Source organism: Hyperolius riggenbachi, chromosome 10, assembly GCF_040937935.1.
Source record: "Hyperolius riggenbachi isolate aHypRig1 chromosome 10, aHypRig1.pri, whole genome shotgun sequence".
Lineage (NCBI taxonomy): Eukaryota > Metazoa > Chordata > Amphibia > Anura > Hyperoliidae > Hyperolius > Hyperolius riggenbachi.
The window spans coordinates 47,786,636-47,918,466 of record NC_090655.1 but is presented as its reverse complement, the minus strand read 5'-3'; the positions used below and the strand labels follow the sequence as shown (position 1 = coordinate 47,918,466).

General features: G+C 45.5%; 2 protein-coding genes and 1 long non-coding RNA gene across 8 annotated transcripts; 2 read left to right on the top strand and 1 right to left on the bottom strand.

The window, feature by feature from the left end:
* Positions 1-27,903: 27,903 nt before the first annotated feature.
* On the top strand, positions 27,904-69,672 carry PEX5 (peroxisomal biogenesis factor 5). 5 transcript variants are annotated; one of them, XM_068258752.1, is made up of 16 exons: positions 27,904-27,974; positions 28,052-28,198; positions 33,175-33,210; positions 34,460-34,592; positions 37,602-37,715; positions 41,783-41,882; positions 42,342-42,432; positions 45,707-45,826; positions 53,722-53,796; positions 56,075-56,194; positions 56,588-56,731; positions 57,661-57,731; positions 57,812-58,006; positions 61,717-61,882; positions 63,798-63,955; positions 66,677-69,672. In XM_068258752.1, exons 2-16 carry the CDS (start codon positions 28,061-28,063, stop codon positions 66,879-66,881), a joined length of 1,866 nt encoding a protein of 621 aa, XP_068114853.1. In that variant the 5' UTR covers positions 27,904-27,974; positions 28,052-28,060; the 3' UTR covers positions 66,882-69,672. The 5 variants fall into 5 exon arrangements, with proteins under 5 accessions (XP_068114853.1, XP_068114852.1, XP_068114855.1 ...); XM_068258751.1 differs by having other exon boundaries at positions 57,788-58,006; XM_068258754.1 differs by lacking the exon at positions 45,707-45,826.
* Positions 69,673-78,647: 8,975 nt separating this feature from the next.
* Positions 78,648-102,950, bottom strand: NECAP1 (NECAP endocytosis associated 1). 2 transcript variants are annotated; one of them, XM_068258373.1, is made up of 8 exons: positions 102,781-102,950; positions 102,600-102,700; positions 98,146-98,250; positions 96,478-96,559; positions 93,531-93,639; positions 92,270-92,444; positions 90,380-90,470; positions 78,648-84,455 (listed from the first exon to the last, which is right to left on the bottom strand). In XM_068258373.1, exons 1-8 carry the CDS (start codon positions 102,915-102,917, stop codon positions 84,410-84,412), a joined length of 846 nt encoding a protein of 281 aa, XP_068114474.1. In that variant the 5' UTR covers positions 102,918-102,950; the 3' UTR covers positions 78,648-84,409. The 2 variants fall into 2 exon arrangements, with proteins under 2 accessions (XP_068114474.1, XP_068114473.1); XM_068258372.1 differs by having other exon boundaries at positions 78,648-84,458; positions 102,781-102,949.
* Positions 102,951-102,995: 45 nt separating this feature from the next.
* On the top strand, positions 102,996-122,143 carry LOC137536249 (uncharacterized). Its single transcript, XR_011024547.1, has 3 exons — positions 102,996-103,147; positions 114,138-114,197; positions 121,933-122,143. It is a non-coding gene; the product is annotated as an uncharacterized lncRNA (long non-coding RNA).
* The last annotated feature ends 9,688 nt before the right edge of the window (positions 122,144-131,831 follow it).

Genomic DNA, 131,831 nt, shown 5'->3' with positions numbered 1-131,831 from the left:
TGATTTGCCTACACGTCGCTAGATGTATTAGCACGTTTAGCTGCCTGTGATCTTTAAGACCGTTGTGAGGGTTGCTGAAAAATCATTAAAGTAGTTGAGTAATGACCATCATGAGCCGTTAGAGCCTTTTTAAAGGGAACCTGAAGCAAGAGTGATATGAAGGCTGCCATATTACAGGGAGTGCAGAATTATTAAGCAAGTTGTATTTTTGAGGAATAATTTTATTATTAAACAACAACCATGTTCTCAATGAACCCAAACAACTCATGAATATCAAAGCTGAATATTTGTGAAAGTCGTTTTTAGTTTGTTTTTAGTTTTAGCTATTTTAGGGGGATATCTGTGTGTGCAGGTGACTATTACTACGCATAATTATTAGGCAACTTAACAAAAAACAAATATATAAACATTTCAATTATTTATTTTTACCAGTGAAACCAATATAACATCTCAACATTCACAAATATACATTTCTGACATTCAAAAACAAAACAAAAACAAATCAGTGACCAATATAGCCACCTTTCTTTGCAAGGACACTCAAAAGCCTGCCATCCATGGATTCTGTCAGTGTTTTGATCTGTTCACTATCAACATTGCGTGCAGCAGCAACCACAGCCTCCCAGACACTGTTCAGAGAGCTGTACTGTTTTCCCTCCTTGTAAATCTCACATTTTATGATGGACCATAGGTTCTTAATGGGGTTCAGATCTGGTGAACAAGGAGGCCATGGCCTCAATTCACTAAGCTTATCTCCTGTCTTTAATAACTCTTCTAGAGTTGTTACCATGGTGATAAGGCATGTAGTATTCAGGAAACATTTTACCTCAGGCAAACCTAAAGTTAACTCTTCTGTCTTTAAGTTAACTCTTTAATCCTTAAAATAACTCCAGAGTTAACCACTTTGTCCTCCTTGACGTATAAAAACGTCAAGGAGGACACAGGCGCACTCCCGCGGCCGATCGCGCGCGTGCACGCGCACTCCCGGCCGCGGAGTCGGTAGCCACGGAATCAATGTATCGGGCTATCGAGCCCGATCACTGATTCCTCTCCCCCGCTGAAAAAGCGACAGCTTCTCTCGGAAGCTTCGCTCTTTCTGAAGCTGTGTCCCTCTAAGCGTACATTGTACGCTTAGAGTGACGTCATGTAAAAAAAATCGAGATTGCCATCTTGTGGCCAAAAAGTAAAACTACAAGTAAATGCCAAAAAACATTATAATACACCAATATTTCCCCAAATAAAACACTTTTATATCCCACCCTCCCAAAAATGCCCACATACAATGTTTAATAAAAAGAAAAAAAAAATTACTATAAAAAAAAAAAAACACATAAATATTTACCTAAGGGTCTAAACTTTTTAAATATCTATGTAAAGATGAAATATTTCTCTCTATTTTTTTTTTATAAGCTTGTAAATAGTGATGTATGCAAAACGGAAAAAATGCTCTTTTATTTCCAAATAAAATATTGCCGCGATACATTGTGATAGGGACATAATTTAAATGGTGAAATAACCGTGACAAATGGGCAGTAACAATACGTGGGTTTTAATTATGGAGGCATGTATTATTTTAAAACTATAATGGCCGAAAACTGACAAATGATGATTTTTTTCATTTTTTTTCTTATTCTTCCTGTTAAAATGCATTTACAGTAAAGTGGCTCTTAGCAAAATGTACCCCCCAAAGAAAGCCTAATTGGTGGCGGAAAAAACAAGATATAGATCAGTTCATTGTGATAAGTAGTGATAAAGTTATAGGCTAATGAATGGGAGGTGAACATTGCTCGGATGCATAAGCTGAAAACGACTGAGATGTTAAGTGGTTAAAGACAGGCTGTTCATTAACTGCGTGTGAAAATAACAGAGGAGGTAACTTAACTACAGAAGAGGTAAATTAACTACAGAAGAGGTAACGTAAGGAATGAAGAGATAAAATAACTCTTACTGTGTGGAGGTAAGTTTTTTTTTTTTTTTTTGTTTTTGTTTTTTTTCTCTTGCCTTATCTCCAGCATGATCTTAGTGAATTGAGGCCCATGTCATTAGTTTTTCTTCTTTTATACCCTTTCTTGCCAGCCACGCTGTGGAGTACCTGGACGTGTGTGATGGAGCATTGTCCTGCATGAAAATCATGTTTTTCTTGAAGGATGCAGACTTCTTCCTGTACCACTGCTTGAAGAAGGTGTCTTTCAGAAACTGGCAGTAGGACTGGGAGTTGAGCTTGACTCCATCCTCAACCAGAAAAGGCCCCACAAGCTCATCTTTGATGATACCAGCCCAAACCAGTACTCCACCTCCACCTTGCTGGCGTCTGAGTCGGACCGGAGCTCTCTGCCCTTTACCAATCCAGCTACGGGCCCATCCATCTGGCCCATCAAGACTCACTCATTTCATCAGTCCATAAAACCTTAGAAAAATCAGTCTTGAGATATTACTTGGCCCAGTCTTGACGTTTCAGCTTGTGTGTCTTGTTCAGTGGTGGTCGTCTTTCAGCCTTTCTTACCTTGGCCATGTCTCTGAGTATTGCACACCTTGTGCTTTTGGGCACTCCAGTGATGTTGCAGCTCTGAAATATGGCTAAACTGGTGGCAAGTGGCATCTTGGCAGCTGCACGCTTGACTTTTCTCAGTTCATGGGCAGTTATTTTGCGCTTTGGTTTTTCCACACGCTTCTTGCGACCCTGTTGACTATTTTGAATGAAACGCTTGATTGTTCGATGATCACGCTTCAGAAGTTTTGCAATTTTAAGAGTGCTGCATCCCCTCTGCAAGATATCTCACTATTTTTGACTTTTCTGAGCCTGTCAAGTCCTTTTTTTGACCCATTTTGCCAAAGGAATTAGACAGGCTAAACGCTCTAAATACATACAGGGTGCATTTCTCGATGTTTTCCTTCTGTGCAAGAGTTCAGGTCCACTAGTTGCCTGGCATCATGCTGATTTTTTGTTTTTTTTGTTTTATGCGTCAGTAGTGTCCGAGTCACACACCTGAAACAAGCAGTCAAACATCTGATCTGTATTCTGATATGACCCTGGTAAAGGCTGCAATTTTTTACACAATATCCAGGCTTGTGGGGTCACTTGCGTTGTCTGGTATTGTCCCTTTTTCGTGACTCAACCCCAATGCACGCCTCAAACAGTAAGACAAAAAAAAGTCTTTAAGAGGATCTGTATAAAAAAAAAAAAAAAAAAAAAATTCCCCTGGGGGGTACTCACCTCGGGAGTGGGAAGCCTCCGGATCCTATCAAGGCTTCCCCCGTCCTCCTGTGTCCCACGGCGGCAGCAATCGAGCTCCCCGAACAGTGGGGATGTAAATATTTACCTTCCCAGCTCCAGCGCAGTAGCAGCATTCGGCTCAAAAATAGGCGAAAATAGCCGATCCCAGTCGTGTCAGCTCTACAGCACAGGTGCAAGTCTCCTGCTCCAGCGCAGTAGAGCGAACCTAACTGAGATCTGCCGCGTATTTCTGAGCCGAGAGCTGCAACAGCGCCCCGCTGGAACAGGGAAAGGTAAATATTGCACAGCCTAACAAATTGTCGACTGTGCATTCAGTGGGCTGCAGCGAGACCACCGTGGGATGGAGCAGGACAAGGGAAGCCTCGATAGGATCCAGCAGCATCCCCCTCCGGAGGTGAGTACCCCCCTGGGGGAGCTTTTTCAATACAGAGTCTCTAGTGAGCAGGGGGCGAGGCTATGCAAATAGCTTCTGTATGCGCCAATCACTGACTGCTGTAAACAAGTAACTATGACTGCAAGGTACAGTTTGAAGCAAACCTTCCAGATGTCTGCTATTCCTGTCCATTCTGACTGTAAGGTTGTCAATCACCTGGAGGGACAGAAGAACCAGTCTGAATATTTGTTGCAGGTGAGGATCAGAATAATGGCTGAGGTCAGCAATAACCTCCTAGTCTCACTGCCATAAAAGCAAAACAATAGCCCATATAAAAAAAGGTGTCCATTTAAATTGCTTTGCCATTACCGATTGTATAAATGGTAGCAAATATTGAGGCTGGATAGTGTAATGGGTAAAGTGAACCTCCAGACTAAAAATCTACTCTGCAGAACTGAAAAGGCTTGGTGTTTCTTTAACCACTTGAGGACCCACCCTTTACCCCCCCTTAAGGACCAGCGCTGGTTTGATTGATCTGTGCTGGGTGGGCTCTGCAGCCCCCAGCACAGATCAGGGTGCAGACAGGGAGATCAGATTGCCCCCCTTTTTTCCCCCCTATGGGGATGATGTGCTGGGGGGGTCTGATCTCTCCTGCCTGCTGTGGGTGGCGGGGGGGGCACCTCAAAGCCCCCCTCCGCGGCGAAATTCCCCCCTCCCTCTCCTACCTGCTGCCTCCCCCGGTGATCGGGGCTGCACAGGACGGCTATCCGTCCTGTGCAGCCAGTGACAGGACGTCCCCTGTCACATGGCGGCGATCCCCGGCCGCTGATTGGCCGGGGATCGCCGATCTGCCTTACGGCGCTGCTGCGCAGCAGCGCCGTACAAATGTAAACAAAGCGGATTTCCGCTTGTGTTTACATCTAGCCTGCGAGCCGCCATCGGCGGCCCGCAGGCTATTCACGGAGCCCCCCGCCGTGATTTGACAGGAAGCAGCCGCTCGTACGAGCGGCTGCTTCCTGATTAATTAGGCTGCAGCTGGCGACGCAGTACTGCGTCGCTGGTCCTGCAGCTGCCACTTTGCCGACGCACGTTATGAGTGTGCGGTCGGCAAGTGGTTAACAGTTTCGCAGCATCAGAACTTTGTTTTTCTTACCAAAGCCTCATTTGTAGCTGCACAGAAGAAAACTACCGGGCATTTTTCCCCTGATGCTGTGCAAAGCATGATGGGATTTCTGATGTTGTTCTCCTGCTGTTTTGGTGCAATTTTTTTTTTTTCAATTTTGAATTTAAGATTTAAAGCCTAGCGCACACAGCTGGGAGGGGTGATCAGGACACAGGACAGTTGGAACTGTCTCATGCTCCCTGTCACCTCCTTTCAACCAAAAAGATGGCTGCCCCCATGAAATCAAACATTTGCCTCTTCTTTTAAAACAGGGTGGGTAAGAGATTATATTACCTACCGGTATCTATTCTAATTAACATGACTAATGTAACTTAATGACAGTATGTTTGTTTAGGCTGAAGTTCCCCTTTAAAGTGAACCAGAGACGAAGCACACTCATGTATTTTACTCAGGAATCATTATAGCCGAGTTATAGCATTATTATTTTGTTTGACTTAAATGTCCCTTTAACATAAGTGGCAAATTTGATGACAATAGGATGTAAGGGGGCTTTGCTATTAACTGCTAAATTCGGCATGACATTACGCAGAATTGCCAAATCTTGATTACTTGGTTATTGATTAAGTTTATTATTTATTTATTGTATTTATAAAGCGCCAACATATTACGCAGCGCTGGACATTAATTTAGGTTACAGACAATATTTAGGGGTGACAAACAGCAATATGACAATACAGGAATACAAGAAAACCAGATCACACAGCACAGTATGAGTACAAGGTAATGCTTAGTCAGTCACTGGAGGGTAGCATGGAGATTAGGCAAGTTAGGTTCACTTAAATGCATAGCATGGGTGCACAGTAATGGAGGTGCATGATCAGGTAGGACACAAAAGGAGGAGGACCCTGCCCAAAGGCTTACAATCTAGAGGGATTGTTTACATAAGAAATTAATTATGATTTTTTTTTCCTGAGATTTTGCATTACAATTACGCATCACAATTGCAAATTGTGATGCAATTATGCGAAATTCATGCTCAGCACTGCTTAAGAGAGCACGACTGGCTGACGATTCAGCGCCTTTGTTTTTTGTATACATAGAGCTCCATCTGGTGGCAGCAATGAGGACCTGCAAGCACTATTGCACCATAGCCAAAATTCTGTCATCAAAAAAAATCCATTCAGAATAGAATTTGCATCACTCTCGAATATGTAAATCACCTCTTTATGACCCAGAAAGTAAGGATGCACATCCAGATCTGCTGGTGTATAGCAAGCCTATAGCCAATACATTTTACAGAGACACATTAAAAGGGAACTTCAGCCTAAACAAACCTACTTTGATTAAGTTACATTAGTTGTTAATTAAAATAGATAGGTAATATAATCTCTTACCCACACTGTTTTAAAAGAACAGGCAAATGTTTGTGATTTCATGGGGCAGCCATCTTTTTGGTTGAAAGGAGGTGACAGGGAGCACGAGATACAGTTCCAACTATCCTGAGTCCTGATCACCCCTCCCAGCTGCACGCACTAGGCTTCAAATCTCAAATTCAAAATTAAAAAAAGAAAATTTTTTTGCCAAAACAGCAGAAGGAGAATATCAGACATCCCATCATGCTTTGCACACCATCAGGGGAAAAATGCCTGGGCACTTCTCTTCTGAGCATGGAGAAACCCAGAGTACACTGAAGGACTTTGGGGGGCTTCCTCCAGGTAAGTCCAGATTTCCTTTTTTTTTTTTCCTCTGCTCAGGATCCTATTAATCATTCCTACTATGTTCATAAAATCCAGGCACACATTCAAAAAACATGGATTTGTAAAACGTCTACAGCAGATTACGGATACAGAGCCTGTTACGAAACTACACGGAGAACCATTTTATGTGGAAAACACTGAGGAATGTTCCCAATAAACATTTACTTATTATTTTAGTGAAGAGTGTAATACAGCCAAATCCTGACTGATGCTATAAAAATTAAACACTGAGCACGGCTGCACTCTTCCCCACGTACCAGCACCGATGCACTGCGCAGGTGCCAATGTGTTTGCATCCAGGGGCGTAGCAAAAGGGGTTACAGAGGTTGCGACTGCATCGGGTCCCTTGGGCCAGAGGGGCCCCGCCTCAATTGCAGTATTAGTTCTTTATTGGGCCTGTGCTCATAATCACTTCTATGGATACTTTGAATAGTGGTAATCATTAACAAGCTGTTCCCCATCACCTTCCTGCACCTCTGACACTGTGGTTGCCATTGGCAGGTTTTGGTGCGCCGCATCAATTGTTTTGTATAGAGTGCTTGGGGGGGGGGGGGGGGGTGGGGTTCCCAATGTAAAACTTGCACCAGGGCCCACAGCTCCTTAGCTACACCACTGTTTGCATCTATCCAGTAGCACAGAACTGCTTGTGCACGGAGATTTAAAAAAAGTGCACTGGCAGTATCTGTACATCGTGGCTGTGCTCATACATGAAGGAGAGCATGGCTGTGAGCTTTTATATTAATGTTTAGAGGGTCCCGGCGCAGGCGGGGCATAGAAGGCCTGGGTTCAAATCTGGCCTTTCCTAGTAAGGAATGCAGTCTGCATTGCAGGTTTTCCAAAATAATCATAAATGTGTTTGCTTTAATGAATAGTATCTCAGTCAGCCTGGCTCTATTCTGGTATATTGCCGGGGAGAGGGAAGCTTGTTATCTCCCCTCCCACATTCATGCTCCTCACTGATTGGCTGAGGGCAGATTGGTGTAACAGGCTGAGAAGGGGAATACACCTCACCCCTCTGCAGAAGCTGCAAAATATGATCTATGCTGTTCTCACGTCTTTACAAAGCAAGCTAGATATGGCAGTGCAGTTTGTAGGGAGGGAATTATATCAGGATTGGCTACAGTCAGAGACAGTTAAGATGGAACATGCCTGGAACAAAATTATCTTTATTTACTATATTCAATTCAAAATGTGGACCGTACAATACATGTTTTGTAAGTAGAACACGTATTTATCTACTTATATATCTGTTTGTTTTTCCTGGGATAGCATGGCTGTCCATGCTGCTTTAACCGGCTAAACTAGGTTTTATCAAGAGAGCAAATATAAGGAAGGAAAGGGGACATTCCTGGCAAGAGCCCCTTAGCATAGTGACAAGTCGCAGCCTGTGATCCTGATGTTGGTCTATGGAGAGTTATATACTCCATTGCCTGCCAAAAGGCCAGAGTAATAGACCTGCATTGCCAGGAAACAGTATCACATGCTATTTTGAGATCTGGGTCATGATTAACCTTTCATTAAATAAATTTGCATCTTGGATGGTATTCATTACTGATCTAGCTCTGGCTTTGTGTGAAGGCATAAAGGCAGTGTTTGCAGTAGATATTAGAGAAAGAATAATCTGAATAATGTATGAAGGCCCACATTTTAAAAAACATTTTCAATTGTTTTTGATCGGCTATCACTTTTAGCTAAAGATCGACATAACGTGTAACATCTCCTCGGTTGCATTGCAATCTAGGGAGAACAGCACTGTGAGAATTTGTGAAATATGATGTAAATGTGTCCTGGAAAATGAAAGGTATCTTTAGAATAGGTTGGACTTATATTTTTTCTGCCCTTTGGCCACTTTTCTTGTTACTCCCCATCAATGTGTAATAGAACCCCCATCCCCCCATTCCATGTGCAGCCCCCCTCTTACATGTGTTACATCCGTGTACAGCTCCCTTGGACAGCAGCACCCCTCTTAAATGTGTTACTCCCCATTTTCAAACTTTTTTTCATTTGCAGCCTCTTCTTCCATATGCAGCTACCCCTCCTCCATGGGGGAAGGTTAGTGTTAGGTGTAGGTGGAGGGAGTTAGTGTTAGGTGCAGGAGGAGGAAGTTAGTGTTAGGCATAGGTGGGGCACCGTGGGTGGAGTTAGTATTAGGTGTATGTGGGATGTTAGGTGTAAGTTGAGGAGAGTTGGTATTTGGCATAGGTGGGAGAAGGTTGGTGTTTGGCATAGGTGGGAGAAGGTTGGTGTTTGGCATAGGTGTGGGGATGGTTAGTGTTTGGCATAGGTGTGGGGATGGTTAGTGTTTGGCATAGGTGGGGGGATGGTTAGTGTTAGGCATAGGTGGGTGGAGTTAGTGTTAGTTGTAGGAGGGGGGAGGTAGTGTTAGGCATAGGTGGGTGGAGTTAGTGTTAGTTGTAGGAGGGGGGAGGTTAGTATTAGGCATAGGTGGGTGGAATTAGTGTTAGGTGAAGGGGGGGAGGTTAGTGGTAGGCATAGGTGGGTGGAGTTAGTGTTAGGTGTAGGAGGGGGGAGGTTAGTGGTAGGCATAGGTGGGTGGTGTTAGTGTTAGTTGTAGGAGGGGAGGAGTTAGTGTTAGGTGTAGGAGGGGGAAGGTTGGGGTTAGGCATAGGTGGGTGGAAGGTTAGTGTTAGGCATAGGTGGGAGGAGTTAGTGTTAGGTGTAGGAGGGTGAAGGTTAGTGTTAGGTGTATGATGGGGAAGGTTAATGCTAGGCATTGGTGGATGGAGTTAGTGTTAGGTGTAGAAGGGGGAGGGTAGTTTTAGGAATAGGTTAGGTTGGTTGTTGGTTAGTGGTAGCATATAACGAAAATAGCGGAATGCAAATTCCAGATGCTAAATAGTTATTTGAATATCATTTGCAATATTCAAATAACGGCAATACCCAGCCCCCGAATGAACACGTGTCTTTTACATTGATGCTCGGAGATAGGTTTTACCTTTTTTTTTTTTTTTTTTTTTTTTTTTTTTTTTTTTTTTTTTAGGAGTTTCCAAACGACCCTTCTAGTTTTGGAGCTTATATACATGTATATGGGAAATTATTGATTGGTTTAGCTTTGAGCTACAAATCTTCCATCCATATTTAATAAACAAAGATTTTTCTAATTCAATTTTCTGTGGATTGAATCCATCATCTAATTTTGGAGTCAACATCTCAGAACCTTATGATAGACAGGAGATTAAAAAAGAGAAAAAAAGAAAAAAACATACAGTATATAGTGAAGTCCTGTTGAATCAGATTTCCTCCAGTGTGTGTGCCAGTTGATCATGTTATACACTCCTCCACCACCATAAAGTAACTATACGCTCACCAGATATTATGGCTGACCAATTACAGACAGCAAATTGGCTTAAATCCACCAGCGCTAGTAGCTTCTTACTGGATACCCTTTGTTATCACCATCTTAGCATACCGTCCACAAAACAAAAGAACGCATACATAGCATAAAATCTTCTTAAAACTGCAGTTATAAATTACCCTCAGTGCTTGTGCCAAAACACCATACAAATCCACTGTGGCTGCATGCACAACAATGCGCTCACCAGATTGTTCAGCTGACCACTCACAGACCAGCAGATATCACTTGATACATTTTCTGATGGGCGGTGGCTGACGGTTCCTCTTGGCCTAATATAATACTCCAGACAGATCGCACATAGCGTAAAACCATTTAATATATATATATATATATATATATTTATATTACAAAGTTACTAATACAATGCGCATATCAGATTGTAGATTCACATGTGTTGCATGGCATCTCTTCCTGCTCTGCCTTAAGCTTCGCCCGATCGATTTCGTCAAATAACTTATCAGGGGCTGACTCACCCAGCCCCAGTTGGTGACTGGGATTAATATTGAGAAAAGTGGGTGGAGCCTATAAAAGCCAATCAAAATTCACCTATTGATTTTCAAGGGAATATATCATTGACGCCATTCTTGCTCTGTTAATGGCACAGGCCTCAAACCTGGTACAGTTGGTCATTGGGTGACTGGGGTTCAAATTCAGAAAAGGGGGTGGAGCCACAAACAGCCAATCAGATTTGCTTCATTTCAATGCAAATTATTGATGCCAAAGGCCACAAAGCTCACAAACTTGATCATTGAGTAATTGTGTGTTAGGGTTAGAAAAAGTGGGCGCAGCCAACACCAGCTAAATACATACTCGGGCAATGTGGGGTCATCAGTGGTTGGAGACAAATGCAAATTTCACTGGGAAAATATAAACTGCAGCCATTCTTACACTGTTAATGGCAGGGTTCTCAAACTTTGCACAGTTGGTCACTGGGTGACTGGGATTAATATTTAGAAAGTGGGTGGAGCCTACAAAAGCCAATCAAAATTCACCTATTAATTTTCAAGGGGAATATTTAATTGCTGCCATTCTTTTCATGTCCATCAGGTCCCACTCGATATGAAGAGAGCCAAAACAGGGGTAAAGTACAAATGTGTACCAAGGGGGAGGTGCGGGGGGCTGCAGACTGTAAATACCAGACCATCTCCCACTATCCCCAGGCAACATGTCAACTCACTAATCTCGCACCTAGAAAATCTGTCTGCTAGGAATATAATAGCATAAATCTAAAGTGCAAGTGAAGCTCTCTAAATCCAACATGTTTCATCTACAATGGACTTCATCAGGTGTGCACGGGTTACAGGTGATCTAGATGTGTTACTGTGTTTGCTTTGCCCCCCATGAACCCCTGATGATGCCCACTGCAGGTGAAACATGTTCGGTTGAGGGTTTTTCACTTTTCAAATACAAGTGTTTTTATCTCTTTTATCAGCTAATAAAAGCAGAAGAGTGTTGTACTGTGTTAGCCATCAGTAAAAGCAAGGAGTTTTGAATCAGGATGATACCATTTATTGGCTAACTTAGAGATGAGTAAACAGTGAGCTTTCGGCTTATAAAAAGCCTTCCGAAGGCTTTTTATAAGCCGAAAGCTCACTGTTTACTCATCTCTAAGTTAGCCAATAAATGGTATCATCCTGATTCAAAACTCCTTGCATCAGCTAATAGTTATACTTTTATTTTCTGACATCTTAATGTTGCCACCTAGTGGCGATTGTGTTTAATTGCTCTGTCAAATGTGTAGGAAACTGATTTGACAAATACACAGATCACCGAGAAAAAGTTCTCTAGAATGTTCTGTGAACCTTTTGGGGCGATTTCTAACTTCCTGCGATGTCACACTGTCAGCTATACGTAATACTTGCCGCCAGAAATGACCTCTTGGCCTTTTTTCGATTATGCCTCATTCACAGACTGGTTTGCACCCCTGCCGCAGCAGCTCTATGCCCTATTGAGAATCCAGGGATCATGACCTAGTGATTACTAGGCACCAATGTAATCAGACACCCACTAAGGGAGGTGGCCTATTATCCCTTGCAGGGCTAAGCAGGTAAAAATGTTGCAAGGCGCACCTGGTACTTTGGGTGTCACTATAGTGATGAAGTAGGGGAGTACTTCGTAGGTGAGGGGAGGTCAGCGTTAGAAGTAGTTGGGGGGAGGGGAGGGTAGTGTTAGGGCGTGACTGCTGCAAGCTTGTTCCACTGACGTTAAAAGCTACAGCTCATTGAGCCGAACGCTGTAATATATATACATATATATATATATATATATATATATATATATATATATATATATATCCTTCAGTGGCTGAGCAGATGCAGTCATTGGAACAATTGTGCAGAGAGCAGAAATGTTTTTCTCTCCCAGTGCCCTTAGTTGTCAGTCTCTAAGGATAAGGAAAATACACTTCTCCCTCACAGGGCCCCCTGCAGCGTCTGGGTACCCCTGCAGTTGCTTTTTTTCAGCTGCCTCTTTTTCATATTTGCGTCTCTTGTAGAAGATGAATGCTGCTCCTCTGAATGGCACATATTTTCTATGAATAATCTTCTTTCTCCCCAGCAGAGCCCTTCATATAATCCTCATCTCTGATAATCCTCATCCATATAATCCACAGAGCAGATTAATTTCCCATCCTGAGCCTCTCGCTTCTCCGCATGATCTCCACAGCTCTAGTCACACACTCTCAAGGGAAATAGAGTAGATGTGATAAAGAATTACCCCGAGCTGAACAATATTCCTGTGGAACCGATATTCAAACATAACCGGTTAGCAGTATTTTTCGTTATGGAAGCTGCAAGGAGCTGCTATAACATGAATCCTAGTTAGTCTTAAAGGACCACTATCGCAAAATTGTAAAATTTAAAATACATGTAAACATATACCAATAAGAAGTATGTTTCTTCCAGAGTAAAATGAGCCATAAATTACTTTCTCCTATGTTGCTGCCACTTACAGTAGGTGGTAGAAATCTGACAGAACCGACAGGTTTTGAACTAGTCCATCTCTTCATGGTGGATTCTCAGCAAGGCTTTTATTATTTACAAATACATTCCCCGAAAAGGATTTATACAATGATGCTGGCCAGCCTCCATGCTTGCTGCACACTTTTTTTGGCAGTTGGACGGAGCAACTGCCATTCGCTAAGTGCTTTTGAAACTAAACAAAACCATGAGGATCCCCCTCAAGGAGATGGGCTAGTCCAGAACCTGTCGGTTCAGTCAGATTTCTACAACCTTCTATAAAGACAAATACACACATCAGACCATAGTCTTTGGAAAATGAAAGATCACAGACCAATTTTACCCCCTTCCATGTAGTATGAGAGCCACACCTACACAGTCTTTTCTATGGAGCTGAACTCCCCATCAGACAGAAATCTTTGCAAGATGCTGCACACACAGATGCTGTACACATTTAAAAGATCAGTATCTGCAAAAGATCTGTTCCTGCAAAAGATCCGTTCCTGCAAAATGCATTCACAGTCTATGAGATCTGCAGATCATCATACACACCTTGTTTAAAAGACATTCATCTACAGATCAGATCCACCAGGATGGAGTTTCAGATCTGCAGACGATTGTCTGATCTGCAGATGAATGTCAGTTAAACAAGGTGTGTATGATGATCTGCAGATCTGATAGACTATGAATGCAATTTGCAGGAACGGATATTTGGCAGGAACAGATCTTTTGCAGATACTGATCTTTTGTGTCTGTACAGCATCTGTGTGTGCAGCATCTTGCAAAGATTTCTGTCTGATGGGGAGTTCAGCTCCATAGAATAGACTGTGTAGGTATGGCTCTCATACTACATGAAGGGTGGTAAGATTGGTCTGTGATCTTTCATTTTCCAAAGACTATAGTCTGATGTGTGTATGAGCCTTAAGTGACAGCAACATAGGAGAAAAGTAATTTACAGCTTATTTTACTCTGGAAGAAACGTACGTCTTATTTGTATGTGTTTAAAAGCATTTTAAATTTTACGATTTTCGCAATAGTGATCCTTTAAGCCTGGTACACACATCATATTTTGATTGGCCAATTATACCACCTCTGTGTACTATGAAAGCTTACTAACACAGCCTGTTCACTGTATTCAAAATCTGTTGACTCTCTTACTACATGGAGGTGGCAAAATCAGTCAGTGACTGGCCAATCAAAATTGGATGTGTGTATTCACCCTTAAGTTACACCCAGCATAATCAGTGGTCTGTCTCCACCTTGTTTTAAGGTGTACTTTAAGGACAGCTAAACGTTTGTTAAAAGCCGAAATACCGTATATCATTAATTTAAAGGGACCCTGAACAGTCAGTAAAAATGAGATTGGTGCTTACCTGGGGCTTCCTCCAGCCCACCGTAGGCTGAGAGGTCTCCCAGCATCTTCCTGGCTCCTCTCCTGGTCCTGGTGGCGGCCCCATTACCGGCGACTTTGCAGCTGAAGGTCGGCAGTACACTTCCTGGACGGGTACGCTACGCATCATCACGCCCGCCGGGGTGACAGTTCTGCACATACGCGGTTGTCTAATTCTGAACCGCGCATGCGCAGGACTGTCAGGCCGGCGTGATGACATGTAGTGTACCCATCCAGGCAGTGTACAGTCGACCTTCAGCCCGAAAGTTGCCGGTAACAGAGCTAAAAGCAGGACCGGGAGAGGAGCCAGGAGGACGCTGGTGGAACTCACGGCCTAAGGTGGGCTGGAGGAAGCCCCAGGTAAGCACAAATTTCATTATTACTGACTGCTCAGGGTCCCTTTAGGCCTCTTTCACACCAAGACGTTGCGTTTTAGGGGACGTTAAGATCACATAATGTGCCCCTAACGCAACGCATGGTGGTGTTGAAGTTGGACGTCAGATTGAGCTGCGTTATGCAGCTCTTGATGCGCTGTTTTTGTTTTATTTATACTGATAGAACAGCCCTCCAGGATAGTGATGGGAAGTCCGGATCTTTTCAAGGATTCAGATGATTCAAATCAGATTATTGAAAAGATCCGGATCTTTGAACTGAATCATTTGAATCATTTGACTAGGGAAGCAGACTGGGTGAAATGACTAGCAGGACAGGACTTTCCCTGCACTGTACATTCTGTATGTTCCTGTTTCTTCCAGACAGACATCCACTGTGAACCGAATCTTTCATTGTGATGATTCGGATCAAATGAACTATTCATTCATGATCTGGACAACACTATGAGTTCCACCAGGAGTCACCACAGTGCAGTGAATATTAATTAGCCATGTGGCTAGTCACTGAGCATGTGCAAGCAGTCTAACTGCAGCTAAAGCCCAGTATAACACACAGCATGCTGCACTTTCCCAGAACATGCAGCGTTACAATGTAACGCAATGTGGGCACTGTGAACAGCCCATTGATTTTTCATTACTGTGAGTTGGGCTGCGTTACAGGCTGCTCTAACGTGCGCCTGTAACGTCCCACTGTGAAAGCAGCGGGTCCGTTAAAAATGGCGCCAGTTATCGTACTTAAAAAACGGCGCCCCATAGAGAACCATTATCACAAGTTATTTTTCGTTTTTTGACAGCTAAAAAATGGCGCCGGCTTTAAAAACGATATTTATCGTTTATATTTATATTTGTATTGCTCCCAAACGATATTTATAGTTTTAACCCCTGCTTTGCTGCCGTTTGGAAAATATCTGCCCGCCGGCTTTAATGTTTAATAGCAAAGCCCCCTTAAAAGCTAAAAACACCAAATTTGCAGGGAATGTTAAGAAGAAAATTGTGAACAAGAGGAAAAAATTTTTTTTCAAAAAGACCTTATAGTTTTTGAGAAAATCGATTTTGAATATTCTTCTTCTGACCGTGGGAAAATTAAACGCCCGCCGACTTTAGCGGTTAATAGCAAAGCCCCTTTAAATGCCAGAAACACCAAATGTGTAGGGAATGTTAAGAAGAATAGTGGGAACACGAAGAAAAAAAAATTGTTCAAAAAGACCTTCTAGTTTTTGAGAAAATCGATTTTAAATCTTCAAAGGAAATGTATCTATTTAAATCGCGTACTGACATTTCCTGGAATCTTTTTCCGCCGACTTTAGCAGTTAATAGCAAAGTCCCCTTAAATCCTAGCAACACCAAATTTGCAGGATATGTTAAAAAGATACTGGGAAACAATATTTAAAAAAAAAATTGAAAAATGGTATTTTTTTTTTTTAAATTAAATTTTTTGGGTTATGTTCAGAGTGTGGGAAAAGTTTTGAAAAAAATGACGTGGGGTCCCCCCTCCCGAGCCTCTGTAACCCCTTGTCCCCCATGCAGGCTGGGATAGCCAGAATGCGGAGCCCCGGCCGACTGGGGCTTCGCACCCTGAGCTATACCAGCCCGCATGGTCCATGGTATGGGGGGGCTCTGGGGGGGAGGGGCGGCCAAGCCTCCCCCTCCCCCCCCGGAGCCCCTTGTCCAATCCATGGACAAGGGGCTCTTCCCCGCCTCCCTTGCCCCAGGTGGAGGCGGGGGCGACGACTCCCTGGGGGGGGGGTTCATGGTGGCATCTAGGAGTCCCCTTTAAGAAGGGGACCCCCAGATGCCCACCCCCCTCCCAGGAGAAATGAGTATAGGGGTACAAAGCACCCCTTACCCTTTTCCACAAAGGGTTAAATGAAATAAAAACGCAACAACGAAAAAAGTCCTTTAATGTTCTAAATTAACCACAAATACTTACCTGTACCTTTAAGAAAAAATCCCACGCCAATCAGGTCCCACGACAGTATCCTCTATCTTGCGATCTTCTGATACATGTCGATTGAAGATCTCCGCCGCCCCGACGCCACACACGCCGCCTCCGCCGCACTGCTCTCAGATATACTAAGTATAGCTGAGAGTTGCGTCTATGCGTCTATACAGACGCATTAGCGCTAGCTGCCACTGCCCTCCCTGCCTCCCCCCACCTGTCACCCTCACCCATGCTGGCACCCAATGCACCCATGGGTGCCAGCATGGGTGAGGGTGACAGGTGGGGAGAGGCAGGGAGGGCAGCGGCAGCTAGCGCTAATGCGTCGATATAGATGCATAGACGCAACTCTCAGCTATACTAAGTATAGCTGAGAACAAAAAGCATCTTTAAATTTTGGCTCCAAGGCTCCCCATTGGTTCCTTATCGATCAATGAGGATCCTCCTGATCCCCATTGGTCTGTTAAAGGGAAGGTTCAAGCAAAATAAAAAAATGAGTTTCACTTACCTGGGGCTTCTACCAGCCCCATGCAGCCATCCTGTGCCCTCGTAGTCACTCATTGCTGCTCCAGTCCCCCGCTGGCAGCTTACCGACCTCTGAAGTCGGCGGGCCGCATTGCGTACATTTTTACGCATTCCCGCTAGTGCAGGAACATTAACACATACATTTTTACGCGTTACTGGTTCAATGCGTACATTTTTACGCATTGAACCAGTAATGCGTAAAAATGTATGTGTTAATGTTCCTGCACTAGCTGGAATGCGTAAAAATGTACGCAATGCGTCCCGCCGACCTCCGAGGTCGGCAAGCTGCCAGCGGGGGACTGGAGCAGCAGTGAGTGACTATGAGGGCACAGGATGGCTGCATGGGGCTGGTAGAAGCCCCAGGTAAGTGAAACTCATTTTTTTATTTTGCTTGGACATTCCCTTTAAGGAACCAATGGGGACCATTGGAGCCAAAATTTAAAGATGCTTTTTGCTCTTAGCTATACTAAGTATAGCTAAGAGCAGTGAGTGCGGCGTGTGTGGCGTCGGGGCGGCGGAGATCTTCAATTACCATGTAACTGAAGGTCGCAAGATGGAGGATACTGTCGTGGGACCTAATTGACGTGGGATTTTTTTCTTAAAGGTACAGGTAAGTATTTCTGGTTAATTTAGAACATTAAAGGACTTTTCTCGTTGTTGTGTTTTTATTTCATTTAACCCTTTGTGGAAATGGGTAAGGGGTACAAAGTAGCCCTATACTCATTTCTCCTGGGAGGGGGCAGGCATCTGGGTTCCCCTTCTTAAAGGGGACTCCCAGATGCCACCATGAACCCCCCCCAGGGAGTCGTCGCCCCCACCTCCACCTGGGGCACCGGAGGTGGGGAAGAGCCCCTTGTCCATGGATTGGACAAGGGCTCCGGGGGGGAGGGGAAGGCTTGGCCGCCCCTCCCCCCCGAAGCCCCCCCATACCATGGACCATGCGGGCTGGTATAGCTCAGGGTGCGAAGCCCCAGTCGGCCGGGGCTCCGCATTCTGACTATCCCAGCCTGCATGGGAGACAAGGGGTTACAGAGGCTCGGGAGGGGGGACCCCACGTCATTTTTTTCAAAACTTTTCCCACACTCTGAACATAACCCAAAAAATTTAATTTAAAAAAAAAAAATACCATTTTTCAATTTTTTTTTTAAATATTGTTTCCCAGTATCTTTTTAACATATCCTGCAAATTTGGTGTTGCTAGGATTTAAGGGGACTTTGCTATTAACTGCTAAAGTCGGCGGAAAAAGTTTCCAGGAAATGTCAGTACGCGATTTAAATAGATACATTTCCTTTGAAGATTTAAAATCGATTTTCTCAAAAACTATAAGGTCTTTTTGAACAATTTTTTTTCTTCGTGTTCCCACTATTTTTCTTAACATTCCCTACACATTTGGTGTTTCTGGCATTTAAAGGGGCTTTGCTATTAACCGCTAAAGTCGGCGGGCGTTTAATTTTCCCACGGTCAGAAGAAGAATATTCAAAATCGATTTTCTCAAAAACTATAAGGTCTTTTTGAAAAAAATTTTCCTCTTGTTCACAATTTTCTTCTTAACATTCCCTGCAAATTTGGTGTTTTTAGCTTTTAAGGGGGCTTTGCTATTAAACATTAAAGCCGGCGGGCAGATATTTTCCAAACGGCAGCAAAGCAGGGGTTAAAATGATAAATATCGTTCAGGCAGGAGAAAAAAAAAAAAGTTTTAAAACGATAAATTTCGTTCAAAAGGTCTGCACTATTTTAACCTTTAAAACGATAAATATCGTTTTAAACATATATCGGGCAGAAGGGGGCGCCATTTTTTGGCTGGCGCCATTTTTAACTAGACGCTGAAAGCAGCCAGGTAATTTGTCATATAGATATGATTTTCTATGTTCCCTTACAACCAGGATTGCCTTAAGGTGCCCGTTAACGGTACAATTTTTTCACCAAATGCGATCTTTCGATGTTATTTTTACGATCGAATTGTATAGAAAATTTGCCGTTTATTAAGGTGATTGATAGTGAGCGATTCTTTGATCGATTGCGTGTTCCCCAACCCTGTCCTCAAGGACCATCAACAGTGCATGTTTTGTGGATATCCACAAAGGTAGTTAAAGGGAAGGTTCAGGGACTAACTAAAAAAAATAAAAATCCATTTCCACTTACCTGGGGCTTCCTCCAGCCCGTGGCAGGCAGGAGGTGCCCTCGGCGCCGCTCCGCAGGCTCCCGGTGGTCTCCGGTGGCCGACCCGACCTGGCCAGGCCGGCGGCCAGGTCAGGCTTCTTCTGCGCTCCATGGTGCGTTTCACGCCGGCGCGATGACGTCATCGGACGTCCTCCGGGCTGTACTGCGCAGGCTCAGAACTACTGAGCCTGCGCAGTACAGCCCGGAGGACGTCCGATGACGTCAGCGCGCCGGCGTGAAACGCACCATGGAGCGCAGAAGAGGCCCGACCTGGCCGCCGGCCTGGCCAGGTCGGGTCGGCCACCGGAGACCACCGGGAGCCTGCGGAGCGGCGCCGAGGGCACCTCCTGCCTGCCACGGGCTGGAGGAAGCCCCAGGTAAGTGGAAATGGATTTTTATTTTTTTTAGTTAGTCCCTGAACCTTCCCTTTAATCAGCTCTGTTGAGACACTAATTACCCCACCTGTGCAAGTTTGTGGTTTCCTGCAAAACATGTACTGTTGGTGCGCCTTGAGGACAGGGTTGGGGAGCTCTACACTATAGGATAAAATCGATCTGAAAGTTGGAAAATATGATCGCATTTGAAGAAAGAATCGTTCATTAAATGTGAACATTCGATAATTGCCTTCAGATTACTGACGATCATTTAAATCGCATCGAAAGATTGCATTTAGTGAAAAATTGTACCTTTCCGTTCATTGGTGAACGCTCAATTATGATCAAATCCCTGGTATCTCCTTTGACAGTAATGACGATAAGTAGAAGGGACCTCCCCAAGGCATAGCTAGGGTTGCCAGCACCCGGGGACAAAGACAATTTTCACACGCCCTGGGGATGCCTGCGCAGTGCAAAAAAAAGGGCGTGGCCATGGATGTAGTCAAAAACACATGAACTGAGCAGCTTTGTAGGCCTGCCCAGGAGGTTAGGGGAAATTAGCCCTGGCACTTGGACAATATAGGTTTAGAATAGGGCTTTTGGGATTTATGGGAATGGGGATAAAATGAAGGGAAAACATTATGCCTGGTGCACAGGATAATAATTAATTCCTTTTTTTGTATAGCGCTTTTCTCCTGTCAGACTCAAAGCGTTTACGAGGCAGCCACTAGAGGCGCACTCAGTAGGCAGTAGCAGTGTTAGGGAGTCTCGCCCAAAGAACTCCTTACTGAATAGGTGCTGGCTTACTGAACAGGCAGAGCTGAGATTCGAACCCTGGTCTCCTGTGTCAGAGGCAGAGCCCTTAACCATTGCCATTTCCCGCCACATCAAGGGGCAGAGTCGATAATTTCCGGCATGTCCCATCTGCTCCTGATCAAGAACAGGATCAATTTTGTGCTGTAGTGATCTGAAAATCAATCCTTTTCTTGATCACCAGCAGACCGGAAATTATCGTTTCGATCCGTCTTCAACAAGATAAGGGTAATCAAATTGTGTAATCAAAAGATGCTCCCCTTGCCCTCCCCTAGCAACGCCTCTGCTCCCCATCTCCACCGCACTGCAGCAACCTGTGTGAGGGCTGGTGCACACCAGAGCGGTTCATGAGTGTTTTTAAAAATGCTAGTGGTTTGAAAACTGCTTGGGCAATGTATTTCAATGGGCTGGTGCACACCAGAGTGGTTTGTTTTTTTCCACAACCGCAAACTCGGGGACTGCAGCATTTTTTAGATTTCTGCCTCAATGTTTAAGTAAAAGAAAGTGGAAAAGTGGAAACACTAGATCAGAGCGGTTTTCCAGGCGTTTTTGTTACAGAAGCTGTTCAGTAACAGCTTTACTGTAACAATATTTGTAATCTGCTACACAAAAACGCTCCAAAAAAACGCTAGGCATGTTTAGAAAATCTCTCTAAACATGCCTAGAATTGCTCTGAAAATCCGCTTCAAAAACCTCTAGAGTTTTGCAGATCTGCTAGAAGTTTTTGGTGTGCACTGGGCCTGACACAGATGCAAGCTAGAAGGACATGCTCTTGAGGGCACTTCCAAGCTTCACAACTGCAGATCACAAGGAAGAGCGAGCATGCTTGGCTCACCTATTCCAGCCAACCTTACCCCTCCTATCCAATCACTTCTCTGCTATCTTGATGAGAACGGAGCCAAGGCGAGAAGCAGCGAGTTGGAAGCAAACTGCAGGTGGGGTGGTGCCAGCTGATAGGAGGTGATCAGGTCGCCAGAAACCCACCCAGATCACCCTGAAAATATAACCAAGCTGCAGATTATGGCGCCCCATAGCAAATCTTTCATGGGGCCCTCAGACGTAGGCACTCTAAAGGCTCATACACACATCAAACCATAGTCTTTGGAAAATGAAAGATCACAGACCAATTTTACCCCCCTTCATTTAGTATGAGAGCCATACTCTACATCAGCCTTTCTCAACCTTTCTACCATGGAGGAAGGAACCCTGCAAATAACTTTTGGATCTCAAGGAACCCCTGCAAACAATTTTTTGGTCTCGAGGAACCCCTGCATTTATTTTGCAGGAGGCATGGTCTTTAAAAGTATGTATGGCTGTTTATTTCACTACCCCCATTACACTGCCACTCCTGATGCCCCAATTTAGTGCTTCTTGTTACAGTACTACCTATTATAGTGTGCTCTATTATACTTCCCCCACGATGGGGAAAAATGCCAAGGAACCCCTGCAGAGTCCTCAAGGAACCCTGGTTGAGAAAGCCTGCTCTACACAGTCTTTTCTATGGAGCTGAACTCCACATCAGAAAAAAATCTTTGCAAGATGCTGCACACACAGATGCTGTACAGACACAAAAGATCAGTATCTGCAAAAGATCTGTTCCTGCCAAAGATCCATTCCTGCAAATCGCAATGAAAGTCTATGAGATCTGCAGATCATCATACACACATGATTTAACTGACATTCATCTGCAGATCAAGCAATCATCCGCAGATCTGAAAATCCATCCTGGTGGATTTGATCTGCAGATGAATGTCTGTTAAATCATGTGTGTATGATGATCTGCAGATCTCATAGACTATCATTGCAATTTGCAGGAATGGATTTTTGGCAGGAACAGATCTTTTGCAGATACTGATCTTTTGTGTCTGTACAGCATCTGTGTGTGCAGCATCTTGCAAAGATTTTTTTCTGATGTGGAGTTCAGCTCCATAGAAAAGACTGTGTAGAGTATGGCTCTCATACTACATGAAGGGTGGTAAGATTGGTCTGTGATCTTTCATTTTCCAAAGACTATAGTCTGATGTGTGTATGTGGCCTTACACAGTGCCACCTGCCCATACCCTATGGATGTGAGTTAATTGGGCACTTTAAATTCTCATGAGAGCGACACTGCATATAGTCCAGGAGCACTAAGGCCTCTTTTCAATGGACTTTTGATAGGCAGTGAAATGCCTCTCAAACTCTCACAACTGCTCACTGCTGCCTGGTAACTGCTTGTTGCTGCATTGCAACTGCTCACTGCTGCCTGGCAATAGAGATGTCGCGAACCTCCGATTTTCGCGGAAGGTTCGGTTCGCGGAAAAGTTTGCGAGACGCAATAGACTTCAATGGGGATGCGAACTTTGAAAAATAGAAAAATTTATGCTGGCCACAAAAGTGATGGAAAAGATGTTTCAAGGGGTCTAACACCTGGAGGGGGGCATGGCAGAGTGGGATACATGCCCAAAGACCCGGGGAAAAATCTGGATGAGACGCAAAGCAGTGTTTTAAGGGCAGAAATCACATTGAATGCTAAATTGCAGGCCTAAAGTGCTTTCAAACATCTTGCATGTGTATACATCAATCAAGTAGTGTAATTAGAGTTCTGCTTCACACTGACGCACCAAACTCACTGTGTAATGCACCACAAACAACAGTGGCTGTCCAGCTGATCAAATTTGGTCTGACCACAATGAAGCAATGACCTTATTATCTTCTTGTATGTATGTAGGCATAAGTAGGTGTCCCAGTAGTTAGCTAGGCATAGGTAGGAGTCCCAGTATAGGTAGGTAGGCATAGGTAGGAGTCCCAGTATAGGTAGGTAGGTATAGGTAGGAGTCCCAGTATAGGTAGGTAGGCATAGGTAGGAGTCCCAGTATAGGTAGGTAGTCATAGGTAGGTGCCTCAGTAGTTAGCTAGACATAGGTAGGAGACCCAGTAGTTAGCTAGGCATAGGTAAGAGACCCAGTATAGGTAGAGAACCAAAGGAGAACAAATGGTTGGCACTACAGCGGTATGACATGCATAAATCAGCTTCAGAGACATGCAGATTGCACAGGAGGACTACAAACACCCCTCTTCTCTGGAACCTCTTCAGCTTGCTCAAGCAAAAGCATCAAGTGGCAAGCAAACAGAAAAAGTAGGAAAGCTGGCACTGCTGCAAGTGTTCGGTTTATTAAAGCATGGATAAAGTGCAGACGTGCAACATCTTGTAAAAATAGCATGGAAAAACACATACCCTGGTGAGAGGAGGCGTAGGTGGTGGTGGGTGCTGGGCACAGGATGCCTGACGGCCGTTTCGCGCTGGATAGCGCTTCTACGGAGGCTGCAACCAAATTGGGCAAAGGCTTCTGGTTAAATACTGTCCAGAGCCGGCGTCTAGCGTTACTTCCGGTGGCAGCGCCGCCCATATTTCCGTGTCACGTGTGCATACGTATTGACGTATTGCGTCAACGTACTTCACACGCGTACGTAAATTCGCATGGCGCCTGTAACGTACGCATGTCAATTGGGTACATGCGTACTGCATTATTATGCATACGGCACATGAGTAAAAAAGGTCGCACAGGGTGGGTAAAAAACTCCCCCTAGCGGCCAAACATGGGAAGGGCCCGACTCAGACAAACCCACACCTTAGGTTCAAAGGTGGGAAGAGAGAAAGGATAAGAAGGGGAAAGAGAAGGGGGACTGAGTGAGGCAGATAGAAAATTGGATGGAAGGGTTTCACTTTATCCCACGTATTCTGGACCTCCTGATCTTCCATCCAACTTTCTATCTGCCTCACTCAGTCCCCCTTCTCTTTAGAGTAAGTAGGTGCCCCAGTAGTTAGGTAGGTGTCCCAGTATAGATAGTTAGGCAGGGCCTGGCTGGCACAGTAATAACAATTACCAAGGTCCAGCTGCAACAGATAGGGCTGTATAATGTCAGTGAGCAACACACACACAAAAAAAAAAAACACATCTGGAAAACCCTATCTCTCAAAAGAGCTGTTGAAGGGTGCTATTTTAGCAATAACAATCAGCCAGGAGCAAGCCAAGACCAAGAGCCTAACTAATCTTTCCCTAGGAGAACAAGTCTGCAGCAGCTGTTCCTAGTCTGTCTCTAGCAGGCACACGAGTGAGTGTAATGGCCGGCAAACCTGCCTTATATAAGGGGGGGTGGGGCTCCAGGGCTTAGTGTAGCCTGAATGGCTACAATGTGCCTGCTGACCGTGATGCAGAGGGTCAAAGTTGACCCTCATAGTGCATTATGGGGCGAATCGAACTTCCGCAAAAGTTCGCTTGGTCCAGGCGAACGCGAACCCCCAATGTTCGCCTGGAACCGTTCGCCCGCGAACCGTTCGCTACATCTCTACCTGGCAACTGCTTGCTGAGCACACAGCTCAACAGTCCGTGGAAAAGAGGCCTTAGACAGATTCATAGGGTGGAGAAACAAAAAAAAGGTAATGGTAAATCATCAAGTACCACTTGGGCCCCCTCACCTCCTGCTCCCCATAGCAGCTGCTATGGCTATTGCTACACCCTTGAAGAGGCAGCAACTTTGTATTTAAACTTTGGAAGTGAGAAAAAAAAGACACAGGGACACCGGGAGCTCAATCTCGTGTAGTACCTTCTGGTTAGTGCTGGACAAATATGTAGGCAAGTGTCAGAATACTCACAAGTGTGGGGTGCAAACCAAGCAACCACTGTTTTGTGCAGGTGAGGAAGTACCGTCCTCACTCGGCCTTTGTTCGGTATGGTGGTCGCAGCTCCAAAATAAAAAATCGTCTTTAACTCAGAGTGAGATAAAAGACTAAGTAACCTCCTCTTAGGGAGGCTACTGTAAACACTAAGTGGAGGGTAGGAGGCGCCCAAGATATCAGTTTTAACACTATAAATAGGTAAGAGGTCTTACCTTATTGAGGTCTAGCTTAAAAAATGCGAATTTTTTCTCTTACAAATACCAGATTTTATTATTCACATCAGGCAACGCGTTTCGCGGATACAATCCGCTTCATCAGGTCAAATTCACGTCTTGTAAAATGTAGTATGTCCACAAGGTCCTGGGCGCCTGTAGAGTCTGTGAAAACTGGTATCTTGGGCACCTCCTACCCTCCCCTTTGTATTAAAACAAACCTGCAGAGGTTGATGCCACCATGAACGGTTTTGAATGCTTTGGCAGCCTGGATGAGATGGATTTTTGCAATGGTAATTAGCGACAGGTGCAGTCTTCCTCATAGCTCCCAACCGTCCCACTTTTGAACGGATAGTTCCTCTTTGGGAACCAAATCCCTCTGTCCCTCTTTCAAGATTGGATCCAAGTAGGGGAGCCCATGATAATTATGCAGGGAAGGGGGGGGGGGGTGATTATTGTTGCACCCTGTTTAAAACTGATAATAGTTTCAGTCAGAAACGCTGTCACCTGTGTGCTCCTCTGGACAGGAAGGCAGTGTGCTGTCTTTCTTTTGCTGCTTACTATGATGAGCATTGAAAGCTCTCGAGGGCCCAGCCACATAAGATGGCAAGGAGGGCCACATTCAGCCTGCAGGCCTTGTGCTTGACTTCTGTGCTCTAGCCAATAATGCACAAAAACTGCATTTTGTTATCTTAACCTCTTTTTAAGATACCGATACCGACATGTCAAATTCAGTGTGTACAGTATAAAATGTTATATTCTTAAAGGAAAGGTCCGGGGTTAAAAAAAAACAAAAACAAAATCTACTTACCCCTGAGGCTTCCTACAGCCCCTGGCAGCCTAAATGTCTTTTGCCACAGCTCCGTTTCCAGCCAGTGCCCGGGGTCCCCTCCGTTGCAGATGCGCTGGAGCATTCTGCGCAGATGCAGATGTACTGCACCTGCACAAAACGCTGCCGGCCACAGAATTGTGGTGTGCTCGCGCAGCTACAGGTTTTCTGTACCTGTGTGTTGTGGCTTAGAGGGGGCGGCCGCTTATTGCGGCAGGTGTGCGCGTGCATGTGTGTCTGCATCTGTGGGTGGTGGCTTAGAGGGGGCGGCTACTTATTGCGGCAGGTGTGGTGTGCAGGTGTGTCTGCATCTGTGGGTGGTGGCTTAGAGTTGACGGTTGCTTATTGCGGCAGGTGTGGTGTGCGCGTGCAGCTGCAGGTGTGTCTGCACCTATGGGGGGATGCTTAGAGTGGGCGACTGCTTTGTGCGGCAGGTGTGGTGTGTGCGCGCAGCTGCAGGGGTGTCTGTACCAGTGGGTGGTGGCTTAAAGTGGGCGGCTGCTTTGTGCGGCAGGTGTGGTGTGTGCGCGCAGCTGCAGGTGTGTCTGCACCTGTGGGGGGATGCTTAGAGTGGGCGGCTGCTTATTGTAGCAGCTGTAGTGTGTGCGCGCAGCTGCAGGTATGTCTGCCCCAGTGGGTGGTGGCTTAGAGTGGGTGGTGGCTTTGTGTGGCAGGTGTGGTGTGCACATGCAGCTGCAGGAGTGTCTGCACCTGTGGGGGTGGCTTAGAGTGGGCGGCTGCTTTGTGTGGCAGGTGTGGTGTGCACGCGCAGCTGCAGGTGTGTCTGCACCAGTGGGGGTGGCTTAGAGTGGGCGGCTGCTTTGTGTAGCAGGTGTGGTGTGCACGCACAGCTGCAGGGGTGTCCGCACCTGTGGCGGCTTAGTGCGACAGCTGTGGTGAACGCACTCGCGATTCCTTTGAGAATCAGGAGTTTTCTGGTATAAATAAAAAAGGGGGAAAGAAATAATAAAGGTGAGGAGTTGAAAGATAAAAAGGAGAGGAAAGAGAGGAGAAATTCAAGTGGGAGATAAAGTACAGCAAGCTAACCAAAGGTATAAAGAGAGGAGATGCAATACAGAGGGAGGTATTACAGGAGGGTGGAAGGAAAAATAAAGGGGAGGAAAGAAAGGGGGGGGGGTGAAATAGAGCAAAACAGGAACAGGAGAAATAGAGGAGATGAGGTGAAGCAGAGGTATGAGAAAAGACAGGGAAGAAAAACTTCAACAGGCAGCTCTAGCTGAATAATCTCAGTGTGAGGATAGCAGCACCCTGGGGTCTCAGTGTAAGGACAGCAGCACCCTGGGATCTCAGTGTGAGGACAGCAGCACCCTGGGGTCTCAGTGTGAGGACAGCAGCACCCTGTGGTCTCAGTGTGAGGACAGCAGCACCCTGTGGTCTCAGTGTGAGGACAGCAGCACCCTGGGGTCTCAGTGTAAGGACAGCAGCACCCTGGGGTCTCAGTGTGAGGACAGCACCATGGGGTGCACTGGATCATTAGTAACAGATATGCCATGTCTGGCCTCTCCTGTCTCCTCTGCCTTGTCACTGTGTGTCTGTCTGACTGTCACTATCCCAGTCACTGGCAGTCTGTATCTGTCTCTCCCCAGTGATTGGCTATTGCCTGTCCTTCTCTCCCCAGTGATTGGCTATCTGTGTCTCCCCAGTGATTGGCTGTCTGTATAACCGCAGTGATTGGCTATTGTCTGGCCGTCTTTCCCCAGTGATTGGCTGCCTCCGGCCTCCCCCAGACAGGCGTTCTCTGCTGTCACCCCTCCTTCTGAACCCTGAACTGTGAGACAAGCGGCAGACATGATCGGGGCAGAGGGACAGTGACATCGGGGGACGCACGGAGACAACAGGTGGGCGATCCGTGCTGGTCGGGCGAGGGAGGGGACATCGGGCGATCTCCTCTGACGTCTCTGTGTGTGTCCTGCAGGCTGCAGCCATGGCCATGCGGGGATTGGTGGACCCAGAGTGTGGGGGGGCGAATCCTCTCATGAAGCTGACCGGTCACTTCACCCAGGACAAGGGGCTGCGTGAAGAAGGGCTGCCGCACGTGGCCTGGCCCCCAGGGACCGCAGCGGTGAGTTACCCCCCGAGGGTGGGGGGGTCCTCTGTGTGTGTGGTCTGTTCAGCTGTCTGTCTGTGCTATCAGCCCCCTGCCACCCCTCCTTTCTCACCCACTGTGCCCCCCTTACCACCCTGTCTTGTTCAGCAGCTTCTCATCCCCTCCCTTCTGCAGCTCCCCTTCTGCCCTGAAGTGCCCCTTCCCTGCAGCCCCTCTTCTGCCCTGAAGTGCCCCTTCCCTGCAGCCCCCCTTCTGCCCTGAAGTGCCCCTTGCCTGCAGCCCCCCTTCTGCCCTGAAGTGCTGCTTCCCTGCAGCCCCCCTTCTGCCCTGAAGTGCCCCTTCCCTGCAGCTCCCCTTCTGCCCTAAAGTGCCCCTTCCCTGCAGCCCCCCTTCTGCCCTGAAGTGCCCCTTCCCTGCAGCCCCCCTTCTGCCCTGAAGTGCCCCTTCCCTGCAGCCCCCCTTCTGCCCTGAAGTGCCCCTTCCCTGCAGCCCCCCTTCTGCCCTGAAGTGCCCCTTCCCTGCAGCCCCCCTTCTGCCCTGAAGTGCCCCTTCCCTGCAGCCCCCCTTCTGCCCTGAAGTGCCCCTTCCCTGCAGCCCCCCTTCTGCCCTGAAGTGCCCCTTCCCTGCATCCCCCCTTCTGCCCTAAAGTGCCCCTTCCCTGCAGCCCCCCTTCTGCCCTGAAGTGCCCCTTCCCTGCAGCCCCCCTTCTGCCCTAAAGTGCCCCTTCCCTGCAGCCCCCCTTCTGCCCTAAAGTGCCCCTTCCCTGCAGCCCCCCTTCTGCCCTAAAGTGCCCCTTCCCTGCAGCCCCCCTTCTGCCCTAAAGTGCCCCTTCCCTGCAGCCCCCCTTCTGCCCTAAAGTGCCCCTTCCCTGCAGCCCCCCTTCTGCCCTAAAGTGCCCCTTCCCTGCAGCTCCCCTTCTGCCCTAAAGTGCCCCTTCCCTGCAGCTCCCCTTCTGCCCTAAAGTGCCCCTTCCCTGCAGCCCCCCTTCTTTTCCCTAGTGTGCCTTTACCTGCAGCCCCCTTTCTCTACCCCCAGTGAGCCCATTCCCTGCTGCTCCCCCTCCTTTTTGCCCCAGTGTCTTTCCTGTCCTGCTGGTTTCCCTATCCTTCACCCTACTCTTGCCCCCCTCCCTTCCCCTTTTCCTGCATGCCTGATACCCTTGCTGCGGTTCTACTGGTCCCCCTCCCACCTGCCTCATTTTGCCAGCTATCTTACTTGCCTGTGGATCACCTTTGTCCTACTGCCCCGGTACACCTGTGTCTGCCTCCCCTGACCTCATCACCCCCAGCTCCCCTCCCTGTGTCTCCCTCAGCAGAGAGATTTCTTCCAACAGCCCTGAACTGAATACAAATGTATCCTGTTTGTGTCATGTTGTGCCCTGGAGTCACCTGACCCTAGCTGTGTCATGCTTGTACTATATACCGGTTTACTGTCAGTATTATGATTACACTAGTAAAAAGGCCCGCCCGTTAAACGGGCGCTAGGTCACAACCGCTACCCCCGCAATGTGTGCACATACGCGTCCCACTTGCTCGTTCCCCACCACTGTCTGAAGTATACGCACACAGGAAGCTGCTTGCTTGACAGTTGGTAAAAGCTGTTATTTCCCACAATGCACTGAGAACCTCTGTGAACCACACACAGCAAACTGTCAGATCCCCCCCTGTGTCCTAACTGCCCTGGCTGCGCACATGCTCAGTACAAAAAAGCCAGGGACACACAACCATTCAGTTGATGACGCAGAGACACTTGCATTTTATTGTATAGGACGATGTGCTTTATGTAAACTTTTCTATAAACACTAATAGCCAAAAAGAAGCCCAGCACAGCAGCATCCTGTTACATAGGATAAGTATTGTTACTCCAGATGTTATTCAGCTAATGTTCCTCCAGCAGGCTGGGCATTCCTGGCTCTGCACACTTTTATCTCAGATCTCACTTGATGAGTTCCCAGCTCTGTATACCTGCCACATACATTAACAGGGCACCTGTCACCCTGCTGGAGTCATCTTTCTTGAACTCCAGTGGTGGGATCTCCTCTTCCTAAATGCCCAGCTCTGCACACTTGCCAATCCCACTACCAGGGCCTCCCCCTACTGGACTCATTTGTTTTTCTAGAACACGTACAGTAAGAGCTCTACACATTTGCTACAGCCACTACCAGGTCCTCCTGTACCCCCTGACGGAATCTTCTGTATCTCCGCGACTTCAGTGGTGAGATCTTTTCTTTCCCAAGTTCCTAAAGGTACATACACACGTCGGATTTGCGCAAACCACCTGTCGTTTGGACGTCAAATCGGGCGTGTGTACAATCTGTCGTTCAGCTGATAAGAGCGGACTTGAGCGATCCGCCAGACTGCACACACGCCCGATTTGACGTCCGAACGACCGGTCGTTTGGACGTCCAAACGATGGGTCGTTTGCGCAAATCACATTTACTGCATTCACTACCAGGTGTTTATGCCCCCTACTGGATCCTTTTATCTCTAGAGGACTCCTGTGGTGAGATCTCTGCACATCTGACGTCACAGCTATGCCTACCAACTTGCTGATCTCAATCATTTAAAAGCTTTAAAAAAAACCACACACATTTTGGCCTTGGTTAGACTTATCAGTGTTCTCCCCAGAAATTTTTTCCAGCCGGGTGGCATGAAAAAGTAGCCGGGTGGGGCGAGAGGAGAGAATGCAGGCCCGGTGCTTCTGTGAGCAACTCTGCTTACAGCATAGGAGGAGGTGAGCAGATGACAGCCGGGTGGTCACCAAAACTAGCCGGGTGGGGCACCCGGCTAAAAGAGCCTGGGGAGAACACTGCTTATTTTTTCTGTGTGGTGTGTGGCTGTATTGTGATTAGTTTAGCTCTGCCAGCCCACAGGGCACTCAGGTGATACATTCACTTCCTGTTACAGCTTTTCAGCTTCCTGTCTCACCTGGACATGGACTCAGAACTCCCTCTCTGCTCTAAAAGATACACAACAGCATAATAATATTTTAATAAAAACATATCTTTGTTACAGCTGATACCAATCCTGCAATAAATCTGCTCTTTTTCTACTTCCTGCTTTCATGGAAGCCGACATAGGGTTAACATCCTACGTTTACAAATTAGCTGCTCTGCTGAGGCAGTCAGCTGACAGCAGAGAGATCAAATTACAGATGTGATTAGTCCCAGATGAGGGGAAAATAGACTAAACTCTCTAAATACATACAGACGTTCTGCCCTGTGCAAGAAATGTCCTATGCAAGAGTTCAGGTCCACTTTAAAAGCTTAAAAAAAAACCACACATTTTGGCTATGGGTAGACTTATTTTTTCTGTGTGGTGTGTGGCAGCATTGTGCTTTGTTTAGCTCTGCCAGTCCACAGGGCAGTCAGGTGACATCCACTTCCTGTTACAGCTTTTCAGCTTCCTGTCTCACCTGGAACAGTTAACCTTCATCGTCTCAGTCATTAATTGTCCTGTTATCATGTAAAATTGTAAAGCTGTACAGTCTCTTACTCCAGTGCACGTCACACCTATAATTAACTAATTTAGTACTTTAAAATAACAGACACTTCACACCAGGGCTGTGAAGTCGGTCCAAAAATCCACCGACTCCTCAGTTTAGGATTCCACCGACTCCTCTAATTTGCATATTACAATTTTGTTGATTAAAAGTATGTAACATGAAATTCGTCTCTTAACTGCCAACGCTTAGGAATTTTACAAGACAACTGAAGTGAGAAGGATATGTAGACTACTATATTTATTCCCTTTAGACTAAAACTAGTCCTTGGTAAGAGTACTTGTAAAAGGTACAAACCGGAACAAAGAACATCTATCAGGCCCTAGGCAATGTAAGTGTGGGTACATGTAAGAATGATGTGCAGGTACTCTGCAGGGGAAGGAGGAGATTGTAAACAGACAACACCTCTGTGTTTAATGTGCACAGCATTCTCAGTGGATTCCCTGCAGCTCTGTGGGGAGTGCATATGTAGAGTATAGTACTACTGTGTAACAAAGTAAACCTGAGACAGATTAAATTAAAGTTTTATACATACCTGGGGCTTCCTCCAGCCGCCTTCAGGATAATCAGTCCCTCGTTGTCCTCCTCCACCACCTGGATCTTCTGCTATGAGTCCAGGTACTTGAGCCAGTCAGGCGTAGTGCGCATGCACACACTCCGCTGCCAGGAGCATACTACACCTGTGCAGCACTATTGCGCAGGTGCAGAATGTTCCTGGCTGTGGGAGCGGCATGCGGCTGGACAGCGCTGACTGGCTGAATTATCAGGACTCATAGCAGAAGATCCGGGTGGTGGAGGACAGAGAGGGACTGATTGGCCTGAAGGGGGCTGGAGGAAGCCTCAGGTATGTATAAAACTTTACTTTTCATCCGTCTCAGTTACCCTTTAATTTGTAGTCACCAAACCAAATTTTAATAACATATCAAATTATTTGATTTCATGAGCAAAGGGAGTGCATACATTTGCATAAATCAGCATCAATGCAGAATTATTTCCATCTCATTGACCATCTCTATTAGTGACACAGCTACACATCAGGCTTTATTCTTACAGCATAGATGTTATTTAGTATATATAAGAGATTCCTGTGTACACATCATATATACAGTCACAATCAGATATGTATATCTGACCTTAAAAATACGGGACTGCTTTATTGAAGCAGCACAAGTAACTAATTTTGATTGGTTTATTTCATTTTTGTGGACTAAGCACAGCTATTACTGTATATATACATTATTTTTAATGACTATTATCTGAGAAATATAACATTTTATCATATTTTCTATTTTAATTACAGTTACAAATTCATTAGGAGTCGGAGTCGGTGCATTTTTTCCCGACTCCGACTCCAGGCACCCAAAATTGCCCGACTCTCCGACTCCGACTCCACAGCCCTTCTTCACACACACACCTCCTGTACCACAGATGGACATGTTTGTTTTAGTATCTTCTACTTTCTTATGTTATTTTCTGCTTGTTTTAATCAGATTTCAAAGCCTCTCGGAGAAGCCACTGAGGATGAGGTGAGCATTTGTGTATTATTTTTATTTTAAAGAGAAAATGTAACCAAATATAGTAGTAGGGGAAAAAAATATCCATATGTTGCAAAATGAGAAGTTAAAAAAAATAGAATATAGATCAAGAAATGATTGATACTCGCTGTGTAATTAGTTCATGTTGTTTGATTCCCCTGTATGCCTGCGAGTTATCATGTTTACTACTGGCAGAGATGAAAAGAAAATGCGCCAACTGCCATTATCTATAAACACACACAGAGGGAGATTCTGCTTGCTTGGCAGTTGGAAACACCTGTTATTTCCCACAATGCAACAAGGTTCACAGACTGCAAACTTTCAGGACCATGGCCCTGACATCACACTGTAGGAGGGGTTTCACCACAATATCGGCCACACCGAGATCCCTGATGATCTATTTGAGAAAAGGTTTTGTGGGAAAGGAGATATTGGCTACTGATTGTGATGACATTCAATCCTGGTTTAAAGCATTTAGCATTTCATTGTCCAGAGCGATCGTGGTAGTTTCAGCTATTTTCGGGTATAATCGGGTTGAAAAATCCAGGAATAACACATAACGTAACATTATTATCATGACAGCATGCTTCCAATCTCTCCTCTCCATAGATCAAAACAGGCTCATTCCAGAGCCCAGCATGGTGTCTGTACAGTGATCATTCCTAAATTGTCCCCCAAAGTGGTCAGGAATTCTGTGGAATGTCCATTTACTGAGAGCTCTATGCACAGAGGGAGTTACTGCTTGCTTGGCAGCAGAGGGAGTTACTGCTTGCTTGGCAGCAGAGGGAGTTGCTGCTTGCTTGGCAGTTGAAAACAGCTGTTTCTTCCCACAATGCAACAAGGTTCACAGAGAGGGAACTGTCATGGCCATGGCCCTGATATCATATATTACTACTGGAAAACCCCAAGGTTCTGACTATATGAACCTTTGTTGACAATTTCACATCTCTGCTTTATATTACCGGAGGAGGGTAGTAAGTTTGTTATAAATCTGCAAGCAACCACATCCTCCAGCACCTTTTCCCCTTATTTTGCACTTTACCTGTAGATCCCTCTCCTTGCATGTGTCCTGTGGTGGGCCAATCAGCTTTCTAGAAGCTGGTGACATCACTTTCTTCCTCCCTGCTCATCAGCTGACACTAGGTATGGCGGTCTGCGCTGCCTAGATTTGGCTGAAGCTGCACGTTTTGCATTTTGCTGGTGTATGTGAACTGCTGTTTTTTTATTTTGTCTCTTACAGCTTGTTTCGGAGTTCCTGCATTCTCGGGTACCGTCCCTGCACGCCCGCGCCCCTCACACCTTCAAGATGGACGGACTCCTGGCGGAGATGCAGGAAATTGAGCAGAGCAACTTCCGCCCACAGCCCCTCCGAGGTAAGAGCAACTTGGCATGGGGTAGAAGTACTGCAAGCTCCTTAATACACATGCCTATCATTTAATGTGTTTATGGCCACAGATATAATTTACCTACGTCTGCATGAAGTTGAAGAGGAACTGTAGTGAAAACAATGTAATGACTAGCATAAGGCTCGGTCCACACTTGGTGGTTGCAGATCGGATCCGTTTTTGTAAACAATTTTTTTTCTCTCCCCATTTTTCTTTAAAAAGTCAGTTTTTCAGCTTACGTTTCCAGTCTGTGGAAACGTATCCGCAGCCCTGGCTGTGGGTGGGAAGGGGGTGGACACTTCACCTGTGTCCCCCTTTTCCGCTCCCCCTCCAGCTAGTTTCTTTTTAAAATCAATATATAAGATAGCAGCGAGCGGGGAACTTACTTCCTTGCGTTCCACTGCTCACCGTCACTTCCTGCAATGCCGCCCTCTGTACTTCATTGGGTTGCATTGCAGGACGTAACGCGGCGAGCGGTGGAATGCAAGGAAGTGGTGTGTAAGTTCCACGTTCGCTGCTTGCTTATACATTGATTTTTATTTTTTTTTAAGTATCTAGCGGGAGGGGAAGGGGGACCCAGGCTTACTACCCCCTCCAGCATGGCGGCCACCTCTCCACCCACAGGCAGGGCTGGGACACAGAAAACGGATCCGTTTCTGTGTCCAAATATGCCTTTGTAGAGGGAAGTCCGTTTTTGCATAGCTTTTCACTACCCCTCCGTGTATTTGGGGTGTGCGAAAATCCTGCAAATCCAGACCATCTGATCCCCGGAGCGCACACATATCTGTTTTGAAAATGAGTCAAGACTCCTGCTATTTTTAACATTAGTATCCATGGCTCTGGTTTTGGCCAGGGCCCCAAAACGGAGCCATGGATACGTTTTTTAAACAAGTGTGACCCTACTCTAAGTGTAAATCAGCAAACGAAAGCAGTTTGTGGGTCTGTAAATGAAAAACAAATATTCCTAAAAAGTAACTCTTAATTACAATCTTAATTGGTAAACAGATATGAGGACCACTGTAAAAGTCCATATGCCATGTATTGATGTTACTAGTACCCCACAAACCCCCACCCTGTTTTTCATTTGCTGATGTGTCTTTTAATTGTGATTCACTTTATTGCAATTTAATTAAAGTGCCACGTCAAAAGCTCAAACGCTGGTTACTTCTTTCCCCACAGATTATCAGTGCTATAAACTGCAATCATCTTATACAGATTCAGTCTGTGGCTTTTCCCCTAGCACTCTGATAAATGGGATGATGTAGTTCTATCAGTAGCCTCATTTGCGCAGACAGAAACTTGCTTTTTGGGGACGTGACCAAAATGTGAAGTCTGAATTTTTAGCTGTAAAAAGGGGGAAATCGGAGCTCTGTAATTATTAAAGTGGTTTGAAAGTCATTTCTACTTTGCTCTAAAAGATTCCTTACAGCCTTAAAGCTACTATAAAGCTACTAGCCCAGAAAAAAATTGTAGCAGAACATCATTGAAACTGTTAAACACAGCACATTGTCCTGCTATGGAAAGGTTATTCAGCTTCAAATTCGCATCCAGTCTGGAGATAACAGTATCTTTGTTTACATTCCAATGTTGTTACATTTGTGTGTAAACAACTGTAAACACTCTGAGAAGCTCTCTCTGCTTCAGGTATAGACACAGTTTAGAACAGCTCGCTAGAAGATTTTAATATATAATAAAAAGCAGCTGGAATAAAATGCAATGGCAACGTTCAGGGCAAGATAAACTACACTTTGGAAACTTGTAATTTGTAGACAGATATTATTACTTGTGCACAAAAACAAATATAACTATGAGTAATAAAAAGAAGAAAACGCATTTTTATTGAATGTAATGTCAGTTTCAGACCACTTTAAACTTCTATGTGGCATATTTAAACATATAACTCCATATATTGCCACTGTTCTTTCCCATAGCTGATTTTTTTGCTGCCTGTTTTTCTTTGCAGCTATTATCTTATTGCTTATGTCAGCACTGTGTGCAGCAGCTCTGCAAAGTGTAAAAGAAAAAAGCACAGACAATTATTGACTTACCTGTTTATCCACATAGCCTCCATTGACACTAACAAACACTCTGCACACTGTATACCTTGTACTGCATGCACTGCTCACAATGTACGGTACTTGAACATATACACACTGTTCTCATACACAAGCATCTCACACACTATACATACACGTGTACACATACACATTGTACTTTTTAATTTCTGGGATGCGCACAGTGCAAAGCAAGTTCTGGAGACAGCCTGTGTGTTTCACCAACACAGGTGCTTTATGTGTGCTGTACAGGCTAAAACACTATTTACAGCCAAGGGTAACAAAACTTGAGTGACTAGCTATAACGTATAGATGAAAAATCCCCTCTACTGGGTGCAAACCTACCATTTGTCCCAAATCAAAATACAACCAAGACTTTCTGCAGCACAGAACTCTGATGCCTTGTTTTGTATAGTTCTCCTTATGCTAGGTACACACCATACGATTTTCTGTTAGATGGTTTCGATAGATCATTTCCATTCAATGTTCGATCTTATTTTCGATCTTTTTTTCTGGTTGATTTCTCATAGAAGTGAATGGAAATGGATCGGAAAATCAAACAGAAAATTGTATGCTGTGTACCCAGCATTAGACATGTGTTTTCCAGAGCAGGACTCCTTTGACCATATCAGCCGGTTTCTCTTATCTGGGCAACTGTCTCATGGAGAATAGCAAATCCCAGAGTGGATCTGGGTCATCAACACTATCAATCACTTTTCAGACATGCTTTCTCAGCAACTGCCACAGTATATTTCTCTCCCTATCACTATCTCCCTCCTACTCTACCTGTCACACTCCTGCCCCAATACCCCCCCCCCCTATTTTTTTTTCTTTCGCTCTCTTTTCCTCCTTGTTTCTCATCTCCCCTTCTATCCTTATCTCCCTTCTATTTTGCTTCCCCATGCCTGTCTCCCTATCTCACTTTCCCACTGTCCCTTTGCAGCTCCTGGTGTGGCAGATTTGGCATTGTCTGAACACTGGTCGGAGGAGTTTCTGGCAGAGGAGCCGGGGGTGGTGGAGGAGGAGGACTGGTCTCGAGAGTTTACGGAACAAGCAGGTAAGCCACTCTGTCGTCTATGTTTAGAGAGCTACAATGTGGGATGTGTCAGTGATACAATTACTACCGCTGTCAGATGTGTGCCGTCATCAGGCTTCCAGTAATCATGTCACTTTGGGTCTTCTATCTTGGCAAATTAAATTTAAGATGGGGACCCACAAACACTCTATACATAGCAATTGATACGGCGCCCCAAAACCTGCCAATGGCAACTGCAGTGTCAGAGGTGCAGGAAGAGGATAAGAAACAGTTTGTTAATGATTACCACTATTCAAAGTATCTATAGAAGTGATTATTATGAGCATGGAACCAATAGAGAGCTAATACTGTAGTTGAGGGAGGACCCTTCAGGGGCCCCTCTGGCCCAAGGGCCCCGATGCAGTCTGCAACCCCTATTGCTACGTCCCTGATGGTGATTATAAAGGCCTGAGCACACTGACGCCTTTCTTTTGCAATACACAGTGACATCAGACAATGCATAGACAGCACTAGGGATGGTCATTGAGATGCAAATAATTCGAGTTGATACAGCATTATGCAAATGTTTGCATCTTGAACATGAACCTATCAGATCCTGCTGAGATAACATTAGATTGGTCCATTTTCAAGCAGCATATATTTGCATAATCTTGCATCAAATCACAATTATTTGCATTTCATTGACCATCCCAAGACAGCACTCTCTGATGGGCACACATAGCGCCTTGCAGCAGTGCTTTCTGACAACACCGTTGCATTCATTTCCATGCACAATGCAGTGCTGTCCCTTTCAGTATAATTGAAGAGGGTCGGCACTGCATGGCATTTCTGTAATGCTAGGAACACGCCACACAATTTTGTGTTAGATGGATGGTTCAGTAGATAATTTCCGCCATGTCCAATATTATTTTTGATTGTTTTTCTGGTCGATTTCTCATAGAAGGGAATAGAAATTTATAAGAAAAGTTAAGAGAATTGAGCGGAAAAACAAATCGAAAATCGACTGAAAAAATGCATTGTGTGTACTTAGCATAAAACATAGCTACATTGTCATGCGTTAATGTGCTCAGATGATCTGTTTTCAGACTGTTGTTTCTTTAGAGATGGGCTGCACTGTACCATGTGACGTTCAGTCAATGTTATGCGGTGTCTCAGGGAATGGCTGAAGTCAGTGTATGTAGGTGACAGGTCGGCCGTACTTTAACCTGCAGTAAAGGTTACACACATGTTCAGCTCTGTGTCCTGATAAACGTGAGCTCCTTGCTGAGAACACCTATTTATTGTGTACCTAACCATTATCCAATGACCCCAAACTCCAGGGAAGAACAATCTTGGGCACTGACATGAAATGTATACATTTATTAGAACTACTTGGAATGCTATATACAGTGCTGCCCATAATAATAATAACCTGAAAGATTTGAAGCTCATTGCTACAGATGAATGGGCAAAAATACCTATGCAAAAAGCTGGTCTGCAATTATTATAGGAAGCATTTGATTGCTGTGATAGCCAATAAAGGCTTTTCTATTGATTTGAGAAGGGTATGAATAATTTTGGACTGGGCACTTTTTGCTCAAATGTAAATAAAAGCTGAGAATTTCCCCCCCCCCTCCCCCCACAATAACGCCTTTTGTACATCATCTTATTTTCTTTTGGGAGACACCTATGTCATTTCCTGTCAAAATATTACTTGCTGTTTGAATAAAAGTAACTTTAGGTCAAAATTTGCCAGGGGTATGAATAATTATGGGCAGCACTGTAGCAGTTCTTCACATTACTCATCATATCTTCACACTGATTGTGTGTAAAACATACCAGAGCTCTAATGCCAGGGATGCAGGTATACAGAACAACCAATCAGAATCCTTGTTTCATGCAGCAGCGGAAACCAGATTGGCTGCTTTGGGCAGCATGTCCACTATCAACTTTTCTCCAGTTATACTTCCTTGTGGCTTGATAAATCTACCCAGCATGCAGCAGCGTGGTATCATCTGTAAAGGAGCTGGAGACTTCTTCAAGCTTTTTTTTTTTTTATATTCTCTTTGTTCAAAGGGGAGATATTCCTTCACCTCTTGTCCTGTGGACCCTCATTACTTTGAGGCCCCTTGAACACTTGACGTGTTGCGTCGCGTCACAGTAGTCTTCCTCATTGCAAGGGTCTTGCAAGTCTATGGAGAATTGCATAGTCGACACGTTGTGACGGAAGTGTCCAAATCACCACAATGCCATGGCAAAGTCTACTGCGTGTTACCGCGTGAACCGTGCCTACCGGTGAGTGGCTGAAAAGTGTGCTGGTTAACCTCCCTGGCATTCTATTAAAATCGCCAGGGAGGCTGCGGGAGGGTTTTTTTTAAATTAAAAAAAAACTATTTCATGCAGCCAACTGAAAGTTGGCTGCATGAAAGCCCACTAGAGGGCGCTCCGGATGCGCACTTTCGATCGCCTCCGGCGACCAGAATAAACAAGGAAGGCCGCAACGAGCGGCCTTCCTTGTTTCGCTTTCCTCGTCGCCATGGCGACGAGCGGAGTGACGTCATGGATGTCAGCCGACGTCCTGACGTCTGCCGCCTCCGATCCAGCCCTTAGCGCTGGCCGGAACTGTTTGTTCCGGCTGGGCTCGGGCGGCTGGGGGGACCCTCTTTCGCTGCTGCACGCGGCGGATCGCCGCGCTGCGGCGGCGATCAGGTAGCACACGCGGCTGGCAAAGTGCGTGTGCTCCTTTTTATTTCATAGAAATCGGCCCAGCGGGGCCTGAGAAATCCTCCTGCGCAGGTTACCCCGAGCTGAGCTCGGGATAACCGGCAAGGAGGTTAAAGGACTTACGAGCCCAAATCACAAAACAAAGGTCTGTACCTGCATGAATTTTGAAGGCACAGAGGACGCTACAGGAGATAGCCTGTAGCGTGTCTCTGATTTAGGAGACCTGGGTTCAAATCTCAGCTCTTTCTGTTCAGTAAGCCCTCGTTCACATTGGGTGCGTTAAGAAATGGGTAAAAGCGCATGAAAAAAAATACATGCGTTTCGGCGTGCGTTTCAGTGCATTACGCTTTTTTTAAGCAGGTTTTGCTTATTGTAACAGCTATCAATAAAGCTTTGTTTTCATATGAAAATGTATATTTAAAAAAAAAAAAAAAAAAAAATTAGAGGTAAAAAAAACGCATGCGCTAAAAAAGTGCACCCATTCACTTGCACCGATGTGCGCTTTACAGCTCAATACACAGAAATGCATGCAACACTACGTTTTTGTAACTTAGCTCAGCGCAAGCGCACACATGTGAACGAGGCACATTTAATCACATGGGAAAATCAATACCTGTGAAAAGCACACAGAAATGGCCCTGATGTGAACGAGGCTTAAGTCAGCAGCTATTCAGTAAGGAGTTCTTGGGCAAGACTCCCTAACACTGCTACTATCTACTAAGAATTGCTTTGAGTCCGTCAGGAGAAAAGTGCTACACAAATACTGGACTTCTTATTATCACTGCACAGATTGTGCAGTAATGCAAGTCAGTGGGCAATGCAGTGAATGTGCATGACGGGACCGCGGTGTGTGAAATTCCAGTGACTTATTTCCTGCCCAGCAGGGAGTTCGTCGATGAGCGGGGATGTGCATATGACCCTGTTGCTGCACCGTCGTGCAGGGTCATATGAATGCTTATTCCTGCGATTTATTGATCGCTTAGCAGGGTCCCCTGCTACGTGATCACTGCACTGCTTAGATGTGCAACTGGCCTAAAAGAAGCCCCGGTGGTTCTGGGATTAAGAAGTGAACTACAGCAGTAAGAGCTTGACAGACATTCTAACGCCTCCTCGTCCAGCAAAATAGATTGTTTGTTGTTGTCCATCTCCCTGCTAGAGGGCCTTGCCGACTTCCTCTCTGGGCAGGAAGTGGAGGAATCTTCTCCGGATGGGGACACAGAAAATGATACAAACCCCAAATTAGTTTTAATCCATTTTCATACTTTCCTGTCCTAGAATAACAATGTTTTTTTAGAGTTGAGTTTCAAGCATACGTTTACCAATAGTACTTTGATGCAGTCTACCTGTGTGTAATGTATGTTTTCTCTTGTCTGTCACGTGAATAGATGTCCAGTCATCACCATCACGTTGGGCAGAGGAATATCTGCAGCAGTCTGAGGAGAAGCTGTGGTTGGGGGAGAGTGAGGCGGTGATGGCCGAGAAATGGTGAGGAGAGGATTTTCAGACTAAATAATGTTCCTCCTTTTATTGGAGTGTCACCCAGAGCAACCAGTCAGATTCTATTTCATTTTTCTTGCCTATGACAGAGAAAAATGATCTGATTGGTTGTTGTCGTACAGACGTGCTGTTGCATTGTGTCGTGTGACTTGTTTGCATGTTGTATTGATCTGAGGGTCTGCGTATCATGGTTTGGTGTTGGACTCAGAGTCTGGGTTGTGTTGTTGGGCTGAGGGTCCTAGTGACATGCCTTGGGCTCAGAGTCTGGGTCTTATGTTGTCTTGGGATGAGGTTCCAGGCTGTGTGTTGTTGTGCCCATGGTCTAAGTTACATGTTGTGTTGACCTCATGGTTCAGGTCGTGTGTTGTCTTGGGTGGCCCTGTGGGGCTGGGTCATGTATTGGACTGAGGGTCTTCTCTGATCAATGTGTTATTTTGCGCTCTATAGGTGTGAAGAGTACCAGCCTGAGGATGACCTACAGCGAGAGGCCAAGTCTCTCCTCTCCAAAGTCACAGACCCCAAACTGGCCAATAGCCAGGTAAGCCAGGCGTGTGGTGGGTGGAGTTCTTGTATTCTCTACACCGTTTCATTTTATCAGAATTCTTGTTTATTGGTTCTGCTGGCTGTATCACATAATTGCTGCTCCCTTCAGTTATGTTGTATGAAGAAAACGTTAAGACAGATTAATTCCATTGCTGTGGTGTTCCTTAGTGGCTGATCTCCTCCTGTAAACAGCACTATTTCCTTTCAATAGAGAGCTCGGAGTGAGGGCTTTATAGTGGCCATGAAATATATCTGAACAAAGGTTATCACAATAGAATAGATCATCAGAGGTTTTCACCAAAGTGATATTTTGTTCTGGAGCCACACATAGAAAAACAAGCAAATTAGCTCTGTGGCTAAGGAGTGTCAGGTGGAAATCCTCCAGTGTCAGGAGAAAGTCTCAGTCCTCTGACTTTTCAAGCATATCCCTATTAGTTCCTCCATGTGACAGATGGCTTCACTGACCTACGATAGGCAAGCTCATCTCTCTTTAATCCCTGTTCAGCTTTTCCTTATTACATCTGCAGCTACAGGAAAGGCAGACAGGCTTGCACACTGTTGGCAATCTCTGCTGTTTTTTTTTTATCTCAGGCTTTGTTTTCTGCTTCAGGTTTGTTCTAAATCCCGCAGAACTAGCTGTCAGGTGGTTCAGAAATCAAAGCCTCAGGGCTTGTTTCCACTGTTGCGACGCGATTTCGGCCGCATTCCGACGCTTGTAAAAACGCATGCGGATGAGTTTCCGCATGCGTTTTTACCCGCGATTTCGCATGCGATTTCGCATGGCAGGGTGCCATGCGAAATTAACCATGACACTGCCAGGGCTAAATAAAATTGAAAAAGGTGCGAAATCGCGGGTAAAAACGCATGTAACAAACGCATGCGTTTTTACTATTAAATACATTAGCGGCGATTCGCACGGATTCCCGACGCAGGCGAAATCGTTGGCTCTTTTGTGCGTTTTTTTCACGCTGAAAAAAACGCACCTCAACAACGCTACAGTGGAAACAGGCCCATCCACTTGCATTACATGTGCGGATCTGCATGCGTTGGACGCATGCAGATTCGCGATAGTGGGAACGAGCCCTCAGGATTTAATTGGGTTTAACCATTTAGCAGCCAGTTTATTTTGAGGCTTACAAGTGCTCCAGGCCAATTTATTTTAGTACAATTTATTTTTATTCTTTATTACGGTTTCTTGCTTTTAATTTGCATATATTCAGCAGTGATGCACTGGGAGACATCTCGGAGCTCCCTCCAACCTGAATTATCGCAAATTCTTTCTGTTTTAAGAAAGCAAACTTTTGATTTCCATGCATTTTAGTAAGGTGGCTTTTTGGACCATTGTAGCCCCTCACACACTTCAATGAGTTCTGGTTCACCATGAGCTTGCTGGTTAGTCTGTACCTCTGGGTTTTCCAAGTCCTACTCCATAGAGCCAAATTAATCCATGCCATGCACTGATGAGGATCAAACAATCCAAAACGGTCTGTATGCATGTTGGATTATTATGGCTCTGTACTAATTACAAGCTGACACATACGTTGCATTCCAGCGGTTCTGGAGGTGTGTTTAGCTTCTAAGGACGACAATGGTTAATTTGCATATATTCAGCAGTGATGCACTGGGAGACATCTCAAGCTCACTCCAACCTGAATTATTGCAAATGCTTTCTGTTTTGAGAAAGCAAACTTTTGTTTTCCATGCTTCATACTGCTGCATTGTGTATTTATGGCCACTTGTCACTAGGGGGCAGTGTGAAACAAAAACAGAGGACTTCTGCTTTCGGTTTCTCTATTTTCTGCTAGTAGAGAGAGATCTAAGCATTCCAAAAATTTACAGCACGACGAGTTCTGCCAACTGAGGTCAAAAGCAGTGCATAGAGATATAACTATTGAACCTGCTAAAGGGTTAAGTGATAAAGCACTGGATGAAACGGAGAGCCGGGCATCTTTCAAAGAATATAACCAGAAAGAGATAATGATAATGCTATTATCATTCATATTTGAATAGCATGTAGGGGGCAATTTAATTTTTCACAATTTAGAATTTCCCTTTAATTTGTGTAGCCATAATGTGTGTTCTTAATAATAATTAATGAAATTACCCGTTAAACCATTATTTTGTGACAGTTACTTCTCCTTAATTATTCTGTTCTTTGTTGATTGGCTGATCTTCTGAGATAATTGGGTGGATAAGATGAATGGAAATACTCTGCTAGTGTGGCCCTGAAGTATGAGGGATATGGAGGCAGCCTGAAAGAACACGTTCTGTTCTGGGAATTATATATACTTACTTTTGACCTTGCATTGATCGAGGAATCTGTGTTTTTCTGTGCTTACCTGGAAACCTGTACATACAGACCCCCCAAACACATGGCCTGCTTCCTGTCTGTAAGGTGTGGCCTAATATCCAGCTTCCTGTGAGCTACAAATCTCTGCCAGGATGTAAGCTTTGGGCTCCCATCTGTTTTGCATAAAAAGGAATACGGATGAGGTGGGTGGTGACCAGAGCAGGTAAACAAAGGAATGTACAGAATTGCCCATGTACAGCATCATCTTTTTTTCTATGGTCTGCATGGAGTTAGCGAATACTCTATCATCCTACTTGCCCAGATCTCTCACACAGCTACTTTATCTGTATGAGCTCCATAACCTGCATTCTGGGACAGCCAAGTTACCGCGGGAACCCTGCTCACCCTATCAGCAAGCTGCGCATAACATGCAGGGAATCCAAAACAGGAAAGGGCTCCGCCCTTATCTCTGCCTCTGCCACCACTCCTTTGCCACAAGCTCTGTTGTGGTTATGTTGGGAAATGGTAGTCTTGTATAGTTTCGCCGCCCTTGAGTGTCACGTGGTTACTACTGAACAACCCATCCAGCAGCTGAGTTCAAAACAATGCTCTGTTCATCCTGTGCTTCAATGCCAAGTATATTTTCCTCATGAAGTAGGAATTCTGTCCACCACTACACTGACTTATAAACCTGATTACTTATTAAGCATTGTGCACCTGCTAGATGACCCTTGGCTGGGAGGGCAGTCTCCGCTGTGAGTCTAGTGTCAGCAGAGCTGCCCCACGACGTTCTTGGCCAGTACCTTGAAGTATTAAAGGCACAGGATGGTTAGGCCGAATACATGATTTAAAATAAAACCAATATGGCAGCCTCCATATCCCTCTCACTACAGGGTCTTGTTTGCATTCTGTTGTAGTCATTTAATTCCCACCTGCTCTGTGCTCGGACCTCACGTCTCCATTTTTCTTTCTCTCTCAGTTCTTACAATTTGTCAGGAAGATAGGAGACGGCGACGTGTCCCTCCCCCAGACTGCGGGCGCGCCTACCCAGACAGCCGCGCAGGCAGAGCAGTGGTCGGCCCAATTTATAAAGGAGCAGGTAGAGACCTTCTTTCCATCTACTTTTCTTTGCGTTGAACTGTAGCCAAATTTGTTCACTTCCTTCTCAAAAGTTTCAGACAGGGTTTAAATTTCAGACACGTGAAGAGATGTAAAGGTGGTGGGTGAACTGCTGCGTGGGATTTGAGGCTACAGAGATGTGGGCCATGTGTGCAGAGCCTTAGGCTTGATTCACACATGAAAAGGTGTCCAGTCCTGTCAGTTTTTGACAGTTGCCATCAGTTTTCTATGTGTTTCTATGGCTGTGTTCACACATGAAAGGTGTACATTTCTTGTCCAGTCAGGTAAAACTGATAGAAAACCAATACAAAACTGACAGGACAGTACTGGACCGGAAAAGTGCAGATTTATGTGTGAACCAAGCCTTACCACGCTTTCTGATGTCTCCAGAGAGGCTCAGTTTCGTCATGAATTGCTCCGGTAGCGGCCTCGACTTAAAGAGAATCTGTATTGTTAAAATCGCACAAAAGTAAACATACCAGTGCGTTAGGGGACATCTCCTATTACCCTCTGTCACAATTTCGCCGCTCCTCGCCGCATTAAAAGTGGTTAAAAACCGTTTTAAAAAGTTTGTTTGTAAACAAACAAAATGGCCACCAAAACAGGAAGTAGGTTGATGTACAGTATGTCCACACATAGAAAATACATCCATACACAAGCAGGCTGTATACAGCATTCCTTTTGAATCTCAAGAGATCATTTGTGTGTTTCTTTCCCCCCTGAGGGGGGAGATGCATCACAGAACCACAACACTGAAGAACTTGGCAGCCTTCCAGACACAGGCCGACAAGTCTGACAGGGGAAAGATACATTGATTTATTACAGAGACTGTGATAGTACAAAGTGCTGCAGTAAGCCAGAACACATTAGAATAGCTTTTGGAACTTGTAGGATGATAAAAAACAGGATGCAATTTTTGTTACGGAGTCTCTTTAAAGAGAAACTCCAACCAAGAATTGAACTTTATCCCAATCAGTAGCTGATACCCCCTTTTACATGAGAAATCTATTGCTTTTCACAAACAGGCCTTCAGGGAGCGCTGTATGGGTGATTTTGTGTTGAAACCCCTCCCACAAGAAGCTCTGGGACTGCGGTACTTTTGGCAGTTTGTTACAATGTAACAAGGTTCACAGACAGGAATCAGCTGTTTACAGCTGTCTCTAACAGCCAAAACAGCTAGGAGCAGCTACATAACCTGCCCACAGTAAAAATTTCACCATGTAATAAATGTCAGAATGTAAATTAGGGAGAGGAAAGGTTTTTACAATGAGCAAACACTGACTAAATCATTTATACGTAATTATGGTAAAAATGAAGCACTTTTTTTTATTACATTATTTTCACTGGAGTTCCTCTTTAAGTAAATTGCTGACCTTTGACCTGAAGGTACTCTCATGCGCAGTGTCAGATCCGTCCCCTTTGTGTCCACATTTTCTTTTCTCCTTTGTTCCCAGTGGGCATGCTCTTGTCATATACTGCAGTTCATCTGCAAATACTGCATTTGCCCGGGCCATTACCTCTGAGTCAAATGTCGGCGACTTACTACCGAAGCAATTCACAGAGAAGCAGAAGCTCTTGGGAGATGTCGGAGAACTTGGTAAGGCTCTGCACAAATGCCCCCGCATCTCTGTAACCTCATATCCCACAAAGCGGCTTGCCCGAGTATACGTTAAAGGGGAACTGAAGAGAGAGGTATATGGAGGCTGTCATGTTTATTTCCTTTTAATCAATACCAGTTGCCTGGCAGCCCTGCTGGTCTATTTCTCTGCAGTAGTATCGGATTAAAACCAGAAACAAGCATGCAGCTAGTCTTGTCAGATCAGACTTATAAGTCTGAACCACTGAAACACCTGATCTGCTGCATGCTTGTTCAGGGGCTATGGCTGATAGTATTAGAGGCAGAGGATCAGCAGGGCTGCCAGGCAACTGGTATTGTCTAAAAGGAAATAAACATGACAGCCTCCATATACCTCTCTCTTCAGTTCCCCTTTAAATGGCCCCACTCCAGGTACAATGTCTCCCTGGATTTGTGCAGCATTTGGCAGCACAGGTTGTTTTATTTATTTATTTTATGTCCATAAATTCCCAGCTCCATTAGCTTATGTCACATAAATCACTTGGAAAATACCTGGTCAGGAGTTCAGACACTGCTCAATTCCTGTATCACAGACTGCCATTGTTGTAGGCTGCAGTCTTCATGGATTATTCAGTCTGTGCCCAACCCCCTGACAAGCAAGATGATACAGTTTAGTCGCCTGGCAGTCCTGCTGTACTTTGTCTGCAATAGTGGCTGAATCGCACACCTGAAACAAGCATGCAGCTAATCCAGTCTGACTTCGGTCAGAGCACCTGATCTGCATGCTTGTTATGGGGCTGTGGCTGAAAGCATTAGAGAGACAGGATCAGCAGGAGAGTCTGGTAACTGGTATTATTTTAAAGGAAACATGCATGTCCTCTGTTTAGGTTCCCTTTAAATACTGATTGAGATTGGTGCATACAGCACTGATTGTACAATCCCATTGCATATCACAGAGAAAATAGCGTTAAATTGTACGTCATCCCACGTGTGAAAATCTGCTTAGATCCAATCCTATAATTCCCAAAGAACTTCATTGTCAATCACTGTATCCTCTAAACTGATTCTTCCAATGGGATGAAATCTCTGTATAATAGGTTGTACAATCTTAATTGTATTTGTGTGATCATCTCTAAGTTGACTCGCTGGGATTCTTTTTGTCTTATTTTAAAGTTCAATTAGCCTAAATACATGTCGATATATATCATGTAAGTAAGGTATAGCATAAAGGTATATAAATACACATGACAATTATTTAATATTTTTATTCCATCGATATCTGAATCGATAATTTTTTGAAAATGCTAGAAACTGATGCCGCAAACAATTCCTGAACAATGTATTTCTGGGGCAAAATCAATCGATTCAGTCAATTTGTGCCAAATGAAAGATTTTACTCTATGGGGTCAGGAGCGTGTCGCTAGCAGCGTTCGATTTTTGGCTGACCAATGCAGCAGCGGATCTACTCTCAGCTGCCCGCTGCTTGCTTTCTCCTGTGTCTTCTCTCCACCGCCAGGGCTTCTTCCTGTCACTTCACTCCCGGGGAGCTGTGTGTCACGTGACAAACGCTAGAGGTCTCTATTGGTCACCAGGGCTGTGGAGTCGGAGCAGCAATTTTTGGGTACCTGGAGTTGGTGGTTTCATAAACTGAGGAGTCGGATGATTTTTTTTTAACCCACTCCATAGCCCTGCAAGTAGGGGCGGTTCTTCCATGAAGCAACGTGAGTCATGCTTAAGGGCGGCAACAATTAGAGGGCGGCCGGGGAGGTCGCCACAATGTATTTCTTCAGGTGGCAAAATGTCTAGAACTGGCTCTGTCTGCAAGGGTTGTGGTGTCGGAGCAATTTTGGGTACCTGGAGTCGGCTGTTTCATAAACTAAGGTTTATGGTCACGAAAGTTATGTGCCACGGGGCCCCTAGGGTTTAGCCTTTAGCGTTTAGTCACACACACAGCTTACCAGGAGTGATGAGACTAGGAGAGGCCCTAGATTATGGCCTGGAACCCACAATCGCAAGCGCTAGCGTTTTGTATGAGCAGTTTGTAAGTGATTTCATGAGCGTTTTAGGGAGCGTTTTTTAAAAGTGTATCAATTTGCCAGCGGTTGTGTAGCGATTAGCGTTTTAAAGTCTGATTGGTCTTTTCAAGTAATTTTAATTTTGTTACAGTGTGCAGTAACTTTACAACGCTAGCAAAATCGCTCCGTGCAGGTTTTGATGAGCGATTACGCCAGCGATGATATACTTTGAAGCGCAAACGCTAACAAAATGCTGCATGTCCTGCGCTTGCGATTTTTCCAAATTGCAAATGCTCCTGTGGAAGTTGCCCCATCCATTAACATTAGCTGAGCGTTTTGGGAAAACGCTAGTGTTTTCATGCGCTCCCTAAATGCTCACAAAAACGCCCTTGTGGGTTGCAGCCCTCACAGTCTAATGCAAATTTTCCAGGGTGATACAAATTTTGTTGTAATTTTTATATGCAGATAAAAATCCATTTAAATCGGTGGCAACAAAATTTGCACCATATGAAAAAAATATGTAATTCATTGGCCATGTTTTTGCATATGTAGCTGTGTGTAGTTGCATGGCTTACCTTTTAAAGGGAACCTAAACTGAGAAGGATATGGATTTTTCCTTTTAAAATAATACCAGTTGCCTGACTCTCCTGCTGATCCTGTGTCTCTAATACTTTTCAGCCACGGTCTCTCAACAAGCATGCAGATCAGGTGCTCTGACTGAAGTCAGACTGGATTAGCTACATGCTTGATTCAGGTGTGGGATTCAGCCATTACTGCAGCCAAAGAGATCAGCAGGACGGCCAGGCAACTGGTGTTGTTTAAAAGAAAACATCCATATCCCTCTCAGTTAAGGTTCCCTTTAAAGAGACACTGAAGCGAAAAAAAACTATGATATTATGATTTATATGTGTAGTACAGCTAAGAAATAAAACATTAAGATCAGATACATCAGTCTAATTGTTTCCAGTACAGGAAGAGTTAAGAAACTCCAGTTGTTATCTCTATACAAAAAAGCCATTATCTCTACGACTTTCAAAAGTCGTGGAGAGGGCTGTTTTCTGACTTTTATTATCTCAACTGTTAGTTAACTATTTACTTTTCCTCTGGCAGAGGAGAGTTCATTAGTTCACAGACTGCTCTGAAAGAATCATTTTGAATGCTGAGTGCTGTGTAAGCTGCACATATTAGAGAATGATGCAATGTTAGAAAAAAACACTATATACTTGAAAATAAAAATATGAGAATATTTTCTTTGCTGCTAATCTTCTAGTAATTATTCATAGTACACAACCAATTCATTATATCATCTTTTTTTTTCGCTTCAGTGTCTCTTTAAGTTTGGGCGATGTAAAGTTAGGCAGTACCGATAGTAAATAGGTGGCAGTGTGGTGGGAGGAACCCCTGAGATCTGATCTCCCAATTGCTGCTTTAGGCAGAAACTCAATGTGCCTAATGGGATATCTGGCCCTGGCTATACTAAACAAGTATTGCTATGCAGTGTAACAATTTCTGTCTCTAAACTAACTATATGCTGCAAATAAAACCCAAAAAGCATATTATCTAAAGAGTATACACTCTTCTTGGTGGGTCAAATCCATTTAAACTTCGTATTGAACAAGACAGATTCTTACAGCCTAGTTAAACAAATGTTGGACCGAGTACCTGTTTCATGTACTAGATGGGCTTGTCCCAACCATACAGCTTGCTTCCTTTCCTCTCTGGGTTCAGTCATTGGGTGGGTCAGTCAGGTGTGACCATGTGACACCCTAAGTAGGAGGAACACTAAATGCCATGACTACATTTTTCCAACATCCCTGCATTACCATAGAAACCTTGTCTACATGAGAAGGCAGGGCTTGCAGCCCACAGGAAGTAGGTAATGAGCAATTGTAAGACCTCAGGGGAGTCTAGTGAAGCATTAGAGGTCTTAAACCTGTATGGATAGGCGCACAGCTGTTGGTAAACAGGGAAAATTGCGTGTATTTTTTAATCTGAAAAATGTCAGTCCCAAAGTTTAATACATGCTAAGTAACATGATTGCTTTGAGAATTTTCCTTGTTCATTTCTGAATTTGGTTGGTCTTTAACTGTCCATAGATAAAGGATTCCTTTCTGAGGAAGTGATTGATAGATCACGATTCGGGATGGTCAGTGAGCGAGTAATAATTACACGTTAATGCAGATTGTATGCTTATTTTATGTATATAATTGCAGCTTGGACATGGGACAGCTGTATTCTCTTAGCACTTTATTCACTTTTTGCATCTTGTTTCACCAATGCTTAGTTGTTTCTGAGGAAGATGTGCCTTTACCTGAGGTCATTTTACAATGTGCTTTTTGGAATCTGGATTTTAAGTAATAATGCATTGCTAGAAAAGGGAATTTTTAAAGAGACTCTGAAGTCTTGTTTTTTAACTGCTTTTCTCATATAATCCCTTTCAGCATGAATGCCCCACTTGAATCGCTGCATTCCCGCAGCAGATGGGTGATTTATTAGTGTGAAAAAGTCCTGCAATGCTCCGGGGCTCACAGGGCTTTACTTCCTTGAAGAGGCAGAGCTTTGAGCTGTAGCTCTGCCTCCTCCGCAGTCAATCTCTGCTGATCACCGCCTCTCCTTACCCCTCTCAGTCTTTCACTGAGAGGGGCGGGGAGGAGGCAGAGATCCGCAGAGCGGCTGAGCTACAGCTCAAAGCTTTGCCTATCCAGGGCAGCACAATCTGCGACCTGCAAAGTCGTGGAACTTTGCAGGTCGTTTTCTCACTAATAAATCACCGATCTGCCGCGGGGATGCAGCGCTTCAAGTGGGGAATTCATGCTGAAGAAGATTATGTGAGAAAAAGCAGTTAAAAAATGAGACTTCAGAGTCTCTTTAAATTGCAAAATATCATATCTACATCTTTTATTAAATCACAAAACCGTAAAAATAAGACACCATTAGATACACAAATCCCATTGGACAAAACTAAACTGTGATGACTAGAATATTTCAATAATCTTACTATTATGAATGCGAAAGTCTGGTTGTTTTTTTAATCAATCAAGCAACAATGGCTGAATGGATTTGATTGAAATTTGGCGCACAGATAGTACATTACCTGGAATAACATATAGGATACTATTTATCCCCATAACCAAATAGTGGGCGGAGACAAATAGTTTCCCTGGGAAAAGTTAAACTGCAGCCATTCTTAAACTGTTAATCTTAGCTTTCTCAAACTTTCAATCAAGATTTACCTATTTATTTTCAAGGGGAATATTTCATTGCTGCCATTCTTGCTCTGTTAATGGCACAAGCCTCAAACCTGGTACAGTCAGTCATTGGGTGACTGGGGTTCAAATTCAGAAAGGGGAGTGGAGCCACAAACAGCCAATCAGATTTGTTTCATTCCAATGCAAATTATTGATTCCAAAGACTGCAAAGCTCACAAACTAGGTCGAGTAATTATGTGTTAGGGTTAGAAAAAAGGGGCGGACCAACACCAGCCAAATACATACCCGGGCAACGTTTGGTCCATTAGCTATTATGTATATATAAAAAAAAAACTAGTATCCGCAAGGTCCAAAAAAGTTCTACTAAGTCCCTACCTGGTGCTTCATGCAGCCCCCTCCCGATTCCAGCCTCGAGTTGGCTGGAGGAACCCCAGGTATGTATGTATATTTTGTGGTTTTATCCCCGTCTTGTGTTCACTTTAACATCCTGTGCTTTCAAATATACTTATCTCCCATCTCTGCCATGGCAGTTATGTGACAAATCAAATTACAGTGGTGATTAGACACAAATGAGGGGGAATTAAACAGGCTAAACTCTCTACATACGTACCGGGTGCATTCCTTTGTTTTTCTTGTGACCTGTGCAAGAGTTCAGGTCCACTTTAAAGGTAGGGTCACTGAAGTGTGCCCCCTGCTGATAAAAATGTCATAGTCAAAACAGATAAGAGCCAAAGAAAGTTTTATTTATTTTTTTCACCAGAAAATAATGCTCATAGTTGAAGACCACAGTGCCTCCCTCTGATCTCATATTTTTTTTAAGGGAGTGAAGACACAAATGGGTGTGAGGCAGCAGATCGAGGAGATTAAACACCAGTTTGAGGTTAAGAGAAGATAGCTTTTTGGATTTCAGCTTGGCCTTATGAAAAAAAAACTGTACAATCCTGTTTCTGTTACTGGAGATACTTTAGAAAGAAGTCAGCAATGGCAGCCTCCATATTCCTCCCTTTCAGGAAGGTGTGTTCCCTCTTGTGATGCTGTTGTGTCCTGTGTGACCCCCTTATTATGCTCCCCACAGGCCGCAGCTGAGCAGTGGGTGGACCAGTTCACCCCCATGGAGAAGGACTTTGAGAACGCCAAGGCTGCAGTGGAGGTAATGAATGCATGTGTGATCTTGTGGCAGCCATTTGAGTCATGTGACGGAATTCTGTCATGTGATGGAGTGGCACGTTACCCATTGGCTCTGCTCTGTACACCTTGTGCTGATGGGACACATACACAGGCTCAGATTCACATGTGAAGCAACATCATTTTACTGGCCTGGGTTAAATGGGTTAAAGATGAGCGAGAATGATTTTGCAATATGCGACTGTCCTGCAGGGTGTGTGTGTGTGGGGGAGGGGGGGAGGGGGCACAGGCTATGTATTTAAGGGTTAACTCACATAAGCCCCCCTCCAGATGCATTCCATCTTCTCCATGAAGACCACTTCATATAAACAATGAATTCTATTATGCACTAGCAACGCGTTTCGTGGGTCCATGCCTACTTCCTCAAGAAAATTAAAGTGCCCAAAAGTGCTTTTAGCCAAGACTTGAGCGCTCATTTATTTTGTTTTTAACCTAGTTTTATCACACCCCTTGTCGCCTCTTCTCCTCCCCTTGTGCTTGTCCACCCTCCTTTGAAGAGGTGTTCCCTGGCCTCCGGGTGTCTTCATTAGGAGCAGTGATTGTTTTTTTTATTGAGGCGTGTGACCGCATCCAGTGTACCTGCATACCCGAGTGGAGTCGGGTTTATACACCTCTACCTGATTCTTGTGGTTGGTTGCCCCCTTTGCATCCTTCATTTGTGGGTACCATTTTTCCTTCCAATTTATTCCGCTACTGGTTGTGACATATTACACTATTAGACAAAACAAACATTTGCCTTTTTAATGGACCACTATCACCAAAATCACAATCTTCAATACATGTAAAAACATGCACATAAGAAGTACACTTCTTCCTGAATAAAATGAGCCATAAATTACTTTTCTCCTATGTTGCTGTCTCCTTGGGGGATTCTCAGGGTTTTATGTATTTTCAAAAGCACTTAGTGAATGGCAATTGCTCCGTCCAACTGCCAAAATAGTGTATGGTGACATAGGCAAATGCAGAGGGGGATTACAGCTGCCCAGAATCCCCCCTCAGACCAGGGCCGGAGCAGTGTCTGGGGACAGGCACAAGTTGAGACACCAGAATATCTGCAGGCATCCTGCAGCTCACAGCAATGCCCTCTTTCTTTCCCTGCTGCAGTTGACTTTGAGCAGCAGCATGTTGGATGGAGCAGCAGCGTGTGTACAGAGCATGGGGCAGCAGCGTGTGTACAGAGCATGGGGCAGCTCTGGAGTACTTAACAGTCTGGTATGGGCACAGCCCTGTGCCTTGCTGCATGAATGCTTCACTTTCCCCTTCATTAGCAATGTTGGCTGTCCTCATCATGAGCTGTATCCAAACTGCCCCTGATCGATCCCGTTTGGTCGGTCGGATGGGAAATAGTATTATGTGTACACAGCATGATGTCCTACCATATTATTATACTGTATTGTGCTTGGCTGAGGGAGACTTTTTAGGAATCCCCCCTTTGAAAATTCTGGGTTCCCCCATGGGTGAGAGAACCCCCCATGAAGAGCTGGACTAGGCATAACATGTCAGTAATGTCAGATTTCTACTATTTACTGTAAGTGACAGCAACCTAGGAGAGAAATACTTCATGCCTCATTTTACTCTGGAAGAAACCTACGTCTTATTTGTGTGTGTTTACATGTATTTTACATTTTACATTTTTTCATGATAGTGGTCCTTTAAGTATTTGTGATAATTCAGATTGAGTGAGCATATGTCTCCCATGATGCATCACTGCTCAATATGCAAATCCTCTTTGTTGTCCCTGTAAGCTAGCCACACCTCCAGACCCACCGCTGGAATGCAACTATTGGGGCTCTGTGTTTTTTCTTTCCAGGGTGTCGACTCGCCCCTCCCCACCTACAGTTCCATCTGCTTATACTTCTGCCTTCTGAACCAGAACGTCTGCTCTGAAGGCGGAAGTGTAAGGAGATGGAAGGCGGCTTGGAATGCATCAGAAGGGAGGAGGTGGCTTAGGTGAGTTAACCCTTGCATACACAGCCCCGCCCCCCGCACACTGCAGGGCGATTTTGCATTTTGTTAAATCTTTCTCACTCATTCCTAGTCCGGTGTCTGAACCATGATGAAAATTCGGCCTGCTTTAATTCTGCTGATTACATTATTATCCGTTGCTGTTGTAAGTAACAATATAGCAATAAAAATAATAAATCCTAATGGTATGTATAATGATGATGATCATTCATAGCAGCAGGGACAATAATCACTATAATACAGCAGTAATAGTGTAATGGCTTTGTGTCTTGGGACAGGCGGACACTGATTTCTGGGACAAGTTGCAGGAGGAATGGGAGGAGATGGCGAAGCGAGATGCAGAGTCCCATCCATGGCTGTCCGACTTCCAGGACTTGTCTGCCAAATCCTACGATAAGGTGACACTGTGTGTGTGTGTGTGTGTGTGTACCGGCCATGTCTTTGTGTGTGTACCGGCCATGTCTTTGTGTGTGTCTGTACCTTTGTCTGTGTGTGTGTGTATACTGCGCTTCCTCTGTGTGCGTTTGTGCACCGCCCTGCCCCTGTGTGTTTGTATCGCCGACTCTGTGTGTACTGACCTGTGTGTGTGTGTGTGTATCAGCCTATGTGTGTGCATGCGTGTGTACCTGCCTGTGCGTGTTTACTAGGCCTGCTACTTCCTCCCTGCTCTTGTTAGGCCGCAGTGATGTCTGAGTGTCCATAATCTTCTCTTTCCCTCTTCCGCTCCTCTTCCCTTTGTGTCTCTCTATTTCCCTTGTCTCGCACTCATCCAGTTCATCTGTCTGTCTCAGGGATACGCATTTGAGGCGGACAATCCCTTCTCAGAGGTGGATCAGCCATTTGAAGAAGGTCTGAAACGCCTGCGAGAAGGGGACCTACCTAGCGCGGTCCGGTGCTTTGAGACTGCAGTACAGAGAAACCCCCAACACATGGAGGTAAGGAGGGGGACTTCATCACTTAAGAGTACCTGTTTTGGAACTAGTAAAGTAAAAAGAGAATCTGTAATTTAAATTAAAAGCTCCCTCTGGGGAATACTTACCTCGGGATAGGGGAAGCCTCTGGATCCTAACGAGGCTCCCCTGTCCTTCTCCGTTCAAGTGCCAGGGTCCCCCGAAGTGCAGCAAGGTAAATATTTACCGCGATTCTGCGCAGGCGCACTAGCCGCTCTTTATTCAGGTTAAGGCAGAAATAGCCGAACCCAATTGATCCGCTCTACCGCGCAGGCGCGAGTCTTTTTTGCACCTGCGCAGTAGAGCAGATCTGATCGGACTCTGCTATTTCCGCCTTACCAGAACGAAGAGCTTCTACTGCGCCTGCGCTGGATCCCGGAGAGGTGAATATATCAGGCCTTGGGAGGATTCAGGGGAGATGGTTCTGGATTCTCTGAAGCTACAGGGGAGGGGGACACAGAGCTTTACATAGATGGCTCTTTTCCACTGACAAACGTGATGGCAATCATGCCATGATGTGACCGCATTTCTTCCTAATTCCCACTACCACAATAGAGTTCCTATACTTTTAGGAGCTCAATCCCAATGAAAACGCAGCAGGACAACGATTGCACTCGGGAGAAAATCACGCCGCAAACAGGAAACACTAATGGAAACATCTGCCATAGTTTCTATTAGCTTTAAATGTACCGAACCTTTTGCGGTCCGCTAGTGATTGGAATTGAATCGCAAAGTGCTGATAGCAGAAAAGAGCCATAGGGGCTCTTTCGTCCTTATTGAATTATATAACCCAGGTCCACTTTAAGTGTTTCAGATCCAGGAGAAATCTGTGCATATTAATACTATTGCTAATAGTATCTGGAGTAGGTTAGTTCTCCATTACACCTTTATTTATCCTCCTCCCTCTGCTTTAGGCCTGGCAGTATTTAGGCACTACGCAAGCAGAAAACGAGCAGGAGCTGGCGGCAATCAGTGCACTTCGCAGGTGAGGTCACTTCCTGTCACCTGTTGTGGATGTCCCCAAGCGATTCATCATGGCAGCTCGCTCTTTCCTCTTCCTGGCAGGTGTCTGGAGCTGAAGCCGGACAATCTGCAGGCGCTGATGGCTCTGGCGGTCAGTTTCACCAATGAATGCCTCCAGCAGCAGGCCTGCGAGACGCTGAAGGAATGGGTCCGGCACAGCCCGAAATACGCCCATCTCATAAAGGAGGAGGCCGGCGGTGAGGCCAGAAAACGCTCCCTAGGCACCCTGCTCTCTGAGTGAGTCTATACTTCCTCTTCCCCTAACCTGCGCTGCTATCTCTCAGGGATACCGCTAGCTGGCTGCTTCTGTGTCACCAACTAGGATGGTCCATGACATTCAAATATTTTTGAGTTGATGCAGCTTTATGCACATTTATACAGCTTGAACATGAATTAACCACATCCTGCTGAGGTAGAATTCAGTTGGTCCATTTTCAAGCTCCATAAATATGTATACAAAATTTACATAATTCTGCATCACCCCGGAATTATTTGCATCTCATTGACCATCCCTATCCCCAGCTCTACCTCCTGCTGACACTCGTCCTGTTGTATGCTTGTTTCCCATGTGGTCAAGATGATGTCCAATAGTCTATTATTGTTATCAGTCGTATTTTTCTTTATATCCTGAGAGTTAAGTGTAAAAATTACTGTCCTCTCTCCTCCTGTTCGCCCCAGATTCCTGTTTTTAATTATTTTTTCTTGAGTAGAGTTAAAGTGAATAGGAAGCGCATTTAAAAAAAATGAGACAGATACTTACCCAAGGAGAGGGAAGGCTCTGGGTCCTATAGAGCCTTCCGGCTCCTCTCCTGGTCCCCTCGTTCCAGTGCTGGCTCGCCCGGTAGCAGTATTAGCCTAAATTAGTCAAATACTGCTTTACCCGGACGATTGAGGCTTCAGAAGTCTTCAGGGAGCCCGAGTGCTCCTGAAGAAGGGCGGCCCTGTACTGCGCCTGCGCCTGCACAAGCACGCTCTCTTGCACGCTCACGCCTGTGCAGTATTGAGCCGCACGTCTTCGGGAGGACACAGCTCCTGAAGACTTCCAAATACCCTTTCGGCGGGGGATTGAAACCAGCACGGGATAGAGAGCACCGAGAGAGGAGACAGAAGGCTCTATACGACCCAGAGCCTTCCCTCTCCTTAGGTAAGTATTTGCTTCATTTTTTTTTTAAATGCGGTTCCCATTCACTTTAAAGGACACCTGAAGTGAGAGGGCTATGGAGGCTGCCATATTTATTTCCTTTTAAAGTGTTACTGTCGGGCATAAAATCAATTATTTTTATCTGGTAAACAAGTAATAAGGATGCTAACCAGGCGATCCAAAAGTTAAAATCACTATTACTTTTCTTGTTGATAAAGGATCATTCCTTAGTTTACTACTCTTATTTGGTACACAAAAAGGAAGTTGCAGGGCATGCTGGGTTGTTCTTTTTTGCTTCTCTACTTCCCCTCAGACTTAATTAATGCAGTCTGATTGGCTGAAGCCACTTTCCCTCCTGTTTTCCCCTCCCACACCTCCTGTCCTCTCTGATTGGCCAATATTTCTCATGCTGAGACCATGCACTTTTTATAGTGAAGGGCAGGCATGTTAGGGAGACGAGAAGGAAATTACATCAAGATTGGCTTCAAAATAGCCACACTTAAAGAGAACCCGAGGTGGGATTTTATTATGCTAGTGGGGCACAGAGGCTGGTTGTGCACACTAACACCAGCCTCTGTTGCCCCATGGTGTGCCTCAAAGACCCCCCTGCGCTCCGCTATCCCGCCTCCTCCGTATCGACTCTACCCGCCGCGTCACTTCCCTCCAATCAGCGGGGGGGAAGGGACACAGGCGGGTAGCGCCGATAAGGAGGAGGCGGGGGAGCGGCGCTGACAGACAGCGCTTAGGTAAACATTGTCGCCAGCACTGCGGAGGTATAGCGGCACGCAGGGTGGTCTTTGAGGCACACCATGGGGCAACAGAGGCTGGTGTTAGTGTGCACAACCAGCCTCTGTGCCCCACTAGCATAATAAAATCCCACCTCGGGTTCTCTTTAAAATGGGAAATGCTAAGGATTTTTTTTTTTTTTTTTTCTGTAGAAAAATCACTAAAATCAAAACGTGGACAGTGCAATACATATGTTATGTAAGTAGAGCAAGTATTACTTATATATGTGTTTCATTTTTGATTTTATGCCCGACAGTTACACTTTAAAGAAATGCATGTCTTGACTCTAGGTGTTATCTCTTGTCTAAACCATTCTGTTTACTCCTCATCTCCTGTGATTGATACATCCATAGTGTTGTTTATGTATAATTAATGTGAATAGGGCTTTGGAAACAGGCAATGAGTAGGAAAATTGAAGACCCTCCCAGACTAAGCTTAGCTGAGTTTTTGTTGCTGTGTTTTTTTTATGCACGGGGTGAGAAATCAGCTGAGGAAAATGGGGGAATTTTCCATCCACTTTAACCAGCCTGGCGGTATGGACGAGCTCAGCTCGTCCATCACCGCCGGAGGCTGCCGCTCAGGCCCTGCTGGGCCAATTTGCTTCAAATAAAGAGCAGCACACGCAGCCGGCACTTTGCCAGCCGCGTGTGCTGCCTGATCGCCGCCGCTCTGCGGCGATCCGCCGCGAGCAGCGGCGAAAGAGGGTCCCCCCAGCCGCCTGAGCCCAGCGTAGCCGGAACAAAAAGTTCCGGCCAGCGCTAAGGGCTGGATCGGAGACGGCTGACGTCAGGACGTCGGCTGACGTCCATGACGTCACTCCGCTCGTCGCTATGGCGACGATCTAAGCAAAACAAGGAAGGCCGCTCATTGCGGCCTTCCTTGTTTATTCTGGGCGCCGGAGGCGATCGGAAGAACGCCTCCGGAGCGCCCTCTAGTGGGCTTTCATGCAGCCAACTTTCAGTTGGCTGCATGAAATAGTTTTTTTTTTATTAAAAAAAAACCCTCCCGCAGCCTCCCTGGCGATCTTATCAGAACGCCAGGGTGGTTAAAATTAATCTCTCTACTTTTTCTCTAAATGGAGCCGATAGGATGATTAGGATGAAAGCCCCACATCAGATGCAACTTTGTATGTGCATCTATTACAACACAGTTTTACATTTATTATACGTAAAAACATTTGTATAAAGAAAAAAGATTTTCTTTACAAAATAAACTTTTTGCCAGTTCATAGATTCTTATGGACTGACATCTTCCTGCTCATGCCTAGACAGCCTTAACTCCCTCCTATAGTTGCATGGGAGGGGCAGAAGGTTTGACCTGTGAGCTGAAGCCACACCGCCCCTTCTGACGGGCATACTGTCTTGGCATCAAACTGTAATCCCGACAGGTCTTCTGGGTCCCGATCAAATGTGATTGGGCAGGATCCAGGAGACCATGTCCATGTCAGTGCCACCTGGTGGTGGAAGAGGGGTAATGGAAGAGATGTAAGAAACTATTCCATCACCCCTCTTCCACCACCAGGTGGCACTGTAACACTGACATAGTCTCCTGCCCGATCACATGTGATTGGGACCCAGAAGACCTGTCGGGATTACATTGGCGCCGCGGTGGAGGAAAAAGAAGCTGCTCCAGCCGTCCGGACAGGTAACTATGAAAGCTCCCCGCCGCCCACTCTGCATACCCTGCCAGGCTGAGGAAGGCATACTTCCCCAGCCGCAGGAAATTCGGCCTTTGGCTGCTAAAGTATTAAAGGTTTACAAAAACTTTGCCTGAAGTTGCATTTTAAAGTTCTGGCCAGAAATTAGCCGTGGGCCTTATAGTCTCAAAAACAATTGCGTAAGATCAGCTGTCATAGAATGCAGCAGGAGAAGGGAGACTTCCTGGCTGGGGTTGTTAGTGGTCTCAGGGGAAGGTGCGGGGAGTGCAGAGTTAGTGGGTAGATATATTCCCGATGGAGGATGAAGTACATGTGTAGATGCGATCACCGTGTGTAGCGTTGCTGCCTGTTTTGTGCTTCCAGCTCTCTGTTCTCTGAGGTACGCGAGCTCTTCCTGTCCGCCGTACGCCTGGACCCCACGCAGGTGGACCCTGATGTTCAGTGCGGGCTCGGAGTGCTCTTCAATCTGAGCGGAGAGTACCAGAAAGCCGTGGACTGCTTCACAGCCGCCCTCAGCCAGAGACCAGATGTGAGTGTGTGTTTGTGTACGCTGGGGGTTGTCATCTGTTTTTCATTACATTCCTCCAGTTTGTCATTTCTGTGAGGACTTTTGTAAGCACCAAGTGCAACATAAAAAGGCTTCCCTGGCTGGATTCCAACAAGAGGACCCGTCATTCCTGTCTGTAACTGTAATTAAAAACACAGATCTCAGTTGTACGTCCTGTGTGTCTAAATGGTGAATACAGGAAATGGCTGGGTCTTCTGTGACTTGTTACCCTGCTGTAATCAGTCTGAGCTCCACAATAATTATATTACAGGACAACTGTAACTAGAGGAATATGGAGGCTGCCATATCTTTCTTTCCTTTTTAACAATACCAGTTGCCTGGCTATCCTGCTGATCTGTGTGGCTGCAGTAGTGTCTGAATCGCACCAGAAACAAGCATGCAGATAATCTTGTCAGATCTGACAATGTCAGAAACAGCTGATCTGCTGCATGCTTGTTCAGGGTCTATGGCTAAAAGTATTAGAGGCAGAAGATCAGCAGGATAGCCAGGCAACTGGTATTGCTGAAAAGGAAATAAATATGGCAGCCTCCATATCCCTCTCAGTTGTCCTTTAAGTGGCGCTGACCTTTTTTTGAGGCAACCCCAAAACCCTCCTGAACTGTCACTGCACCCTGTGTAAAATAAACCTGTAATTTCCTTCCCCAATTTAAAGAAACATCTGCACTTCATAGACTGTACTAACTATACATTATGTACAAATGTACTCCTGCATAGACTATACTTAATACAGCCTATAGATGTCTGTACACAGACTGTACTTTACTGCACATTCACTACATGCAGCCAGCTCTGATTTCTGTACATGACTAACCAGGGCTGGTGTCTCTGTTAAGGCAGGGGAGGTAATTGCCCCTGGTGCCCTATCCCCCCCCCCCTTAACTCTCCTGTGCTCCCCAGGGCCCCTGCATGATGGCAGCATTGTATCTCACCTTTTCTAGCTGCTCCTCCTTGCTCCCTGTCTTCCTCCTGCTGCTTGCTTCTTGTGACTTGCCACATGTCATTACGCCCGGGTCACAAGAGGCAGGCAGCAGGAGGAAGACAAGACAAATGCCATTTATATTGCGCTTTTCTCCTAGTGGACTCAAAGCGCTTGAGCTGCAGCCACTAGGGTGAGCTCAGTAGGCAGTAGCAGTGGAGTCTTGCACAAGGTCTCCTTACTGAATAGGCTTACTCATCTGGAAGAGCTGAGATTCGAACTCAGGTCTCCTGTGTCAGAGGCGGAGCCCTTAAAATGTACCCGAAGCATCTGGTTACAAGCAGCTTGTCGGCAGACTAATGGGGAAGCAGCGTCCCTTGCATGAGAGGAACTCCTGCATAACGCCCCTTCCCTGCTTCTAAGAGCCCTCTCATTGGCTATTCTCTGCCTTGTCCCTGACTCTCCCCAGCCCTTCTATGTCAATCAGTGCTCTGTGCTCTAGGAGGACCCCATGGGTCACAGAAGCCAAACTACAAGAAAACTGCAGATGACAGAAGAAAACGGCAATGGACACTACCTGATCTGGCTTCTCTTAAACCATTACACTATCCAGCCACCAGTTAGGAAGACATGGAGCTGGTGGGATATACTGCTACTATTGTGCAGGGGCCCCAAGGAGCACAGAGGAATTGAAGGGAAGATCGGGCGGCAGCCGGCTCAGGGACTTTGGGGGCAGGTTTCCTTTGCCTCGGGGCCCCATCAAGGGTTGAACCCGGCCCTGTGACTAATCTGTCCATGATGTAGTTGCTAAGAATGTTAAACCATCGTAGGGATAGAGGGGCGCACTTTGATGTCTCAGCCTTGGGTGCTGGAGGACCTTGTCCTGGCTCTGATGTTATATGCTTTATATGAATGGCCACATTCTGTGTGTGAGGCCTCTTCTATCTCTGTCTTCTGCAGGATTATCTCCTGTGGAATAAGCTGGGGGCTACCCTGGCCAATGGCAATGACAGTGAGGCTGCTGTGGAGGCGTACCGCCGGGCTCTGCATCTACAGCCAGGATTCATCCGCTCCCGCTACAACCTGGGCATCGCCTGCATTAATCTGGGAGCGCACAGGTGAGATCATCGCTATAGACATAAAATGTCAGGCATCGGGGAAGATTGGGCGCCCATGTTAACTGAGGCTGTAAAGGCCGGCACCCAATAAAATAGGCAGCCGCAGTTTGTATAGTGGGTGGCCCCAACGCTTGCCATTTCCCTTTACAAATGCATTTAAAGAGAAACCGTAACCAAGAATTGAACCTCATCCCAATCAGTAGCGGATACCCCCTTTCCCATGATAAATCTATTTCTCTTCACAAACAGATCATCAGGGGGCTCTGTATGGCTGATATTGTGGTGAAACCCTCCCACAGTGTGATGTCAGGACCAAGGTTCTGACATCACCCTGTGGGAGCCTTGTTGCTTTGTGGGAAATAACAGCTGTTTACAACTGCCAAAAAAGCAAGCAGCATCTTCCACTGACATCACCTTCCAGCAGTAAAATAGTCACCATGTGATAAATGTCAGAATGTAAATCAGGGAGAGAAAAGATTTTACAATGGGCAAACACTGACTAAATCATTTATACACAATTATTGTAAAAGTGAAGCACTTTTTTTTTATTACATTATTTTTACTGGAGTTCCTCTTTAACAAATTTCTTGTTCTCACTGGATGGGGTTATGTCACAGAATGTTGAAGTTAAAGGACCACTATAGTGAAATGTATAAAAAAAAATAAAACTGAAAATGATTGATACTGAAGAAAAAGCTAGTAGCAGGAAGAGTGAAGGGTTAATAGTTAAAAAAACAAAAACAAATCACTGCTGCTGTTTTGAGTAACATGATGTCTGCATCTGACATCTGTGTATTTGCCCCTAGTACTAATTAACTAAATAGCAGACCTTGCTGCTAAGCACCTGTCTTATGTCTGTTCATTTTGCACATGTACTTGAACTACCTTGGTTCAATGCCTGCATCTGTTATTCAATGCACTTCTGTATTGCTACTGGCTAGTTATGTTTTTGTTCTTGTACTATGCTCTACGCCAATGTATACCACAAATAATTCCGGGTGTGGCAACTGCCGCACTTGGCGAAATAAATCTGATTCTGATTCTAAAGGCCTGTACCCAGGATGTAATTTTTCTATTTTTTTTTTTTCGACGACTGGTGATACTTTGAGTAACGAGCGATCGTTTCAGCGATCTCACGACGTGGGTGCAGGCATGAGCTTACACCAATTATGCTTAGTGATGCGAGAAGATAACAAACGTCACAGCGGATCTTTAACCACTTCACTACTGAGGGGTTTTACCCCTTGAGCACCAGAGCATTTTTCACCTTTCAGCGCTCCTTCCATTCATTTGTCTATAACTTTATCATTACTTATCACAATTAAATGAACTATATCTTGTTTTTTCCGCCACCAATTAGTCTTTCTTTAGGTGGGACATTATGCCAAGAATTATTTTATTCTAAATATGTTTTAATGGGAAAATAGGAAAAATGTGGGAAAAAATTCATTATTTTTCAGTTTTCGGCCATTATAGTTTTTAAATAATACATGCTATTGTAATTAAAACCCATGAAATGTATTTGCCCATTTGTCCCGGTTATAAAACCATTTAAATTATGTCCCTATCACCATGTTTTGGCGCCAATATTTTTTTGGGAAATAAAGGTGCATTTTTTCAGTTTTGCGTCCATCCCTAATTACAAGCCCATAGTTTATAAAGTAACAGTGTTGTACCCTCCTGACATAAACATTTAAAAAGTTCAGTCCCTAAGGTAACTATTTATGTATTTTTTTTTAATTGTAATTTTTTTAAAAAAAATGTTTAATTACAAAAAAAAAAATATGGGGAGTTTGGGAGGTAATGAGTTAATTTTTGTGTGTATAAGTAATGAATTTGTATGTGAAAAATGCTTTAGGGTGTAGTTTTACAATTTGGCCACAAGATGGCAACAGTAACTTTTTGTTTAATGTGACCTCCAAGCGTCCTTCCGGACACTTGGAGGAAGTACTAGGAGGCTGGGAAAGTTTTGTTTTTTTTCACAATGATCGCGCTGCTTATCGGACAAGCAGCGGATCATTGCGGGGCTTAGATCAACGAACGGGAATGGATGGCGCTAGAGCGAGCGGGAGCGCGGAAAGTATGGATTTCTTCGTCCCTGGGGGTGAAAGGATGAAAAAAGGAATGGAGAAATTCGTACGGGTGGGGGTAAAGTGGTTAAGATCCCAGATGACTCCTGCACAAAGTACCGTGATTGCTTGAAGTCTCGTTTACACCCGTCATGTGATGTAGTGCATACCCGCCATCAGGGAGCGCTCGTTGTCATGGGATGTCGCTGGGATCCATCTTCCTGGGTCGTGAGGTGGGTATGAAGCTTTACAGATGGCATATAGGATGCTTTACATCGGACTGTGGGGGAGCAATTAATCATCCTTTTGATGCAAGTAAAGATTCCCCTCTCCTTGAGCTGATAGTTGTTGAACCATCCCAACCGTATTTTCAGCTCCCGGGAGCACTGCAGAAAAACTTGTTCACTGTAGCAAAACTCATCTGCTTTCCTGTAGTGATGCAGAGTCGTAGCCTCTGCATGACCCATCTCCAGTGTGCCTGTGTGAAACTGGAGAGCGGTCCTTCTTTTATACATTTTGTGATAGTGGTCCAATCACTGCCCTGGAGCTAGTATACAATGCCTCAGTTAGGAAATATGAACCTTTGATGAGGATTGTCCGAACAGAGCACCTGCCAGCTGTTAGAGATGACTGTTTGCTTCCTTTTTTACAGGGAGGCAGTGGAGCACTTCATAGAAGCCCTCAGTATGCAGCAGCAAAGTGGCGGTCCCGGAGGAGCCATGTCTGACAATATCTGGAGCACCCTGCGGATGGCGCTGTCCATGTTGGGGCAGAGTAACCTGTATGCAGCGGCAGATGCCCGGGATCTTGCCACCCTCCAGGCAGCCTTTCCTCCTCAGTCTACTGCGGCCCAATGACCACAATCTGAGCTGTGGCCGTGTGAGTGCATGCTGGGAGGTCACCCAGGATGCACTGGGAAAGGAGACGTACAGGAAAGCTCTGGGGTTTCTCAGACTGTTGCAGAGACCAGCAGTGCCTGCTGTGCAATGCCATGATGGTTCTGGCCATGGCAATCATCTGAGAAGACTTGAACTTTCACTCCATTGGCTGGTACAGGGATGAAGGAACTAACTCAATAAGACTCTAAAAGGAACTAGCCATCCAAAAGGGATATTTTAATTATAGGTGGAGTCTGGGGGTTGAGCTATATTCTGCTTTTTTTTTTTTTTCTTTGGAGATTCCAGCGGTGAGAGCTCAAGGGTGGGGGTCATGGTAATGTGCGTGCATGTGTGTGGCAGGTGGATGGAGCTAGGAACTAATGGAGAGATAAAAGAATCCAGGACTGGGCCTCCTGTAATAGGCATGGCAGGTGGTGATCAGGGTTGGAGACTCAGGACCACAGAGATCTCAGCATTGGAGTCTATGAGAGACTGAAGAAGTCAGTAGGAGATTTAACTCTCCAGCCTCCACCAGAAAGTAAAATATCTTACTTTTGGGTGTAGTGATCTTTTAATTAGCCTCTTAATCTTATTTAATTACCTTGTGTGTAAGGAGCCAGAAATGGCGTTGATGTCAGTGATGTCATTGTGGGGGAAGTATCATCCCTTATAGCAACTTACTTGTGTCCTTGTGTACATAACGCAGCTCCACCTAGTGGAGGAAGGGAAGCTTAGCGAGAAACTGCAGCCTTTGTTCACTCCTGGAAAAACTTAGGATCAGGAAGTACTTCTGTCAGCTGCTGTCTAGGTCCCCATCAGAGAAATTGCCTTTCTTCCTTCCCTGTGACAGCTGACATAACAGGAAGTGAAGAGGAAAAGTGGACACAGACTGCATTAACCCTTAGTCTGCCAATGACTATATGCATTTCTGTGTTTCCGCTATTGGCATCTAAGGGCTTTTTAGTTCAAAACCACTTCTGCCTGCTGTAGACATCTATAGACATTTGGCCCCATGTTCCTGTGCTACGGACATCTAAAGGTGTGTAGTGCAAAGTTTAGTGTCACTGCCAATCCCCACTGACTAATGTGGAATTTGGCACATGTAGATATGGGCAAGACATTTAATAAACCCAATTCAAATGTAGCTGGAACTGGCGTATATATAAAAAAAAAAAAAAATGCTGGCAGCCTTATCCAACAACCCTCCCCCTGCCCAAAAAACAACAAAATTGGGCTGGAGTTTCACTTTATGCAGTGGTTGGCTGTAAATAACGGTTTTAACTTGTCTCTAATTCACCTTCAAAAGTTTATTTTAGAAGATACCTTTTTAACTGCAAAATCCACCCTTTCCAGACATTGCTTTTACATCAGCCTACACTTCCACCTGACACTAGAGGTCACTCTTGTGAGATATTTGTAGTGGAATGCTGCACTTTAATTCTGACAGGTAATCTCAGCAGTGACCTCTTGTGGCAGATGGATGTAGAGCCTGCACCAGATTCCTCTTATATGCAGGCTGTGGTATCTGAATATGGAGGAATTTTCCCATTAAAAGGTACTGCATGCAATTTAGTTTTAGGCTACTGCTGCTCTGACAAGGTGAAATGTCTGGTGTTGATATGTTAACCTTAATAGAGCATTGCTATTTATCCACCAGCAACTCATACCTAATACAACAACAACAACAACAACAACAAATAACATTTGTAAAGCGCTTTTCTCCAATGGGGCTCAAAGCGCATAAGCATGGCTCCGACCATCGTGGTACAGAGGAAGAATTTTATAAGTCTGGAAATGCCAGGCTAAACAGGTGGCTTTTCAGTCTGGATTTGAATAGCTCCAGGGATGGTGCTGTCTTTACTGGGTGTGGCAGGGAGTTCCAAAGAGTAGGGGCAGCATGACAGAAGGCTCTATCTCCAGATTTTTTGAGGTGCACTCTGGGAGTGACCAAGTTTATAGAACTTGCTGATTTGAGGTTAATAGCCATCATTCAACAGTATTGTGTAGTAGCTTGACGAATCACGATATCCTCTTCAGCCCCATAGCTGGAGCTCGTATACAGCATCAGCTTGTGGTTGTGGTGTTTGTTCAGTTCTCATGCATCTTGTCATTACTGTCACATATAGAAGCAGCTCAGAGCCAATCAAAGAGAAGGGGAGTGTAATATGCAAACACTGCTAGCTCTACTGACCTCCTTGGGTCAGTCCGTATATGTGGTCAACAAACTTGGGCCTGGATTGATGAAAAATTGTCAGCTGATAAAAGGCAAACCATGAAATTGCATAGGTATCAGGATTATTTTATCTCCTTTATTCACCATATAGCAGGTACATTTTAAGGCACGCATACATCTAATGATTTGGGCAGCAGATTAACAAAGATACAAATCTTTCTCTGATCGGAGAGAGATCTGTTAGATCGGAAATCGGCCTGCGGTTTATAGCAACCATTTCATCAGCATGATGTCTTGTGAAAATTGGCCTTGTGACGCTACCGCCAGCTGATCTCCCCGTTTTATGTCTCCTCGGTGCCCCATGCACTTACACTTTACCTACCGTCGTCCTTGTACTTCTGCATTTGTGCCCCTACGTGGTTGCTGGCGTTATAGTACGTACGTGTGTGTGTGTGTGTGTGACATCACACACAGGCCCCACGTGCTACATGGCAGTAGTCATGTGAGGCCACAATGTGGAAGTATGGCAGACACTAGTGGGCGGTGTGACAGGTAAAGTATAACTGCAGAGGGGAGGGACATAAGGCATGGGGGGGGGGGGGGGGAAAGGTGTTCTGTCACATTCCTGATTATCGCATGCTATTACCACTGCACATTCAATGAAGCACGTTGGTCTGAAATTTTCAAGCATCTCCTATCAATACATGCATGGGTGATGGGTCATGTGCTTGGCAGCACTGGTTTTCATCCAAATATAACTATCGAATTGGATGGTTGGTGGGCCGCCAAGTCGAGTAATCTATGTGCACCCTTTACAGAAGATCTTAGTCTGGTGGACAAGGCACAACGTTTCATGATATCACCCATTAGGCTGAGTATACTGTTGACCGTTTTTGCAGCCTTACAACTTCTAATCATCTAACTAGAGGTGGTAATACAATGGTAATAATTCTGGCAGCTCGGTTGGCATTGGGCCATCTAACACAGCAGGATGTATGTATGTATGATTGGCCAAATTCTGAGCATACTTTTGTCATTAGGCCAAAATTATTAGCTACTCACTGACTACTAACTTTAGAATGCACTCTGTGATATGGTTATATTGAGGATCGCAGACCTTATCCAGCTGATGGATTTTTTTTTGTTAAATAGACCATTTGAATTATTCAACTATTATGGTTAGTCTTCCATGGTTTTTACCCCCGTCACCAAAAATTGAACTTCACCCCAATTAGTAGCTGATACTCCCTTTTCCATGATAAATCTTTTTCTTTTCTCAAACGGATCATTGGGGGGGGGGGGCTGCATGGATAATATTGTGGTGAAAGCCCCCACAGTGTGATGTCAGGACCATGGTTCTGCGTTTCCTGTCTGTGAACCTCATTGCATTGTAGGAAATAACAGCTGTTTCCAACAGCCAAAAAAGCAAGGGGCATCTTCTTCCACTGACCTCACCTGCCAGCAGTAAAAATGTCACCATGTGATAAATGGCAGAATGTGAATCAGGGAGAGGAAAGATTTTACAATGGGCAAACACTGACTAAACCATTTATACATAATTATTGTAAAAATGAAGCACTTTATTACATTATTTTCACTGGAGTTTCTTTAAGGTTCCTAACATTTTTGACACTTTAGCTGTGTCACTTTGATACAGCTGTAACTTTTTACATACTTATGCCATTTTAGTGATTTTTTTTTTTCAGTACATTCTAGGCTTTCTTTGGGTAACATTTTTCTCCCAAAACTATTTTATAGTCATTTTATGGAGTAAAATTACAACGTAAATGCAGAAAATATTTTTTTCATATTTCACCCTTCCTAATTTTCACATGACATGTCCCACAGTTAAATTACCAGCTGAGCATGTGGCAGACTGTTATCCCCAGCCTACGAGTGTGGCGATCGGACGCGTTTGCTAAGGAGACTGTTCAGGGGCCATATTGCTGTACAGTTGTTTCGCTAGGCAACAGCAGTGGTACATCTGTAGAGCACCGGGGCCAAACTCTGACTTCAGCTGTGACCACAGGCAGTGTCGGAGTAGTTATTTTCAGCGCGGTTGGTGCTAACATAGGCTGTAATAGGAGTTATGACTATAGCGGCGCACACTGAGTAACTTCGGCGCTGTCAGAAGACGGAGCGGAAGTTACTTTTAAAACACTATAATTCGGTCTCCAGCTATAACTGGTAGCCAAATTATATCATTTCCCACTATCCACGTGGACCTAGAGGGGGAATAGTAATTAACGTCGCTGGGAACTTGTGCAGCAGCAGGATAAGCCATACCGGCTGTATCCTGCGCCGATTACATATGTATGCAGCAGGGGGGGAAGTTAACTTACCCAGAAGTCTTTGGGGGACATATGCGTTCCATTAGGTGTAATGAGCCGCGTTCCATGACTCACTATCACGCTTCCTTTTTCAAGCCGGAAGGAGGAAACGCGATAGTGAGTCATGGAACGCAGCTCATTACACCTAATGGAACGCAGACGTCCCCAAAGATTTCTTGCTACGTTATCTCCCGCTGCCTGTGGTCACAGCTGAAGTCTTTAGAATTCATTTGAATTTCAAATTCAAGTCCTTCTGGACTTGAAAGCCCATGGCTGTTCCCTACTATCGATGGTTTCATTGGTCCTTCCACCATGAGAAGCTATACAAGTGATCACAATATATTATGAAATACTGTTGAAAATCTGTGGAGCTGCGCACTCCCCCATCTATGCGCCTTCCCCCAGCACTTACCTGTCACTCACCTGTCCACCAGCTTGTGTCTTCTCACCATCCTCTCCATGAAAAAATTGGTTCAACCAAAAAAATAGGTATGTTGTTGACAGCAAGATTTATGTCTGCCCATACTACAGCTGTGGGCGGCCTAGTGGATCGCACTCTTGCCTTGCAGTGCTGGGTCCCCAGTTTTGAATCCCAGCCAGGGCACTATCTGCATGGAGTTTGTATGTTCTCCCCGTGTCCGTGTGGGATTCATTTCAGTACTCTAGTTTCCCCCCACATCCCAAAAACATAGATACTGTAAGTTGTAAATTGGCTTCCCCCTAAATTGGCTGTCTACACTACGTAGATCTTTGACTATGGTAGGGATTAGATTGTGAGCTCCTCTGAGGGACAGTTAAGTGACGAGACAATGTTTGTTGACCACATACACTGACAAGACCCAATGTTGGCACTAGATAAATTTTAAATCATTTTATTTTTCACGTCACTATTACTGAGCATTTTAGATGCTTAATGAGATGTAAATTTGGTGCAAATATATGCAGGCTGTGGTATCTGAATATGGAGGAATTTTCTGTGTTTCATTACGTGTCATAGGTGTAATGAAAGCCGCGTTCCAAGACTCACTAACGCCCTTCCTCCTTGAAAGAGGATGCGCGGTAGTGAGTCTTGGAACGCAGCTTTCTTTACGCCTATGAAACGCAGATGGGACGGAAGACTTCTGGGTAAGTTAACCCCCCCTTTCCTGTTGCTTGTGGTCACAAGTGAAGTCATTAGATTTCGTTTGAATACCGAATTAGAGTCCTTCTGGACTTGTGGGCACATGCCTGACTACGAGTACATACCGTAGTCACTCATAATCAAAATTATAATTAGCACTACCTGGGGCAGAGAGGGGCCAACTTACCTATGCCGCTGCCTATAGCTGATGTGTTCCACGCAACTCCACTACTTCCTCCCTCAAACCCGGAAGTAATGGTGTTATGTAGACGACAAGTGGAATGCGACGGCATATTTAAGTTAACCCCACACACACCCCCGCTGTGGGCAGTAGTATCTCAATTTCGATTACTAGTAGCTACGTATTCAGTTACTGTCACAAATACCCACCATTCATTCAATCTATCTGTGTTGCTTCAGTCACAGCATCGCAAGTAGTGACGTCTTCCATCAATGTTCCAAACTACCACATATCCAGTCACTCAAGTATGTATTAATTGTACACTTTTTGTAATAATAAAATGTTATAAAATGAACAGTCTAAATTTATTTACACTGCAGAAGTGTGGTATGGGAATAACAAACTGAGGTAAAACTTCTGTTTGAGGCCTAATCTCCGACAGGACACTAAAGGGGGCCATACACTTACAGATTTTCCTGCCGATACACAGCCGAATCGGCTGTGAAATTGTCGCGCAAACACTGACCGATCGATTTCCGCCCAATATCGATCGGTCCTGTCCGTGCGGAAGATTTCGCCCAGATCGCCGGCAGGTTGGGAGTGCGTCGATAGCGGTGTTCGAATGACCGACGCAATACATTACCTGTTCCGCCGGTGCGGGTCCCCTGGTCACCGCTGCTCCAGCAGGCTTCACTTCTTCCTGTCCCGGCAGGAAGTTTAAACAGTAGAGCACCATCTACTGTTTAAACTTCCCCCGGCAGGAAGTAAAGTGAAGCTGGAGGAGAAGACAGCGGAGACCAGGGGACTCACACCGGCCGGAGCAGGTAATGTATAGCTGGCGGGGGCGGCAGCAACAGCTCCACAGATGGTGAATCGATTTCATGCTGAAATAGATTCACAATCTGTTTGCAGTAAAGGCAGTCATACGATCCCTTTCTGATCAGAGAGGGATCTATCTGTTGGTCGATCTGGTGGCAAATTGACCAGTGTATGGCCACCTTAAAGCGGTATAGTCACCATAAAAATCAAATTTCAACAGCAACTGGTCTGAGTGTATTAAGTGATAAAGATGCTAAGCCTGCATTCAAAACTTTTTCTGCTGTTATGATTTGGCGTTATCACATACTTAAGGAACAATGGCCCTTTAGTAGTCGTGCCAAAGAATTGCATGCTGGGGGTTCTTTTTATCTATTCCTCCTCTTCCCTTTATTTCCCTGCCAGCTTCTTATCTGAAACCTAATCCCCTAATCACTTGTGTTTACAAGCAAGGCTGAGGCGACTCAGCGATTGGAGGAGACAAGAAAAAAAAGTAAAGGGCAGAAATGACATCACGAGTTAGCCTTTACTGTGGGCAAAAAACATGGCCCCCACCACTAACAGAATTCTCGTCATTTACTATATAACATTCACTGAAATCAAAACGGACAGTATAATACATGTGTTATGTAAGTAGATCAAGTATTGATCTACATATATGTGTTTTTTTTCCCTGGCATAGTATAGCTGATCCTACTGCTTTAACAGTGCAGCAAACAAAATTCCTCCCCCAGAAACATTTGCCACACTGGTAAATTCCTGGTATATTTTGTGGGTAGCATTGCCTCAGGTCATGTATTCTTTACATAACATAATTAAGAAAATAGAAAAAAGTGCAATATGCACTCTAGTCTCTTCCTTTAGTTTAGGCCAGGCCCAGTCATGAATGGAAAATGGGGGGGGGGGGGAATGTCTCCTCAAAATGTATAACCACCACCAGAGAGGAAATACGTTAATGTGCGCCTTTAGATTTATGTGACTAGCCAGTGAAGACTGGCTAGTCACATAAATCTAAAGGCGCACATTAACGTATTTCGATGAACTTTTTATCTTTATAAGTAATCGGAAGGTAATTGTTCCCATAAATGGGTCAATTTAGGTATTTCCTCTCTTCAGATACGATCGTAAAATCCAACTTTCGGATTGTTACATTTTCTTTTCCAATTGACCAAAGAATCATTTTACATCAATTATAGCCACACACTGAACAGTTTTCTGTATAATATGATCATACAAAGTGCATTGAAAGATCACATCTGATGAAAAAATGGTACCGTTAATGAGCTTCTAAAGACACACACTAAGGCCCTGTTCACATTAGCGTTTTTTACAGAACCAGACATACGGATCAGGCAAGCTGAATCTGGTGAAAACGGTCCGTTTTACAGCCAGTGTGCTGTAAAACATCGTTTTCATTGTTTCCTATATGCTGCAAAACCTTCTGTTCCGCTGAGCGAAACTGTCCACAAAATTGGGTCCTGCAGCATTTTTTCATCTGCTTAGCTGAACGGACAACGGAACCGTACATCCAGTTCCGTTGGCAAATGCTAATGTGAACCGGGCCTTAGGTGTGTTTTTTTTTTTCCTATTTAAATATTTAAGAAATACTGCAATTATTTTGCCATCTGCTGGCTTAATGCTCATTGGTGAACCAGCTGATGCAAATTTTTGCTTGGCCAGTCTTACCACTTTGATGTGGTGTAATCTTGCCTACACAATCTGATTATCGTATTCATTCTGTTGACAATCATACTACATGGTGGTGGTAAAATTGGTCAGGGATTTGCCAATCAAAATGGGATGTGTGTATGTACCCTTAAAATTATCCTGGTGCAAGTAAGCAGCCTTCTGTATGAAACAGTTATTTGCATCTCCTTGCTCATACCTACTCACCAGCAAGATTGATGCAATACACAATTCTGAGGGCACCAGAAGCAAGAGGTGTTAGGCCAGGACCACACTTAGCAGAACCGCATGCATGTTTCACTATGTGCTATGGGGCAACTGCATGCAATTCTGCTAAGTGTGACAATGGTCTTATTGTTCATTTAAAACAATACCAGTTGCCTGGCAGCCCCGCTGATCTCTGGCTGCAGTAGTGGCTGAATCGGCCGCCTGAAACAAGCATGCAGCTAGTCCAGTCTGACTTCAGTCAGAGCGCCTGATATGCATGCTTGTTCAGGGTCTATGGCTAAAAGTATTAGCGGTCCATGTAACTCCACTAACTTCCTCATTTGGGTTTCAAGGAGGAAGTAGTGGAGTTACGTGGACCTCAAGTGGAATGCATCGGCTATAGCAGTGATCTGCAAAGTTGGCTCTCCAGCCGTTAACTACGTTCGGACCGCAATGATTGAAATATACGCCCTGTTTTGGTGGCTACCTGGCTGACGGTGTAGATTTCAATCAACCGCCGAGCGTTCTTGCCACCGTTTCCCCTTTGCAGCTCACTCGCTCTATAACCGCTTTCATTGGCTCCTGACTAACTATGTAAGCTGCTCCCATTGGCTTATATTGGTAGGCGGGGTCAGGAGCCAATTAAAAAGTGGCTCCTGACCAGCTCACAGGAACTCTACCGTCACAGAGACAGCCGAGTGGGTGGCCCAGGTTCCCGACTTGCAGAACGTATGTTTGGCGATTTATCGTTATCCATCGGGATTTCACCGTCTGGTACCAGCGGTCTCTGGTCCTTAAGGGGGGCAGAGACTGCTGGTACTTAAGTGGTTAAGGAACTACAAGTCCCACAATGCATTGTGGAAGTCTGACAGCCAGTTATGATTCATAAAGGCAAGTGCATTGTGGGACTTTTCGTTTCTTAACAGCTGGAGATCCAAGCTTGCAGATCACTGGGCTATAGGACGTGGCATAGTTAACCCCCCCCCCCCCCCCCCCCCACACACACACACACACACACACACACACACACACACACACACACTGTGGGCAATGCTATCAAAATTTTGATTACGAGTAGCTACTCGTAGCTACTCGTAGCGCACAACAGCATCTTTGCATCTCACTGACCTTCCATGGTGTCTGTAACAGCATCACGAGTGAGATAAAATGCTTGGAATGAAGAGCTGAAGCCCATGTACATTTTCCAAAGCAATCCTCCTATATTCCTTTCCATTCAGAATTCCTTTAAAGGCTTTCCCGTTAAGTTACTTTATTTAGTTTCACCCAAAGTCCCAATTTACAGCCACAGCTTGTAGAGAGTCATCCTTCCAGCCCCCCTGTGGTTGGAGGGAGGTTTACATTCCATACAGAGTGACTCTTGAGGAATGTAAACAATCCATAAACGCACCAACAGAAACGGGACACAAAGCTGAAGTGGTGATAACATTTAATTTATTTATTATATACAGCTTGTTCTTTTTATTCCATAAGGATCACTATACAATAAATATGTTTCATGGTCACAAGACGAAATACACAAGTCTATCTTCCCCTCCCAGACTGGAGGGTCTCTGTACCCTGCAAGACGATGTGCAAACCTCACTTACGGCGACATTCCGGAGGCCTCCACTGACGGACATCACAAATGGTTCTATGGACACCGGAACCAATGGGGGGAAAGGGGCTGTTGCCTACAGCAACCAGAGTGCAGAATTTACTGTAGGTGCCTAATGTCTCTTTTCTGCAAGTCTCAAACACCAACATGGATTGTTCGGGTATCCAAATATCCTCCCTCTGTGCCGCTTATCCCTACTAGCCAGTCTGTGTTATAGGCTGCCAAGTAATGAATGGAGCCTGGAGGTAGGGAAAATGTGAAGCCAAGCTTGGCGTTCCTCTGGAAAAGTGGTATTTGTATACCAGGGGACCCCACATGTAGGGCCCCAGCTACATACAGAGGACAGAAAGTGCATGTAGACTCCTCTAGGTTCCTGTACTGCTCCCATATATGCAGCTCATGGGGTAAAAGAACACAGGGGAACATGAGGGCTACCATCTTTAGTGACTTTTATAAAATGCCAGTTGCCCATCTGTCACACTAATCCCACCTGGAACAGCCAGTGGAGTCACCAGATCTGCATCCTGATTCTGTGATTTAGAAATACAAATGTTCAATGAGATGCAAATAACTCACAGCGGATGCAAATACGTGCACTGTCATTTGCTGCCAATTTATGCTGCGGGAAAATAGACCAATGGAATGCTGTAGTGGCTGCACTGGATTGGTCCACTTTTAAGCTGCATGAATTTTTTTGCCCCTCATTGACCATTCCTACTCAGGCACTGTTAAAGGGAGTGGATTAGCACGACAGACAACAGGTTTACTAAGCAATGACAGGCAGCCTACATATTCTTTTCACTTAAAGGACAACCGTAATCTAAAAAAAAAAAAAGTTAGATACTCGCCTATGGAGAGGGATGGCTCTGGATCCATCAGAGCCTTTCCTCTCTGCGTCCCCTCGTTCCATTGCTGTAGCCCCACAAATCCCCAGCTGGCTGCATCTTCCAGTCTCCTAGGAAGCCACTTGTCTTTGTAAGTCCTCAGAGACCAGAGTACTTCCGTGACCTTCCGAGGAGACCTGAAGGCCTCTTCTTCAAAGTGCAACTGTCGGGCATAAAATCAAAAATCAATTATTGATTTTTATCTGGTGAATAAGTAATAAGGATGCTAACCAGGCAATCCAAAAGTTAAAATCTCTATTACTTTTCTTGTTTATAAATGATCATTCCCCAGAATACCTGACTCTTATTTGGTACGTTGCCGCACAAAGGAATTTGCAGGGCATGCTGGGTTGTCTTTTTTTGCCTTTTTATTTCCCCGCAGACTAAACTAATGTACAGAAACAAAAAGGACAACCCAGCATGCCCTGCAACTTCCTTTGTGCAGCAACGTACCAAATAAGAGTCAGGTAAACTGGGGAATGATCATTTATAAACAAGAAAAGTAATAGTGATTTTAACTTTTGGATTGGCTGGTTATCATCCTTATTACTCGTTTACCAGATAAAAATAAAGAATTGATTTTTGATTTTATGCCCGACATTTACACTTTAAAGTCAGAGGCTGAACCGGGGCCCAGTGGTGTAACGAGGGGATGCAAAGAGGAACAGGAAGGCTCTAAGGGACCCAGGGCCTTCCTTCCTCTTAGGTACGGTAGTATTTATTTATTTATTTATTTATTTTGGTGGTGGTGGTTACAGTTGAGCTTTAAGAATTCTGGGTTAAAGGACACCCGAGGTGAAAATAAACTAATGAAACAAACAACTGTATCTATCTTCCCTCTCCTAAAAATGATTTTTAGATATTCCACAGTTTTATTTAATGTTTAAATAAACTTTTTTTTATTTTTGCTCAATGACATTCATTGAAGTATGCCAGAGCTAAAATCTATTAACTATTGACCCTTTGTATCTCTTTCCTGCTCTCAGAAGCAATTTCCTGCTAGGAAAGTGTTTTATAGTTGGACTTTATCAGTGAGGGTCACACAGTAGTCACTTCCTGTCTGAGTCAGGACTGAGTCAACCACTTACATACCTGATATTTAACTCTTTCAGGCAGAGAAAGAAAGAAAAAAAAAAAAAAGGAGCACAGCATAGTTATTAGTGAGCTTGGCACTGTACATACACATGTCTATCTCACCATGTCACTTGTCACCTCGGGTATCCTTTAAGTGCAGGTACCTTTTAAGAAGACATCTTTGCATCAAAGCATGGAGTAGGACAAGAGGAATGTAGCAAAAACAGAGGCCACACACCGTCAGATCTAATCTGTGAAACCAACACTATGAAGTGTGGGGTTCAATGAGCAGCCAATCCAGTGAGGCCTCCATTAGGTGCTGGTCACAGCAGATCTTCAATAGGACAGAAAATGGTGACAATACAGGCCAGCAATAAACCTTGCAATCTGCAGAAAATGCTGCCCACACACATTAAGATAACCATTGCACAACCAAACGATCAACTCAATAAAAAGGATCATAGCTATGTAAAAAAGCACTGTAAACATAAAAAGCACAGATTCATCTCCTGTCATTTTCCAGCGAATGCAATTTATAGCTGAAAAGCTGTCAGGACTGAATCACTATTAAAGTGGTCAAATGATGACTTTACTTTTGTGTGACAATATCTTATGTTGGTCTCACACACAGGCAGATCGCTCTGCAGTCATCTTAAGCAATAATAAAACAATGATATGGCTTTCAGGATATTATACAATCTCAAAATGACTAAAGCTACATACACACAATTTAATCATCTGAAACGATCATTTATGATCATTTCGGGTGAAAATCTAGCAGGAATAAAGGTTTTCCCGATATTGGTTGCCTCTCTTCTGGCAATCCACCAAGTTAGGTCCTACTCATCTGACCCACAGTGTAGTTCCACCAGTGACAAGACTCCTCCCACACTTTCTCCCCTCTCCCTCCCTATAGGTTAAGAGATAGGTTGATAAACAGTCACTCATAGTAATCAGGGCTGATAGATTCAGATGACACTTATCCGCTTGTCTGTATGTAGCTTTAGAGAAAAGTTACCGCTCACACAAAAGGTCCTTATTGATTCATCCCACAAACACTAGGGGGCAGCATTGTACAAACATAACACACCGGATTCAATAGGGTTTTATCACATGAAGAAAGTCTCTGATCACAGCCCTAATTTATACAACAGCATTACCCGACTCCAGGGGTTGCATTTCTGTACATTTCAGTGTAAATTCATCAGACCCTACAATCTGATTAAACTTGCCATGCGTTACAAAGGACAACTGAAGCGAGAAGATTATTGAGGCTGCCATATTTATTTCCTTATAAATAATACCAGTTGCCTGGCAGCTCTGCTTGGCTGCAGTAGTATCTGAATAACACCAGAAACAAGCATGCAGCTAATCTGTCATATCTGACATTATCAGAAACACCTGATCTGCATGCTTGTTCAGGGTCTATGGCTAAAAGCATTAAAGGCAGAGGATCAGCAGGACTACCAGGCAACTAGTATTGCTTAAAAGGAAATAAATATGGCAGCCTCCATGAACCCTCTCCTTACAGTTGTCCATTAAGTGAAAGATTACCAGCACAGAACTGCCCCACTCCCTTGTTTTTGCTATGCTTTAAAGGACAACTGTAATGAGAGTTATATGGAGGCTGCCATGTTTATTTTAAGTAATACCAGTTGCCTGGCTGTCCTGCTCATCCTCTAATACTTTTAGCCAAAGCCCCGGAACAGCAGATCAGGTGTTTCTGACATTGTCAGATCTGACAAGATTAGCTGCATTTGATGAGGATTCAGACACTACTGCAGCCAAATAGACCAGTGGGACAGCCAGGCAACACGGACATAAATATGGCAGTCTCCAGATCACTCCTTTAAATAATGATCCTTGTTTAGTGCATTTGAAAATGCCCAGCCCCCATGCTCTCTCCTGCTGATCATCAAAGCAGACCTGTCACATGACAAAACGTTACAGTGCTGCCAAATTTGGTCTGGATTTTTTGGACTTTAAGCTGACCTCACTTATTATTTTGCCAAGTACGTTTTCATATCTTCAGAGTTCAGCTGCACAAAAAAACTTCCTTGAGTTCTGATTGTCTCTCCAGATGAAAACATATGTACATTGCAGCAGAAATAACTTCCGTTAAAATGATCGATTTGTAGTTGTTTTGAACAAGTTGACTGAAAATAGAACCTATTAACCTAAGTGGGCGCTGTCAGACAGGCTACTACACACAAGGCAATATTCACTTCCAACCAACAACCCAATCAAAGTTCGCAGTAAGTACATTTCCAAACTGCATAGAATTTGTATTACATTTTCATGCAACGTAGAATTGTTAACATCTTATTAACCATCTAATCGGGATTACAAAAAACCAGTGTGGATACTTAACTTATGGTATGATAAATGACTGCAGCCTTCACCTGTGTCACATCAGATCATGGTGGGGGACAATAAAAAGTATTAGCAATTGTGTGATCACAGTCTCTTGCAGGTGCTGCAGTGACAACTTTACCATAAATAAGTTGATTTATTTTAAAGGGAACCTGAAGCGAAAGGTATATGTTGGCTGCCATATTTATTTCTTTTTAAACAATACCAGTTGCCTGGCAGCCATGCTGATCTATTTGGCTGCAGTAGTGTCAATCACACCAGGAACAAGCATGCAGCTAATCTTGTCATATGTGACAATGTCAGAAACACCTGACCTGCTGCATGCTTGTTCAGGGGCTACGGCTAATAGTATTAGAGGCAGAGGATCAGCAGGACAGCCAGGCAACTGGTATTGCTTAAAAGGAAATAAATAGGACAGCCTCCATATCCCTCTCACATCGGGTTCACGTTAAACACCACCAGTTGCCTGGCAGTCCTGCTTATCCTCTGGCTCTAATACTTTTAGCCATAAACCCTGAACAAGCATGCAGATGCTCTGACTGAAGTCTTACTGAATTTGCTGCATGCTTGTTTCATATGTGGGGAATTCAGACACTACTGATGCCAGAAAGATCAGCAGGACACCCGAGCAATTGGCATCGTTTAAAAGGAAACCGATATGGCATCCTCCATGTCACTCTCACTTCAGCTGTCCTTTAACCTAATCCGGACCGACACAGTACGAATCTACGTCCAGCAGGTGGTGCTAAGTCCCTGACTGGACGTAGACTATGTTGTATTAATTCGCACTTCCCCCGCCGTTACCGTCCATCTCACCACTCCTTCCCCGACGCAATTAGCTCGCCCTGCAGTCTCTATGACGGCAGAGCTCTATGAGCCCGTCAGGAGCAACTTTCATTGGCTCCTAGCCATGTCATCACTGTAAACCAATCCCATTGGCTTACATTGAGTGACAGGGTCAGGAGCCAATCAAAGCGGCTCCTGACTGGCACACTGCGCTCTGCCGTCATAGAGACTGCAGGGAGAGCCAATTGCGGTGGGGACAGAACGGCGTGACCGGCGGATTTTTGCAGCTATTTGTCGGGAAGCGGCATTTTACTGTACCAGCAGCCTCTGGTCCTTAAGGGGGCAGAGGCTGCTGGTACCGAACTGGTTAAATTCTCCTCTTGCTGTGTATGTTGTGCACGGCAGCAATCACATGACTAATTAAGCACAACAGATACTGCCCTCTATCTAAACGTGCTGCAACTACAATCACACAACCACTAATTCACACTTTTCCCTTTACCACTCACTATATGATATGATGCAACTCAAGAAGGAACGTGCAAACTCCTTGCCACTTAAAGGACAACTGAAGTGAGAGGGGTATGGAGGCTGCCATATTTATTTTCTTTTAAGCAATACCAGTTGCCAGGCAGTCCTCCTGATCCTTCCTCTGCCTCTAATACGTTTAGCCACAGACTCTGAACAAGCATTCAGCAGATCCGGTTTTTCTAACTCATTGTCATATCTGACAAGATTAGCCACATGCTTGCTTCTGGTGTGATTCAGATACTACAGCAGTCAAATAGATCAGCAGGGCTGCCGGGCAACTGGTATTGTTTATAAGGAAATAAATATGTCAGCCTCCACATTCTTCTCACTTCAGTTGTCCTTTAAAGGTGAACCTAGGAGAGAGACATATGGAGGCTGACATTTATTTCCTTTAAAACAATGTACATTGCTGGGCTGTCCTGCTGATCCTCTAACACTTTAAGCTATACACCCTGAACTAGCATGCAGATAAGACATTTCTGCCAAAAATCTGACAAGAACAGCCACATACTTGTTTCAGGTGTGTGATTCAGACACTACTGGTCAGAAAAATCAGCAGGGCTGCCAGGCAACTAGTATTGTTTAAAAGGAAATAAATATGAGTCCATGTGTCCCTCACCATGGGTTCCTTTTATTAGCAGCCACATCTAGTCAAGGTTTGCTGATTGCTCTTATGTCCTCCCCACTGGGGGCAATGGGAAATCTTTAATAAGGTCTTAATAAATTAGGCCTGGTATTCATTAAAGGACAACTGAAGTGAGAGGAATATGGAGGCTGCCATATTTATTTCCTATTAAACAATACCAGTTGCCTGGCAGCCCTGCTGAGCTATTTGGTTGTAGAAGTGTCAGAATCACACCAGAAACAAGCATGCAGCTAATCTTGTCAGAAACACCTGATCTGCTGCATGCTTGTTCAGGGTCTATGGCAAAAAAGTATAAAAGGCAGAGGATCAGCATGACAACCAGGCAACTGGTATTGTTTAAAAGGGAATAAATATGGCACCCTCCATATACCTCCTGCTTCAGTTGTCCACCCAAGCCAGGCCTGCAGATCGCATGGTGATCTCTGGTGACCTCCAGCCTGGAAGAGATGTGGTAAAGAGACCCCCCCCCCCCCTTGTCACCGATAGGCAAATGTACATACTTAACCATGAATGGGAAATACTGCAATTGTGCTAACCAATCGCAGCCAATACTGATTATCCGAGTCTCCTGACCTGTCAATGCATGGTCCATTGCAATGCCCATTGAACAGGAGGCCAGTGATTTTGACTTGCGTAGCTTCTTATTGTTAAACAGATGGCTGGGATGCCAGCAAGCTTATCCTTTCATTAAAGAACAACATGGACGCTGCAGCTGCCACAATGCAATCCGTACACAATACCCTGCATGCGGGCAGCCTCAGGGCATCTGGAATGATAACAGTGAGGAGGAGGAGGAGATGGAGCAGGACAGGAACACGATGACAGAGGGACAAACAGGAAGCAGGCAGGGAAAGAGGGGCAGGGATGCTTGGTAGAAGGGCAAGGTACAAACACAGCAGGGGATACAGGAGGAGGAAGGGAGACGCACGATACACAGTCCCCTCGGAGTCCCATACAGCCCGATAATGAGAAGACGTCACAATGATCCGTGTTACGGAGCGGCCGCTGTCCCTGGCGGCACACAGGACTGTCTGATCTCCAGGAGAGAAGAAGGAGGAGGAAGCGTCCCAGCAGCAGAAGCAGCATTAGAATTGAACCCAGCTAGAGGACTGCGGACCCTGAGAGGACAGACTGCTGGAAGGAAGAGAGGCGGAGCAACAGTGAGCCAATCAGAGAACAGAACAAGCAAAGAGCGTAAAGATGGTGAAAGACGATTCAATAAAATGGTCACTGTTCAGTAGATCCTTGTCATTGATAAAATCTGTCTGAAAGGGCCAGTTCACATGGGTGACTGCCGGCATCCATGCATGTCAATTACCGCTGGGATCCACCATGTCTCTCATAGAGATCAATGAAAACAATCATCTCAATGCGTTTACCATCGATTGCTCAAGCACCGCAATCGAATTTTCAAAGTGGTTGCAGTTTGCAGTTCCGTATCTCCCTAGGGGGTTTAACCCTTTAGCAGCCAATTTATTTAGATGCTTGCAAGTGCTCCAAGCCAATTTATTCTAGCAAATCATTTTATTTCTTCTTTGTTAGTTTTCCTAGCTTTTAATTACCGTATTTTTCGCCGTATAAGACGCTCCGGCATATAAGACGCACCCAGATTTAGAGGGCAAAAATCAGGAAAAAAAGAAAAAACTAAACCTAGGTGTGTCTATGATGCAGGGGTGTCTTAAGGACTTTTTACCTCCCCCTTTCCAGTTACATTACATACTATTACACCACATATGGGGACAGTGTTATGTGCTGTGTCCCCCTGTGCCTGCTGTGTCCCCCTGTGCTGTGTCTCCCTGTGCCTGCTGTGTCCCCCTGTTCTGCCTGCTGTGTCCCCCTGTGCCTGCTGTGTCCCCCTGTTCTGCCTGCTGTGTCCCCCTGTGCCTGCTGTGTCCCCCTGTTCTGCCTGCCGTGTCCCCCTGTTCTGCCTGCAGCCCCCTGTGCCAGTGTCCCCCGTCCCCATGTTGTGGCAGTGTCCCCCTGTTGTGGCAGTGTCCCCTATTGTGGCAGTGTCCCCTATTGTGCCAGTGTCCCCTATTGTGCCAGTGTCCCCTATTGTGCCAGTGTCCCCTATTGTGCCAGTGTCCCCTATTGTGCCAGTGTCCCCTAGTTGTGCCAGTGTCCCCCTGTTGTGCCAGTGTCCCCCTGTTGTGCCAGTGTCCCCCTGTTGTGCCAGTGTCCCCCTGTTGTGCCAGTGTCCCCCTGTTGTGCCAGTGTCCCCCTGTTGTGCCAGTGTCCCCCTGTTGTGCCAGTGTCCCCCTGTTGTGCCAGTGTCCCCCTGTTGTGCCAGTGTCCCCCTGTTGTGCCAGTGTCCCCCTGTTGTGCCAGTGTCCCCCTGTTGTGCCAGTGTCCCCTGTGCCTGTGGCCCCGTTGTCCGTGTGTCCTCCAGTGCCGGTGTCCCCCTGTGCAGGTAGTGTGAGTACACATACATTACCTGCTCCTGCCGCCGCGCTCCTGGCTCCCCGATCCTCTTCTTCCATCTACCGCTGCCCGCTGCTGCCCCCGCCGAACATCGCTGGCCGGTCTTAGCCGCATGGATACGCTATCAGCACACCACGTGCCGGGGTCACGCATGCCGCCGAACAACGCTGGCCGGTCCTAATTATCCGCGCAGGGATACGCTATCAGCGTGCGCCGGGTCACACATGCGTATGCATGACCCCGGCGCACGTGGTGTGCTGATAGTGTATCCCTGCGCGGCTAATTAGGACCGGCCAGCGTTCGGCGGCATGCGTGACCCCGGCACGTGGTGTGCGGATAGCGTATCCCTGCGGCTAATTAAGACCGGCCAGCGATGTTCGGCGGGGGGCAGTAGCGGGCAGCGGTAGATGGAAGAAGAGGAGCGGGGAGCCAGGATTGGAGCCAGGAGCGCGGCGGCAGGAGCAGGTAATGTATATAGTGCTTCCCTGCGCACCTCTGCATCCCGAAATCCGTACCTTCGCCGCATAAGACGCACCCACTTTTCCCCCAACATTTTGGGGAAGAAAAAGTGCGTCTTATACGGCGAAAAATACGGTAGTAGTGCTGTAATGTGTATTTATGGCCAATGTCACTAGGGGGCAGTGGGCGACAATAGAAGAGGACTTCTGCTTTCAGTGTCAATGTTTCCTGCTTGGTGAGAGAGAGAGATCATAGCAAGCCAAGAATTTACAGCACAACAAGTTCTGCTGGCTGAAGACAAAAGCAGTGCATTATCTGTGAACAGGTTAAACATAACACTGTAACGAATCGACGGGAAACAATGTCAAATGCTCTCCTACTGGGTAGCAGAAAATTGACATCGGCAAAAGAAGCTGCCGGCAGCCTGCCTCGTCAACTGGCCCCTAAGGTGTGAACAAGTGTAAAATATGATCAGACAATTTCCATGGAAATGGCTACAAATTGATGGTTTTGTACCGTGGTGACCAATACGAAAATATATAGGTAGCAGATTCAGTTAATTTGATTAGCATACAAATCTGTAGCTGGCCATACACTAAACGTTTTTTTCTCAATTAGACATTCAACTAGACAAAAACCATCGTAATTGGGCATTTTCTTGCATTTATGATCGACATCATGATCAAAATACAGATCCACAGTGCTGGTTCTTGGTAATGTCAGTTGTAATATCGATAGCAGTGCAGTTGTGTAATAGATGACCAGCTTAACACAAAGAGCAAAGCAACTGTTTTAAAGGGAAACTAAAGTGAATGTAAAAAATATAGTTTCACTTACCTGGGGCTTCTACCAGCCCCCTGGAGCCTCCCTGTGCCCGCGCCTTCATAGAACGATCCTCCATTCCCCCCGCAGTGACTAAGTTTTGATTTTGGCGACAGAGCTAGTTGCTGGGCACAGCGCAGAGAAAATAATGTACTGTGCATGTGCCGGACGCTCCCGCCAGCAGGAGCGTGATCGGGAACATGCGCGGCCAGGACCGGAGGATCGTTTCAGGAAGGCATGGGTACAGGTCGGCTGCAGGGGGCTAGTAGAAACCCCAGGTAAGAAACTTTTTTTTAATGCTCACTTTAGTTTCCCTTCAAGTCATCATTTTTATTAATTATTTTGAAATCAAACAGTCTCTGGCCACCTTTACAGCAGCTACTAGAGAGAAGATCCAGTACAAACAGAACATGCAAATTTTCTTGTAGAGGAAAAAAAAAATCTGTATGCATTTGGCAGCTGGGCTGATCCTCAGCATAGTTCTCAGTCATTTAGAAAGTATTAGGGGTGCTCTGCCTCCAGTGGCTGCATGCTTTTACCATGTGAGTAATTCTTACACTACTACAGCCAAAGGATCATATGACAGCCAGGCAGTGTTTGTGAGTTTTAGAATAGGATGGCAGCTTCTATATTTCTATACCAAGTAAGGGTGCATACACACTTCCAAATTTGACTAGCTAATGATCTGCTAATTTTATCACCTCCATGTAGTATGAGAGCTTACCTACACAATCAGTTCATATTATTCTAAATCTGTTAGCCCTCATGTTACATGGTGGTGGTAAAATAGAGCAGTCAAAATTGGTTGTGTGTACGCACTCTAAGATGGTGACTGCATGAAAATCAACACAGTTATCTAAACTCCCCATCAGAGGTGTAACTTCAGCCCCTACCGCCACTGCAAGGGTGATCCTGTTCCTAATACAAGTATGCAGAATGAGCAGCAGAAGCCTTGTTATACATTACCTGCTCCCAGCAATCGCATCTCCTCCACTTCCTGGTTAGTTAACAGGTGCCGTGCAGCCAGCCAATCACCATGCGGCTCCAATACCCGGCACTTGCTAACTAACCAGGAAGTGGAGGAGATGCATTCGGGAGCAGGCAATGTATAAAGCTAAGTACACACCGGCAGTTCACAAACACGTGGATCGGGGATCTCCGCAGATAAAAAATCGTTCCCTGATCCATCTGGCCAGATCTGCAAGCGCCGTTGGAAACGAACGATCTTGTAAATGATAGTAACACAATCACGGTGAGACCTGCAACAGTCAGTGGCAGATCAGAACGATCCTCTACGTCTTAATCGGACATGTTGGTCATACAAAAACGAATGTTCCCCGCAGGTGGCGTGCGTTGTGAAACATAGTTTCACGAATTTTCATTAAAACGATGTGTGATATTTCGAAGAAAAACGTTTGTTGCACAGAATGGTTAGGAAAAAAAATGCTTTAGTGGGGATGGGCCTTTAGGCTACTTACACACTAAGACGTTGCGTTTTAGGGGACGTTATGGTCGCATAACGTGCCCCTAACAACGTATGGTGGTGTTGAAGTTGGACGTCAGATTGAGCTGCGCTATGCAGCTCTCAAGGCAGCCGATCCAGGTTAGTGATAGGAAGTCCGGATCTTTTTAAGCATTCAGATCATTTGAATCGGATCATTGAAAAGATCCGGATCTTTGAATCTAATCATTTGAATCATTTTACTAGGGAAGCAGACTGGGTGAAATGACTAGCAGGACAGGACTTTCCCTGCACTGTACATTCTGTATGTTCCTGTTTCTTCCAGACAGACATCCACTGTGAACCGAATCGTTCATTGTGATGATCCGGATGATTCGACTCACAAAAAAGATCCGGAACAAATGGACGATTCGTTCATGATCCGGAAAACACTACAGTCCTACCACCAGTCTCTGCAGTGCAGTGAATATTAATTAGCCATGTGGCTGGCTGCGGAGGAGGAGGGGAAACCTCCTCCTCCAACATTACTGAGCATGTGCAAGCAGTCTAACGCTGCTTAGCCCAGTATAACGTACAGCATGCAGCACTTTGTTTAAACGTGCTGCGTTACTGTGTAACGCAACGTGGGCACTGAACAGCACAATTGATTTTACAGTGCTGCGAGTTGGGCTGCGTTACTGGCTGCTGTAACGTGGGACTTTAAAGTCCCACTGTGAAACCAGCCTTAGGCTTCCACTGCACTTTCTGCATTATTACATTGACGCCGACTGATCTCTGCAGGTGGCCTGGCTAACTATAGTTAAGCCCCCGCACCGCACCCCACCCACCAAACCAATGACAATGAAATCCAGCTGTGATTATGGCCCCACAGCCATCTCCCAGCTTTCCCCATATCCTAGCCCAGGCATGGGCAAACTTGGCTCTCCAGCTGTTAAGGAACTACAAGTCCCACAATGCATTGCAGGAGTCTGACAGCCACATTCATGACTCATAAAGGCAAATGCATTGTGGGACTTGTAGTTCCATAACAGCTGGAGGGCCGAGTTTGCCCATGCCTGGTCTAGCCGGTTTCCCGCAGAGCGCAGCTGTATCCATCGCCATTCGCCTCTGGGGTTTCCCATTTATCACAGATACCCTCAGGAATGTTGTTAGAGCTAAAATAATGATGTGTTTATTCACTGCATGTCACCAGAGGAAAACGTGAAAGAACAGATGACCAAATATATGATGGCTATTGAGTATTGTACATCTAATATACAAACAGTGGGAGTGAGGTGGTAATAAAATGTGCGGAATGCATACAAGACTGGGCGGTCTAGGCCAGAAGCATGCAGTCACTGGAGTGATTCACTACAAGAGAGCTGCTGGGAAAAAAACTGCTCACTCCTCACATCCAGTCTACAAAGTAATTCTACTGCATGGTTGTCCTGCATATACATCTTATGGCAGCTCTCAGGACATGTTCCAGTTTGTACATAACAATATAGGGCCTTTGGTTCTGGTTCTCCATAACATCACTGGGTACTTGGTATATGCCAAACAGCCCCCTCAGGCCCTAAACCACCTTCGCCTGACCGCTCTGTGCACTTCCCACTCTCATAAGTGCCTGCAAGACTTATTAAGAGCAACCCCACCCTATGGAACTCCCTCCCACAACCAAAACCTATCAGGTACCTAACTGGTGCCCTTTAAGGCTCTGTAAAAGCAACAGGCTATAAGCATTCTGTGCACACGTGGTTCTGGATGTGTGCCTGGCTTCTCAGGGACATAAAGGAATCATTTGCATACTCACTCGTGGAGCTGAAGTGATGCACCATGGGAGTTCCTTCTTGTTGACATGGAGCAAAAGACATAGTATTCTAGTGTGTAAACCTCTTGTAAATGGACTCACCTGCTGGCAGTGCTGAAGTCACCCCACAGGTCTGCGGACGGCGCCGGGGCTTTTGGTGCTGGAAGTGGGGAGCCCAAATCTAGCAGGATATCTATGAAGAAAAGAGACGCTGTGAGGAGCGTCCAATCACAGAGCACCGCTAACACAGGACAACCAATCGGATCTACAGAATGGCTTCTAGTGAGTGTGGTGGTGTGTCTGGCTTTAGGTGAGCAATGCCGTTACATGCACATTCATTTCACTCTTCTAAACAAGGACCATTTACTACCAGGATAATTCTAGTTCACCCCAATATCAGCCATACAGAGCCCCCTGATGATCAGTTTGTGAAAGGTAAAGATTTCTCATGGGAAGGGGGGCTAGTGATTGGGATGTAATTCAATCCCTAGTTACAGTTTCTCTTTAAATAAAATAGGTTTTCACTACACAAGCCATTTTGTAACAATCAAATATGATCTGTAGTCACTATAAAATTTCTGGTGGTGCCCATTCACTGTACAAACTTCCAACCAAATGATTAATACATTGGATTGGATACCTATCGACCAAACGATCGCTCTAGCGATTGTTCCGTAGATCTGAATTTGCGAACGAGAAATTAAAGGGAACCTAAACTGAGAAGGATATGGATTTTCCCTTTTAAAATAATACCAGTTGCCTGACTCTCCTGCTGATCCTGTGTCTCTAATGCGTTTAGCCACAGCCCCTGAACAAGCATGCAGATCAGGTGCTCTGACGTCAGACTGGATTATCTGCGTGCTTGTTTCAGGTGTGGGATTCAGCCACTACTGCAGCCAAAGAGATTAGCAGGACTGCCAGGCAACCGGTATAGTTTAAAAGGAAACATCCATATCCCTCTCAGTTTAGGTTCCCTTTAGCTGATCGGATGGCTTATCATTTTCCCCATCATTGGTGAGGCCGAAGGATCCTTTCTGTTCGATCACAACGATCAGAAGGTTGATTGTTTAGAAAATTGGATCGTTAATGGTCACCTCTAGAAACCGTGGCAACAGTACACAGTTTGCTATACAGGATTTCTCATCACTCGTTCAAATGTCTGCATAGAGCAGAACAACCTGGCTAGGTAGTACTGTATTTTTTGGACTATAAGGCTCACTTGTTCTCCCCTAAAAGTGGGAGGAAAAAAGTAACTGCAACTTATAGACCAAAGGCAGGGAGTTCCTGACTTGTAAACACCGGCCAATACGAACCTAAAACCCGCCGCAATGTCAGGGACTCCCTGTACTGTGTCCATGCAGAGGAGAATGCGAGGATTAAAGGGAGGGTCCGCGCTGAAAAAAAAAAAAAAATACAAACTCCACTTACCTGGGGCTTCTTCCAGCCCATCTGTGCCCTTGCCACAGCTCCTCTCACTCCCGGTGTCCTGCGCTGAAGAAGGCAACCTCGCCAGGTCGGCTCCCGGGTCAGCTTCATGTGCGCTCCATGGCGCGGGTCACGTGGTGTACGTGACATCATCGGGTCTCTACTGCGCAGGCGCCGGGAGTTAGAGGAGCTGCGGCGAGGGCACAGATGGACTGGCAGGGGCTGGAAGAAGCTCCAGGTAAGTTGAGTTTGTATTTTTTTTTTCAGCGCGGACCCTCCCTTTAAATGAGGACATGTGGACAAACGGAGGACACAAAGGGGCATAGAGGAGGACACAAGGAGGACAGAGGCAGACACATGGGGGACACAAGGGGGGCAGAGGAGGACACAGGGAGACACAAGAGCGGGGGCATGAGGTACAAAAGGGGCTTAAACCACAAGATGCCCCTTCAACATGGATGCACCAGGTTTAGTATATATTTCTTTTACCCCTGGTTTCTGTCCTCTAAACCTAGGTGCGTCTTATAGTCCGAAAAATACGGTATATTTTCTGGAAGAACACACTACCTGGGCTGGTGGAGGAGTTGCCTGGCTGAATAGGCGGAGGAGTCACGTGATTGGCAACAGGTACTGAGGGAGCTGCAGGTGCTGGGATCTTCCCACCAGGTGGGGGCGGAAGCAGACCAATACCACCGCTGCCAGCACCCCGAGGCTTGCAAGCGCCCTCCTTCTTTTTGATGTTCTAAGGAAAAAACACAGCATTAGGATTAGGACTTTCACACAATTCCTCCTCTAAAGGCTTGCACACGCCAAACAAAATGAACAACATGTTGTTGAAACAACATGTCTTCCGCAAACCGACCAACTGCGCGAGTTGATCTGTGGGTTGGATCGTGTAGAGTGCCTGATATCAGTAGCTCGTCTTGTTGTTTGGCTACAATTTGTACACCTGAGTGTCATCCAACACACTAAATCAGACAACAATCAGGTGTTTTAGTTGAACATGTGTACGGGCCTTAAGTGCCGACCACATACATGATGATTAGGGAAGGTCAATGAGATGCAAATAACTGAATTCATGCAGAATGATGCAATTTAATGCTTATATTTGCAGCAGGTCCAAGGAGGCGGATGTTTCATAAACTGAGTCGTTGGATGCTTTTCGTACCCACTCCATAGCGCTGCAAGGGCTGTGGAGTCGGAGCAGTGGCATAGCAATATGCGAGGCAGACAGTGCGACCGTACCAGGGACCCTGATCCAGAGGTGTCCAATAGGGGCCTTCCTTCATCCATCTTATTAACTTTGCATTGGTGCTATGCTGGTAATAAGCACATCTATATGTGCATTGAACAGTGGCAATCCTTAAACTTTTTCCTTACTCTGGTTACACCTCTCTGACACTGTAGCTTCCTTGGTAAGTTTTGGGGCTCCATATCATTCGAGTGTTTGAGGCCCCTATGTAAAACTCACACTGGGGCCCCAAGCTCCTTAGTTACACCTCTGAGTAATTTTGGGTACCTGGAGCCAGAGAAGGTGATTTTATAAACTGAGGAATCGGAGTTGGATGATTTTCATACCCACTCTATAGCCCTACGCTGTGGAGTCAGTAGAGGGGAAGGAGTCGAAGAAGTTTCATAGGAGTCGAAGTCTGATAATTTTTGGACCGACTCTACAGCCCTAGTTTGCAGCCTAAAAGGGGACCAATTGAAACTCACCTCAGCTTGAGACATTTTAATGCTGCCTATGTTTTAATTAAAAAGCAATACCCTGCATCATTTGCACCTCATTGATCATCCCAACTGATAGCAATACAGTCCGCATACATACCCCAATGTTCAGCTTGATGGTTTGGCCCTCTTTGAAGCCCAAATCCAGCTTTGGATGATTGTCTTGTCCTTGTGGCTCTTTGGACAGTTCTGATTCCTGCTTCACCCACCTGTATAAAGATGGAAAACCGCTTTCTCAGTGGCAGGAAAAGAGATCACACAGTGTAGGGAAAGGTGCAGAATTTCTACCACATATTCCTGCATCTTGGCTGATCTACATGTGTAGTGCATAGAGATACATTAACTGCGCATCTCCCCAGTGATCTGCATAGAGATACATTAACTTACCCAACCAGCGACAGCCTTCTCCTGCCAGCTTACCCAACCAGAGACAGCCTTCTCCTGCCAGCTTACCCAACCAGAGACAGCCTTCTCCTGCCAGCTTACCCAACCAGAGACAGCCTTCTCCTGCCAGCTTACCCAACCAGAGACAGCCTTCTCCTGCCAGCTTACCCAACCAGAGACAGCCTTCTCCTGCCAGCTTACCCCACCAGAGACAGCCTTCTCCTGCCAGCTTACCCCACCAGAGACAGCCTTCTCCTGCCAGCTTACCCGACCAGAGACAGCCTTCTCCTGCCAGCTTACCCGACCAGAGACAGCCTTCTCCTGCCAGCTTACCCAACCAGAGACAGCCTTCTCCTGCCAGCTTACCCAACCAGAGACAGCCTTCTCCTGCCAGCTTACCCAACCAGAGACAGCCTTCTCCTGCCAGCTTACCCAACCAGAGACAGCCTTCTCCTGCCAGCTTACCCAACCAGAGACAGCCTTCTCCTGCCAGCTTACCCAACCAGAGACAGCCTTCTCCTGCCAGCTTACCCACCCAGAGACAGCCTTCTCCTGCCAGCTTACCCCACCAGAGACAGCCTTCTCCTGCCAGCTTACCCAACCAGAGACAGCCTTCTCCTGCCAGCTTACCCAACCAGAGACAGCCTTCTCCTGCCAGCTTACCCAACCAGAGACAGCCTTCTCCTGCCAGCTTACCCAACCAGAGACAGCCTTCTCCTGCCAGCTTACCCACCCAGAGACAGCCTACTCCTGCCAGCTTACCCACCCAGCGACAGCCTTCTCCTGCCAGCTTACCCAGAGACAGCCTTCTCCTGCCAGCTTACCCAACCAGCGACAGCCTTGTCCTGCCAGCTTACCCAACCAGAGACAGCCTTGTCCTGCCAGCTTACCCAACCAGAGACAGCCTTGTCCTGCCAGCTTACCCAACCAGAGACAGCCTTCTCCTGCCAGCTTACCCAACTAGAGACAGCCTTCTCCTGCCAGCTTACCCAACCAGAGACAGCCTTCTCCTGCCAGCTTACCCAACCAGAGACAGCCTTCTCCTGCCAGCTTACCCAACCAGAGACAGCCTTCTCCTGCCAGCTTACCCAACCAGAGACAGCCTTCTCCTGCCAGCTTACCCAACCAGAGACAGCCTTCTCCTGCCAGCTTACCCAACCAGAGACAGCCTTCTCCTACCAGCTTACCCAACCAGAGACAGCCTTCTCCTGCCAGCTTACCCAACCAGAGACAGCCTTCTCCTGCCAGCTTACCCAACCAGAGACAGCCTTCTCCTGCCAGCTTACCCAACCAGAGACAGCCTTCTCCTGCCAGCTTACCCAACCAGAGACAGCCTTCTCCTGCCAGCTTACCCACCCAGAGACAGCCTTCTCCTGCCAGCTTACCCAACCAGAGACAGCCTTCTCCTGCCAGCTTACCCAACCAGAGACAGCCTTCTCCTGCCAGCTTACCCACCCAGCGACAGCCTTCTCATGCCAGCTTACCCAGAGACAGCCTTCTCCTGCCAGCTTACCCAACCAGCGACAGCCTTCTCCTGCCAGCTTACCCAACCAGAGACAGCCTTCTCCTGCCAGCTTATGCAACCAGCGACAGCCTTCTCCTGCCAGCTTACCCAACCAGAGACAGCCTTCTCCTGCCAGCTTACCCAACCAGAGACAGCCTTCTCCTGCCAGCTTACCCAACCAGAGACAGCCTTCTCCTGCCAGCTTACCCAACCAGAGACAGCCTTCTGCTGCCAGCTTACCCAACCAGAGACAGCCTTCTCCTGCCAGCTTACCCAACCAGAGACAGCCTTCTCCTGCCAGCTTACCCAACCAGAGACAGCCTTCTCCTGCCAGCTTACTCAACCAGTGACCGCCTTCTCCTGCCAGTTTACCCAACCAGCGACAGCCTTCTCCTGCCAGTTTACCCAACCAGAGACAGCCTTCTCCTGCCAGTTTACCCAACCAGCGACAGCCTTCTCCTGCCAGTTTACCCAACCAGCGACAGCCTTCTCCTGCCAGCTTACCCAACCAGAGACAGCCTTCTCCTGCCAGCTTACCCAACCAGAGACAGCCTTCTCCTGCCAGCTTACCCAACCAGAGACAGCCTTCTCCTGCCAGCTTACCCAACCAGAGACAGCCTTCTCCTGCCAGCTTACCCAACCAGAGACAGCCTTCTCCTGCCAGCTTACCCAACCAGAGACAGCCTTCTCCTGCCAGCTTACCCAACCAGAGACAGCCTTCTCCTGCCAGCTTACCCAACCAGAGACAGCCTTCTCCTGCCAGCTTACCCAACCAGAGACAGCCTTCTCCTGCCAGCTTACCCAACCAGAGACAGCCTTCTCCTGCCAGCTTACCCAACCAGAGACAGCCTTCTCCTGCCAGCTTACCCAACCAGAGACAGCCTTCTCCTGCCAGCTTACCCAACCAGAGACAGCCTTCTCCTGCCAGCTTACCCAACCAGAGACAGCCTTCTCCTGCCAGCTTACCCAACCAGAGATAGTCTTTTCTTGCCTCCCTGCCCCAACCAGGAATAATTTCCTCCCTGTTCTCTTCCACACCAGAGACAGCCAACCCTTTTTGCCAGAGACAGCCCCCCCCCCAATTTGCCCACCAGACAGCCTTCTCCCTTCCCCCTCATGGGAAAGCTCGCACAACCACCAAAGACAGCTATACACTCACTTGAAATGATCCTGTAAAGACACATTAAAATCAAACGCATCTCCTCGATCTGAGAAGCCAATGCCAATGAATGCACTCCTTCCTGGAAAGAAGTAAGAAAGGAAGTCATTACACATAACACAGGGGTTTTATACAATCACCATCAGAATATTACCCCCCCCCCCCCCCCCCATTTATGAATCATATGAATCAGCATTACGTACGTACGTACGGACGGACGTGCGTTACAATTACGTTTACTGGAACTGAACTTTAACGCTGACCAATAGAGAAACGAGCAGCAGGCAATCGTTTTATCAGTCATCAAGGGATGAGGTATGTGGGTAATTACCGATCGCTACCACCGGGACTTGCTGGGAACAAAATATCAGATAAGAGCCCAAAACTTTTTCCAGGGATCTGCCTGTGCGTATGGGGTCTTAATTGGCATTTTGACTAGCACCATGAAAAAGCTCAGCGAGCCAACTACGGAAAAATACATTTCAAAAGAAATCAAGAAGTAATCTTGATTTTGTTGTATACTCTGGGTGTTAGTTCCAATCCTTTTCTAGATCTCAATAGGGCCTTAAAGTGGAACTGAAGTGAGGCAACTCACTTCAGGTTTGATACTCCCCTAAGAGGGAAGACTCTGGATTCTGTAGAGCCTTCCTGGCCCTCCACACTGGCAGTTGTTCCTGCACCTTGCCAGGTTAAACTCCTTTGACCCTCTAGATCAAATAGCGGTTCATAAGCCTTCAGAAGCACTTGTGTTCCCAAGTGTTTCCAAATACAAGCACAGTGTTCTCCCCCCAAAATTTTTTCCAGTCGAGTGGCATAAAAAAGTAGCCGGGTGGGGCGAGATGAGAGAATGCAGGGCCGGTGCTTCTCTGCACAACTCTGCTTACAGCATAGGAGGAAGTGAGCTGATAACAGCCGGGTGCTCACCAAAACTAGCCGGGTGGAGCATCCGGCTAAAAGAGCCTGGGGAGAAGACTGAAGCACATACCCACCGTGCATTCGTGAGTCCAAATTTGGGGCTTGCACAGTATGGATACGCTTGTCTTTGGACATACTCGGGGAGTTTGGGAGCAGAAAATCAGTCATTATCTGGCGTGGCGACCATTTGCCTCACGCAGCGCAACACATCTCCATCGCATATTGATCAGGTTGTTGATTGTGGCCTGTGGAATATTGGTTCACTTCTCTTCAATAGTTGTGCGAAGTTGCTAAATACTGGCAGAAACTGGGACACGCTGTTGCATACGCTGATCCAGGGCATCCCAAACATGCTCAATGGGTGACATGTCCATTGAGCCCTGATGTTTCTATGCCGATGACGTCCCACATGTACTGAGCAAGTAGGAAAGAAGGTAGCTTGACTGATGGATGCAAAGGACAACAGAGTTGCCTATAGGAACAACAGTCTCTGCATATAAGAACTTATTTTTAGTGACATGGCAATAGTTATGAGGAAAGACACAAATGGCAATATTTGTTTAGGGAGATATGAAAATACTTGTTATTTGTGTTAACTTATACTTGAGTTTCCACATTTCACAACTTTAAAAATGTTGGGAGGTTGATGTATATGCAAAGTTGTTTTTATTTTGAGTGTAAAGGGTATGTCACATACAGTATATGATAATCTGTTGTGTATTGAGCAGATTTTTACACAATGCAGTAGCTCACCATTGCCATCCTGGATTCTGATCACAAAGTAGCGGCTGGAGTCAGTCACGGTTTCCACGGCAAGCCCAGGAAACTGGTCAACCGGTGCCTGAGCAAAGAGCTCACCTGACAGAGAATAGGAAAGTCATTGCTGAGATCTGTACATGAGGCTGCATGCCTCTAACCCAGCCCAGCCTCTGTGTGCTGAGGGCATCTGCGCAAGACCTGCCCAGTCTAACAAGACCAGGTGTAATCTCTGCTGCCCATCACGTTCTGCCGCAGGGTTTTCTCGCGTGCATGTGCAGCAGGATATTTTTTCTGCTACGTCATCCCATTTTGTATTACGCATGTACAGTACACATCAGCTTATGCAATGATACCCAGAACTATCTCCATACCCCCAATCTCTCCCCTTCAACCATGGCTCTCGACTATCTCCTCCTGGATGTCAGCCATGTTCCTGAAGCTTAACTTTTATAAAACTGAGCTGATTTTCCCACCCCATGCTCCACCACCCCTCCTTGATATTCAGACTTACCCTTGAACTGCATTGCACCCCTTCAATCAGTCATGAATACAGCAGCTACTCATCCATTCTTCCCACCACTTTGCTTCCAAGGTTCCCCTCTGCAAATCTCTTCACTGGCTCTCTATCTGCTTCAGGATTCTGTGTCTGACCTACAAATCAAGACCTGCCCAACCAACATCTCTGAACTTGTTCACAGATACATACCCACCCGCCTGCCCCCTTCGGTCCTCCAATGATCTCCGCCCGCACATTTCTCACTCCCATGCACGTCTACAGGACTTCTAAAGAGCTGCCCCACCCTATAAAACCCCCTCCCTTCCTCAGACTTGGCCCTTCCTTCAAGCAAGCCCTCAAAACATGCCTCTTTAAAATGGCCTACCCCTCATGTACCACACTTTACCTCTCTCAGCCGAGCACTGTTTCTGCAGCCCCACCTTATGCGCCCCTCCCCTTTACACTGTAAGCTTTTGGCAGGGTCTCCGCCCCACCCCCAACCCTTGGTATGTCCTTCTTGATCTTGCAACCCCACCAATGACACCCTTCCCATAGACTAATTAGGACTTGAATTTCTAGGTCTCTGTAAGGGCTCTTTTCCACTATGAAATGCGATCGCAATCGTGTTTCAATTTCCACCATGCGATTGCAATCACGATTGAGCTACTATACTCAGTATAGTAAAGCTCAATCGCATCCAAAACGCGGCAGGACAACGATTGCGCTTGGACCAAAATCGCATCAGAATCGGATCGCACTAATGGAAATTGCTGCTGCCGTTTCCATTAGTTTAATGTACCTTGCGATTAGAATCAAATCGCAAATCACAGGGTAGTGGAAAAAGGCCCTTAAGTCGCATGATCATGCATCTTATACCCTGTTTGCCTGTTTTTGTCACTCCATGTTTACATTGTATGTATCCCTATTTATTGTCCACTGCTGCGTAATATGTTGGCGCTTTATAAATACAATAATAACATACCATTTGCGTCACCTTAAAGAGACACTGAAGCGGAAAAAAAATTATGATATTATGATTTGTATGTGTAGTACAGCTAAGAAATAAAACATTAAGATCAGATACATCAGTCTAATTGTTTCCAGTACAGGAAGAGTTGAGAAACTCCAGTTGTTATTTCTATGCAAACAAGCCATTAAGCTCTCCGACTAAGTTAGTCGTGGAGAGGGCTGTTATCTGACTTTTATTATCTCAACTGTAAGTGAACTGTTTACTTTTTCTCTGCTAGAAGAGAGGTCATTACTTCACAGACTGCTCTAAAAGAATCATTTTGAATGCTGAGTGTTGTGTAATCAGCACATATTATAGAATAATGCAATGCTAGAAAAAACACTATATACCTGAAAATAAAAGTATGAGAATATTTTCTTTGCTGCTAATCTTCTAGTAATTATTCATAGTACACAACCAATTCATTATATCATATTTTTTTTCGCTTCAATGTCTCTTTAAAGGGAACCTAAACTGAGAGGCATATGGAGGTTTCCTTTTAAACAATACCAGTTGCCTGGCTTCCTACTGATCTCTTTAGCTGCAGTAGTGGCTCAATCACACACCTGAAACAAGCATGCAGCTAATCCAGTCTGACTTCAGTCAGAGAACCTGATCTGCATGCTTGTTGAGGAGCTGTGGCTAAAAGTATTAGAGACACAGGATCAGCAGGAGAGTCAGGCAACGGACGGACCCTAAGCTGATACCAAAGTGCACCTGTCACCCTGTTCTCCAGCTTGGAGCAATATGAGGATAGGGAAATGTTAATGATACAGTAATTACATAACCTCCCAACTTTTTCAGATGAGAAAAAGGGACACTTAAAGAGAACCTGTACTGAGTAAAAATATTTAAAATAAACACATGAGGTAACTTCAAATGAACATTACATAGTTACCTTGCCATCAGCGGGAGACCAAGCGGCTGAGCCTCTAGCGCCTGCTGGAGCCCCGGAGACTTCCTGTATTTGCTGCTCTCCCACCGCGCATACCGGGAGGGGGGCCCCCCCGAGGTGAGGGAGGGAGGATAGGAGTCGGGTCCCCCACCCGGCTACCTACCCACCCACCCGGCTACCTACCCACCTACCCGGCTACCTACCTACCTGGCTACCCACCCACCTACCCGGCTACCTACCTACCTACCTACCCGGCTACTTACCTACCTACCCGGCTACCTACCTAAAGACCCACCCGGCTACCTACCCACCCACCTGGCTACCTACCTACCGGGCTACCTACCCACCCAGCCACCCACCCGGCTACCTACCTACCCACCCGGCTACCTACCTAACCACCCACCCGGCTACCTACCTACCTACCGGGCTAGTTACCAACCCACCCACCAGACTACCTAACCACCCGGCTACCTACCCACCCACCTGGCTACCTACCCACCCACCAGGCTACCTACCCACACACCAGGCTACCCACCCTGCTACCTACCCACCCACCAGGCTACCTACCCACCCGGCTAAGGGCTACCTACCTACCCACCCACCAGGCTGCCTACCTACCCACCCAACCACCCATGGGATCTGCGCGCCAGATGGAGGCTGGGACAGGAGGTCTGCTGCTGCAGGTGAGTAAATGTTTTTTTATTTATTTATTTATTTATATTAGCAGGTGCATGTTCTGGGCAGGTCTGCCGACATGATTGCACGTATTTTCTGGGCAGGTCTGCCGACATGATTGCACGTATTTTCTGGGCAGGTCTGCCGACATGATTGCACGTATTTTCTGGGCAGGTCTGCCGACATGATTGCACGTATTTTCTGGGCATGTCTGCCGACATGATTGCACGTATTTTCTGGGCATGTCTGCCCAAAATGATTGCACGTATTTTCTGGGCATGTCTGCCGACATGATTGCACGTATTTTCTGGGCATGTCTGCCGACATGATTGAATGTATTTTCTGAGCATGTCTGCCGACATGATTGAATGTATTTTCTGAGCATATCTGCCGACATGATTGAATGTATTTTCTGAGCATATCTGCTCACATTAAGTGTATTTTCTTGAGAAAACCTGCACAATTATGTGAATTTTCTGGGGAAAGGGTCACCAAAACTTGGGCCCACTGTCTTTGCGTTGCACTTTTCAAGGGAACCTGAGGTGAGAATAATATTGAGGCTGCCATATTTCTCTCCTTTTAAGCAATACCAGTTGCCTGGCTGCCGTGCTGGTCCTCTGCCTCTTATTCTTTCAACCATAGACCCTGAACAAGCATGCAGCAAGTCAGGGGTTTCTGACAATATTGTCAGAACTGAGAAGATTAGCTGCATGCTTGTTGCTGGTGTAATTCAGTTTATTACTGCAGCCAAATAGATCAGCAGGGCCGCCAGGCAACTAGTATTGTTTAAAAGGAAATAAATATGGCAGCCTCCATATCACTCTCACCCCGGGATCACTTTAAAATTACAGTTAGCTCCACCCTCATCCGGTCATTGCCACGCCCATTTTTTGCCACGCCGCTACGCACCACAGGTTCTATCCACACCTATTTTGGCCATGCCCATTTTTTGCAGCGGCGCGCGTCATAGGGGCCTACAATTGAAATTTTGCACAGGGGCCCACTGCTGGCTGTGTCCAAAGATTTCATAAGAAAAATATGTTGTTTTATAATTCAAACCACACTGTTCCTTTCTATCCTGGTTCATTTGCCTTCATATTAACATTTTAAAATTATAAATATATCTATTTTAAAGGATGGGGATAAAGTTTAGAGTCAATTAAACACATCTTTTAGTAGAGAAATATGTATATTTACATAGAAAGAGGGACAAAGTCCTGAAAGAGGGTCAAATGAGGAGGAAAGAGGGACAGGGCTCCCAAAGAGGGACTGTCCCACCAAAAGAGGGAGAGTTGGGAGCTATGAGTAATTACTTGGTGGGGGGTGGGTCTTGGTTGCCATGGTGACCCTCTCCATCAGCTGCAGAATGTTACCTGTTACTTTGTCCTCCAGCTTGATAAAGGCCACCTTCCCCCGGGAGGTCAGCCTCATCCTCCCCGTCCAGTCAGGTTGCTCCAGCTTCCAGTCGGAGGCCCTGTGGGGTAGGGGAGCAGACAGTCAGGCAGGGGGAGGAGCTGATGGGGTGTCGGGCATAGTCGCGCACCGCCCCCTCACCTGTATCCCCGGTTAGAGGCGCGGGGTGGAATGCGGTAGACACTAATCTCGGGCTTCACACACAGCACAGACTCGTACTCAGCCTCTGCCGCCATCTTCACCGACCAGCTGACAGCGCGACTTCCGCCCGTCACCATGGAGACCGCATTCGGAGGGCAGCTCCTCTGTCAGTGGTGTGGCCCACGTGACACTGCGGCAAGGTTCGCCATTGGCCGCTTTGTTCTCTGAAGAGACTGCCGCGTGACGTCAGCATACCGTCTGCCAGCACTAAACATGGCGAACGTCTGCCCGCACGGTTTGGAAGTGTGCATGACGTTACAGGGCAGTGTCTCTGGACACCTGTGGGGGCGCTGTACGCTAAGGGGAGGTGAGGACTAACAGAGAGATCCTTCCTCAGAGTCAGACTATTCCCACCTCCCTCTGTCCTCACTTGCATTCTGTGTGCAGTAGCTGTCCCAGTTTCCAACTGTCTCTCTTTCGTATCCCAAACTCCCTTTCCCTTTCTTTTTTCAGGACTTATGTATGTATACTCATATATATGCAAATATACATATTTGTCTTCTGAAAAAAAAATAAGTTTTGACTATAAACTTTATTCCAATCCTTTAAATTGATATATTTCCTATTTTCAAATGTTAATATGAACGATAATGGACCAGCGTGGCTTAAATTCTAAAACAACATTTAGTAATTGTATTATTTAGTGTTTATATATTGTCACTTAAAGGAATACTGTGGGGAGGGGGGGGGGGGGGGGAATGAGTTGAACTTATCCAGGGCTTCTAATGGTCCCCCGCAGACATCCTGTGCCCGCACAGCCACTCACGATGCTCCGGCCCCGCCTCCGGTTCACTTCTGGAATTTCAGACTTTAAAGTCTGCAAACCACTGCGCCTGCATTGCCGTGTCCTCGCTCCCGTTGATGTCACCAGGAGCGTACTGCGCAGGCCCAGTATGGTCTGTGCCGGCGCAGTACGCTCCTGGTGACATCAGCAGGAGCAAGGACATGGCAACGCAGGCGCAGTGGTTTTCAGACTTTAAAGTCTGAAATTCCAGAAGTGAACTGGGGGTGGAGCATCAGTGAGTAGCTGCACGGGCACAGGATGTCTGTGGGGGACCATTAGAAGCTCCGGGTAAGTTCAACTCATTTTCCCCCGACCCCCCCTACAGTATTCCCCCGACCCCCTACAGTATCCTTTTAACTGTCCCTCAGAAGGGCTCACAATCTAATCCCTACCAGAGTCATATATCTATGTACGTAACGTTCAGTGTGTGTATCATAGTCAGTCAGGGCTGTTCACACTAGGGGCGTTTTTGAGATTTTTTTTAAGCGCTGACGATTTTCAAAATTGCTCTGAAAGCGCTTGTGCAATGATTCTCTATGTGACAAAGTTCACATCTGAGCGGTTTGTTTCCGATCCGCTCAGATTAGCGGTGCATGGGCCATTTTTGAGGCGATTCCGCCTCAATGGAAGGTATAGGAAAAACGCGAAACGCTCACAAAATCGCTTTGTGCAGCGATTGCGTGGGCGTTTTTAAGAATAAATACAGAGTTCACTTCCTGACTGACGTCAGGAATGAAAAAAACGCAATCGTTCTGCAAAAGCGCTTAACAAAACCGTCCAACGCACAGAAATCAGAAAAAAATCACCTTAACAAAATTGCGAACGGACACGCGAGCAGAACGCAATGGGAACAAGGCCTAGGCCAATTTAGGGGGAAGCCAATTAACTTTTCTGTATGTTTTGGGGATGTGGGAGGAAATAGAAGTGCCCAGAGGAAACCCACACAGGGGAGATCATACAAATTCGTGCAGATAGTTTCTGAAATCTCCATGGCATGCATGACTAAGTGTGTGTCAGGGGGCGTGATTAGGGGTGTGCCAGGGGCGTGGCTTAAGTGTCCCTCTTTCTTATCTCAAAAGTTGGGAGGTATGCTTTTAATATACAGTATATAATATAATTATTTTTATAGAGCGTCAACATATTCAGTGTTGCTGTACAACGTACAAAACATACAACAATGGGGAGCATAGATTCACGAGCTGTTCAGCATACAGTACAATCAGGACAACCGGTGACACAAGTACCGATACATACAGTCTAAGTGTAGTTTGAATAACATCACCAATACTGATAGATGTTCATTTGATAAATTGCACATAAACAGGAAGCGAAAGGGGAAGTCCCTGCCCTTGTAAGCTTACAATCTTACAATCTAGACTCTAGAGGGTAGTGGGGTTGAGACACTGGGGGAGTAGTGAAAGGAGTTAGCAGATGAGGCAGTGAGCTTTAAAGAGACTCCGTAACAAAAATTGCATCCTGTTTTTGATCATCCTACAAGTTCAAAAAGCTATTCTAATGTGTTCTGGCTTACTGCAGCACTTTATACTATCACTGTCTCTGTAATAAATCAATGTATCTTTCCCCTGTCAGACTTGTCAGCCTGTGTCTGGAAGGCTGCCAAGTTCTTCAGTGTTGTGGTTCTGCTATGAACTTCTTCTTCCAGGCCCCTGTATGCACACTGCCTGTGTGTTATTAGGATTAGAGCAGCTTCTCTCTTCTCTCTTATCTTTTACAAGCTGGATAAATCGTCCTCTGAGCTGGCTGGGCTTTCACATACTGAAGAATTACAGACAAGGGCAAAGCTGTTTGCAGGAAGAAACAAGCAGCCTGAAACTTCAGTGCATGAGAACAGGGGGAAAGAAACACACAAATGATCTCTTGAGATTCAAAAGGAAGGCTGTATACAGCCTGCTTGTGTATGGATGTATTTTCTATGTGTGGACATACTGTACATCAACCTACTTCCTGTTTTGGTGGCCATTTTGTTTGTTTATAAACAAACTTTTTAAAACTGTTTTTAACCACTTTTAATGCGGCGAGGAGCGGCAAAATTGTGTCAGAGGGTAATAGGAGATGTCCCCTAACGCACTGGTATGTTTACTTTTGTGCGATTTTAACAATACAGATTCTCTTTAAATTCTAGCTATAACAAATTATAAGCTTGTCTGAAAAGGTGTGTCTTGAGAGTAGGTTTGACAATTTTCAAGCTTGGAGCATGAAGGATAGGCTGTGGGAAAGAGTTCCAAGGGAGAGGTGACATTAGTGAGAAGTCCTGGACACGAGATTGAGAGGAGGTGATCAAGCTGGATAATAAGAGCGTCTCTTGGGAGAAGTGAAGGTTCCAGGATGGATAATATCTGGAGATTAATGAGGAAATGTATGATAACATGATCAGTTTGATCAGCTGATAGATTTGTAAGGTTCTGATTTGCTGGTCATGATCATGTGTTAAACCAGGAAGTCATCTCAGCAAATCAGAGGTTTACAAATATATCAGCTGATCAAGCTGATCATGTGCTTCTCCATGAGTTCTCCAAGGCTGAGCCATCTCTACTGGAGAGGTGCCAGTCTGTTTTTTTTTTTGGCAGGTCACAGAATTTCTCAGGGCCCCAGCTCTTTAGGGGCCTTACAAGTCAAGAACTGTAGCAGTCACAAGTTTACTGTCACTAAATTCTGTATGCAGCTGTATGCAGCTTGAAAATGGACCAATTGAACACTACCCTGCCTTCATTCTATTGGTCTGTTTTCAAGCTGCATATATTTGCATAAAGTGTTTGCATAACTGCATCAACTTGGAATTCTTTGCATCTCTCATTGACCATCCCTTATATTGAGCCGACGCAGGTAAGGTTCTGCTGCACACCTCTGTCAATAACTGCCTGTACACCATCATGAATGCGGGAGCCAGAATTATCCACTCCTCCCATCGATCCACCATGGGGATGCAGCTCTGTGAATCCCTCCACTGGCTTCCTATCAAGTCCAGATTCAAGATACTGTGTCTGACCTACAAATCTGTCCAAAAAACCTGCCCAACCTACATTTCCGATCTTACTCAGAGATGCACACCTAGCTGCTCACTCCGTTCCTCCAATTAACTTCACCTGACCATCCCCCGCATCACCCAGTCCCGTGCACGCCTCCAGGACTTCTCAAGAGCTGCTCCAACACTATGGAACTTCCTACTTCCACCCATTAGGGCAGCCCCCTCCTTCAACATCTTCAAGAAGGCCCTCAAAACTCACCATTTCACTCTGGCCTACCACCCCTCACAAGTGCTCTAAACCCGCAGCTGAACTCTGGTCCCCTACCTGCCAAACGTGATGAGGTTGCATTTTTTAATGAAAATTCTACTTGCGATTTTTTTGTGCGTTTGGGAATTGGGATGTGATTGCAATTTTTGCTGAGGCCATCTTTTCCTGTTGCAAGGTTTCCTGGAATTGTTGACCTAAAAACGCAATGAAAATCGCATGTGTTATGTTTTTTACTTTACAAAAGCACAAAAAGAGCTGCAGTTGCTGCAATTACCAATTTATAAAATCGTACCATGGTGTGCAGCACTTCACAATTCTGCATGTTTATCCTTAGACACTGTGTTATACTGTATATGTTGTTAAAATTTGGTTTGGTGACTACTAATTAAATGGTACCTGAGGGGGGTGGAGAGAGGGGTTTTGTGCATGCCAGGGGCTTCTTCCGGCCCCCTTCGGGCTGGTCGGTCCCTTGATGTCCGCCTCCACCGCCTGGGTTTTCTGCTGTGGGTCCTGGTGATTCGGCCGGTCGGCGCGGTTCGGTCGCGTGCTGCTTCCGCGGCCGGGGGCGTTCTGCACCTGCGCAATAGTGCTGCACGGGTGTAGTGCGCTCTCGGTGGTAGGGTGTGTGCGTGCGCGCTGTGCCAGGCTGGCTCGGGTGCCTGGGCTCGTGGTGGGGGGTCCGGGTGGCGGCGGGGGGCTGGTTGGCCTGGGGGGGGGGGGGCGGGTGTGTATGGAGCTTTGATTTCATCTGTCTCAGGTTTACTTTGTTACACAGTACTACTATACTCTACATATGCACTCTCCAGTCTCCACAGAGCTGCAGGGAATCCAATGAGAATGTTGTGCACATTGAACACAAAGGTGTTGTCTATCACCCATAAACCTGGTTCAGATTGTGCATGAAGAATGTGTAATAGAGGAAGAATCCCCTTATTCCCCTGCAGAGTACCTGCACATCATTATTACATGTACCCACAGCTACATTACCTAGGGCCTGATAGATGTTCTTTGTTCCGGTCTGTACCTTTTACAAGTACTCTTACTAAGGACTAGTTTTAGTCTATGACTAAAGGGAATAAATATGGCAGTCTCCATGTCCTTCTCACTTCAGTTGTCTTTTAAAATTCCTAAGCTTTGGCAGTTAAGAGACAAATTTCATGTTACATACTTTCAATCAACAAGATTGTAATATGCAAATTAGAGGAGTCGGAGTCGGTGGAATCCTAAACTGAGGAGTCGGAGTCGGTGGATTTTTGTACCGACTCCACAGCCCTGTATATATCCTACTAATATAATAAATGGAAAAGTTTGGATGTTTGGCTGTTTAGATGTTTGGATGTTTGTTACTCGATCACGCAAAAATGGCTGAATGGATTAGAATGAAATTTGGTACACACATAGTACATTACCTGGAATAAAGTATAGGATACTTTTTATTCCCATAACCAAAAAGGGGCGGAGACAAATACAAATTTCACTGGAAAATGTAAACTGCAGCCATTTTTACACTGTTAATGGTAGGGTTCTCAAACTTTGCACAGTTGGTCGCTGGGTGACTGGGATTAATATTCGGAAAGGTGTTGCACTGTTAATGGCGCAAGCCTCAAACCTGGTACAGTTGATCATTGGGTGACTAGGGTTCAATTTCAGAAAGGGGGAGGAGCCACAAACAACTAGTTAAATTTGTTTCATTTCAATGCACATTATTGATGCCAAACACCGCAAAGATCACAAACTTGGTAATTGATTAATTGTGTGTTAGGGTTAGAAAAGTAGGCACAGCCAACACCAGCCAAATACATAAAAGGGCAACGCTGAGTCATAAGTGGGCGGAGACAAATACAAATTTTACTGGGAAAATGTAAACAGCAGCCATTCTTACACTGTTAATGCTAGGGTTCTCAAACTTTGCACAGTTGGTTACTGGGTGACTGGGATTAATATTCAGAAAAGTGGGTGGAGTCTATAAAAGACAATCAAAATTAACCTATTGATTTTCAAGGGGAATATTTACATTGCTGCCATTCTTGCACTGTTAATGGCACAAGCCTCAAACCTGGTAGAGTTGATCATTGGGTGACTAGGGTTCAATTTCAGAAAAGGGGTGGAGCCACAAACAGCCAATTAGATTTGTTTCATTCCAATGCAAATTAATGATGCCAAACACTGCAAAGCTCACAAACTTGGTAATTGAGTAATTGATTCATTGTGTGTGAGGGTTAGAAAAGTGGGCACAGCCAACACCAGCCAAATACATAAGCGGGCAACGCCGGGTCGTAAGTGGGCGGAGACAAATACAAATTTTACTGGGAAAATGTAAACAGCAGCCATTCTTACACTGTTAATGGTAGGGTTCTCAAACTTTGCACAGTTGGTTACTGGGTGACTGGGGTTAATATTCAGAAAAGTGGGTGGAGCCTACAAAAGGCAATAAAAAATTACCTATTGATTTTTCAGGGGAATATTTCATTGCTGCCATTCTTGCACTGTTAATGGCACAAGCCTCAAACCTGGAACAGTTGATCATTGGGTGACTGGGGCTTAAATTTATAAAAGGGGGTGGAGCCACAAACAGCCAATATGATTTGTTTCATTTTAATGCAGGTTATTGATGCCAAAGACCGCAAAGCTTACAAACTTGGTCATTGAGTAATTGATTAATTGTGTGTTAGGGTTAGGAAAAGTGGGCACAGCCAGCACCTGCAAAATACATAATCGGGCAATGCCGGGTCATCAGTAGACGGAGACAAATGCAAATTTCACTAAGAAAATGTAAACTGCAGCGATTCTTACACTTTTAATGGTAGGGTTCTCAAACTTTGCACAATTGGTCACTGGGTGACTGGGATTAATATTCAGAGAAGTGGGTGGAGCCTACAAAAGCAAATCAAAATTCACGTATTGATTTTCAAGGGGAATATGTAATTGCTACCATTCTTGCACTGTTAATGGCAAAAGGGGTGGAGCCACAAACAGCCAATCAGATTTGTTTAATCTCAATGCAAATTATTGATGCCAAAGACCGCAAAGCTGACAAACTTGGTTATTGAGTAATTGTGTGTTAGGGTTAGAAATAGTAGGCGGAGCCAACACCAGCCAAATACATACCTGAACAATGTTAGGAAATAAGTGGGTGGAGAAAAATACAAATTTCATTGCGCAAATGTAAACTGCAGCCATTCTTACACTGTTAATGGTAGGGTTCTCAAACTTTGCACAGTTGGCCACTGGGTGACTGGGATTAATATTCAGAAAAGTGGGTGGAGCCTATAAAAGCCAATCAAAATCCACCTATTGATTTTTAAGGGGAAAATTTTATTGCTGCTATTCTTGCACTGTTAATCACCTGTACCTGGTACAGTTGTCCATTGGGTGATTGGGGTTCAAATTCAGAAAAGGGGTGGAGCCACATCCAATCAGATTAATTTTATTTCATTGCAAATTATTGATGCCAAAGACCGCAAAGCTCACATACTTGGTCACTGTGTGTTAGGGTTAGGAAAAGTGGGCAGAGCCGACACTAGCCAAATCCATACCCGGGCAACGCCGGGCGTCCAGCTAGTATATATATATATATATATAATATTATTATTATTATTTTTTTTAAAGGGTAAAGGACTGGAAATAGAAGATGACAACCAGAGAACCTATTACAAACTCCTCATTATTAGTGGGGATAAGTAATAGGGGACAAGACAAAATGGTACAAGGGACCATTGTGACTATGGCCTAATATAACCTAGCCTACTTGGGGTATGAAAGTGAAGTATGGTTGGACTATGAATATTGTATGGGGTAGGTATGGTGGTATAAGGGGAGGTGCGGGTTAATCATTCACTTATTTTTAATGGTACTGTGTTTTATCTTTTTTTCTCAAACAATGATGCAAACAGTACCTGACATATAAGGCTTATGCCTTAAGACAATCAGGATATAACCCGGTGGGGATAGCTGAGTTTGGGGAAAAAAATAAAAAGACACTGTGTTATTAACCTGAAGGAGCAGGTGAAACGCATTGTTTGTTTTTGGTGTCCAATAAATCTTAATCTCTTAAACCTCCATACTGAAGTAAGAATGGGGTTGATTCACAATAGCGCTGCCAAACAGCGCAAGTAAATTACAGTTACGAGCGCAATTATTGCAGCGCCAGTAGGAGCGTGGAGTGCATAATTAAGTACAATCAGATTAGCGGGTGCTGAGCATACGCTATGCTGCACTACCACTGGTAACTTACACCCGCTCCGTGCCAATAACAAACGCTCCACTCGTCCTGCCCTGAGCCCCTTCGGGTCCAGTCACTTTAAATGATGTGATACCCGCATTCTGATTGGCAAATATGGCTGCCTGTCAAGTGAATTAACCCCAATGTTGCTTATTAACTCCCACCCTGTAATGTGAGCGTTTACAGTGGCAGCAAGGCATACTTTCCTTATGCAATATGCTTCTCTGTACGGTTGCACCACAACGTTGCCTTGCGATACGACTTTTTGGCTACGTTTCATGGCGATCCTTTTGCGATGCAACAGACTCATTTTAAAAGGGCTCCAATAACTCAAGACTGGGCTGCTGTAAAGCATAAAGGTAAAAGTAGCAAATTTTCAACTGACAAAACAAATAACATTTATATTGCGCTTTTCTCCTGGCGGACTCAAAGCGCTTGAGCTGCAGCGACTAGGGCGCACTCTGTAGGCAGTAGCAGTGTTAGGGAGTCTAGCCCACGGTCTCCTTACTAGCCCTTACTCCTTACTGAATAGGTGCTGGTTTACTGAACAGAAAGAGCCAAGATTTGAACCCAGATATCCTGTGTCAGAGGCAGAGCCCTTAATGGAGTTATCAGCCAAAATCAAACCCATGTTGTACGCGGCTTACTGCATAGGCGCAATAGACAGCAACGGTTTGCGCAGGCGCAGTGAGGACGACCTCGGGGTCGGCCTCTGCACCGTGCACCGAGACCAGGACGGCGGCAGAGAACGGAGCGGTCAGCCGCAGGTGAGTAAAGCTCATTTTTTAGATTTTGACTGATAACTCCTTTAAAGTAAACCTGAGATCAAAAAATATATACATACCTGGGGATTCCTGCAGCCCCCTGCAGGCTCATCGGTCCCTCGCATTCTTCCTCCTATGCTTGGATCCTCCACTAGGTGGCCTGAAAATTCAATATAAAGCAATAGAAGAGTACAATTGACTGGCACTCGATAATGCTGAAAATTGCAATTGGAAACAACCGAGCAGACTGTGCTCTCTACCTGGTGAAGATATCACAATTGTAGCAGAGAAGAAAAGCAGGTCCGGCACCAGTCGCAATGCTTTAGTGAATTTTTATTCCAATAGGTACAGTAAGGTTACATGGAGGTACAGAAAGGACGGCCTGACAGCTGTTTCGCAGGTTCCCCCGCTTCGTCAGAGGCCAATTGTGGGGTACACACATCAAAACTCCCAATATATATACCATAAAGCTATCCATACACTCACCCTGAATTCATTTGATCGGCTCCCAGCGCGCCGCGGCATTGTGGAACACGCCCCTTCTGGATACTCCCACTCACCGCCGCTGCCAATCACAGAGGAAGCAAGGTTGGCCAATTTGGAATGGCACGAAAATTATAGACTGGCATCGGTAGATGTAGAAAGCCTTTACACAAGAATACCCCAAAGACTAGGTGTTGAGGTGGTAAAAGACTTCCTGACCAAAAGGGGTAAAGATGAGGATTGGGCAACATATATCTGTGATTGTCTGTACTTTATATTGTCACATAATGCCTTTCTTTTTCAGGACTGCTGGTATAGACAGGCCTCGGGTGTGGCAATGGGGACCTCGGTGGCCCCAACCTTTGCTAATATCTTTTTGGCAGGTTGGGAAGACCGCTGCATATTCCAAAATGCGAATCCCTGTCGCCACTTGATTAAGTCCTGGCTAAGATACATGGACGATGTGTTGTTGATATGGCAAGGTGGAGAGTTGGAGTTTAACAACTTTATTGACTGGATGAATATTAATGAATTTAATATGCGTTTTACTGGCGTGTGGGGAAGGGATAAAATGGAATTCCTTGATCTCACTATTGTAGTAGAGGAGACTGAACTGATAACCAAGGGGTACAGAAAACCCACAGCTACTAACAGTATCTTATTGTATTCCAGTTATCACCCTGACCACTTTAAAAACTCTATTCCCTACAGCCAATTTGTCAAGCTAAAAAGGAATAATAGTAGAAAGTCGGACTTTGTGAAACTGAGTTATGATCTGGGCCTAAGATTCCTGTCCAGAGGTTACCCTCTACCTTTGGTGGCGGAGGCCTTCAAAAAGGAAGATTCACGATCTAGAATTGATTTATTGAAAAGGAAGGGTAAAAAGAGAAAACTGGAAGAAGGGATACAGGAGGATTCAGGGATGGTTGTACCCTTTATTTTTGAATATTCACCAATGGCTAAAAAAATGCAACCCTTCATTCACAAAAATTGGAGTGATTTGAGAGGGAATACTGCCTATGAAAAAATTCTAACCCAAAAACCATTGATTACTTTCCGTAAGGCCCAAACCATTGGTGATATGTTGGTACGTAGTGAATGCAGGGACATTAAACAGAGGGATTGGTTAACACTTGCACGACCGATTGGATGTTTTAAATGTGGAAATTGTAACCACTGCACCAATTTTATACCGGGTAAGAGAATCATACTCGGCGGTGTAACAATCCCAATTAGGGATTTCAGCCACTGTCAGTCTAAATATGTAGTGTATGCAATCCTATGTCCTTGTAACCAATATTATATCGGAATGACAACTAGACAAATGTGTACACGCTTCCAAGAATATGTAAATTCCCTAAATATAAGATATAAGAAAAGGAGCAGGTCGTTTAATCCAGCATATTTTAGATGACCATAGTGATGTAACTGCACCTTTAAGATTCACGGGTCTCAAAGTGGTTGATTCCCCAAGAAGGGGGGGAGATTGGGAGAGAGTGCTGAGACAGGAGGAGGCTAAATTAATTTCCCTCACAAAAGCTTGCGGACGCCTGGGTCTCAATGAAAGAAATGAATTATGGTGTTTTCTGGAGCAATATTAAGAAATGATTAGTTTGTAACATATTACTTTGCTAAGTTCTCTAAGGGCAATAATTGCCTATATAAATTCTCTAGTAATGAATTGCCTCACTTGTATTCTGCCTCGTTGTTATGTACTTTGTTTTTATATTACAATTGCTTTTATATTACAATTGTTTTTAATTGTTTGTTGTTTTGTTTATTGTTCCTAGGGTGACACAGAAAACTCCTTGCAGATGGCCACGTTATCATAGCGTGACATTGACGGAGTGGTAAGCGGATGCAACCACTAAATGCTACATTTCTACATGTTAGCGTATTATGTTGTCATGGAAACGTGAGACCTTCAATTGCAGACTTTATTGATCTATTGTCAGCTGATCATGATGCGAGGATGTCCCTATGAGATATGACAGCATTGATAATAGCAAAAGCTAGGTCCCTGAGTGGCTGTTAAGCCTTATGACGTACCAGAATGGGCGTGTTTATGGGTTTAGATTGTGGCTGTGTAACGTTTTTACATATTGTCTCTTGGGATCACTCTCACCGTGTGTACCATCCAGCTGAGGTATCCACTGGAGATGGACTGACTATCCGGCGGGTGTTTATGCAGATAATTATCTGCTTTTAGCGCGTTGTTATAGGATGTGCGCCTGGCGCGTTGTGGTCACCTAGGTAACCGGATAGCCGTTCCTCCACTCCTCCCCTTTCGATTCTGAGCAAATCCTATGGGCGGCTGCACGTGACTGACAGTTCTCAGCCGCGATTGGCCAACCTTGCTCCCTCTGTGATTGGCGGCGGCGGTGAGTGGGAGTACCTGGAAGGGGCATGTTCCACAATGCCGTGGCTCGCTGGGAGCCAATCAAACGAATTGGGGGTGAGTGTATAGATAGCTTTATGGTATATATATTTGGAGTTTTGATGTGTGTACCCCACTATTGGCCTCTGACGAAGCGGGGAAACCTGCGAAACGGCTGTCCTTTCTGTACCTCCATGTAACTTTACTGTACCTATTGGAATAAAAATTCACTGAAGCATTGCGACTGGTACCGGACCTGCTTTTCTTCTCTGCTACAGGCCTGGAAATTCAGCCAGTCGAGGGGGGGACCTCGCAGGCGCGGCTCAGCCACACGTGCATCTCCCATTGCGCTCACAACCCTGGGAGCGTTCTGTGCCTGCGCAGTACTACTGCACAGGTGCAGAATGCTCTTAGCAATGTGAATGTCTGCGGCTGCACTGCACTTGTGGCCACTGGCTGAATTACCAGGCCACCTAGCGGAGGATCCAGATGGCGGAGGAGGACGGCGAGGAACCAATGAGCCTGAAGGGGCTTGAGGAAGCCCCAGGTATGTATAATTTTTTTTTTCCATTTCAGGTACACTTTAACCATTACACTTATCCAGCCACTGAAGTGGGAATCAACTTGGCTGACAGCTGTGTGTGAATAAACATCTGAAAGTAAGAGATTTGTCCTGCTTCCTCATTATAATTTTCTCCCCTGGTCTCCAGCGCAGTCAACCATAACACTAAACCACCATCTGTTCTTCCCCAGTAGCAAATATCTGAGTCAGCAATGCCAGATTTTCATAGAGAGTCAGTAGCGCTCTTATCACTGACATGAGAGGGACAGAAAATTACTGTTATTTTACACTCATAATTTATTATTATTACACGTTTATAAAGCATTTCTTGAACACTGAAACTCACAACATACATTTATCATTTTTGGGACCAGACAGGTCTGGTGGGGTGATTGCCAGACTTCATATGTCGAGTGATTGCCACACAGTGCGGGTAAGTATTTTTTATCCCACTTTATAAAACAAACAATGAAACCACAAGGTATTTACTCTTGACTAGAGATGGCCCGAACGGTTCGCTGGCAAATTTTTCCGGAGGTTCGGTTTGCCCCCGTAGTGCACCATTAGGGTCAACTTTGACCCTCTACATCACAGTCAGCAGGCACATTGTAGCCAATCAGGCTACACACCCTCCTGGAGCCACTCCCCCCCTTATAAAAGGCAGGCACCGCCGGCCATTACACTCACTCGTGTGCCTGTAGTAAATAGAGAAGGGACAGCTGCTGCAGACTCTCTCATAGGGAAAGATTAGTTAGGCTCTTGTAGGCTTCTTAGCTTGCTCCTTGATGATTCTTATTGCTAAAATAGCACCCCACAACAGCTCTTTTGAGAGCTAATCTTGTTCTTGTAATCTATTTTTTTTTCTGTGTGTCCCATTGACACTTGTGTTGCATAGACACCCTTGATAATTCATACTGTGTGTGCCACTGCCAGCCAGGCTCAGCACATTCAGTGACTACCTGTGTGTGTGACAGGTGCACATTGTAATACCCATCACTGCATATACCTACCTACATGTTGTTCACAGTGCACCCACCTACCTACCTACGTGAGTTGAGCGCACGCAGTGTCACTGTGCCTGTCCGCTACCTGTCTGTGTGTGACAGGTGCACATTGTAATACCCAGTACTGCATATACCTACCTACCTATCTGTTGTTCACAGTGCACCCACCTACCTACGTGAGCGCATGCAGTGCCACTGTGCCTGTCCGCTACCTGTCTGTGTGTGACAGGTGCACATTGTAATACCCATTACTGCATATACCTACCTACCTGTTGTTCACAGTGCACCCACCTACCTATGTGAGTTGAGTGCATGCAGTGTCATTGTGCCTGCCCGCTACCTGTCTGTGTGTGACAGGTGCACATTGTAATACCCATCACTGCATATACCTACCTGTTGTGTTCAGTGCACCCACCTACCTGCGTGAGTGCACGCAGTGTGATATAGCACTCCGTGGATACCTGTTAACTGCACCTGTGTGACTGCACATTGTATTAGTCAAGTCAGTGCATACCTTTCACTTCATCCCCCCGATATGGACACAATGGACAAAACAGGCAGAGGTAGAGGCAGACCCAGAGGAAGGCCACCCAGCAGGTCTGTGCGAGGTCATGTTGATGTGATTTCGTGCGGCCCTCAACCAAAGTACAGTGCTCAGAAGAAGGCACGTCCCATCAACTACCAAGATTGTCAGGACGTGGTTGACTATTTAACACAGAACACCTCATCTTTCGCAGCCGCCAGCGCTACTACAAGCACCACATCCATTGCATTTGACACTTCGCAGGAGTTAATTGGTGGGGAATTAAGTCATTCACAGCCATTATTGTTACAACCAGATGAAGGCCCTAAGCAAGTTACACCACCTCATATGTCTCAGTTAGGCGGCGACACTATGGACGTAACGTGTGAAGATGATGATGTACCTGCTGTTAGTGCAGTTCTAGAGGTGTCTGAGGCAGCAAAGCTGGGCAGGATGATTATGATGATGACGATGATACGGATCCCACCTATGTTTCCAATAGAGGAGATGAACAGGGGGCAGTTCAGAGGGGGAGTCAGAGAGGAGTAGGGGGAGACGAGTTGCTGAAAGAAGCAGGGGGAGCTCATCGTCAGAAACAGCTGGTGGCAGTGTCCGGCGCCATGTATCGCCACCTATGTACAGCCAGCCAACATGCCCTTCAACGTCAGCTGCAGAGGCCACCATAGTGCCATCATCCCAGGGGGGATCAGCGGTGTGGAAATTTTTTCATGTGTCTGCCTCAGATCGGAGCAATGCCATCTGTTGTCTCTGCCTCCAAAAATTGAGCCTTGGAAAGGCCAACACCCACGTAGGGACAACTGCCTTACGAAGGCACGTGGAGAAAAAGCACAAACTGCAATGGGAAGAGCTGAGCAAAAGCAGCACACAAAAGAAAAGCCACCCTCCCTCTCCACTTCCTCCTTCAGGTGCAGCATCTTCAGCCGCTTTCTCCATTGCACCTTCACAGCCACCCTCCTTCACTCCGCCTCTGCCCTTGAGCGCTTCCTGCTCCTCTGCCCACAGCAACCAGGTGTCCGTGAAGGAAATCTTTGAGCGGAAGAAGCCAATTTCTGCCAGTCACCCCCTTGCCTGGCATCTGACAGCTGGCGTGGCGGAACTGTTAGCTCGCCAGCTGTTACCATACAAGCTGGTGGACTCTGAGGCCTTCCTTAAATTTGTGGCCATTGGGACACCACAGTAGAAGATACCAGGCCGCAATTATTTCTCTAAAAAGGCGATACCCAAACTGTACCGTGAAGTTGAGAGGCAAGTGGTGTCATCTCTGGCACACAGCGTTGGGTCAAGGGTCCACCTGACTACAGATTCCTGGTCTGCCAAGCACGGTCAGGGCCGCTACATTACTTACACAGCCTATTGGGTCAACCTGGTGACCGATGGCAAGCAGGGAGTACGTGGCTGTGCAGCAGACCAACTTGTGACACCTCCACGGCTTGCAGGCAGGCCTCCTGCCACCTCCTCTCCTCCTGCTACATCCTCTTCACTGTCATCCTCCTCCTCTTCCTTGGCTGAGTGGCAGTTCAACTCTACTGGTGCTGCGATCTCCTCTCCAGCTACACAGAGCCAGCTCCCCAGGGCCTATGCTGCATGCCAGGTACAAAGATGTCACGCCATCTTAGACATGTCTTGCCTCAAAGCGGAGAGTCACACTGGACCAGCTCTCCTGGCTGCTCTTAACAAACAGTTGGATCAGTGGCTAACCCCGCACTAGCGGGAGATCGGCAACATGGTGTGTGACAACGGCAGCAATCTCCTTTCCGCTTTGAATGTGGGAAAGCTGACACATGTACCCTGCATGGCACATGTGCTGAATCTAGTCATTCAAAGATTTGTGTCAAAGTACCCAGGCTTAGAGGACGTCCTGAAGCAGGCCAGGAAGTTGTGTGGGCATTTCAGGTGGTCTTACACGGCAATGGCACGCTTTGCGGACATTCAGCGGAGAAACAACTTGCCGGTGAGACGCTTGATATGTGATAGCCCGACTCGCTGGAATTCGACCCTGGTCATGTTCTCTCGCCTGCTAGAACAGGAGAAAGCCTTCACCCAGTACCTCTACAATTTCAGTAGAAGGACACAATCTGGGGAGATGGGGATGTTCTGGCCCCCGAACTGGACACTGATGCGAAATGCATGCAGGCTCATGCGGCCGTTTGAGGAGGTGACCAACCTGGTGAGTCACAGTGAAGGCACCATCAGCGACTTGATCCCGTACGCTAACTTCCTGGAGCGTGCCGTGCGTAGAGTGGTGGATGGAGCTGTGGAGGAGCGTGTAGACTGAGGAACAGTTACGGCAGGAACAGTTGTGGGAGCAATTTACATCAGAATCAGATGTTTCCTCAACACCTGCGGCAGCACAGAGGGGGGAGGAGGAGGAAGAGTTGTATGGGGAAGAGGAGTCAGACTCGGATGATGAGGAAGGTGTATCTTTGGAGGAGGAGGCGGTGGCGGCAGAATAACAATCGCAGCAGGCGTCGCAGGGGGCTTGTGCTGCTCAACGTTCCCATGGTATTGTTCGTGGCTGGAGGAAAGAGGAGAAGGACTTACCTGACGTCACTGAGGAAGAGCAAGAAGAGATGGATAGTACGTCTGCATCCAACTTTGTGCAGATGTTGTCTTTCATGCTGTCCAGCCTGTTGAGGGACCCCAGTATTAAAAAACTCAAGGGGAATGAGCTGTACTGGGTGGCCACGCTACTAGACCCTCGGTATAGGCACAAAGTGGCGGACATGTTACCAACTCACCAGAAGGCAGAAAGGATGCAGCACATGCAGAACAAGCTGGCAACTATGCTTTACAATGCCTTTAAGGGTGATGTCACAGCACAACGCAATAAAGGTACCACTGCCAGTAATCCTCCTCCCATGTCCACGCAGGCAAGGACAGGACGCTCCAGCGATCTCATGGTGATGTCGGACATGCGAACATTCTTTAGTCCAAAGCCTCGACTTAGCACTTCCGGATCAACCCTCCACCAACACCTGGACCGGCAGATAGCCGACTACCTGGCCTTAAGTGTGGATGTAGACAGTGTGAGCAGCAATGAACCCTTGGACTACTGGGTGTGCAGGCTTGACCTGTGGCCAGAGCTGTCCCAATTTGCCATCCAACTTCTGTCTTGCCTTGCCTCAAGCGTCCTGTCAGAAAGGACCTTCAACACAGCTGGAGGCATTGTCACTGAGAAGAGAAGTCGCCTAAGTCACAAAAGTGTTTAGTACCTCACCTTTATCAAAATGAATGAGGCATGGATCCCGGAGGGCTACTGCCCGCCCGAAGACTAAGTCAGTCCCCACACACAGCACCTCTGCCCGCAGGCCGCTTGACTGCCTTCTCCGCCACCACCATCACGGTAGCAGCGGCTGCTATAATAATGTTTCTGGTGCGTGTACATGCCTGCCTAATTTTTCTGGCTGCACTGCGGCTGCAACAACAAAACAATAGGCATGTACATGTGCCCATTCTCCTTCGTGATCATTACTTTGCTGCGGTGAGGTGATTGCGTATCACAATGAAGCAATGACCGCCAGCTATATGAGTGTCTCGGGGGGTTGCACACCAAAGATAATAAGGTCGTTGCTTCATTGTGGTCAGACCAAATTTGATCAGCTGGACAGTCACTGTTTTTCTATCATTGAGCTACCTCAGCCCGGCGACCATATGGGCTTGAAAACCTCCACGGCCTGCACTCTCGCCATGGTGCGCACCAGTCCAGCACGGCCGTCACTACGCAAACAGCTGTTTGCGGTGCGTTACACAGTGAGTTTGGTGTGTCAGTGTGAAGCAGTACTCTAATTACACTCCCTGATTGATGTATACACATGCAAGATGTTTTAAAGCACTTTAGGCCTGCAATTTAGCATTCAATGTGATTTCTGGCCTTAAAACGCTGCTTTGCATTCAATCCAGATTTTTCCCTGGGACTTTTGGCATCTATCCCACTCCGCCATGCCCCCCTACAGGTGTTAGACCCCTTGAAACATCTTTTCCATCACTTTTGTGGCCAGCATAAATTTTTCTAGTTTTTAAAGTTTGCCTCCCCATTGAAGTCTATTGCGGTTCGCGAACCTAAAATAGAAGGTTTGGGCCATCTCTACTCTTGACTGTGAGGGGGGGGGGGGAGGAGGAGGAGTGGGGAGAGCATCCTTATAATCCTCTGGCAGAAAAAAGTCTAGAAATTCAGCTCTTTAAGACTGAAGGATTTTGCAAGTATCATTTCCATATCCAAGAAGCAAAACCCATAATGCATTACATATCATGCCACGTGAAAGCTTGCACTGATGGCTGGAACAGCTGCCAGCAGGCCGGATAGTGTAACTGTATAGGTTGTAGTTGTGGCATAACTCAGCAGTTCTGGATAAATGTCTGGCTTACAAGAGAAAATTGTTTTTAATGTTGCATCGTGGACAAGCAATATTTTCAAATTCCGTAAATTTTAATCAGGGGCGTATCTGGGTAATATAGATGCCCCCCCCCCTCTAAAAACAGCATCCTTTCTCGGATACATGGGTTATGGTTGCCAGTGTTTTTTGGCTCAGGATATTGCTGAAGTTACTTTTTTGTATTATTCCCTCTGTCCTTTTTTCTAACACTAAGCGAAGTGTGCCCTACATACATAAAGTAGCCATGTTCCCCAGATGGCAGAATGATTTTGATTTGAGGGTGATGGAGGGGGGCACGGGGGCAGACATGGTGGCACAGCACAGGGGCAGGCATGGTGCCCATGGTACTGTGGCGCCCATGGCATGAGCCATACCTGTACCCCTCTAGGTATGCCTCTGGTTCTAATAAAACGAAGTTAGCAGTTGCAGCACATCATCAGCTCAGCAGGACACAGATATTGTTTTGATGGTTTGAGCTCCTGTTCTGCTTCCCCTGCAGATATCACAATACTGCTATTCTTAGAGTGCCGGTATATCAGAGCATTGGCCTTATGTAATCTGGGTACCGCAGAGGGGAAATACTCTGCAACTCTTCTACAATGGAACTTCTTGTAAAGCAGAACTGTAATCATGTTAAAAGTCAACAATGAACTTAAAGTAAACCTGAGATGGGCACATTGAAAAAAGTTATACATAGGCTGCTCGGTGCCTTGTTGTCTTTCCAGGCCGCCTGGATCCTCCGCAATTTGGCCCGGTACTTCTGCTAATCGACGTGTACTGTGCATGTGCGGCTCAGCCATGTGTGCGCAATCCGTCAGGCTCCTGTCTCTACTACTGCACAGGCACAGAACGCTCCCGGCCACAGGCGCACATTGGTGGACTTTGTGCAGCTGGACTACATTCCCTAGAGCTTTCATGAAAAGGAGGAGGGCAGCAGACTAGATATAAGGTTTTTATTGTTGCTTAAAAATGTATTGCAGTGATCATTCTTCACAAAAAAACATCATAAAACGATATTTAGCAATCTATGGCTGGAGTGGACAAATTACTACATAAGACGATTTTTAACAATAGCAAGCAAATTTACCATACAATCGCTAGATCTTTCATCAAAAGGGTGAGGGCAGGAGACGATATTTAACATAAACGTTGCAAAACACTAAAACAAAAGGTATTTGAAAATAAACCGTTAATAAAAAAAATGGTAATCAATGTTTTGAAGTAGGAAAAAACTATATATATAGCGGGCGCCAAATTTCCGCTCCAGGGCCCAAAGAACGATAAATTGTATAGAGTCCTATGGCGGCACCCAATTTGTACATTTGCCGCATGCGCCCTTTTTCCTGCTCCGACTAGATCCCCTCCAGATATATAATTAATTAGAACTTCTCTAGGCAGAAGGAGGCTAACATATCACAATGAGATTTCAATCATACATCCGGAAAGGTAGCAAACCACAATGGCCACTTTTCAACAGAATCTCTTATCATATGTGTACAGAAGTGTCCTAAAATAGCCATTGCTCAGAGAGCAGAGTGTGACACCCAACCTCACTTTGACTGGACTAGTGTACCAACTATTCTCCTTAGCATATGTAGCAATAATTTTAGTAGCAATAGCATTATGGGGGCTATGCTATTAACTGGTAAAGTTGGGAAAAAAATATGCGAAATTACGCAACAAATTATGCCAAATTATGAAATATTACTATTACATACTAAATGAATTACGATTTTCTTTTAAATTTTGCATTACTATTATGTTATTCCAAGTTGAGTTACTATTCTTAACCTCCCTAGCGGTATTATTATTTTATTTTATTATTATTATTTAGTATTTATATAGCGCCGACATATTACACAGCGCTGTACAGTGTATATATATATCTTGTCACTAACTGTCCTTCAAAGGAGCTCACAATCTAATCCCTATCATTGCCATATGTCTATATTATGTAGTGTAAGTACTGTAGTCTAGGGCCAATTTTTTTTTTTTTTTTTAGTTGAGCCAATTAACTTATCTGTATGTTTTTGGAATGTGGGAGGAAACCGGAGTGCCCGGAGGAAACCCACGCAGACACGGAGAGAACATACAAACTCTTTGCAGATAGTGCCCTGGCTGGGATTCGAACCAGGGACCCAGCGCTGCAAGGCGAGAGAGCTAACCACTACGCCACCGTGCTGCCCGGTATTGATGGTTATACACGTCAATACAAAACATGCTGTGAGTAGAGATGGCCCGAACGCGGTTTCAGGCGAACTTTCAGTGGTTCGCGTTCGCCATGTAAGGCGAACTTTTCCGGAAGTTTGGTTCGCCCCCATAGTGCACCATTAGGGTCAACTTTGACCCTCTACATCACAGTCAGCAGGCACATTGTAGCTTATTAGGCTACACTCTCTCCTGGAGCCACTCCCCGCTGTATATAAGGCAGGCAGCACTGGCCATTACACTCACTCGTTACATTAATTAGTGAAGGGACAGCTGCTGGCAGACTCTCATAGGGAAAGATTAGTTAGGCTCTTGTAGGCTTGTTAGCTTGCTCCTGGCTGATTGTTATTGCTAAAATAGCACCCCTCAACAGCTCTTTTGAGAGCTAATGTTCTCTTGATGTGTTTTTTTTTTGTGTTGCCCACTGACACTGCATTATACAGCCCTATCTGTTGCAGCTGGACCTTGGTAATTGCTCTTACTGTGCCAGCCAGGCCCTGCCTAACTATCTATACTGGGACACTTACCTATGCCTACCTAACTACTGGGGCACCTACTTACCTATACGGGGACACCTACACATGCCTACCTACCTATACTAGGGCACCTACCTATGCCTACCTACCTATACTATGGCACATACCTATGCCTACCTACCTATACTGGGACACCTACTTATGCCTACCTACCTATACTGGGACTCCTACCTATGCCTAGCTAACTACTGGGGCACCTACCTATGCCTATCTACCTATACTGGGACACCTACCTATGCCTACCTACCTATACTGGGACTCCTATCTATGCCTAGCTAACTACTGGGGCACCTACCTATGTATATCTACCTATAGTGGGACACCTACCTATGTCTACCTACGTATACTGGGACTCCTACCTATGCCTAGCTAACTACTGGGGCACCTACCTATGCCTATCTACCTATACTGGGACACCTACCAATGCCTACCTACCTATACTGGGACTCCTATCTATGCCTAGCTAACTACTGGGGCACCTACCTATGCCTATCTACCTATACTGGGACACCTACCTATGCCTACCTACCTATACTGGGACTTCTACCTATGCCTAGCTAACTACTGGGGCACCTACCTATGCCTATCTACCTATACTGGGACACCTACCTATGCCTACCTACCTATACTGGGACTCCTACCTATGCCTAGCTAACTACTGGGGCACCTACCTATGCCTATTTACCTATACTGGGACACCTACCTATGCCTACCTACCTATACTGAGGCACCTACCTATGCCTACCTACATACAAGAAGATAATAAGGCCGTTGCTTTATTGTGGACAGACCAAATTCGATCAGCTGGACACTCAGTCACTGTTGTTCTGTCATTCAGCTACCTCAGCCCGACCATATGGGCTTGAAAACCACCATGGCCTGCACTCTCGCCATGGTGCGCAGCAGTCCAGAACGGCCGTCACTACGCAAACATTTTTGCGGTGCATTACACAGTGAGTTTGGTCTATCAGTGTGAAGCAGAACTCTAATTACACTCCCTGATTGATGTATACACATGCAAGATGTTTTAAAGCACTTTAGGCCTGCAATTTAGCATTCAATGTGATTTCTGCCCTTAAAACGCTGCTTTGCGTCAAATCCAGATTTTTTCCCGGGACTTTTGGCATCTATCCCACTCATCCATGCAAAAACTCAGATGTTAGACCCCTTGAAACATCGTTTCCATCACTTTTGTGGCCAGCATAAGTGTTTCTATTTTTCAAAGTTCACCTCCCCATTGAAGTCTATTGCGGTTCGCGAAAGTTCGCGCGAACCGAACCTTTTGCGGAAGTATCGGAGGTTCCGGCCATCTCTTGCTGTGAACAGTATTGACATGCATACACGTCAGTACTCTCCTGCACTGTATACTAGACCCTTGCTAGACACGTTTTGACAAGTTACAGGAAAAAAAAGGTTATGAAAATTAATTGGATCACTTTTTTTTTAAACAAACAGGATGTTTATTGAGTGAAAAAGGTCAAAGTACAGAAGAACAACACAGCAATGATTGGTAAATCTTCACATCTTAATGACAGGTAGCTTTACACAGTACAGTTATCTAATTACACAGTAGTTTAAACACATTAATTTTACAGCAATTAGGAGTCCACGAGGTAGAATGGAGGGCAACTTATTAGACTAATAGATATTGTTCAATGTCCACAGTTAAAGGGAACCAGAGACGAAGCACCCTCATGTATTTTACCATATATATCAGTGGGAACATTAGAGAAAACGCCTACCCTGCTCTCTGTTTCATTCTTCACTGCTCAGCCTGCTTCTAATCAGCCCTGATAAAATCCCCAACTGAGCATTCAGTCTGGCTTTGCTCAGGAATATTTATAGCTCAGTCTGAGTTCTCTCATGTCTTTTCAAGTCCAAGCCTGCCCCCTGCTGGCTCTACTCAGGAATCATTACAGCTGAGTCATTATAGCAAAGCCAGACTGAATGCTCAGTCAGGGATTATATCAGGGCTGATAAGAAGCAGGCTGAGCAGTGAAGAATGAAACAGAGAGCAGGGTAGGTGCTTTTTCTAATGTTCCCACTGATCTATATGGTAAAATACATGAGGGTGCTTCGTCTCTGGTTCACTTTAAGGATGATTATTCACTGTGACGGTGCCCTACAGTCAGGGCCGGGCCGAGGCAGAGGCGAGAGAGGCTCCAGCCTCAGGGCGCAGTGTAGAGTGGGCGCAGAACTCACTCAGTTATCATTCCCCTTATGTGTCTGAAGCAGAAAGAAATAAGAAAAGGGGATACTTAGCAGTGACTGCAAGGCAGATAACTAGAGATTAGGGTGTTGGGGGCCCTGGGGAGCCTCTTAGTCTAATAGTCTATAATCAGTGTGTGACGGCTGGGTTGGGAGGGATGGAGGGGCGCACTTTGGTGTCTCAGCCTTGGGTGCTGGAGGACCTTTTCCCAGCTCTGCCTACAGTTAAATATTCTTACAGTCACTTAAGAGTTATTACAGTGACATACAGTTTCTAGAAAAGTAATCTTAAGTGCTCGCACGCCATCTATCCCAGATTAAGAAAAATTGAGAGAGACGCTTTCTGTGGGTATAAACTAGTGTTTTGTGTGCTAGGGACGGAGGTGTCAAGCCTTCTGATCCATCTAGCTAGTGTAGGGGAGTTAGGGGACAGCCATTCAAGTGCCACTTCCTATCTAGCTACAAAAGGATTTCATGCATGAACTTTTTAGTGCTTGAATGTAACCCCTCATCTGTTCAAATTCCCAGAATGCAAAGAAGAGGGTCAAGGGTTACTGGGCTACCCTTCTTATCATGGAGAAAGTTCACCACTTGAGACCAGAAGGCAGCTACAGAGGGACATTGTCAAATTAAATGGTAGAAGGATGGGACATACACCCCGCATTTAGGGCAGTTTCTGCTTGCTTGAATTTAGCTATCTTGGCATGATGCATGTATGACTGATTAAGAATATACAGTTGGGTGGCACGGTCCTTGACATTAACTGACACATTTTGCACTGACTCCAGTGCATCCTACCAGACTTCGTCCTCTATAGTTAGTCCTACTCCTGTCCACTTAGCCTGTGCGGGTTCTGTACGTTCTCTTGCTTTATTATTTATCATGTCTTAAATCTGTATAAATCTCCAATGACATGTTTAACTGGGCCATTAGCTATTAGTTGCAAGGCAGGGTGTGCTAGAATTTGTATTGGTGTACTACCAAATTGTTGACGCATTGCATGCTGCAGTTGAAGGTAATGAAAATTTGGGAGGGCTAAATTGGGATGCCCCGCCACAAGGTTAGCGAAGGAAATGAGCCTACCCCATTCCACAACCTGTTTTAATTGGATCACTTTTTGCACAGAAATCCTGGGGAAATTGAACGCCTCTCTGGTTCCTAATTAGCAGAAGCACACTGAACGGCAGTGAAGGCGGAGACCTGTGGCGACGGTGACGCTGTGCGCCAGCGCTTGGAACGTAGAAGTCAGGTGAGTAATTCTCTGCACGCCTGCTTGCCGCTACATATATGGAGGGGGAGAGAAGCGGAAGGAGGGGACCCAGGTGAGGGAGGGAAGGTTCTGGCCCCCCTCCCCGCCGCTGTCCCCACTGCCCATCCTTCTTGCGCTGCTTCCCCGTCCTGGGGCAACTATACTAGCTACACTGGGGCAACTATACTAGCTACACTGCAAGCAACTATACTAGCTACACTGGGGACAACTCTACTAGCTACACTGGGGGCAACTATACTACCTTCACTGGGGGCAACTATACTAGCTACACTGGGGGCAACTATACTAGCTACACTGGGGGCAACTATACTAGCTACACTGGGGCAACTATACTAGCTACACTGGGGCAACTATACTACCTTCACTGGGGGCAACTATACTATCTACACTGGGGGCAACTATACTAGCTACACTGGGGCAACTATACTAGCTACACTGGGGGAATCTATACTAGCTATACAGGGGCAACTATACTAGCTATACTGGGGCAACTATACTAGCTACACTGGGGCAATAATACTAGCTACACTCGGGGGGAACTATACTAGTTATACTGGGACAACTATACTACCTACGCTGGGAGCAACTATACTACCTACACTGGGGACATCTATACTATCTATACTGGGGCAACTATACTAGCTACACTGGGGACAACTATACTACCTTCACTGGGGGCAACTATACTAGCTACACTGGGGGCAACTATACTATCTACACTGGGGGCAACTATACTAGCTACACTGGGGGCAACTATACTAGCTACACTGGGGCAACTATACTAGCTACACTGGGGCAACTATACTAGCTACACTCGGGGGGAACTATACTAGTTATACTGGGACAACTATACTACCTACACTGGGAGCAACTATACTACCTACACTGGGGGCATCTATACTATCTATACTGGGGCAACTATACTAGCGACACTGGGGAAACTTTACTATGGGCAACTATATTACCTATACTGGGGCCAACTATACCTACTACACTGGGGCAACTATACTACCTACAATGGGGCAACTATACTAGCTATACTGGGACAACTATACTACCTATACTGGGGCCAACTATACTAACTACACTGGGGCAACTATACTAGCTATACTGGGACAACTATACTACCTACAATGGGGCAACTATACTAGCTATACTGGGACAACTATACTACCTACGCTGGGAGCAACTATACTACCTACACTGGGGGCATCTATACTATCTATACTGGGGCAACTATACTAGCGACACTGGGGAAACTTTACTATGGGCAACTATATTACCTATACTGGGCAACTATACTACCTATACTAGGGGCAACTATACTAGCTACCTATACTGGGGACAACTTTATTACATATACTGGGGCAACTATGCTACCTATACTGGGGCAGCTATATTACCTGTACTGGTGGCACCTATTGTCAAGAACCGCAAGGGCCGATCCTTGATTGGGTCAATCGCTCAGAGCCAGAAACTCAGTCTCGCTGTCGCTTTGCACATAGATGCCCATATGTGGATTTGCAATCTATGAACCGACTAGCCAAGAGGAGTGTCCTGACTCCAAAGGATTCACCACACACATACAATTCAAATGCTTGCCACCACGTGAGAGGCAGCGCACGACTGTGAATATATTAGCACACTGCGAACACTGTAAGTTAACCCTTAGCTGTATGCAGGGATCGGTGCCAGATCTGTCTATCTGTGCCCGATTCAAGCATACGGGTTTTAAATAAAAGACACTCTAGAACAGGGGTCTCCAAACGTTTTGGGTCGAGGGCCGGGTCAACATACTTCAGACTGCTGGGGGGCCGGAACATACATAAAATGATGTAGAAGTCTTGACGACCAGACAGTGAAGCATACCCAGGTGACAACCTGCAGTCCAATTGGACAACAGTGTCACCTGATGTGGAATTTGATTGGAAACCAGCGAATTACTGCTTTCTGGCTTCATTCTATATGCGGACCACCAATATTTAAAGATGTAGCTGACCGCAACTATAATACATTTTGTGTTTGAGGGCCGGTAAAAGAGCCTCAGGGGGCCACATTCGGCCCACGGGCCTTAGTTTGAGGACCACTGCTCTAGAACAAAAGGTAATGTTTTCGGAGGAGTAAGTACGATTGTGTATGTTCAGGAACAGGTCATAACCGCTAAACGATTTTTAAACGTTTTAATAACAAAAATGCATTACACACATTTATATATACTAATTAACATATAAACACAAAGCTTAAAATAAAAGGGGAAAACAGTGAAAAATGTACTTAACTGTATGCAGTCTGTGTGGAATAGAAGCAAATAAAGTCCAGTTCAAATGCAGGCATTGATTTCAGAGTCAAACAAAGCATGTGATGGTATTCCATGTGCTCTGGTCTCCTGGAGCACGTGGGTGAAGATCTTTAGTTGATGGAAATTTGGAGACGGGAGGGGTCGTTTCTGCCCGAACTTATATACCATCTGGGTTTTGGGGCTGGCTTATGTGAAAAAAAGGTGTGTTTACCCCCTGGTCAGCACAGGGGCAGCCCCTAGGTCACCAGCAGAAAGTACAGCATTTTTTAATAGTCTTTGCGATTCCTCCCCGGATTGCCTTACCGAGGATCTGTGGCCAGATTTGGAACCAGCTAGCGATGCTTTATCGAATGGCACCAAACAACGGCAAAGTAGCACATGTGGTCTGCGCAGGGACGGTTTAAGCAACAATGGGGCCCCAGGGCAAAATAAACCTAGGGGGGCCCCCAACAGATACCCCGGGAACAAAAATTGGCATTAAGGGACCTTTTTTTGCAGCTGGTATAGTCAGGGTGTGAAGCCCCAATCGGTAGGAGCTCCACATTCTGCATGGGGGACAAGGGGTTAAAGAGTTTCAGGAGGGGGGACCCCACATAATTAAAAAAAATAAAAATTCCCACACTCTAAACATAAAAAAAAAATTGGGAAAATAGGAAAAAATGCCAGGGATCTTCATACAGCCATATAGGCGTCTGTATAGCGATCCCTGGCCAAAGCGCTGTGGCTGCGGAGGAGTTTCCACCCCCTGGAAACCCCGTCAGGAAATTTATTGCTCTTTCTTTTGATGCATGTAAAATTACACTACCGTTCGGTTTGCTACTAAAAGTGACATTTACCGCATTTAAAAGTATACTTTTTTCCTTCGAAACTTTAAAATCGATTTTCTCAAAAACTATAAGGTCTTTTTGAAAAATTGTTTTTTCTTCTTATTCCCAATGATCTCCTTAACATATCCAGTCAAGGCATGCAAATCCCATAAAGAACTCAACCCTCAGTGGATTCTTATCCAACGATTTCCATTTATTGGAGTGTTACAAAAGTATACACAACATATCACAACCAGCACAACGTTTTGGGCGAGGTGCGAAACGTTGTGCTGGTTGTGGTATGCTGTGTATACTTTTGTAGCACTCCAATAAATGGAAATCGTTGGATAAGAATCTGCTGAGGGTTGAGTTCCTTATGGGATTTGCATGGATTGACTGGATTTTTGGAGGACTGATGACCTTTCCTACCATAGGAACTCCCCACAATATACCTATTGCCTGAAGCCCGCAGACACCCCTGTGTACGTTGTCTCCTTAACATATCCTGCAAATTTACGGTTTCTAGCATTTAAGGTGTATTTTCTATTAACCGTTAAAGTCGTCTGGTTTTTATCCACTTCCCAACTGAGGGGTTTTACCCCTTCAGCATCCGAGCAATTTTCACCTTTCAGCGCTCCTTACATTCATTCGTCTATAACTTTATCATTACTTATCACAATGAAATGAACTATATCTTGTTTTTTTCACCACCAGTTAGGCTTTCTTTAGGTGGGACACTATGCCAAGAATTATTTTATTCTAAATGTGTTTTAATGGGAAAATAGGAAAACATTTGGAAAAAAAAACATTATTTTTCAGTTTTCCGCCATTATAGTTTTTAAATAATGCATGCTACTGTAATTAAAATCCATGAAATGTATTTGCCCATTTGTACCGGTTATAAAACTGTTTAAATTATGTCGCTATCACAATGTTTAGCGCCAATATTTTATTTGGAAATAAAGGTGCATTTTTTTCAGTTTTGCGTCCATCACTATTTACAAGCCCATAGTTTATAAAGGAACAGTGTTGTACCCTCCTGACATAAATATTTAAAAAGTCCAGTCCTTAAGGTAACTATTTATGTATTTTTTTTATTGTAAATTTTTTTATTTTTTTTAATTACAAAAAAATAATAATTGGGGAGTGTGGGAGGTAATGAGTTAATTTTTTGTGTAAAAGTAGTGTATTTGTAGGTGAAAAATGCTTTAGGGTGTAGTTTTACTATTTGGCCACAAGATGGCAACAGTAACTTTTTGTTTAATGCAACCTGCAAGCGTCCTTCCGGACGCTTGCA

What these genes read in the sequence shown, in the direction of transcription:
- PEX5 (XM_068258751.1), top strand. Translation starts at nt 28,061, where the DNA reads ATGGCCATGCGGGGATTGGTGGACCCAGAGTGTGGGGGGGCGAATCCT. An exon ending in CCAAACTGGCCAATAGCCAG is followed by an intron (nt 42,433 to 45,706) that starts GTAAGCCAGGCG and finishes TTTCTCTCTCAG; the next exon opens with TTCTTACAATTTGTCAGGAA. An exon ending in CTAGGCACCCTGCTCTCTGA is followed by an intron (nt 58,007 to 61,716) that starts GTGAGTCTATAC and finishes TTGTGCTTCCAG; the next exon opens with CTCTCTGTTCTCTGAGGTAC.
- NECAP1 (XM_068258372.1), bottom strand. Translation starts at nt 102,917, where the DNA reads ATGGTGACGGGCGGAAGTCGCGCTGTCAGCTGGTCGGTGAAGATGGCG. An exon ending in GCTGGAGGACAAAGTAACAG is followed by an intron (nt 98,251 to 102,599) that starts GTAACATTCTGC and finishes ATTCTCTGTCAG; the next exon opens with GTGAGCTCTTTGCTCAGGCA. An exon ending in CAACTCCTCCACCAGCCCAG is followed by an intron (nt 90,471 to 92,269) that starts GTAGTGTGTTCT and finishes TTTTCTTCATAG; the next exon opens with ATATCCTGCTAGATTTGGGC.